Genomic DNA, 144,179 nt, shown 5'->3' on the forward strand with positions numbered 1-144,179 from the left:
ATAGGATGACACTAAGAAGAAAACTGCTTGCCTGCGCCAATGCGTCAGTGTAAATGTATAAAAGCAACAGAAGAGCAGCGATTTGGCAAGAGATGATGGTGCTCAATTCATACCTGAAGTCAACAACCACTGCAAACACACAGCAGGAGGAAAAGATTGAGGTGGACTGAGAAATCTGAGGGCAAAACTAAAGGAAATAGAGCACTTCTATTTATTCTTAAGAGCTTTAAAGGTGTCTGGAAGGATGCTAAGGTTGGGCCTTCTGGTTGTTCCATCTTCTTCTTAACCCCTTTGTAAAATTCCCTCCCAAAGGAAAAAGAAAAAAAAAAAAAAAAGAAAGAAAGAAAGAAAGAAAGAAAGAAAGAAAGAAAGAAAGAAAGAAAGAAAAAGTGTTCTCAATCTCAAATCAAAATCTCTTATTTCTATCTCAACCAGAACAACTGGATTCTGCAAGAAGTGACTGCTCAAGGGTAAAGGTTTTAGAGAGGAGATAGAAGAGCATAAAAGCGTGATCGAGTGAAGGCAACAATTTATTTTGCTGACAATGATATGCACGGGAAAATGAAACATCTCCTTGTATGCTTTCGATTCATATTCTTGCATTAAACGTATGTTGTAACTGAAGGGAACAAATCTTAAAAGAGAAGAAGGGTGTTTGAAAACTGACTTCACAACCAGAGCATGTATTTTGTTCCTGCAATTTTATTCCGCATTTTGTTTATTTCTCAGTCTATGTGCCAAAGCATATTGGTGTTTACTACTGGACTTGAGTTAATTATTTTCCCGTCAACAGTGCCAATTCCTATTTAAATACCAAAATATCCTCTTCATTTTCCATACAGTCATATTGCTGTTACTAGAGATAATTCAGAAGCGGTGAAATCTTCACACGAAGTTTATCCATCTCTCTGGATCTTTGAGAGGCGGAACATTGTAGAAAAAAATTACTTGAGCCACTGAACTTGCAGGTGCTTCTGTTAGGGTCTACAGGTAGATGACTGGCACTGGCCTGAGCTTTACTTGACTGAACAGATCATAGAATCATAGAATCATAGAATAGTTTGGGTTGGAAGGGACCTTAAAGATCATCTAGTTCCAACCCTCCCTGCTGCGGGCAGGGACACCCTCCACTAGACCACGTTGTCATAAAAAACTACTGGCCACAAACCAGAAACTGCTGAACATGAGTAACAGAGTAAAAAGTTGAATAAAATTATAGCTAGAACTGCGGGGGATGGCTGGGTTTCACACATGATGAGTTATGTGAGAGGTGGCCAACTTCCAGAGGTGATCAGAGGGACCACGTAGGGACCAGGATCTTACAAGCCAACAGGACCGAGGTGATGTTGTACCACATAAGTCCCAGATGACCTAAGTAACAGTGTCAGAAATACCAATGTAGTAAAACTGTGACCAATGCGGAAAAGGTAATTAAGGATGGGTTGTTCATTAGGAAGACACAGGAGTGGAGAAAGGAAGAGATCGAGGTAGACAAGGAAAGGAAAAACATGGGAAAATAGAGAGAAGGGGAATAAATGGAGTCAGTCATGTGTAAGCAGGTCAGCACCCTTGTCTGGCTGACCCCCTGCCAGTCTATCACATCTCCTCATTAAATCCTAATTTTAACTATTTTGGGTGAGATCTCATTCTGCTGTCTGTGTCTGAGGGTGATCCAAGTGTCAGCATCTGAAGAGCAGACCGCCGGGCACAGGGGGCTGTAGGTCTTGGTGCGAGCAACTGGAGACACTGCGGCTGTGGGTTCTTCACCAAGGAACTTCAGATCCGTGAGTGTCTTAGTGGGATTTTCTAACTTCGAGCTGGAATAGCTGGTGAGAAGATCCACATCTGGTAAAGCCCAAGGTCTCAGCTGACAACTTGGTATAGTCCTTGGGCAAAGCCCAGGCATGGATATTAACTGAATTTAGAGCCTGCAATAATATTTGAGAGATCCGCCAACGTGGTGTGCTTGTGAATCTGGAGACACAGGGCACGTAAATGTGTTTTCACCAGAGAACGTCAATCCACATCTGATGGAGAAGGGTAAAAGCACTGGGCCATACATGTTCACGTTTATATGAGCACTGTTGGCAGTCCCTTGAGCGCTGTTAGGAGCTCACGTATATTGTCTTAGGGTACCCTGGGATGCTCTGCGTTTACCACTTTCTACCAGCTGCCCTTTTCCCTGCCATCTTCTCTTAAGAGAAAACCCCTTATGAATACCTGAGTACGCCTTGGCAGGAAAAGCACCCTCGCTGCTTCTTGTTGCTTAATCCCAGGAAGAAATGTACAGATTTGTTCAGCAGATCTGGTGCTTTCCCTATGGTGGAGCGATTTGAGTTCAGAGTGGCACAACGGTCTCAGCAGCCTCTTGATTCCTGCCCAGAAATAGGTATCAGCAGCTTCGCTTACTGCAGTGCATGAGCTGCTGGGAGAGACGAGAACGCCTGTTCCTTTTGGAGACAAAGAGGAGCCCTATTCTGATTATTTGACTTTTGGGATGGTGGCAGGCGGACTCAGCAAAGGAAGAACGGTCATTACCAAAGCACTTCTATGCAGGAAAGTAGCAACAGTTCCTGAGACGGGTAGAGAGAGCTCAGAGAGGCTTGCAAAGGGGTGAGAAAATGCATTTACTGAGGGCACAGCAGCCACCTAGGTGAATATCCCCTCATACGGACCAGAGGCATTGCTATTTTGATACGTGTTGTTTACATAGCCGAGAAAAATGAGTGATGTTTTCACGTAACGCACTTTGCGACGGGTGCTTGCAAACACTGCACAAGAGCTTCATACTTTCGGGACTCTAAGCAAGCCATCTAAGCCACTACAGTATCAAGCCAACGGAGCTTGTTTCCATGGTAGTATAGGCTCAGGAGTACTTCTATGCCCACACAACTGCTCCAGCAAACAAAGAATGCATATCACAAAAAGGAAAAAAAAAGTTTGGTTGAAGTAGAGTCATGTAAACCAGACTGCAGCGAAGAGAGGTTGGCTGATACAAAACACATCCATCCATGGCCTCCGTGTTCTCTCTCTTCTCCTCCTTTATAAACTGCAGGACAACAAGGTTCTGTAAGAAGCTCAGCAGATTTCAGGACAGTTATCCAGTAAGACAGGATGAAATAAAAAGGGGAGAATACAAGGAAAACAGGCTATCAGCTACCATGTGAGAGTTGCACAAAGAATGAGCAACAAAGCCTTCCGTTATCAGATGCCGCATGAACGCTCCAAGTACAGTCCTGCTGGGAAGTTGTATTGCTTCCATATTTCCAACAGGTTAATGATGAACATTTGTTTGTAACTGTTTTCCGAGCATTAAGGTAAGATTACTGTCTCTGACTCCTGCTGCTTAACAACTTACATTAGCAAATACTCCTAGAGATTTTGACTAAATTAGTTTTTAACCATTTAAAATGCAGTATTCACAGGAGCGTGATAACCTGATATTGGGAAACCAATAACAGCATCGTACCCAAAAGATACACGTCATTACGCACACGTGTATAACAGCGAAGTATGGTTCAGGATATCCGGGAGTCTCTTAGCAGCAGGGCTAAGGCATCCATCACATTCCTATATAAAATATCACAATATTAACAATTACACGGCTGCTTACTCTCAAGGCCTCGGATGCAATAATAAAACTCAGTGGCAGAAAAGCATATATTGTTTGCTTTCATTACGGTGCTTCTAAGAAATTACCTGTGTTTCATACCTTTTCTATAACAGAAAGCTGAGGTTCCCATTAAACCAGTACTCCTCTTTCAGAGAAGCAAGACAAAAAGACAGATGAAATTCCAGATTGAAACAATGCCATAACTCGCACTTCATGAGTTATGCAAGGGATTACATTACCGTATTTCAAACTGCGTCTGGCATCTCTGTGATTACTTGCTCGCTGTTTGTAACTCTGAAATACGCAGAACTTCACAGACCTTTAGAGAAACAGTCAAGGCTACCATGAACTACAGAAATAAAGGCTTTTTTTGAAGCCCTATCCTTTGTTCCTAATCCTCCTTAAATTGATGGGGAGAGAAGTATGCTGGGGGGAAAAAAAAAAAAGCATGGTGCTGTGCCTTTTCTTTTTACAAAATGAAACAGCTTTTCAATCCCACATCAAAAAAGTTCTTAGGAAAACATTAGCCAAACCAGACTGGAGGAATCCAAACCATCTCCAAGAAGACATTTATCAAAACAAATCTTTTGCTTTAATATACTTATTATATTAAACAATACATAGCAAGATAAACAGAATCCACTTGCGGACCAGGCAGATTCTGCTGGTTTCAGTCAATGAAACAGCAGAAAGCTACCTTGACACTGAAATGTTCAGAGGGTGGTATTTTAGTGTGTTTTTTCTTATGAGCGCATTCTTCATGTATCCTTTTTGACAGGCTAATTTTTGCAGCACTGATTTACAGCAGTAGTCCTGAGCAGAAAAGCAGCGTAACAGCTTTTAAGCATCAGAATTTAACATTTCATCCTTGAAAAGCTTTTTAAAATTTCTTGCTGTTACTGTTTTACTCTTCCAGTCATTTCTACCTTTGATTTCTAACAGTTAAATGAAGGTAGCTCTGCTAAACGCAGGCGACAAGACGACACTTGTTTCAAGTCTCCACTTAAAACGACAGATACTCCGTTGTCTGGAGGGAGGTGACAGAGCAGGCTCCCGTCAGACCTGCTACTAAACTTACACGCACAAACATCAAGTGTGTGCAAACAGGGACTAACTGGTTAGCACAGCCGGTGGCCCAGAGGGTAAGTCAGTGCAATGGAGATGTTCTACATGAATGGAAGACGCCTTGACCTAGATGGAAGCCCCTGAGGAAAGATGTGGCTGCACGGAGCAGCGGGTCCCCCTTCCTGAGGCCAGGGCTGGGACTGCCAAATTTGACTGGTTCAATTACTGAGTCTGGAGACCTGGTGGGGCTCACATGAAATGCTTGACATCTAAAGACTACTCCGCTAGCAAGAGACATTTCAAAGTCCCAGTGAAAACAAGGTCTTTGAACAACGGGATGACTAATGCTAAGTTATCAACTTTGCAAGAACAAGAGAGACACACATTTAAAGGATTATATACATTTGTAGTGTAAGAGCATGAAGATGTTATAGGAAAAAAGAAGCATGGAAAAATCCTTGAGGTTGGGAATCCCATAACCTAATTCCAGTTCAGCACTGGAACTGGACACGACTGACCCCCACCAGGGCAGTGATAGTGATCATGAAACACTGAGCACAGAAACTGTAAATTTTGGACTGGTAGCAATAGGAGGAGTTAAATTACCTACATATAGAGTGGGGAGGCGATTCATGAGGATGAGAAAAAAAACTCCTAGAAGAACCTGTACAGGAACCCACACGAGAGATGCTATTTTGAATTTAGACTCAAGTGGTGCTTGGGAACCAGTTCAAGTGGAATCACTGGAAGATCTGTTCTTTAGCGGTGATCACAACACAATTAGGTTGCTAGAGAAAAGAGCAGGTGAGTGAAGAAAGCGCTAGATAGAAAATGTGAGGAAATGGAACAACATAAAAACAAGGCTATTAGTCAAGAAAAAGATTAAAAGAACAGCCCCGAAAGCAGGAACAATCAAATCTACAATCTAAAAACTATACAGAATGCTGGATTAGAAACCCACAGAAAACATGGACCAAAAGGGAAAAAGAAAAAAAAATACAATTAATTGCTGCTTGGTTCAATAGGGAGTTAAGAAGGCTGTTAGAAGGAAAAGGTCAGAATTTAAAGAAACGGAAAACTTGCCCACATGCAGAGAATAGAAAAGCCATACAACATAGCAGGTCAAATGTAAACAAGAAACTAAGAGGGTAGAAATTAATTTGAACAACACCTTACAATGGATACTTAACTTCATAGTGAAAAGTCCTTTAAAAACATTACAAGCAGGAAGCCAGCTAAGCAATCAACAGGACTGCTTGATGAATCATAGAATCATAGAATGGTTTGGGTTGGAAGGGACCTTAAAGATCATCCAGTTCCAACCCCCCTGCTGCAGGCAGGGACACCCTCCACTAGACCAGGTTGCCCAAAGCCTCATCCAACCTGGTCTTAAACACTTCCAGGGATGGGGCCTCCATGACCTCTCTGGGCAACCTGTTCCAGTGCCTCACCACCCTCACAGGGAAGAATTTCTTTCTAACATCTAATCTAAATCGACCCTCCTTCAGCTTAAACCCATTCCCCTTTGTCCTGTCACTACACTCCCTGATAAACAGTCCCTCACCATCTTTCCTGTAGGCCCCTTCAGGTACTGGAAGGCCGCAATTAGATCTCCCCGGAGCCGCCTTTTCTCCAGGCTGAACAATCCCAACTCTCTCAGCCTGTCCTCATAGCAGAGGTGCTCCATCCCTCTGATCAGCTTCATGGCCTCCTCTGGACTCTCTCCAACAGCTCCATGTCTCTCCTGTACTGGGGCCCCCAGAGCTGGACGCAGTACTCCAGGTGGGGTCTCACCAGAGCAGAGCAGAGGGGCAGGATCACCTCCCTTGACCTGCTGGTCACACTTCTTTTGATGCAGCCCAGGACTTGGTTGGCTTTCTGGGCTGCAAGTGCACACTGCCGGCTCATGTTGAGCTTCTCATCAATCAAAACCCCCAAGTCCTTCTCCTCATGGCTGCTTTCAATCCATTCCTCGCCCAGCCTATAGTTGTGCTTGGGATTGCCCCAACTCACGTGCAGGACCTTGCACTTGGCCTTGCTGAACTTCATGCGGTTCGCACGGGCCCACCTCTCCAGCCTGTCAAGGTCCCTCTGGATGGCATCCCTTCCCTCCAGCATGTCGACCACACCACACAGCTTGGTGTCATCGGCAAACTTGCTGAGGGTGCGCTCGATCCCACTGTCCATGCTGCCGACAAAGATGTTGAACAGTGCTGGTCCCAGTACTGACCCCTGAGGGACGCCACTCGTCACTGTTCTCCACTTGGACATTGATCCGTTGACCACAACTCTTTGAGTGCGACCATCCAGCCAATTCCTTATCCACCGCGTGGTCCATCCATTGAATCCATGTCTCTCCAGTTTAGACACAAGGATGTTGTGTGGGACAGTGTCAAATGCCTTGCACAAGTCCAGGTAGATGACGTCAGTTGCCCTTCCCTTATCCACCGATGCTGTCACCCCATCACAGAAGGCTGCCAAATTTGTCAGGCACGATTTGCCCTTAGTGAAGCCGTGTTGGCTGTCACCAGTCACCTCCTTATTTTCCATGCGCCTCAGCATGAAGAAAGTGTAAAATAAAAAAGGGGGGCACACAGGGGTAAGCAAAACCACCCAGCATATTTCTTGCACTGTTCCCCTCTGATGAAAACCTTGGGAAGATTCCCACACCTCCGACATTCTTTATAGTGAATCAACTTTAATACACAGGAAATATTAGACCAAATTGATCATGTTAGTAAAACACTAGAACTTGATAGCATTATCTCAAATGTGAACCTGCAAAACTGCTGGCAGAGGCATGTTATCCACCCACACAAACAGCTGCTCTGCCAGAGGTCTGCAGTGCTGCTAACACAATTCCCATCGACAAGAAAGGCTCCAGAAGGTGTCTTAGAATTATGGGCTTGTGAGTGATCTCCTTGGCAAGGGGACAGACACCGTAATAAAAAATAAATTTTGGGCACAGGCACAAATATACAGTCTGTTTGGGAAGAATTTGTACGGACTCCTAAAGGGAAATCCAGCTTCACTAGGCTGCAGGACTTGGATGAGTGTACAAGTCAGTATTTGGGTAAAGGGAATCCCATGGACATGATATACTTGTATTTTGAAATAACTTCTCATTAATAAGCTACGTTGCCTCAGGGTTGGAAAGAAGATATCACATCAGGAGATGACCAAAGAGCATGCACGCTCAGAAACATGCTGATACCACCTCCAGGTGATGATCAAAGCGCAGTACCATGCTTCCTAGAGTAACCACCCTGGGGCACTTCAAAAGCCTTTCAAGTTTCCTTGTGCAATACTGTTTCCTACTATGTATTTTAATACTTGTCCAGCTTATCAGCAGTAATTTCCTATGTTCCTGTTCACAGCAGCTCTAGAATAGAACACAATCAACACAAGCTACTTTAAATTTTTAAATAAAAAGTACAATTGCAGCATTGAAATGATTTCTAACAAATATCTGCACTAATGTGCCAAGTTCAAGCTAAATGCATCATTTTGCTCAAACCCAAATTCTATAAATTGAAGTGGGTGTCAGCCTTCAAAAGCTTAAGCACTGCTTTAAAAGAATCTGTCAATTATTTAATAGAAATCCGTTCCAAGTACAATGTTGCTGATCTATGTCTCACATCCAAGGTTAATTTAATTCTTAAAATGTAGCATTTCAAGTACTGTTGCATGAAATAATTTATCTTGGAAAAAATGTAGAGAACAAGGAGAGAACAATTATTCATGTGAATAAGAGAACATGAATCACAAAGGAGAGAAAATTATATTTATATAATGCAGACATGCAAAAATCAATCCATTATACTAGGTGACACAAAGAAAGGAGATTTAAATTGTGGGGTAAAATTATAGCCACATACTTTTTTTTTTTTAAATTTTATTTTTTTTAAAGCAGAAAGGAATCTGGTTCACCACAGACCCTGGTCAAGCCAGTCAAGGTGCTACCACGCCATCCATGAAACCTCTTTAACCTCACCCAGGTACATCTGTACTGTCAACACCCACTCTTCCTTCCAAAGGTCTCAAACGACAGAGAACACACAAAACCACCTGGTAGTTCCACAAAGGAACCCAGTGGGCTTTAGAGACTTCAGGAGAGTTAAGTGTCAGGAACAGGACCTGCTTTCTCACCAGGAAGAGGAACAGCCACTTTAGCAATGAGCCCAGACAATGATTAGTTTTTTTAAAAAAAAAGAAGAAAAAAACCCCTGAGACTTCCCACGAAGTCTCAAAGGCCACTTTCATCCTGTTTTCAAGGACATTTCCGTATGTGGCCAGGAATCAAGCCACTCATCCAGAGCGGGCTGGTATAGCTGCCCACACTATTTGTGACCAGGACTCCAATTCAGTTCAGAACCCCTGCCGTGAGGTCTGGCACCTTAACGCGGACAACCCCAGAGCCCAGATGACAAGACAAAGAAGCACAGAGAGATAGTGGTAAATGGGAGAACCTGAATAATACCCTGCCCCGACTATTCGGGGCTATCACAGAAGTCATCAGCTTGAAGGACCGCAGAGGAACAACCAGGAAGGAAACTCCAATAACTTACCTAGAGAAAAAGAGCCCTTGCTACAGCTCCTCCCACAGCTGTCACAGGAGAACCATGAATGAGACAATGAAAAGGCTCTCCAACGCATCTTTCAGATGGAGTGGAGGGAAGAGCATTACAGGATTGTTCAGAACTTACTAGGGATATTTAGGGAAGGAACCAAAGGCAGGGGAAGGTAGGGATCAAAGTGATTTGGGAAAGATTAGATACATGAAAATGGAAAGGTAAGGACTTAGAAGGGGCTGGATGTGTCTTAGCCAGGGCTGGTCAGTCTTTCTGTACCTGGTCAGCACAGTCTGTCCTGTCTCCTCACTGAACTTTATTTCTAACTGCTGGCCAGGGTGTCTCTATTCTGCAGCTATGTGTGTATACGGAGGTCTGAGTTGGCTGTTTTCTTCTCATGCTTTTAACTCATTTTTTTCCCACTCCTCTGATTGAGCTACTGGCTGAAAAAAAGGTAACAAAAAAAGAAACAACAGCGGACCTAAAAAATGCTTTGGCAACAAGGAGCTCAACCAGTTTGCTTGTTTAGCGCTCCAAATACCTGTCAAGTCCTCTCCTGTACAAATTAGTCACTTTCCAAACCCCTTATTTACAAAAATGCTTTAGTTCACAAAAAGTTTACTCATTTCACACTTAGAAAATCTTTATACATTTCACTGTCTCATTTAACATGCAATGAAATGTTCTGCGTTTTTACAGAAAACCACAGGAACATTAACTAGACAAATAAGGGTCATTTTAAACAGCATTTAAAACATCAGGCTTAAGTGCAATTATGTTCTCCACAGCGCAGAGCAGAGAACAAGGGGAGTCAACAAACTGCAGCGCATACACAACTGTGTGCAATTACACAAATAATACATAACTTGTTCTAATTACTTTGCATTGATATCAGACTCTACTGTATTCCAAATTCTGAACCAAAAAGATGTCAGCTAACTCCAGGTGCCTTTCAAAAGCCAGATCGTTTCTACTCATTGTGCATTACTCACTCTGGAAAATAATAGTATTTACAGACGTCGCAATGTTCAAAGAATATTTTAAGAAGACTTTCCGGATCTCACATTTGCTGGATCGCTGAAACTGTCACTCACGTTACTGACAGTACTCCCCTCAGCCCCTCACCAGCAGACTGTTTCTAGACCGCGTACATTCAGTAGCTACTGGTGCTGCACCAGCCCAATTAAACTACACGCCACGCTACCCCAGCTGCTATGTGAACAGTCGGTGAGTTCCAAGCGTCTACCGTGATTGTCACCGACTGGGATCCCGAAGCTGGGATAGTGATATTTGTGAGCTTGTTGACTAATTAAAACCAGAAGCCTGCAGGCAGCCCCAGTCACTGTTGATTAACAGACCTACGCAGACAGGAGTGCCATTTCCCCAGAGTGTGACCGCTCAGCAGCTCTTTGCTCACACAAAGATTAAGGATATGTGGGAAATTTGCAGTTAACAGCCTCAGGAACCCCTCTGCAGCAGCTGTGGAGATGCCGGGAAACCGGAGCAGGTGGGATGCAGCTGACGGCTTAAGAAAGAAGTACTTAAGTGCACAGGGGAAAAGGGCAGAGCTCAGTTAAACCGTTGGAAGCTGGGACCCCATCTATGGGTTACACAGCATCCTGCTGCCAGATTGGACTTGCTACATTAGGAGAGGCCTGCCACTGACCTGACAGCTTATGAGGATAATCAAGTTTATGAGACTACACGGTTGAGGTGACCAGGCACCTCTATGCCTCAACCGAATCACACCCTGGCAGACGCTGTCACTCGATGCAACCAAAAATAATTCTGGAGACTTGGGGAAAAGGGAATCTCAAGGAGTGGGAACATCAGCTTCACAAAGCTATGCAGTTAGTTGACACAAGGCCTGTAGTCCACCATAATAGGTCTGCCGAAAACCAAACACCCCAGACTCAACTAGGTCATACACTACCAGCGAGCCCTGGGCATGCTTGGTCCAAGAGCTGAGGCTGCATCTCTCCATCTGCAGCAGCAGAAATCCCTAAGGAGGGAGTTCCTATAACATGAGGATCAAGATTTACCTGTTGGGTGGCACCTAATGACAATGAAATTACTACCTTTACATGCAGCAAAATAGAATGGAGTACCAGTAAGTTATGTTGATACAGAAGGGAAACTGCTGGTGGTGAAATGCCTACACTGTGACGCACTGACATTGTTCACCACCCACTTTGGTTTCACATGTAGCCTTAGAGCTGCTGGGCTTATTAACCTAGGGATATATCCTATAATGGTGTTGCTCTTTGCCTGTATATTGCTTATGTTGCTGTACGTTGCTACTATAGCCTTTTGGTTGCACAAGTTATGGCAAATGACTCAGACTGTTGACTCAAGAGCACAAGTCTTGTGGAGAGCAGCTGAGGGAACTGAGGTTGTTTGGTCTGGAGAAAAGGAGGCTGAGGGGAGACCTGATCGCTCTCTACAACTGCCTGAAAGGAGGGTGTAGCAAGATGCATGTTGGTCTCTTCTCCCAAGTAACAAGTGACAGGACAAGAGGAAATGGCCTCAAGTTGTGCCAGGGGAGGTTTAGATTGGGTATCAGGAAAAATTTCTTCACTGAAAGGGTTGTCAATCACTGGAACAGGCTGCCCAGGGAAGTGGTTGAGTCTCCATCCCTGGAGGTATTTAAGAGACGTGTAGATGTGGTGCTCAGGGACATGGTTTAGCGGTGGACTTGGCAGTGCTAGGTTAACAGTTGGACTTGATGATCTTAAAGGTCTTTTCCAACCTTAAAGATTCTACTCTATGATAACCTCCACAATCTAGTTTTCACTATGTAGTTCACAGGAGGAGGGATGGAGTTTGCAATGTCATAGGCTGTAAGAAGCAGTGGGCCACAAGAGTGACCTGTGAGAGTACATCACAAAACACCATGTCTCCGGCAAAATCACTTCCAGGCTGCTCTAAGACAATTGAAACAACAGTGTAAAAACCCACTGTGTGCCAAAGCTTAATTGAATCAGAGAAGTACTTGAGCTTAAATATATTTAACAAACCATCTGGAACTCTTTAAGGAACTCTCAAGGGGAAAGAATACACCATGCTGCATCAGGTATGCTACTGCAAGAGCTCCAGCCTGTGGCTGACACCATGCTGGAGCAGGAACCACTATGCTTATTGCCTCAAACTCCCACATTGCCCATCTATTCATCAGAGGAATTTTGATGGACTCCATGTATCATTTGATGAAAATAAGGGAACATGAGACTGGGAAAGGGGAAAAGTGTTTCTCTAATTGGTTTATCTTTTTTTTTTTTTTTTCCAGTGTTCAAATCATGGTCAAAGAGTGGTGGACAACTAAACAGCTCAAGAAAAAGACCCCGACTGTAGACTGTTTTTTCTGCAACACTTTCTCAAACCTGAGGAGCACTGGCCATGAAGAGCTTCAAACCCTGTTCTCTGATCAAACTCAACTATAGAGCACACCATGAGTAGTGGTGACACAAAATACCACACTAGTAACACTAGGGATGACTCAGCTTGTCTTGCTGTTGTAGAGAAACATCTTGGCATTATCACTACTAACTCCCATGATCAGAATATGCAGTTATGGAGACTCAGAAGGCTGTGGCTACTGTACTCCACACTTGGCAGGAAGTTTGGAGAAACACAGTAAAAACAGTCTAGTCAATACTTTTAAGTAATTTTTTTTTTATTAATACAGCATTTGGGAACAGGAGTCCCCAATGTCTGGACTATCTGTCTCTAAACAGTGCATTTTCCAGATAGATCTGCCCTGCTCGGGCAATGTGGGACTGCACCCTTGCTGGTGATGTGGTAACCATTGACACTCAGCTCACCTTCCTCTGCAGAGCAGATCTGCTCTTGCTGCTCTCTCACATTGGAAAAATGGGTAACATCATCAGAGGCTTCTAATTAAACGTTCTCCCAACTGCACTCACGCTGAGCATAAGACGTGCATCCCCAGTGGGTGTTCTCCAACTCCGGTCACTGCTGATCTAGAACCCAAGAGACACAGAGAGGGCTGGACAGCCGGTGTCCCTTGTCCCTCTATGTTGCACAGAAGTGATACGGCCAGGCCACTCGAACATACACATTTTGGTGCTTCTGAGTACCTGGGTAAATGTTACCAGCAGTAAGGGCCTGGAAAGCAGAAAGACTTTGTATTCTAAAAAAACCCTTTCCATAAGATTTCACATTGAATTTTCTTACATTATTTTTCTTCAGAAATCACACATCCCCTTTCCCACTGCCTGATGCAACCTTATTCAGCTGAGGAACCCCATGACTCCAGGGGTGCTTGCCTTGGGCTACAGGGAGGTGGGGCATGACATTGGCACCCAATTTTGCGGTGGGGCTATGTTGGGAGATGTGCCACATGACCACGGGGCAAATGCTTTAGGCCTAACTGAGCCTGCTGAGGGCTTCTTAATACACATGGATATAGGAGAGACGTTGTCCCACGTGCTCAACATCTACCCGCTTTGTGTAACAGTTATGTTCACTGTATACTATAGCCGCTGCAGTGGACACACGAAGAATGAGACACTTCATATAGATTAGTTAGTAATAAAGATAAAACTCATAAAATCAGTATTATAAGAAGGATTCTTGTAATATTCTTCTTTGGCATAGCTTAATAGTAAACCTTCCCCAGCTTTGAAATGCAGTTTCCTGATTTCCTTCTGTTTGTATCCCATCTGAGATTGCTCCCTGTGTCCTTGTGAGACCTTGCACCACAGTGCGTGTGAATACCCACGGTTAGGAGTACCCCAAGAGGTACTTCAGGGAAAATCAACCCCTGCATCGCCACCTCATGTAATCTGTCAGGTTTTAATCAACCTATATACCTTATAACCTTGCCAGGTTCTAATAAACTTTTACGAGTAAGCATTAAATGAAACCTGTTGCTGCCTGGTGGAAAAGGACCTGGAGGTGTTGGTCAACAGCTGGCTGAATATCAGCCAGCAGTGTGCCCAGGTGGCCAAGAAGGCCAACAGCATCCTGGCTTGTATCAGGAATAGTGTGGCCAGCTGAACCAGGGCAGGGACCGTCCCCCTGTACTTGGCTCTGGTGAGACTGCACCTTGAGTTCTGTGTTCAGTTTTGGGGCCCTCACTACAAGAAGGACATTGAGGTGCTGGAACTTGTCCAGAGAAGCAATGAAGCTGGTAATGGGTCTGGCGCACAAGTCTTACGAAGAGCGGCTGAGAGAACTGGGGTGGTTTAGCCTGGAGGAGGCTGAGGGGAGACCTTATCACTCTCTACAACTACCTGAAAGGAGGTTGTAGCCAGGTGGGTGTTGGTCTCTTCTCCCAAGTAACTATCGAAAGGACAAGAGGAAATGGTGTCAAGTTGCATCAGGGGAGATTTAGATTGGGCATTATGAAGAATTTCTTCACTGAAAGAGTGGTCAGGCATTGGAACAGGCTGCCCCGAGAGGTGGTGGAGTTGCCATCCCTGGAGGTGTTCAAAAAATGTGTAGACGTGGCACTTCGGGACATGGTCTAGTAGGCATAGTGGTGTTGGGTTGATGACTTGATGATCTTAGAGGTCTTCTCCAACCTTAAAGATTCTATGATTCTATCACTGCAATGGGCAGTAAGAGCAGCAACCTGATGGTACAGAGGGTACCAAAGTCACCCTCTCTGTACCGAAGTCCGTAGCTGCATCGACTAGAGCTTTGCTCGGTGCTGCAGTGCTGACCTATGGCACCAGAAGGCATTCCTGGCATTTCAGCTTGGGGCAAGTAACTTCCAAGAGCTGGTACATCTCCTGTAAGCAGAGGTATCAAAAGCTGGCTCCAGGTAAACAGCGCTGTACTTTTTGTAAATGCATAACAGCATCCATCTTTTCTAAGAGAAATGGAGGGTAAAAGACTGTTAGACATTCAGAAGTAAAAACTCTTAAGACCTCAGCTTTGTCATTGTATTTTATTACACTACCTTTGCCTTTCGCTGCCTGTGCTGGGATTTTCCCCCCACCCCGCACGCTCCCCAGACTATTTAACTTTCTCCACAGGCCTCCTGTGGCTTCCCACTGCACTAACACATGCAGGACTGCGGGCTGTTACTCTCATTTAATAAATATTGCTTTCCTACCCCTCTTTTTTTTTTTCTTTTTTCTTTTTTCCTTTTTCCTTTTTTCTTTTTTCCTTTTTTTTTTTTTTTTTTTTTTTTTTTTTTTTTTTTTTTTTAGTGAGGGGTATGTATGTCACAGAAAGCATTCTTTCACGTGCCGCATCATGTTCTAGGGCAAGGTGAAATGCCAGGTAGTTAATGCACGGCAGACAGCCAGTACTGACAACAGTAATGAACTGTCAGTCCCTCTGCATGTCCAATTAACTGAAGGGATGGCAAATTACCTCCCCTGATATCCTGAAGACACCTGATAGTTCGGTTCCACCACAAGGCAATCTTCTTTTCCCCAGATGTCCCCAAAAGACGTAATACAGAGAAACTAACCAAAACTTTTGCAAAATGCCATTTCCTCGAGCTCTCCAAGAGCCTGTCAGAGTTCAATACCTTTTAGATATTCCACACATGGAGGGTATGATGTTTAATATCAAATGTACTTATTTGAAAAAATTTGATGTTACATGGTACTTCTGATTTAGGTGAGTGATGTAAAATATACCAACACCATAATACAAATGTAGGTTACGCTTAGCAAAATACAGCAATGCAATTCACAGTTCAACCACAATTCCAGTATGATCCTCATTACCGGTCTCTGTCCATTGTCACAATGCTGGGCATCCCCAGTAACTGGGAAGAAATACATGGGTCGAAGCCAGGTCAAGCCCACTGCTCTCCTCAAAATGCTTTTGCTAGATCTTTAGTTTTTATAGCCTTTGTTGGGCTGAACCATGTATACACTCCTCTGTGCTGGTCCAGCTAACTCAGGGAGACACTCACGCTCTTCTCATGAACTCAGGGAGAAACATTAACACCAGTTGATCCTCTCAGCTGTTGACAGCCGTTTATCTAAAATAAAGACCACCCTCCTGTCCCCTGTATGTTGAGATAAGGACAGCTTCAGGGGTACATCGCCCTTGCCCATCTCCACTGACCACTCTTCCATTGTAGGGGTTTATTCAGTGAGTCACGTTCCACCCTTTGTCAGCCACAGAGCCTACACGCAGGTGTGGCAGACTTAAGGCTGAGATTTCAGCTGATGCCCTACCAAGTAAAATTATACAAAACCCCAGGAAAACATTGCTATGGGGATCTGTCATGGTCTGTTCCATCGAGAAGAAATGACGACTTCTTCAAAGAACTGGAAGAAGCTTCACCATCGCCATGTCCTGCTTCTCATGGAGGATTTTAAGTACCTCAACGTCTCATGGAAGAGAAACGGGGCCTGGCACAACCAACCCAAGAGACTTCTGGAGTATGTTGACAATAATGTTTTGATGTTGTGTAGACAAGTTGATGAAGAGGGGTGCTCTGCTTGGCCTGCTACACATGCATATGGAGAAAGTGGTGGGTGATGTGAAGGTCAAATGCAAAGTCCTGCAATAAGAATGAAATAAACCCACGCAATAATACAGCCTAAGTGTGTTGGTTCTGCAAGGCAGCAGCTATGCAGAAAAGGATCTTGCAGAGCAGGCAGGCAAAGTTGAAAATGAGTCAATAGGATGCACTTGTAGCAAAGGCATCTAACCACATACTGGGCTGCACTAGTAAAAGCACAAAACCAGCACATCAAAAGAAGTGTTCATGCCCCTCTGTGAAGCACTCCTGAGGCCGCATATGGAATACCATGTTTTATTTTGCTTCGCTCACTACTCGGTTTGAGAGGGAGATGAATGAAGTGGACCAAGTACAGCAAGGCACCAGCAAGGCAATTAAGGGGCTGAAGAACACAAGACACAAGGAGCAACTGAGACGGCAGTGTCTGCTCAGCCTAAAGAGAAAGGGTCTAGATGCTAAATACAACTACTACTAAATACCAGGCGAGGGTCTAGATGCTAAATACAACTACTGAATGAGGGTTAAAGAAAAGATAAGGCCAGATTTGTCTCAGAGGGCACAGTTAAAGCCTTAAGATGAAAAAGTCAGAAGCTGTAGCAGGGGCAATTTTAACTAGATAAAGGAAATAGTTTATCCACCTAAGACTGGTGAAATATTGAAAGGGGTTGCCCAGGCTGTGGAATCTCAATCCTAGGACATGGTCTCTCCAACCAAAATCAGATCCCCAAGCCCGAAGTGTTACACACCACAATCTCTCCCATTAGCATACTGCATTACCGGCAAACGTAGGTGCAGTCTGAAAGGAAAGATTCAACTGACGAATGCTCCCCCCCCAAGATGCTGCCAGCATGAAAATTAAACCTAATTTAGCAGCTGCATTTTTTTGTTTGTTTTATACAAGAGTGCTATTTTACTAAAGAAACATTTATGGTTAAAATTTGCATTAGGACAGGAGTAATAGGTTGCAAATAATTATGCTTCTTAAAAAAATAAAATCAGAAGATTGTCCCCTCTCTCAGATTTGAACATTCCTTTCTCAAATTTTATTATTTAAAGCAACGACCGAGATGCTTGCTGCAGCATTACACCATGAACTCTTTGCATTTTAAGTCCATCACCAGCTTCCTTCCCAGGGGGAGGAGTTCTCCCTCCTTCCGATGACACGGTCTCCACAGCAACATTCCTCCAGCGACCGGACTGCACACAGCCCTGCCGCTACCGTCCAGCCCACCGCCGCTGCGGGACTGCGGCGGTTAAAGGCCGCACCGAAGAGCTGAGATGTCGGCAGACTTGAATGATTTGTTAGATGAAGTAAAGAATACGCCCCCTAAGCACACTTTGGGCTAAAAAATGGACAACTCCTTTGTGGAAGAAGTGGCTGCATCACTGGTGAGAGAATTTCTCAGTAGAAAGGTAACTTGTCTCGATTTTCTCCAGCTTGTACAAATGAGAATGACACATGAAAAATGTTAAGTGCTAAAAGATTGAGGAATGCTGGGAGGGGGGACTTCTTCCAGCCTTGAAGCAGCCAGACCTGAATGGGAGCAAGGCTGTCGGGAAAGGATCTGCACTACATTTCCCACGATGCCTTTTTATTGCTGAACATGGAAGCCAGCTTCCTCCTTGTTTGAGACAGCCTGATTCTTACCCACATGCGCCTGCAAAACCCAAAATTAAATCAAGAAATGTGGTTTCTTTTTTTTTTTTAATTATTATTTATCTATCTTGCTATTGTCCTTGTGTTTACAAGAGGCATAAACAACTTCCCAGGACAAAGACTTTAAAAAAAAAAAAAAAAGCAAAAGGTACTGGTGCTAGAGAAACCAGTAACGTGCCTTTTTTCCAGTTTTCAGTAACAGGTTGGTAGACAGATTTATCTGGGGGGAAGGGGACGGGGATAAGGGGATGACAGAAGCCACTGTACTTGTCACAAGCTTAATGCTGTAAAGCAAACTTTGTACTGTACATAGGTGTGGGATTGAGCAGAAGAAAAGGCATCTTCGCATTTCCAGGTGAAGGTACCTACCACCTGGTATTTATGTTCAATCCTAAGGAAATATTGCCCATGTCCAGCCCAGTCAGTCCCTCAGTGTCAGGAATGAGTTAGCTTGTATCAGAAATTAAACAGCCACTGCCTTATTAAGTGCTACACAAACCTCAATTTTCTTCATCTGTTTTGCATCCAATCTCCAAATGCACATTTTCCTTGTTTGTGAACAAAGCTGAAACATTTGCCAGCAGAATTTCAGATGCAGGCTTCAGTATTTGCCAGAAGTATGAGAAGCTCAATTCTGTCTGTTCAATTGTTTGCAAAGAGTTTTCAAATGAAAGATATTTACATTTCTGAGTTAGATACTTGTAAATGAAAAACTGAAAAAAAGCTTACAATAGTAATTTATAATTGAATTGCCGCATCTATTTCATAGTCTGTACTCTGGAGTCAAAACCAAGGGACACTGATAATCTTTGTGCTTCTGCGCGAGTGTTCCCCTGCTTCCCCCCAAATCTTTAATACACATCAGAGCCAACTTTGAAACCCACCCTTTATTTGCCACAACTTGTTCACAGTTCCCTAAATCTGAGTCAGACAATCCATCTGCAGAAAAAATAAATCCTTTTTTGTAACAATAGCTCTTCAGAGAAGAAATCAGGACTTTCTCTCTCAAAATGGTGGTCTGCTGTTGCACCACTTGAATTAGTTCAGGATCTGACTCTGACATTTCAGTTTTTCCCTCCAGAAAGTGAAATGCCCACGCATTTTGTCTCTGAAGTGCCCATGCATGCCGACTACAGATACTAAGTAGTTGAGGAAGTTTGAAGACCCCAAACTAGCCGACACCATGGAGATCTGACTAATTTCCAACCTGAGACTGATCATAATAACCTGAAGTCATGATAAAGGTTCTGGACCCACGAAGAGATAGCGTACACCTGATGTTCAGACTTTGTAATTACCCAAGTCAGAATCACATTCATGAAAAGCTGTATCATACCTTGGTGGAAAAAGCAAACTCAGTATTTCTGGAACTACTTGAACCAGAAGCCCAGGTATCAGCAAGAGCCTTCATACAGACCAGTCAGTCTTAGGAGGCTGTTTAGCAGCTGAAGTCACCTACATGGTCTTTTGTTTTTCCATGTTTGGTAATTTCTACCTCACAGACAATACTGCCATCTTAATTATTTTCACACCTGTGGGCTGTAGTAATGCAAGATTGTACCATTCAAGTACAGGTTCTAAAAGTTAGCTTGCTACTAATTACTGCTGGTTTAATGTAACCAGAAGTTTCATATTACCTCCAACAAAGTCAAGAATAAATGCTTTGCTAAGTTGTACTGTCTCAAGTACTCTTAAATCTGACACTTTTCCTTCTCAGGGTTTGAAGAAAACCATCACCACCATGGACCAAGAGCTTCCACGTTCTGCACTCAGTATCAATAACAGGAATGAACTTCGAAATGTCCTACACCTGCACTCCTTGTACAAACAGAACAAGGTAAGGAAACAGATCGTGCTCCCCAAAATGTGGTATCAGATCCCATGAAACTAGGCCAACCGGATCAAGGCTGTAGTGTATGTCCAAACTGTGGAGAAGTCAAGCTTGTATCTGCTGGGGACACACCGACAGTTCTGTGAGGAATGGAGAACATAATATTTAGGTGAGATTGCAGCTCTTGGGACGCAGCTGAGAACCTGGCAGTTACGAACCCCGTTACAAACTGCAACCTCCAACAAACCAGGAGCAGTTATTCACTTTAGCACCTTTTCCATCATTATGGGTAGATTATTCAATTTTGGAAGTACCCTTACATGCCCATTTTTATTTGCAACTTTATATAAAGACTTGGCAGATAAAATTACACTTCTAGCATTTATTATTTTTTGAAATGTAATATAGACAGCAATATTTGATGACAGGGACATCAATGGATAACTTCCATTTCACTCATGACTTAAGGCACCATGATGCTTTTGGTAAGCAGCATGAGGCTATCCTATAGCAAGTCACCTCAAAAAAATCTCCTAGTTTTGTTACATCACTATAGCAGACATCACAGCATTTTTTTACTTAAGCCCTAAACTTCTGTGGTGTTTCTCATTTTTTTTTTTTTTTTTTAATGAAATGCTCATGTATGCAGGATATGTTTTCCAGAGTATTATTGAAAAACAGTATAACAAGTGAGTTATCCCAAGCATGTGAATAGAGTTCTAGAGTCCATGCTTCTCAGGTACTAAAAATACTTGCAGTTCATTCTACATTCTTCTGAAGTTGACCAGGTAACATTAGAAAAGGTGTATTCTAGCGCAGTACCACACTTTGCAATGCTTAGCGATGAGAATAAGGAATAACCGTAACAGGTTTTTTCTTCTATATCATGGTTACATCACTTAACACAGCAACACCTTCGAGCTCTTGACATTGTCTAGCTGACATCTTCCAGTTTCCTGAGTTGTTTGTACAGTCACAGTATCTGGGATACATCCATAGGCAGCTAACTCTAGAAAGTAGTTAATATGTTCAGTGTAAAAAGAATATCCTATCTTAGGCTGCAGCAAGACTAACAAAAAGTTTCAATAGTCATCAAGAACTTTATTTTTCTCTTTGGACAGGCAAAGGAGAACCCACTGAAAACACTTCTTGAAATTATTACTAATTACTTCCTTGAGCACCGTGGGACTTCCAGAAGCATCAGTTCAAGTTCTGCTCTGTCAACTCCCCAAAGTAAGAGCTCAACATCGCAGCCACCCGACTTTTTGGATGAAGATCATGTGCGTGGGAGTGCCGCTGTGCTCGATGAAAGCGAAACTCAAGCCTGCAGGTACAGTTTTATTTCTTTCTCTTTGCCCTTACCTTCAGCTACACAACCTTTTACCAGTCATCCTACTAACAAAAAGCTTAAATTTCCAGATTATTAAAATCTCCTATGCAAGCCACCCTTCAAAAATGCTCTTTTATGTTCCCTACAAATTACGAAGACTGATAATCTCAATTGCATCTTTCGGTCACTGAATCTGAGCTTTTATACCTTGTAAATTGGAAATATTCAAATTGAAGCATATTCTGATGAGGAACTAACCACCTGCACTCCAACTACAGGTATATTCATGCCTTACGTAGTCAAAAGCAAGGCCTACCATCTTAAATTCAGTATTGTTACAAACAGTAGAGGTTCAGTTATTTCTATCTTGCAAAATACCTGAAAATAGCATGTAACCAAGTCTTTCAATTGCATTTATTAGTGCCTCAAGGTGGAGTAACAGCCCTAACTGTGCTTCAGTAGAAAGCTTTTAAAAATGGGCACAAAAGAGTAATTCACCTTCCCAGCCTTGACTCTCAGGGAATTAATCTAATTTCATTCCTCATCCTAAACACAGCATGCTCAAAGTAGCTAAGTCTGAGCATCAGTGCTTGCAAAACCCCAGCAAGTCCTTCCTTATGGGGGGAAGAAAACCAAGATTTTGAAAGTTGATGCTACCAGCTGAGAAGCGACACTTGAAAAGGTGGCAGTGCAAAGGAACAATTAGCTGCTTCTCTTTTTCTGATACAGGAGCTTTCAGCATGTTGTCAGTAAACTTTTTTCCCCCCATTCGATACTACCCCACCTCACGCTGCCTCAGGGCTCCCACCTGCCTCATTTTCTCCCCTTTCCCTAGACACTACAAGTTGTTCCATCCCCCTGGGAGCCCCTCCGGTGCCTGCAGACCTTTCTTACGATAGCAAAACGCTTCTTCCTACAGAGGAATCCTCTGACACCAAATAGCAGCACCAGCAGAGTTAAGCGACCGCTACACTCTCCTCACCGACCCCCAGCAAAATGGCAACCCCGCCTACATCCAGCGAGTATTTATCGAACATATATAAAATTATACACATTCCTTTTCTGGCTTAAATATAGGTGGCCTGTCCACCTTGGTAGTTTTTGTCTCTCACTAGGAGCGTCATGTTTTTGAGTCCCTTGTTGTTCCTACATACTATCTTTTAGATCTCAATCGATTCTTCTTGGACTTTCCTGGGGTTTAGTTCCCACCCTACCCGTCGTGAGCAAGTTAGTTCTACCCCAGATGATGGAGAGGTAGAAGGAAAGAGTCAGTTTATTTATAATTCAACGAATGATACGGTTACAATTCAATTATTGTGATAACAGTCTGTGCTTGACGTGCAAACACACGTGTAATATCAGCTGAAGTGAACAGCTCTCGGTTTGACAGACAACGAGCAACTTTTTCTTGTCAGGAGCTTGAGAGCCCTAAATCAGTCAGTAACTCGTAACTGCCTTGGGACCGCTTCCCATGCGCTCCCAAAGGGAAACCCCTAAATTTAATATTAGTAGCATTCGTCAGTTCTCGTACTTGATTTTTGAGATGTTGATATTTCTTTACTTTTCCCGTCGCTGCATCCACCACAGACGTCACCTTACATCCGTATCTCACTGTAACGTCCACAAGGCCCTGGCCCCCTTTTACAAATACCAAGTCCGGTTTGTATAATTCATTTTGTTCATCTTTCAGCAGCCTCTCCTGAAATATAACCCATTCTTTGTTGTTGGCCTCACGGGCCGGCAGCTGGCAGAGCCGGCCGCCACTTTCGGTTCTGTCACCCCGGACCGCGCGGCAACGGGCGCTGAGAGCCCGTCGTGCGCATGCGCATTGCCAGCCGGGAACTTCCCTCCCCCGCCCGCCGGTGGGGGAAACCGCAAAGAGAGTGCTTGGCTGCTGGCCTAGAGTGGCCGCCGTTGTTCAGGAAGTGGAGAGTTCTGGGGCCGCTCTGCTTTACACTGGCGGGTGCTCTATGGTTTTAGTCCTCCGCTGGAGGGAAAGACATGCGCAGTGTGGGTGTTGAGTCGATATTTCCCCCCCCCCCCCCCCCCCAGCCAGGCGTACACGCTCGTTATACACACATACCTGAACATACAAATGCAGAGAAGCAAAGTAAAGTCCCACACGCAGAAGCAACGTGTATTTGACAGGGGAGGGTGGGGGGTGTGGCGGTGCTGTGAGGAAGGGCCCCTGGCCAGCATGGCGCGGGCACCATCCCGCAAAGGGTGAAGTATTTCCCTTCGCCGCTCCAGCCAGTGAGGCTGAGGGGAGCGAAAAATGGCAGATTAAAGGAAAATCAGAAAGCGAGAACCAGAAATACCCAACCTTTTGTGTGTATGAGCTTGGAAATGTTACCCAGCCACGCACTGAAAGCTGCCAGCTCTGGAGAGGGCAAAATCCTGTCTTGACTTACAGGTTTTCCATCTAAATCCTGTGATTTTTACTGGTTCATGTGCTTTCATGTGCACCAAACTCACCGGTTATGCCATCCCGAGGTGGGGGAGGCTGAAGTTGGCCGGAGGTGCGGGGAAGGAAAAGTGGGTTGACTGGGTGTGACAGGGGACTCTGGGTTTTGGGGCCTGTCCTGATACAAATCAGTATTTGTAACTGATTTTTCATTCAAAACCAGCTGAGAATCTGACCCTCGGACACAGGTAGGCACTCCTGGATGGGTGGTTTCATTTTTCCCTCGGATCAGGTGTTGTCCCAGTGTTTCGGCAGCATGGCCGCAGGAGGAGCTGCCCTGACACAGACTGTTGTGGGGCAGGTTGCTGCGATGGCTCAGCCACCTCCGACTGCAGCCCACAAAATGAACCGGTGAGAGAAACGCCCTGGCAGAAGCACAGCGATCTTCCGAGCCATTTCCATCCCCTCCAGCCAAGGAAAAGTCAGGCATTACCAGGTCAACCAGCCAGTGCCTGAAATTAGTTTTAATTTCAACTACCTGGATAATTTTTAACAATGCTTTCAGGAGTGGAGAGTATAATTAGACAGGTACTCTTCACTGGTTCCTTATTAAAGAGTCTTCTTTCCTTTTAACTTATCTCTTGAAGTGTTTTTCAATGTGTGTAACTGTTAAAACAGTCTCTGATCTAACACACGGTGCCCTTTGGCAGCGAGGGGTTACGTGGTCCAAGGTCAGCAGTAATTTCAGACTTCCGAATTCTCCCAGAGACTGATCGCGCTCCCGTCAGCTGACATATGCAGTGTGTCTTCACGACACCAGACATACTACTTCAAAAAGCCATTTTTAACTGGTGAAATAAAAGGAATGTTTTTGTGGTAAACGATGCTTCAACTCATGGAATTGCTTTACTGTGAAATAGGATGGAGAAAACCATCCTAAAGTGAAAAACAAGTTCAAGGACAGTTATCATAAAGAAAGCTAGTGTTTTCAGTTACACAGAATATAAATTTATCAACAGACACAAAAGAGGTCTCCGTGAAGTGGGAACTTCCATTTAACAGTGATCTAATGTTTTGCAGCCAGTGAAACAGATCAGAAGAAAATTGAACTCATCATAATATCTTACAGAATGTGTTTACAAGGCACAAATGATTACTGTATTTTTAGTGAGAACTTGATTTGTTAAAATATATTTCTGAGAAAGAAATGCACATCCTGTTGTACAAATGGAGTCAGAGATCCAGGTAAATCTCACTTGCATTTCAGAAAAGCTTGTTTATAGCATTATATATGTGCAGGAAAACAGATGCAAACAGCGAACTACACCTTGTGTTGCTAGCTGGAGGACCAGGCTAAAGACTATGGAAAAGGTCAAATGACAGCAATGTAGCAACCTATTATCAAGGAAAAGCCCAAATACAGAAGTACCTTTCTTTCTGAACTAAACTAAGTGTTCTACATTTGAACAAATAGTGAAAGGGGTCAGTAGAGTCAGTCAAAGTTACATGATAACAGAGGATGTTAGCAAAAGTGTTAACAAATTTTCAAACTGCCAACCAAGCAGATGGAGAAGGAATGGGAACTGCTGGTGGTAGCGTAGGACCTGTCTGGTATGATATATATAGTTTGCTTTCTGTTATGGTATAGTACATATCAAAATAAGTAAGCTTAAGATTGAAGTGTTACAATTGAAATAAGGTCCTGAAGACCTACGTATAGATGTTTAAGAGACGAGTGATAGTATTTGAGTACCATTGCTAGATAATAAGTAACTTAATTTGGCAAGCAGATGTTTTCATTGATTTCATTGTGTATTACTTTGCTGTTTGAAGTTTTGCCTTTTTCTTTTTTGTAGATACGATGTTGAGAATCCACTAGATAAAATCCTTCCATCCAGAAAACATCAGCACAAAAGTGAAAAATGCCGCACAGGAACGATACACAACAACCACTTACCCTCTGATGGGGATAAGAAGTTAAAAGATAGTCGAGAAGATTTAAAAGCAGCAACGATTTCTGAGGAGCTGAAATCCACAGTGAAGGAAAAGCCAAGACCCAGGTCTGGTCTCATTGTCAGAGGAATGATGGCTGGACCAGTAGCAAGTTCACCAGAGGTAATTTCCAACCCTTAAAAAATATTTGGCTTGGCCATCCAAAATATTTCAATTTTTTATCTGCCAATAAAATCATATGATTCTATGATTCTGTGAAAGTCATTTGCAAATAATATTAAAATGACTCCTGCATGCTAATCCATTAAATCTGCAGTCTGAAAATATGTGATTTAATTCAGCAATTCAAACTGTTTCAGATACAACCACAACGTGCAACTACCCCCTGCGGGTCTGTGATCTTAGGTTACAGAATTTCTTTATATCTCTTGATATCTCTTACCTCTTGACAGATGGGATTTTCCATTTTCCTGGGAAAGCTCCTTTTTTGTCTTAGCAATATCTACAGCTTTCAAAGTTTTCTTAGCCACAGGTATCTGTTTCACTCAGGTTTATCTAAGACCCCACGTTTAATGCATAGCAATTTGGAATTGAAAATTACTTTGAGTTAGAAATATGTTTCCAAATTGGTCCAATCAGACCATATTCCATCAGTAAGTGTTTTCAAAACACAATTCTAAAATTCTTGCCTCTTTTTTTTTTTCCTTTCTGCTTTTATATACAGAGGAAATTTCCCTGTGTAAAACTAGGCTTGTAATAATGAGAAATTGAGGGTTTTTAAATCTATCATTTAGATAATACTGAGGAGAATATGGAAATTAAATTAATTATGTGGATTTTTCTAAATATCTCTGATTTGGAAATAAAGATGAGATATCTGTAGTTGGCAGTCTTTCCAGTAAAATGTCTTATATGTCTTGGTTTCCTCTGAGTTGGGTACAACCCCAGAATTAAGCTTTTAGGAGGTATTTTGTTGATGATCTTGGGTAAAAGAAAGCAGTTTTTAAACGTATACAGCATCTTTAAATACTGTTCAAATTTTAAGTAAAAGTGTATGTTCTTAATTATCTTTTTTTAAAAAAAATCTGATGCACTATTTAACCTGATTCCTAATAATTAAGCAATTGCTTAGCCCAGAAATTAGTGATAGACCTTTCCTTTGCTTTTCATGTTTATTTAAAGATGCTCAAATTTTCATCTATGGTTTTAATGGCACTTATTTCTAGGCTCTGCAAAAAAGGAGGCTTTCGAAACGATCCACTAGCATAAGCAGCACAGCACAGCTGAAGAGTGAAGAACATGGAGAAAATGATCTGAGTTTCCCAAGTGCTGATTTTCAAGAAAGTAAAGTGAATATGGAGTTTGCATCAAAGACTATGTCAAGCTCACATGTGAGTTCAGCCTCTGAAAAACTAAGAAGCATCCCCAAAGATAAAGATGACTTTCTTGCCAAACTGCTGTCTGAAAGAGAGAGGACCAAGACAGAAGAAAGAAAATCAGTTCCAAGCTTTGATACAGACAGCAATGAAAAAGGCCTTAAAGTGAGTGCCTCCCACAGACATTCAGGGGCTGGAAGAGAGAAGAGAGAAAGGTCCCTCAAGAAAAATGAGATTCGGTTGTCAGGCCACAGGTAAGAATATTTGTAAGAATATTATACTATAACGGTGAGGAAATCTGATGAAGGACTAGGAGTGACTGAGATACAACTTCTGATTTCATAGAGGGGAAGTAGCTGGAAGAGGTGAAGATACTAAAGGTCAGAGATGTTTTAAGATTTAACTTCGTAACTTCTGACATCCCAAACCACTCCTTTCTTGGTCAGTGGAGAGACCCTAGAGGTGCTGTTTTCTCTTTGCTGCCTCAAAAGGGAGCTGGTTACTAGGTCAGACTTTGACCATTCAGACATCTAAGCAGCACAGGTGACTCCCACCTGTAGAGGTCATCTGCAGACATTGCTTTCTCCTTAGGAATTAGTGTTCATTCCCTCTAAATATTGCAGTAGTACATCCAGAAAACCTCAGAGAATAAAATCCAGGAATACCCATCAAGTGCATACGTATGTCCACCTGGTTCAGTGCAGTGCTGTGCCAAGATACCCAAGCCAGGCCCAAACAGGCTGGTTTAGCTACCAGTGCTCTACCATGTAGAGACATTGTGGTATGTCTTTGAAGCAGGATAGCACGTGTCATTGCAGTATTTAGATTAAGCCAAATTAGCGTCCCCACACATCATGATGCCACACAGCTTCTGTGTCTCAAAGTATTTTACTTAAAAGTTAGCTTTTTTTTTTTTTTTATTGTGCTGCATTGCTTCACATTGATATTAAAGGTTTAGAAGAGCCTCCTTCTCTGAGCTCCAAATATGTATTTTTGGCTTTTCTCTGTCTTATACACTTAATTGATCTTTTTTTTTTATGTTTTAGGGTTTTTTTTTTCTGTGCAGAATTTGAGAAGAGTGGGAGGCATGGCATTTTGTTTATTTGGGGGTTGCTAAAGCAGTGGGAACTAGACTGCCACATCTCAAAGCTGGTTTCGTAGTGGGGCTGTGACTTGGGTTGGGTTTTGAAATGCTTCAGGTTGAGTCACCCATAGAGTTTAACCAGTCTGGGATTCTGAAGATGCTCTAGGTTTGAGCAATGCAGGGCCCTTTCTGTGCATATATAAAATCTGCATAATAAAAACTGCTGCTTCATTATCTAGCACTTCTCAGCAGCAGCTCTCAAACAACTTTAAGCAGAGGGTAAGTATCACTCTGCCAATACTACAAGTGGGAAAACTGAAGCAGGTAGAGAGAAACCTGTATGCTACAGGTCACACAGCATATCAGTAGTAAAGTCATACGTAGGGCTCAGGCGCCCTGAGTGTTGGTCTTGTGGTGCATTCCCAGTGCTAGGGGTGAGCGTGTCTTATAATTGGTAGAAATATTTTCAAGTTTGTATCACTTGCTGCTCCATACACTAAGACACATGCCGTTATCCCCTCTGTGGGCCATAAAGTAGTATTTCTGGTTTACTAAATTTAACAGCAGCTGGGTCTGTTGTTTTGAAAAACCTCTTTAATATTCTAAAGCAGCAAGCACAGCTATTTTAAAATTATTATTGCTATTTTATTTTCCTATTTAATTACTTATAAATCTTGAGGCACAGTGTGTTGAGGCCCTGTTGAGATCATGAGGAAGCAATGATATATTAGGTCTCCCTGCATTTATGTTAGGGGCTATGGGATCTACTGGAGCTGTAAGTGGGCCAAGAGTGGCACTTGCTTCCTGTCTGGAACCAAAAAGCAGCTGAAGATAGCCACCAGCATTATGCAGCTATTTACCTGTGTTAGCTAACTTCATTTGTAAAAGATTATTAATGGGCCAAAGGACTACAGTCTTAAGTCTTAAAATCTACAAGAGGTCAGTTCTCCATTATGTACTGTATTGGAAAGCTGAGCTATGTCAGATAACAGCCAAACCCAGACAATGCAAGTCCAACTGTTGCTGAACTGGAACTGGTGCTTGCAGAGCCACCTTTGATATTCTGCTTCCAGAAGGATTTAGTAAGTCTTGTATGACTTCGTGTGAATGCAGAAAGCCAGCGCATAAGTCACTGGGGAAGCAGAAGCAACAGGGTCTGACTCCATACAACGCTTTCATACAGCTTGACAGAGCGTATAAGGTAGTGCTAACCCATCACTTCATCCTTTCCAGTTTAAGGATGGTTTATTACTTCATGCTCAGCATTAATTGAGGTAGGGAATACAGCTCCAGTGGGCTTTGACAGCTCCCCAACAAAGTTGAGAAAAGCAAGTGTATTCCTGGTATTTGATAATGAATATATAGTACATTATTTATGAGTGCCAAAGGCATATTGGACTGGGTAAAATTTTTTGGGAAGACTGTCTGACCAAGAAATCTCTTGTACTAACTTCACTCAGCTGTAGCTGGACATGCTGACACTTCCTAACCTTATGCAGTAATTGTGGAGTGAGCAGAAAAGGAGAAGCTGGACTGAAAGAGGACTGCCCCACTGCACCATTTTGGGCAATGTACTGCGGTACTGTGCTCCATTGCTGTAGTAAGTGGTTTGAAATAGTTTCCTTCCTTCAGAGGACTGGTTTTGTTTCAGCAAGAACAGAAGAGGGAGCTATTTGCTAAGAAGAGTTCATGGAATCTCTTTCCAAAGCAAAACCGGGACGTTCCTGCCAGATGATTTGAGTTGAAGCCAGTAGAGCATTTGAATTCATGCTGGGCTCCGAGCTCCTGAAAACTCTCACTGAACTCAGCAGGACTGCTGATACTCCTGAAGTTAAGTGGAAGTAACAGAGAGTGGAAGTAAGACTCCAAATAACCTCGACAATTGCAATATAAAGGCCTGGCTCTTGCAACACTTTTATTCCCATTTGGCGAAATCCTGCAGTGCTTTAGAGCCTTTCAGGATTTGGCCAGAGTGCTTGAACATTTTGAGGTGTGAAAAATTATAATGTAGGAGCAGATATTTGTCTGGGTCCTCTTCCACTCTCTGTTACTGCTACATGATACCTCTGACATAAATGCTAACATAAGTATTTAGGTGAATAGCTGAAAATTTATATATGATTAACCACAGGTGGTTCATTCATAGGCATCTGCAATTCTGTTTTTATTTCCCATAGAAAACTAAAGACATACAAATCTTCTTTTTCCTTCCATTTGCTGTACTTTTTCATTCTCTTTTCTCATATACAAAAAATGCTATTGTTGCATATAGGCTGCAGGCATCCTTTGTGTACATATGAGAAAAAAATGAAGCAAAACCACTGCCACGCATCAAAAGACAAGCTGAATGTTATCAAATAAATGCTTACAAACTGAGTGGGCAGAATTACCCAGCTATAAAAATATCCTGCGAAAATACAGGTCCACAGTATTTTGACTCATACGTTTTAACGAAAGAAATGATCCTGCTGCATGAAGTATGTGCGACGGGATAACTGTCAAGAGGCCAGGTTTGTGACTTGATGTTTCAATCTTATAGTATCAACATGAAATTAGGCCTCTGAGTACCATATTTCACATAAAAGTTTGTCTTCATTAAGAATTGGAGGTTCTGTCTTTGTTCAAATAGAGCTGGACGGGGACTGTTTACAAGGGCATGTAGTGATGCAACAAGGGGTAATGGCCTTAGGTAGAAGGAGGATAGACTGGGATTAGATACTAGGAAGAAATTCTTCCCTGTGAGGGTGGTGAGGCACTGGAACAGGTTGCCCAGAGAGGTTGTGGATGCCCCCTCCCTGGAAGTGTTCAAGGCCAGGTTGGATGGGACTTTGGGCAACGTGGTCTAGTGGAGGGTGTCCCTGCCCATGGCAGGGGGGTTGGAACTAGATGGGCTTTAAGGTCCAAACCATTCTGTGATTCATTTAGCTATCCTGACAGTGAGGAGGCATGTGGATTTCCATGATGACCCAAATTAAATGCTTACTGGCAAAGAGGGCTCTGTAATTCAAGAGTGAACACTGTTTTCCAAATGACAGACCAACATATCCACCACAGATAGGAAAAAAAATGCAAATTCATTTATTTGCATTGCTATTGCTGCAATTCCTTGTTTCTTTAGAGGGAAATGGAATCAAGTTAGTGAATCAATCAATTGGAGACTAATGATATAGATTTAGTCTTTGCTTGTTTATTGAACTGCTACTGCTGAGCGTATCTGCTTTCAAAGTCAGGTAACTCTAGTGATGGTTTAAAAGGCCAGTGCTTAACGGCAGTTGTTACCTAATTGCTCATAACTGTAATAAAATACTGACTTTTAATAGAAAAAACCTGCTTGTTATTTTTTCAGTATACTCTGGACTTAATGTTGATCCCCTTGCTGACATATTGTCATTACATAATGAGCGCACCACATTCCTTTAATCACAGAAAGAGGTGAAGAACAATTTGTTCACCTGCATCTTCATTTATCTACATAGTAACCTGGCAATATGATGTCTGAATTCTTCCTTAGAAAAGGTAGCATAACGATCACAAAGAATTAGAACAAAATAATTATTTTCTTCCTTGTGTTACAGGGGGAACAGAAATTTTTGTTCTGTTGGGTCAGATAGGTCTTTATGTCATGATTGTATTCTTTTCCATGTCACTAGGAGTTATTCCATAAAGAAAGTATAATATGTTGTAGAGCTTGCATGCCTACTCAGATGTAATTGTGAATGCAACCTGTATGCCTCTTTTTTTTTAAGAATTCCTTTATTTTTAATTAATCCAGAAAAAAAAAAAAGCAATATACATATAGGTGGCAGCAAATCTTCATTTATCCTCAGCTGTAAGCAAACAGCAGCTAATTTAATTTCTCAATTCATAGAATCATAGAATACCAGTTTGGAAGGGACCTCAAGGATAATCTGGTCCAACCTTTCTTGGCAAAAGCTCCGTCTAGACAAAAGTACGGTCTAGACAAGATGGCCCAGCACTGTTCAGCTGAATCTTAAAAATGTCCAATGTCAGGGAATCCACAACTTCTCTGGGGAGATTATTTCAATGGCTGATTGTTCTCATTGCGAATAATTTTCCTCTTGTATCCAATTGGAATCTCCCCAGGAGTAACTTGTACCCATTACCCCATGTCTTTTCCATGTGATTCCTTGTAAAAAGGGAGTCTCCATCTTCTCTGTAGCCACCCTTTAAGTCCTGGAACACGGTGATGAGGTCTCCCCTAAGCCTTCTTTTCTCTAGGCTGAACAAACCCCGTTCTCTCAGCCTTTCCTCACATGGCAGGCTTCCCAGTGCTTTAATCATCTTTGTGGCCCTTCTCTGGACCCTCTTCAGCCTGTCCACATCTTTTTTGTGTGGTGGGGACCAAAACTAAATGCAATATTCCAGGTGTGGCCTGACAAGTGCTGAGTAGAGTGCGATAATGACTTCTTTATCTCTGCTGGTGATGCCCTCGTTGATGCAACTCAGCATCCTGTTAGCTGGTTTTGCCGCTGCAGCACGCTGTTCATTCATACTGAGCTTGTTGTCTGCCAGGACCCTCAGGTCCCTTTCCACAGAGCTGCTCTCGGGCTGGGTAGATCCCAGGCTGTGCTGCACTCCTGGATTATGTTTTCCTAGGTGCAAGACCTTACTCTTGTCCTTCTTGAACTTCATAAGGTTCTTGTTAGCCTACTCTTCCAGCCTATCCAGGTCTTCCTGCAGGGTGGATCTCCCTTCCAAAGTGTCCACTTCCCCACTCAGTTTGGTATCATCAGCAACCTTCATCAGAGTGCACTTGATCCCATCATCCAGATCACTTATGAAGTGATCTTTCTATTGCTTTTCCAGAAAAACCATGGTGAATAATGAGTTATTTGGGAAGGCTAAATGGTGATAGAAGGTCAAGATTTAACCATGTTTCACAGCTTGAGCAAACAAAATTGGGGAAAGGCAAGCAAAACCACTTCACAGCAGTTGAGAAACAGTTCTTTTGTCTCAGCTACAGAGACATACTACAGTTGTTGCTTATGCAGCCTCTGAAGTTGAAGTGCTCTCCTAATTTTCCATGCCCCTTAATTCTGTCAATGTAAGTTGAGGTAGTGATGTGGAAACCCTCCAGTTCTCAGCTGAATAGTTTCTAAATGAGTAAATCTGAGCTGGCCAGCTGCATTCTGACTGGGCAGTTCTGCAATGTAGTGGAACCACCTTATGCTGAGTTAGATGGGCAGATATTATCTGTAGACCTCAGTTTCACTTCTGGTAGTTAGGAAGAAGAACGTATTGTGATGTTTGAACTTCTAGTTTTCATGTATAAAGCCAACCACCCTCCCTACCCCAATTCCAAGAAAAATAGCATCGAAACTAGAATCAGAGCAATGAAAGAAGATGAAAGTGTAAAACTGGAATCAAAGACCCAAGGGAACAAAAGGAGTTAGCAATCAGGACCTGAAGTTAAGGATATGCTGCCAATTTCTGGGAAACTAAAAGGGAATGGCTATCAGAAAGGCAAAAAGAAATGGGAATATTGTTACATCAGAACAAAAATTTCCCCCTGCCATTAGTGAGCAAAAGGATACAGCAGTGGATCCCATTGTCCAAAGGCAGAGATCTACAATACAATTTCAGGAGCAAGGAAGATAATTGATTCTCCACTCATCCTTTCATTGTGAACAATCACCCTACTTATCCGGTTCTTCTAATTGCATCTGCCATACCCTTCTTTGCCTTGCCATCAGTCTTGGCTACAAACTAAATGTGAGCTAGTGGTTTCCTTTCAGAAGTCTGCCAGTACAGATGGATATTTCAGACAGTAGGGACTATTATATGACTGTGTAGCTTGGCTTCAGATGCCTTTTCCAAACAAAACCCAAGTATCTCTGATGCACTTCATCTCTACCACCAGGAAAGCAAATGCTAGTGAGTTCAGAGCCAGAATTTCTCTTCCTGCAATAGTCCTCAACTGAGTTCGCCATAGCTGGGCACTCTTTAGTGATTCCCAAAATATCACTCATTATTTGGTAATAAACCTTTTTCTAGCAGTGCTCTGCATTCTAACACAAATAGGGTAGGGTTAATGAATTGCCATAGATACCAAGTTCCTTAGTGGAACATTACTCATATTTCATAGAATCTTAGAAATTACAGATGGAAAAGACTTTTTAAGGTCACTTGTTTCTATGGCAGATTATTCATTACTATATATATATATTTACTGTAATACTTTTTCCAGGGTTTTGTCTAGTCCAGTCTTAAATGACTCAAGTGACACCTCTCCCCTGAGAATATATTCCAGTGTCTAACAGTCCTTAGTGTTAGGAATTTTTCCCTTATATTCACCTTGCATTTTTTTTTTTACTGCACTGTTATCCATAACTGAAGTTGATTTTTGACTGATCTTTCTGTTCCTTGCTGCATACTTGCCTCTGTTAAAATGCTTCTAAATATTTTTCATGTTCCTTTAGGCATTTTTTTTGTCCAAAGCTTGTATCGTCTGCTTGTATTATTATCTTTCCTGCTCTGAAATTTTGCTGTTGTTTTTCTGTTAGGTTTTATTGATTTGTTTTATATCTCTTCCATGTAAGGACTGTTCTATGTTTGTTGCACTGGGACTATCACTAATACAGGGTAAGAACAGTCATCTGCTGCTCCTGGCATGATTCTCAGCATTATAAAATCACATTAGCATATTTGTCACTGCAGTTTATCACAGACATATGCCTTCTTACGTTCAGTTTCGAGCACATTGAATGCAAAATGTCTCCTCAGTGTTTCAGTCTGTTTTCCTCCAAAATGGCCTTTATAGTATAATTATAAAGTCAGTCTAATCTGTGGTAAGGCAGTATGTGTTCCTATAGAAAATGTACCTCCCTTCAACTCCCTGCATTTCTATGTAAGACTGACAAGCAGTGAATGGCTTGGCTTTGCTTTCTGAACCACCTGTGGCTTTCGGCATCCTGAATGGAGACCAGTAGAGGTGAACTCATGTTACTGAAAATTCCTGCCTTTTCCCTTTCATACATTTCAGCAAAAAGTCCTTGAAAGTTCACTTTAATGGAGCCAGGAGATCCTTAGAGGAAAACAAAATACTAATTGTGTTCAGAGAAATCCTTTAAGTCCTTTAAAAATATATGCAGAGGGGTTTTTTTGTATTCTTTTAGATATCTGAGACTCTCAAAATAATGTTTTGAAAGTGTTACAGTCCTTAAAGATTAATATTCATGCTTTCTGTTATTAACAGGAATAAACAAACATTTTCCATGTGAAGACCAAGCCTATATCTGTCAGTTACACATGATTGAATGCCTAAAACTGCCAAGATCCTCTCATACATTTTTATCCTGCATCATGCCTGGCCACAAGCTGTGCTGATTTACATTAGAACATTGGCAGAATATGTTGGCCATGAGTTTCTGAGCAAGACCAGAGCAGGATTTGATGTTCCCTCTGTGAGCAAAAGCAACAAAGCAGAGCACAAGGAATCCAGGAGGTTTCTGGACAGCACTGATGATAGCTTCCTGACACAGGTGATCGAGGAATTTTTTTCGGGTGAGGGTTGAAAAGCTGGAACAGGTTGCTTAGGGAGTCTGTGGTGTCTCCATCCTTGGAGATATACTCAAAACATGATTGGACATGGTCTTGAGCAACTTGCTCTAGTTGAACGTACTCTGAGCAGAGGGTTGGACTAGGTGAGCTCCAGAGCTCCCTTCCAACCTCAGCTATTCTGTGATTCTGAATTCATGGCAGAAATAAGAGAGCCAAAGCAGCCACTCTCTTTTAAATACGCGTTATCACTGAATCAGGAAAATACAGTGCCTAATGAAGATTAATATATGAATGTCAGATTTCATAAAGATTATTAATCAACATTGCAGTTTTATTTGTATTTTTAAAATAAAATTGAATTTCCAACTGAAAAGAAAAATAGTTCCAGCAAAGTTATGTAACGTACATTATTCACCCAACAGTTATGATTGACTCCAGACTTTTCTACTATGCATTTTGGTGTAAAAATAGGTTTTCTAGGAATAGTGAATTCTGTACTGTTTGCCCAGTGGGCTGTAATATTTCACTGCTGTATACAAAATTGGTGTGTCAGATGAGATTGCTTTGTCTAAAATAATATCTGTCATTTTGGTAAGTAATAAAGTTTTGATCCTGTGAGATGTTGAGCAGTTCCTACAAGTACTCATCATCTCGATAGCCTGTTCTGTGAAATGAGGTCTGATCTCAGATGGCCTGTTTAAAATCAGTCAGAAAACACCAACTGATTTCAGTATATGCCAGCACACTCAGTGACATGCGGTGTGTATGAGCAATGTTTGAGGAATTCATTAATTTTTTCCCACTGTGAGAGGAAGAGGATGTATTGGGGAATGGTGGCATTTCTAGGAAATAGGAGTTTAGTCAGAGTGCAACATTACAGATAAAAGAATGGAAAGGAATGCAGAGTTGGAGCAGCCTAGTAGTAAATTACCTTTGCATGTTTCCTTCCACCTTTGTCTGTTTGCGATCTGTGCGTAGCACCAGGCATTGTCCTTAAGCCACACGAAGAAGCCCATGGCGTCATCTCAAGCTTTCGTCAATGCTTCGGTGTGGCTTTGTAGGCAGGAAGCACAGTAAGAATAGTGCAGTTGGCACCTTCCCTGAGAGACTAACCAAACCCTCCTGGAGCGTGCTCAGCTGCCAGCCAGGGAATAAATCTTTATTTGACTCTTACAATTGGCAATCAGAAGAATGGCTGTTAAACAAAACGGGGACATCTTTGGGGAATATGAATTTAGCCCATATACAAAAAGAGAGAGAGAGAGATTGCAGTTGGCAAATTACTCGGTAGTGAAAACCTTCAAGTATCTGGAGTTGCATAACACCTTTTATAACATAATGCTTGGACCGGAAAAAATCTAAAATAAAAGTAACTATTGTGACTTTGTTTCGTGCCAGTGGATTTATGGCATCAGAGCCTTTGACATAACATCTGTGTGTGCTGCCATTTGCCCTTTTAGTATTTTTCCAGCACTCCATAGGAAGGAGCACTTTGCAATTACTGGAAATGGCAAATGGCTTCTGTATCATTTCTTTATTTTTGGAAAGGACGTAAAACTGGAAATGTCCAGCTCATTGCCTAAAATACATTCAGTCAATTCAGAATTTGCCTTGTTCATGCAAACACAGAAGGGCTCCAGATTTTCTCAAATGTAAAGCAAGGACAGATATCATACATCTGGTTTTGCTGGTAGAGCTTCACACCATTTCCTTTCATCGTGTCTACATACAAGCAAAGGGGGAGCACGGTAGGAAGCAGCATAAGAATTACCTGCTCCTTAACACCAATCAGTTGTTTGTGGGTAGGAACAAGGAATTTTTGTCCCCCTAAGATTTCTTTACCAGGAGGTAAAATCTCTCTCTGCAGTACCTGTGCTCACCAATAGGCTGTTATCCATCTTCACTTTTTTTTATAATAAAATGAGAGGACTACCCTTCTCCTCAGTGTAAGCTTTTGTCTTCTTCCAATTTAACACTTCATATTAGCATTCAGGAAGATAATTTATTTTGCTAAAGTCTCTCAGATTGCAGTGGTTTGGACTGTTAAAAATCTGAATGTTTCCAACAGGAGATGTAAGGCCGTGAAAATTCCACATCCTTAAAAAGAAATGGCCTAAAAATTGAAGGCCAAAACCAGACAGAGTGGGTACTTTACGTCTGACAAACAGAATGGAGGGTTGTATTCACCTCCGCCGATGTGAATTGATTGAGTGTTGAAGTCTGGGAACCCTTCTCAATGCTTTATGTAGTGTCTCTTAGCTGGTGTCTTGTAAGTGTCTGTCTTTAATGGAATTTTAGCTCCCTGTTTCTCTTACTGATACTTGTTTATTTTGCTGGCAACTGTTTTGAGTTGCTGAATGTAATGGTCAGTTCACGAGTGGTACTGTGCTCCTTATAAATTCCAGTGTGGGGATGTTGCACTGAAAAATCTTTGATCGAGTATGGTATGAATAAAGGAGCTATACTTTTATTATAGCAGATCTGATTTTATAGCTGGAGATAAATATTAATTCATTGCCTATGAGAGAGCATTCTATTCAGGTGAGCCCAACTCTTCATGCAATTCAAACCATCCTGTAGCTCAACCTGTGATTATCATCATATTTTTTTCATATAGAAACCTTCCCAGCAAAGATATAGTTTTCTCCTGAATTGTCACTACAGTTATTAAAATTCAGCAGGACAAAAGCAAATTCGTGTGTGAGCTTCGTAGAAAAGACCCTTTCAATGACAATTTTTTTCATTTACCTTTTTTATATCTGTCAATGAGCTATCTGTTCATGAATTAATTTTTCATACTGCTAATGTGCCAATCAAATCAGATGCAGCACTTAACTAAAAAGGAAGTTTGGAGAAATTAAATGTATGAGCTCTGTTACCTTTGTCAACCAGACTTGCAAGCATTGCAGAATTTATATTAAATCTTCTTGACAAGGTCTTTTTCCCATAGAAATATATTACCTGGTATTGATTATGTTCCTTTCCTTTTCATCTTTACAATTGCTTTTATTAATTCTGTTTTTATAATTTTGGCCCAAAGTAGTGGCAAGCTGCGTCACATACAATGGCCTTGTTTACCCTTTTGCAAATAGTAACAGGGTCTAATTTTTTTCCTGCCTACTCTCCAGCTCTTACTCACTGTCCCGAGAATGTCATATATGTCTGTGAATGGCATAACAGCACAAGACCGGAGGGTTGCGTTGTGACTTTCAGGCATCCTTCTGACACTAAATTATTATGAAGAAAAGATATATGTTCAGAAGAAAAGCTATTGGAATCAGGGAGTGAAAATAAGTTTTACCACCAGTCATCTTAAAGCCACTGATGATCAGTGTTTATTTAAGCCCCTTTGTTTATTTGGCCTCGTGTATGGTAGTATAAATAGGAAATAGTGGAATGTACATGCATTATTGTGCTGAGAAGTGCTTTCTCTGTGAGTTCAGCTATTCTGCGTAAATTCAGATTTCTGCAATGCATGAAGATCAGATAGGAATGTTCAAATATTTAGAGAAAGTACTGTATAGTATGTTTATAATGAAACATATTTTCTTCCTGTCCCATTTTTCTGCCATGATGGATGACTTCCCCCTTCCTAAGTATTCTAACTGTATGGGTTTACACGTACAATAAATTTTCCTGGAACAGTAACCATCTGCTGAAATGGAAATTGCAATAAATGTCCTGACAGTGTTTTGAGAAACACAAGTTCCCCTTAAGGAGGGAACCTACACCTGCAAAAATATCCCACTTAACCAGAGGACACCCTGCATCAATCTTTGATGTCAGCACTTTCCTCAGCTTGGTGGGAATTTCCTTGTGCCTTGAGAATTCAAAGCACTTTGCATCCCAGGCTTGGTTCTTCCTGGAATGGGTGTAGAACCAAAATCTTTGAGACTTTCCAGAAAGCAATAACGTTATAAAAACTGGTGCCAGGTGAGCTGTATATGAATCGTACCATAGTTGACTTTATTTTAATTTCTAGATCTTTTCAGATGAAACGCTATCGAGGAGAAGTGTTTGAGACAACAATGAATCTAGGGTGTTAATTTGATGCAGGGAGTGATTTACATGCCTAAACATAGGCATCGAGTGCTATTTGAGACTCTAAGGTATCCAAGACATCTAATGAAGCTAGGAGATATGATATAGTACCTTTAGGAGACTCAGGCCCTTCTGAAGCAGCAACTGAGGCCGGATAGGATGCTGTAACCTGTACTGCTGCATTCTTAAGTGTTAAGAGCTCTGTTTTTGAAAAACTAGATTGAAATGGGTTGACCTAGGAAGAAACACATTATTCTCTAGGAAACAAGAGACAATAGCGTTCAATCTCAGTTAAAACAAAAATGTGGATTGTGTGTATGTCTAAGTGCAGTTAAGTGACATGAGTGCTTGACTGAAAAACATTTTTTCTTGGCAAATCTAGTGTCATTGAGACCCTTTCCTGACCAGGAGAGATGAAAATACTAGCAAGTAGTAAGCAGAAAGACCCACAGTCGACTATATTAAAGTCTATATCACATTAAAAGTACTGTTATATTCAGTGAGAGCTCAATACTACTTATGCCACTATACAAATTTGCTCTCAGTCCTCTTATTTATATTGACCTGCTGGGCATCCTAGTTATTTTTACCTCAAATTGCTGGTAACATGGGTGATTCATTTCCATTCTATCTTTTCTGAATTGTTGTCATCCACATTTCATTACATAAATCTGTGTTTCTTATAGTATCAAAGGCTATCAGTGAGAAAGGTGCCAAAATGCTTTTAAACTGTAAAAGTCCTGAGTGTGATATGTCTGTTCTCTGTTTTTATTCGTCTTTCACACACACTGAAAAAGGAAACTAAGTTAATGGAAAGTATGTGATATGACAGCAGTTGTTGCTACAATAATAATGTGCATACAAAGAATGTTGCTGAGGAAATAATTCCATACTATTTTTGTTATTTTTGAAAGGACTGTCAGTGCAATACCTTTTTTTCCCAAAGCAAAGGCCAATGATGCAGTGTTGCTCTTTTTTTAAAAAAAAAAAAAAGAAAAAGACCATCTTTTTACAGTAGTTATTTGAAACTTTTCCTTCGTTCTGAATTCATTTTGGTACGAATTCAACAGGAAGAATAAACCCATCTCATCTCCAAAAATCTACCATTCTATTTAAGTTCTGACTTCACAGCCAAGTTTAAATGCTTAGTCCTTTTAGTAGTTGTTTATATGAATCTTTAGCCTGTTATTTATGTAATATACGATTAAATCACAAGGGCAATTGAACAACTGCTACCTGTTAGAGAATTAAAAAATTACCCTGGTAAAGGAAGCCAGTCTATCACCTATTTCCACTTATATTATTTAGGTATTTCAAGTAGTTTAATGACTAACTTGAACTTCATCCTGATCCCCATGAGGGGGGATAAGTTTTATTTTATGTCCTGATCCTGCGAATTCAGAGGATCACATATACATGAATAGCCTCACTTGAAATTCAGGGCAGTGTAAAATCTGCCCCTGTATATGAACTTGCAGGACCTGACATACACTGAAATCACACAAATGAAAGGAAGCTGATGGTGAAACAGGACTGAAATCCTGAATCAATTGCAGTGTGTCGCTCCGTGCTGGCTGCTTTTCCTGATGAACTCCTGAAGTTCGGCTGTCTTCCTTTGAAAATGTTTTTGCTTTAACACAATTTAGTTCCTTATACAAAAATGTTAGTGAGACTGAGCTCCTTTGTATGGAACATTTTAAAAGCTAAAGGTGAAAGCTATTGAATGTGTTTTTTATCTATCTGCATCTTTTATTATCTCTCTCTCCACATACATACACCCATCCACCCCTTATATCTTTGTGTGGGCATATTCCTTTTCTTGTTTATTCAAACAACTTTTCTCATTAGAAGTGAACACTTGGTCATTCATTTTTTGATTAATTTTAATGTAGGAAGTCTCCAACATCCTCTTGCTATAAAGAAGACCAGATGAAGGATGTCCTAGAATTAGGTAAGCTATGTCAAGTTTCAGTTTGGCTTTTGCCATCATATTCTTCAGAGCAGCTGTAACCATGTACATGAGTCACTTTTGTAACTCTTAGTTGATTTGGAGTAATTGCATTTGCTATTAACTTCTTGGTTAAGGTTGTGTGAAGAAGTCATTAAGAAGTAGTCAAAAAAAGGGTGGATCATACATTTTTTATCTGTCCTTTCTGGCTAAAACTATATTTTCTTTTTTATAAAGATGGATGACAAGATAGTGTTAATTGTCATATTGATGACCACCTGCCTCTGAGCCTGCTGGAGAAAGCAATTTTTTTCATCCAACACATTATATGTTTGGGTTTTTTTCCTTTCAGTTGATGTTGGGGATGAAGAAACAACCGGAGAAGTTGGTAAAACCCAAGATCTCTCAACACTGAATATGCTTCAAGTAGTATCAAAGGCAATTGATATTTCTCTTGCAAAAGTAAGCCTAACTATCATAGTAAATATAAACAGATGTGTGAGAATGTTATTTCAGTTAAGTTAGCCAGAGCTGCAATGGATTTCTCTGTGTTGCATGTTTGTGTGTGTATTAATTCCTGAGTATATTCCTTACTTGGTATTCAGGTGAAAATGTAATGTTGGGATGCCTGTCCAAAATTCAGAAAAATACCAGAAGAGCATGCCAGCATGCATCAGCCCACTTGCAGCACAGATAATAACTTTAATTAATGAAGCTTGTATTATTTTATTAATGCCTCTAGTCAGTTATTCATGTGCTTATTCTCCAGTCCTTTAAATTGACAGTGGTTCAGAACAAGTTTCTTATTCCCCTTATCACTGTTTCTCTCTTGCTTATCTTCCTTATTTTGAGCAGAGATGGAACCATTAAATACTTTTATTTTCCTTCCCATTCAGACAGAAGGGGAAAAAAAAAACCACAGAAAAGATAATGAGAGTGTCTTCCAACTGCATTTCTAGATCAAAGAGGTCCAAGTAACTATAAAAACACTGAGCAGTCTGTTCTTATTTACTCAGCTTTACTTTAGCATGAATGCAATTTCTTCAGTTTAGCTATTCTTGAATAGTCATGGTCTGCAGTTGTTCAGGACCAAGGTCTGAATTTGACATGTGCTGATATGCCATCTGATGTACAGCAGTCAAACATTTCAGTAACATTTATCTCATACCAGCAACTTTGACAGGCAAAACAGGCTGCCTTTTCTCCGTACTGTGTCCAACAGGGTCCTTTTCTCCCTAATGAAGTTGCTTAGGCAACTACAACTAGTAGGTGTTGCTCTTCTCACTGTTAAATTTAAGGCAATATACTGTAATGCTTTCATGGGAAACCGTGCCCCAGGCGATCTGCATGAACAGTTTCCTATGCTGAGCAGCACACAGCATTATGAGTTGAAGGGATATTGCAGGAAAAGGAAAAAATTGCTCCTTTTCATTTGAGTGTTGCTATTTACAGTATGTATGAAACAGAAAAGGGTGGTTATAGTGAGTTAGTCATTACCCTTCCACACTCTTGCTTTCTTTTCTCCAAATTACTGTAAGAAAATGTACCTCTGTTTTGGATTTGGTTTTAAAATGAGAACTTTTTTCTTTATTCTTTTTTATAGGAATTAAAAAATCTTTTGTTTGGCTCTAGTCTTTGTTGCTTCAGTGAAGAATGGAAAATACAGAGTTTTACATTTAATAACATACCACAGTTAAAATACGGCATTGTGCAAAAAAAGGTACTGTAAATGATTTCCTTATAGCGATCTTGCTTTTTACACCGAGTTTACAAAGGCTGTGTGTTTCAGCAGTGAAAAAAATGTCTTCTAAAGACTCTTCTCTTTCTTTAACTTCTCTGGTTACCACTGGATGATGTCACCTTGTCAAGTCTTGTTAGGAGACTTGAGATGGGTGGAATATTTCTGAGGGAACCTTAAAGTAGCTACAGAGAGTGTGCATGTGTAGCAGGGAGTTATTTGTAGGGAGGAAGAGAAGCCACTTCAGCTGAAAGCTAGTGGTGGTAAAAGAATAAAAGGGCATAAATCAAGGGTGGAGTTTAAAAGAAAAAGGATATGCGGATGCATTGTTTAACAGATTTAAGATGGAGCTTGATCTGTCTCAAAATGGGGGACATAGCAAGAATTGCCTGAAGTGCCAGGGAAATCACAAGGAGATTTTTGTCTCTGAAGATATGGGGGTCACATGATGAGGCTCATTCCTAAAATAAAAGGGAACAAATGCCTGTGCAGTGTCATTGGGACACTGGGACTGCTGGTTGGACCACCTCTTTTGCAGCCATGTTTCTGTAATTCTGGACTGCAGGCACAAGATGCCAGCTCCTCCCTAAAACAAGGTTTTCATCCATTCCTAGGCATCATCTACCAAGTGGCCCTTTCTAAAATCCCCAGCAGATCCCCGTGGTGACCAGAGCTGGGAAAAACACCATGCCATGACTAGAGTCAGCCTGGAAAGCCTGTACCTAATCCATAGAAATTTTTGATGCTAACAAAGATGTGTCTGGTCTAGGGCATTCAGTGGGAGACTCACTCATCTGATGTCTATCTTGTCAACCTTGCCTGGACACCTGACTCTTGCAGACTGAGACTGCAGTGCTTCAGACTGTCCTGCTCTGTATGCTGGATGCAGTTGTTCAGCCTGGTTTCTCAGCTGGCCGATGTGTAGGCTTAGACCAGAGACCACACACAGGGCACAGGATTTGTAGCTGCCGCCAAAATCGAACAGGACCATTGTAAAAATGGTCCTCCATCCTCCTCAGCTGCAGCTTAATGCTTTTGTCTCTGCCCTGTGATTTTGTACATATGCTTCTGTGCTATCCATGCATCAGGTCTCTTCTCCTAAGAGCAAGGATCTGAGGACTTCAGTAAAGACTAGGGAAGGAGTAAACTCCTCTACAAAACACTTATCAAGCTTCTGCACTGATGCAAAAAATCTCTGTCTGGCCTGAGAGAAGTAGACCATTATGTACTATACAGAAATGAGAAGAAGAAAGGCTTTGGGGCAAGGACATTGTCTAATAAACATGTCATTAAGATTTTTAATTAACTTACCATGTCTAATTAAATGTTTTGTTATGCTGATGATCTAAGAAAGCTGCTTATGTTTAAATAAAACCTAGCAGAAAAAAGATATTAAGTGTTAATTTAAAGTCCAAAAAGAACCATGGTAGTAATGTTCACTGGTCCACAGTAAATGTTACTTTGATGTTTCCAGACCCTGCTGCTAGAGAAACGATGTCTCATCACTTCTAGCGACTCACTGGCCATTAAATTCCCTATTGTAAATTCCACAACAGGAATGGTAAACCAGAGGTTTTGCTTAGATGTGTTTATTTCAGACAGGTAATATATTCCTCCTCACTTCCAAAATTCATTTCAGCTGAACAATTGTTTAGTTCTCTCCTACGTTAAGTTTCTGTGGTGCTATAAGCAGATATTTAGAATGGTTCCTATAATTTTTTTTTGACTGGGAGGCTTTCCCTGGTGGACTGACATAAACCTTGGTTTTTTCTTTAATATATTTCAGACGATTCACTCATTAGTTATGTAAGTAATTATAGAGAGATTGCGTGTGTGTAATATAACTGAGGAAATGGAAGGTATTGATATCTAAGCTATTTTCTGATTACGGGATCTTTATTTTCTAGGTTGCCTACTGTGTATACTGCATGTACCTGCAGGTCCCATTCCCTTAGGCTTGGTGCTCTACTTAGGACAACCTGAGAATTAAACTGATCACTTTGATCTCATTGCTATTTGAAAATAGCAGTGCTGGCTGCACTTTTCATTCTCCTCCAGGGTTTTGAGAAGAGTCTGACAGATCCTAAACTAACTCATCACAGCCTGGTCGTGATCTACAGAGGAAATCAAGGTTGCAACTGTAGCATGACAGCAGTGCAATCTTGGGGTAATCTCATGCTATGGAGAGTAACAACAGCGTAGACTTTGGCATGGGTTCAAATCAGAACACAGACTCTCCAGAAAACCTGCTGGGTGGCCCATACTTTCTTACCCTCATTGCTTTTCTTACTTTCCCATGGTAGACAAAACTAGCACATATACATCAGTCTATAGAGGATATTGGTTTGAGGTGGACCTGTGTTAAAGTAATGGGCTTCCTAATGTTAGGAATGAATCTGTTTCTGAGAACGGCAGCATATGCTGACAGACACGTGGGACAGCATCTGTACAATTTCATATGCTGAATCCTCTGTTAAGTTGCAGTGATTCCTACCACTGCCAATGTGATGTGTGGTATTGTGGTATCTGTGATGTTAGCCTTGTGTCCTGTGTAGCCTACTCTGTTCATGCATTGGTGTTCCAGGCACAACAATGGCTTTTCTCTGTCTCCTCAGCACACTACTTGTGTAAATAATATGACACAAGGCACCTGGGAGAGAACTGAGTGACAAGGGAAGGAAAGTTATGCTGGATACCATTTCCTTCTCAGGACAACTTGTGCAGCTGTCTCTGCCATATAGTTAATCCGTAGGAACAGGTCTTGGTCATGCAATGGGATCAGGTGGGCTAGGTAGCAGGGAATAAGCAAGGAGAAAGACATACATTGCTGCTCCATCCCATAGTCTTTCAAAACAGCTATAAATCTATTTTCCCTAAAGTTTAAAGTTAATTGTGATATTTTTCCAACATTAATCATTTGAAAGATTCAAACTGCCTTTGTTTCTTTCTCTTCCCTAGTGATGTAGCTGCCTGGTGCAGAGGGCCATAGATAAAACTGAAATTTTTGTTTAGTGATGTAACTGGGAACTTGAGGGGAGGCATAGTGCTCAGAGGAGGTAAAAGAACAAGGCTTATTTTCATTCTTTGGAATACAGTCAGATTTGATTTCGGTCTGAAAGTTAAGGTAGACTCTGGCTCAGTAGGGGTCAGGAGATCTTTCATTTTTTTGCATAATCACTGAACAGATTTTAAAAAAGCTTTCCTTTGACATTATAGATGTCTAGGCATTTTCAGGAAAAATAGGTGGGAAACATAGTATCAGTTAGTAACACTGATTTTCATTGGCTTGCAAAAAAAAAAAGAGAGCAACAGAAAAAGTTATGGATGGAGAGAGAGAGATGAAAGAATCGCTCAAGCCTGAGTGGAAGCACATGGCTTGCAAAAGTTTTCACCAGCATCGAACAGCGCAAATTGTTTTGCTCATGGAGTGTCCTATTATTCCCCTCAGGGTGGCCCATGTGGAGTACTGGCTGCAGTTCAAGCTTGTGTCCTACAACAGCTTATCTTTGCAGACAATAACAAAGATAAAGACACTCGGTAAGTCAGCAGTTGACATCAGAAATATCTTCCATACAGAAGTAAACATTTTTTTTCTCTGCTGCAGCCACTCAGGAACCTTTTGAGTTTGAACTTATTGATCTTCTCTTTGTCTCTGAGAGAGAAAGAAAGTAGCATATGATTTACTTGTATTTACTTCCCTTTCAGCTGTAGGGATGTAGATGGTAGTGTTTTATTTGTATAATTACTTGCTTGTGATTAACCCAAGAACCTCTAAAAAAATCCAACAGCTAGAATTGAGGCCAATGAAAATTATTTATCCTTGAGATCCCATGGAGATACGATTTCAAAGAAAATGTAATCCAGGTTTGAAAGACCATGAAATTCATGCAGTTTTTGACACTAAGAATCTCAAGGAGGGTGAAAAATTAAAGTTGTAGCTATAATTATATTTTTTTTGCTACTGTGTTTGATCTTTCACAGTTAAAGTTCTAATAGAATTTGAATTTACATTCTCTGTGTGTATTTTCTACCTGCTTTAAAGGAATATTGTTAAGTATTGCTAGTGTCACGGAAAATTGCTTGATCTGCTATAATATTAACGTAGCTGCCACTTTACTAAAGGAACAGAGCTTATTCAGTGAAATAGTGGAAAATAATGTCTAAAAAAATTACTTTATTACCAGACTTGTTGTATTCTCCCTTTCTTTTCAAAAAGAAATTAAGTCCATTACAAAAGAAAAAATTCACAATACTTTCCTCTGCATTATAGGTATAGTTTGTTGAATGGGGGTAACAGTATTGTACTGGTTATTTGTGGGTGATACACTGACCTCAATTTAGTCAGAAGAAAAGCTTTCATGCTGAGATTTCACTTGGACTTCATTACCTTACAATGTAAAAAAGTTCATAATGTATTAGAATTTGGCCTTAAATGCCCACTTTTCTGCTTGGAACTGTTTAGGGAAGTGATGGAGTCTCTGTTGATTTTCTTTGGTTTTGTCTGACTAGCACTTAAAGTAAATTCACTGTTTGGGATGTTTTCCTAAATAATGGAAAGAAATAGGCACCTGTAGAACATCATTATTTCTTTTCAGCACCCAGGATAGGAGGTAACAGTTAATCAAAGGCTTACCAGGCCCTAGGGGGTCCACACAGGTGCCCAGGTCCAGGAGGACTAGTGGGTAGGCAGTCCTGATACGAGACACCTAGTAAGCTATTAGAAATGTTGAAAACCAGGCTTAGAATCTAAATACAGTACTGAAAGTTTTACTATTACTACTACTATTGCTGTTGCTAGTTATTATTGGCACTGATTGCTTGCAGACCCCAAGACAAGGGCCAAATAAACAAAATGCTATGAATTCATCACTTGAAAATTGCTTGTTCCTTGAAGTCACTTAAAGGCAATTAGCATGGACTGATAAAAAGATAGTGGTATAATACATGTTAATTCTACAGCGTTATGCAGTTTAGTTTTTTTTCTTCTTCTGTTCAGTTATTTCACTACATCACATCTGTCTGTAATTCATATCAAGAGCCTGCTGTTCAGAGCACACTTTTTAAAAGTGCAAAAATTACGTAGCAAAATCTTATTAGTCTAATTCAGATTATAATGAGAGTAGAGTTTTCAAGGCAGAATGAGACTCTTGTCCACATAAAAGAAAAAATTCAGAAACTTCAATGCAAGAAAATGAGTACATATTTAGATTTTATGACCAGGAGTCTCCACAGAATTCACTGAAGAATTATTTCAGGTTTTGAAAACCAAGAATTTGTTTCCGCTTGGAGGACAGCCTTTGATCATCTGCTCCTTGGTCCCTTTCAGTGTCAGGTCATCCTTAGTGAAAAAAGAGATGTTAACCTTTTCCTCTTTCAATATGGTTCAGTGATTGTAAATATCATAAAATTATGTAGCATGCAAATAAGTGGATTGAGGCCAGATTGTTTAAACTATGTGTCCCAACTCATGCCAGCTACAACCTATCTTGTTTACTTGGCAATATTTGCCTCTCCTATTTTTCCCCTCCTATTATCTACACTGTTTTAAAAGATTATTTTTTTTTACATATTTTGTATATGAAAAATGCTGCTGAAGTACGCAAAAAGTCTCCAAAGAATTTCAGGTTAACGGGTGAGCTCTTTGTCATTATGCATAGAAATGCTAAAAGCCTCCAGGCTCCTAAAAATGAATAGCAAGATGGACTCTTTTATTCATGAGATAAACATATTTTTCTGATGATGTGTTTGCCGTGGGCTGAAACTCTTAGTCAGGTAAAAAGAAAGGGAAGTCTCAGAGCTTGAAATGAGAGGATTAATATTCCTTTCTAATTCTAACCTGAATTTTCAAATTATTAGCCACTTCACAGTAAGCGTTTGACTTCAGGCTTCTTCGACATTCAAGAAATAATTATCATGTCTCCTTCTTACTCTGCTGCCTCTCTTAGACAAATTAGTTGCTGTGCTTCCCATAAATTTCTGAGTGTCTGTATTAGAACACAGGCAGAGATAAGAGAAAGTTGTGATTATATTTTTTTTATTTGAAAACTCTCACCAATTATTCCCATATCTCACATCCTTCAGGGAGGGAAACATTTCTAAAAGAAGATTACATTCAAGGCAGACATTGAACTTGAAAGTCTGTTTAATTTTTTGATGTTTCTTGTTTAGTTTTTTGAATTATTAGTTCACTCAAATGCTGGGAACAGGTTTTGACATCATCTCCCATGCTTGTAATGCTCTGATAGACTAATATCTGAATTTCAAAGACTGACATTCTTGAAGCTGCTAGAGAAAATTCCAATTCTGTGCTTCCCAGGGGCATGGATCTTTTGTCCACTTCTCCAGGCTCATGGATATTGGGATTTAGTCTTAAATGTGCAAGTTTTCCATTATGTTTCCATTTCCATTGGCCTCCTGGTCCTTTATTTCTCCATTCACATCTTGGAAGTTAGAATAACAGGAGGTATTAGAAGACTTCACAAAACACAGTTTGTAGGAACTGTGTTGGCAGTGTTGCTTACATGTTTGGGATCAATAGACTACTGTAAACATTCTGTAGTTTTATACATCAATGTGTAAGTTCCAAGCCAAGCATCTGAGTCAAAATATTTCAGAAACAGTGGGGCTCCACAGACCAATACTGGGTCAGCTACCATAATGTTTTAGGTCACCACTTTGGGGCATACCTTATTAAAAAACATGCAAGCATAGTGTTTATTGCAGATGGTACTTCAGATAAAGTTTAATAGTAGGTAAGAACATGATGGTGTAGATTTGTTGACAGCAGTTAAGAAATAAAAACTTAAGAAAGAAATTAAGTATGAAGGCCTTCATAAACTAAAAATCATATTTAATATATAAAACAATCCTGTTACAGAATATTAAAATAATTTTATTAGAGATTTAAAGATGAATTAACTTCTCTTGTCCATTATTTGCCAATACAGCATTGTTCCCTAAAGTACATTTACCTGGTTTTATTGTCCAAACAATTATAAATATGTGTTCTGAAAGAACATCCACTATTTCTTTTAGATGATTATTTTTCAGGGTATGATTACAGATCTGTGTGTAATCAGTTCCTGTTGTTGATCATACCTTATTTAGTCTTCTCTTCATTTTGGTCCATTGCTCTTAACGATAATAATAGTTTTGTTTTAATCGTTCCTTATAAATCAGACACCATCTTTTGGATTAACCTCTTAGAAGTAGAGATTGTGCATCTCTCAGATTCACCTGTATTACAAGGGTATTGTCATAGAATGTATAGCCATAGGCTAACAAGCTTACAATTGCTTAGCTTAAGCAGCCATAACAGCAATCTAACCGTCATCATGAGCAACATAAGCTCATCTAGATCCCCCAAATGCAACACCCTGCTGTTAACACTTGACCTAAGTGAATTAACTTCCCTCAAATTTCTGTTTTGCTTCTGACTTCAGAAGAGACCTATCCACTGTGCCCAGTGTACTTTTTACTAGCAATCTAAAGAGGAAGTTGTTCTAGATACAGCTCTATTCACTGGATCTGATTATCTGCAGTAAGATCCAAGGTACCTTCTAAAATGCCAAAAATAAGATTTAAGGTGGTTCACCTTTAAGAATGGTTCCAGAAAGCCCATATTCCAGCGGTGACTTCAGTGGCATCTCCCTCTTTAGAGCTCTTTAGGTGCTGAGCAACAGCACCACATCCTCCTGTCACATGTTCAGTCCGGTGCTGAGAAGTCTTCATATTGTGTGCACAGTGAGTGCTCTCATGGCACTTCATTCAGATGCTTAGTCCTCAGAGAAAGGTCGGATTCAACTGAACCTTTATACCTGGTATGTCTATTCAGTAACAATACTAGCTCTCTGTTCAATTCAGGATTTTTTTTGAGTTGCCCATCCAACTTGTCTCTTTCTTGGCTATAGAAGGAAGAAAGATACCTAGATGATAATTTTCTGAGGCAACTTGCCAGAACCTCATTATTAGGCATTACAACACCTAAGTCGCCTCTAAAAAAGTACTTTTGTTCTTTTAGCTACAAACTTGCTACGAATCTACGTATACTGTAATTGGGGCAGTTTGCCCTCTGAGGAGTAAGCTTCCCAAGACACATCTTGGTACTTGTCTGTTTCTTGCATTTTCTGGCCTGCAGTTGTCTTCAGCCTTCAGAAGTTCAGAGGACCAAATGCCTCACCATGGCTATTGCGGACATATTGTGGCGTGCAGGAGGCAATGAAAAAGCAATTGTGGCACTGTAAGTAGGAGACACAGTTTTAGTTATTGTACAATGCTCCTATACTCATGTCTGTTATATATGTACATAGTTTAAAAAATGAAAGTTTTGTAAGATGTACTTATACAGTCTAAAATGGCTTAGGGAGAAATGCAAAATGCCGTTTCTGCTGTCCCAGGAGCTGGAACAGAATAGTCAAATTCTTTGAAATTGCTGTGTATTTCACTGAGGCTACAATTCCTCCAAAATCTTTACCAAGAGTTACTTTTCCAGATACAGCATTTTACTCCAACAACTTTGTATTGCAGGATATTCTATTATGTCTGGGATTAATCTCCTCTTGCTGTAGCTGCCTACTAGTTACTTAGTTTATGCTATGCACTTAGGCTGCTTGTACACAAGAGATCTAATTTTAAGATCACTAGCTTTGGCTGTACTGGATCCTACACAATATTTTTACGTGAGCCAGGTTTTGTGAGAATAGGTCATTTCTTTTATTAGATCAACTAAGATAGCTGAAAAATAACAGAGAAGCTTTTGGGCACAGAAGTCCTTCTTCAAATCTGAAATAGAAGCAGCAAATTCAAAGACATTTCAAATGATATTTTGCATATTTTATATCTATAAAACGCTTCCTCTGTGATGATATTGTACATATGTTGTTCTGCTTGTTTTAATGTCATTGCTTTAATATTTTTTCAATAAAAACTGTCATTAACATTTTAAACCTATATGCTCTTTCTGTATAATGAAACTTGTAATTTGTATTAAATAGACTGAGGGAGCACAGCACAGCTAAAGTATATGCTTCATTGGTAAAAGTTTGTTTAATATGTAATATGAACTTACTGTGCAAGGGATCCTTTTATAAAAAAATGGCTTAAATTAATAATATAAAATCTTTGGCTCATCATTCAGTTTATATAACGTGTTGATTTCTCTTTAATGCCGTTTTGTTCCTTTTAACATGAACTTTGATTTTGTCTGAATATCTTCTTCAGGCCATCAGGAAGACAGCAGTTCACTCCCATAGGAAAATACAAGGCAGATGGAATCTTAGAAACTGTAAGGCTCTGTGTAACTCACAGTAACATTCTCCATATATCCTCTTTCTAGCTTTTCTTATTTTAGTACAACGAATCTGATTTCCATTGCGCTCTCAGTGTTTTAAAATCTTTCATGTCAAATTAGTTGGTTGTGATCCAAAAACCAATAGGAAATAAAATCCTGTAGTCTGTCTGTCTGAGTTGTCCCAGTGTCTGTGGGCAACTGGACTCTCTGAAGTCCTTTTTGTTCCATTTACCTTTCAAGCTTATAAACTGTGCCTACTTTTATTGATGTGCAGTAAACGTGAATGTGGATCCTTTCAAGTTGACCAGCATGGCTGTAAGCATCAAAAGGCAGTATTTTCTTCTTGTCTTACACAGAATTCTTTGCCTTTGTTTTTCCTCCAGAAGCTCCAAATAGCAAAATACTTTCCAGTTATGCCTTTATTTCCATCTGAAGGTCTCAAATGGCTTTGCAAACAGTGATGCCATAAGCCAGGCTTTAGTGGTTTAAGGAAATATTACTGGCCTCCTAAATGGAGGAATAGATGTGTCAACAACTTTTCAGAACCAGACAGTTTTGGAACTACTTGAAGTGAAGACTTGTATAAATAGGGTGAATGCAGCAGAAAACATTGGCTATAGTATGGTCTTCCAAGAGAGAAGATAGATCATTTAATTAATATGTTAATGTAATTCTGAACTGCTGGCTATTTCAGAATGCAACTAACGCCATTATGCTGTCTCTGAGTACTGCTTATCAAAGGTCCTGTGGACATAGCCACAGTGAAAATGTGATGGAAAAGAATATAGAATCATAGAATCATAGAATGGTTTGAGTTGGAAGGGACCTTAAAGATCATCTAGTTCCAACCCCCCTGCTGCAGGCAGGGACACCCTCCACTAGCCCAGGTTGCCCAAAGCCCCATCCAACCTGGCCTTGAACACTTCCAGGGAGGGGGCATCCACAACCTCTCTGGGCAACCTGTTCCAGTGCCACCCTCACAGTAAAGAATTTCTTTCTAACATCTGATCTAAATCGACCCTCCTTCAGCTTAAACCCATTACCCCTTGTCCTGCCACTACACTCCCTGACAAACAGCCCCTCACCATCTTTCCTGTAGGCCCCTTCAGGTACTGGTAAGCCGCAATTAGATCTCCCCGGAGCCTTCTCTTCTCCAGGCTGAACAACCCCAACTCTCTCAGCCTGTCCTCACAGCAGAGGTGCTCCATCACTCCGATCAGCTTCATGGCCCTCCTCTAGACTCGCTCCAACAGCTCCATGTCTCTCCTGTACTGGGGCCCCCAGAGCTGGACGCAGTACTGCAGGTGGGGTCTCAAAAGAGCGGAGTAGAGGGGCAGGATCACCTCCCTCGACCTGCTGGTCACACCTCTTTTGATGCAGCCCAGGACTCGGTCGGCTTTCTGGGCTGCAAGTGCACACTGCCGGCTCATGTTGAGCTTCTCATCAATCAATACCCCCACATCCTTCTCCTCATGGCTGCTTTCAATCCATTCCTCGCCCAGCCTATAGTCGTGCTTGGGATTGCGCCGACCCATGTGCAGGACCTTGCACTTGGCCTTGTTGAACTTCATGCGGTTTGCACGGGCCCACCTCTCCAGCCTGTCAAGGTCCCTCTGGATGGCATCCCTTCCCTCCAGCATGTCGACCACACCACACAGCTTGGTGTCATCGGCAAACTTGCTGAGGGTGCACTCGATCCCACTGTCCATGTCACTGACAAAGATGTTCAACAGTGCCGGTCCCAGTACCGACCCCTGAGGAGCGCCACTCATCACCGTTCTCCACTTGGACATTGATCCGTTGACCACAACTCTTTGAGTGCGACCATCCAGCCAATTCCTTATCCACCGCGTGGTCCATCCATCAAATCCATGTCTCTCCAATTTAGAGACAAGGATGTCGTGAGGGACAGTGTCAAATGCCTTGCACAAGTCCAGGTAGATGACATCAGTTGCCCTTCCCTTATCCACCGATGCTGTCACCCCATCACAGAAGGCTGCCAAATTTGTCAGGCATGATTTGCCCTTAGTGAAGCCGTGTTGGCTGTCACCAGTCACCTCCTTGTTTTCCATGTGCCTGAGCATATTCTCCAGGAGGGTCTGCTCCATAATCTTGCCATACACGGAGGTGAGACTGACTGGCCTGTAGTTCCCTGGGTCTTCCTTTTTACCCTTCTTAAAAATGGGGGTTATGTTCCCCCTCTTCCAGTCAGTGGGAGCTTTGCTGGACTGCCAGGACTTCCCAAATATGATGGAGAGTGGCCTGCCCACTACATCCACCAGTTCCCTCAAGACCCGCGGATGCATATAATCCAGGTTGCTTGATCTTTCATCACACAGTACCCCCAAGATCATAATTTCTGTCAAAATTTGAGCATAGAAAAATTAACAAAGAATGTTGAAGTGAGAGCCTGGATCTATGAACTCCCCTGAACTTCATGTTAACTAGGAATATTCATGGGAGTATTCACTGAGTATGATAAGAAGTGCTCTGATACATGCCTGCTATAGATGGCTCACCGCATAGGTACAAACTCCTGAGCAACTTGCCCATTCTATGTCTTCTAAAGCTGCAGTATTCCTATGATTGTTCTAGGAATTGGGTATCGTATAAACAATGCTTAAAATTGAATCAAACTGTCTGTACAACCAACTTAAAAACAACAAGAAACAGTATTTAAAAATTGAGAATATACAAAGTAACAACAGTAGGAGGTAGATTTCATTAGATCTTTATTCCATTTTGTTAGTTTTAATCTTTCCAGTCAGACTTAAAGTTTTGGCTACTTTAGTTCAACTTTCAGGTTATAATAATGAGTTGTTATTGTTTTAGTCACATTTTTTTTCCCTTATATTTCTTCCCAGCTAATACTACATAGTGCCACAAGATATGAAGATCTGATTGTATTTCTTCAGCAGAATATTCACCAGGTACTGTGTATAGAGAAGATGCTAAACCTGTTATAGTTCAGCTGCCAGTCTTTCTGTGTTTGTCAGTCTCATATGATGTCTTCTGAATGTTGTTTCAAACACTAAATGGACATGTCTTGCATTTTAACAAACAGAGCAACAAATTCAGTTTTAGCATAAATGAGAACAATTATTTCTGCTTTTAGTTCAATTTGCATTTCTTTAGGATTGAGCAAAAAATGTACACAACAAACAAAATAAAACCAGTCCTTTTCTTTTTCAGTTTGAAATTGGTCCCTGTGGGTGCATCCTTCTGACTGTGTCTGTCATCTTATCAAGATCTATCAATCTGTGAGTGTCTTTGTATCCCTGTTTCATAAACTGCAAAGGAAACAAGCTGTGCAAAATGAGGAAACAACCATGATGTGCTTAACTCTCTGGCCTTTTTAATCTATCTTGACGTTTAGTCTGATAAACATAGGGAAGTTATGCAGCTTTACTCACTTAATCTTGGCTTTTTTTGTTGTATACACACCATTGTGTAAATATATATATATATATGCTGTTAAAGTGGCAGTGGTCAGTCCACAATATCTGATATAAATGACTCCATCTAAAATTAGGGATCATGTCCAAGGTAGTTGCCTGTGCTCCCTGTCTTTCCAGTTGAAAGACTCATTTAGAAGGTTATTAATTTCACATACTTTAGGTATCTGTCTTAGGTAGGGATGAATAACTTTCTCATGATGTCCAAATCTCGCCATCAATGATAATGATAAAGAAAGGCTAGTATAAAATGGATTAGGCAGCTGATTTTTAGATAGTTAAAGTAAGGTATGAAAAATATGGTCTCAGTTTATTGGCATAATAAATATGCTGATCTCTAACTAAGGGGTGGTCATTATAGCCTCTTTTAAAAACTCATTGAGACTTGCCCAAGCACAGTTGCAGTTAGTTGTGCTTTTATACAGATTAAACATATTTCTGTGGTACGGTGAATATCTGTGTGGGTCAGAATATAAAAGCTTTCTTCATTTTGTCAAATTCCACTCTTGTAAAAATCTCCTAGAGTTATCTGCAAGTGAAAAGAACTGTTCCCTGACAACTTGCAATAACAACTGATATGAAGAAAGCAGCTGCACTTGAAAGCAGCACAAATTTGATTTATATAAGCTTTTATTTCTTACATCTCTGCATTGTCTTGAAAATAAATAGCAACTTAGTCCAAATTTGTGATATACATTAAGTTGTTCACCTACTGAGATTTCTACAAGTGTTTACAGATTGTTTTTTTTTGGTTTTGTTGTCATTTCTCTCTTTCTTTTGTAGTAACACTACAGGCCATTGGTTTAACTCCACTTTTGTACTCTAACACAAATGACATGATAATTTTATAGCATATGTCATTTATCCTCACTTTTCTGAGCTAATTACAGCAGAGAGGTCAGAATTAGTAAAGGTATTTGAGCAAGTAACAATATATTTGGCATTTGATAGGATCACCAAAAGCCTCAATGTTCCTAATTGCTATTGAATGCATTGCTTTACTTGCTATAAAATGGTAAAGATTCTTTAATAATACAAGCAAGGAGCTTATTTTTCCTATAACTTCTCAACAGATGAATTATGACAAGGCCAATCAATCATCTGTGTTTGTATTCGGGGGAGCTAAGTGTCTAAAGTGAACATGAAAATTCCTTATGGTGCCTATTTGCATTTCTAGATTTCTAAATATTTTTACAATTCTGGTCCACAATGTCAGAATTGTTTATAAAATGTAGCTCTATTTTGAGGAAGATTCATGCCTTTCTCATAGAACCTCATTTTAAAGTACCGTTACTCTTCTAGCTTGGTACCGTGTAATACATTGCATTGTTATCTATCTTGTGTTTATAAGAAACAGGAATTTTTCTCTGTAACTAGATACAGTGGAATGTGTTTTCAGACCTTTGCATAAATTTTTTTAGAAGTGCAAACTAAATTTCATTTATGTAATTTTCAGTAATAGATTTGAATGGCTGTGTCATAGTACTTCTCTTAGGATATTACAAATATCAAGACCAATAGCTCACTGCTCATATCAAGAAATATGTATCATTTAGTGAGTGTTACAAGCATTGTAAGTAATTATTTACATAACTGACATAGTTCTGGATTAATGTTTTAGGTAATGGAAGTTTCATCCAGTAATAGATCTCCCTGAGATTCCCCCCCCCAGTTTTTTAACAGAAAATCAGTGAGTTTAAAAAAAAAAAAGAAAAGAAAACTCCATGGAAGTTTCAGTGATCCTGATTTTTGTGTACATATTCTATTGAAAAAACTAGATAAATTATTTAATTTAGGTTGAGAACTTGACATCTTTCAGTTTCTCAAATCACATTGAAATACTTCTGTTTGGGTCGGTTCTTCACAATGTGCCCACAATGCTGGTAAATATCTCCTCTATAAATAATGGTAAATATCTCTTCTATATATAATGGACATTTCTTGTAAGCAAGTTGAAGACTAAGGATGGAATAGTCTTGAACCATGGTTATCATAAAACAGTATTGTGTAAGATGCAGGAGTATGTCCAATGAAACCAAACCAAGGCATTTACGTTTGGTTCAATAAAGAGAAGACTGGCATTTTGATTAATGAATATTGAAATGTTTCTATCAATCAAAAATGTTCTTCCCAATGTGTTTTGTTCCATGAATAATTCCAGTGTTTCCTGAAGCTTTCACTTCAGGATATAATTAGAAGAAAATAATAATACCTTATTTTATATGTGGGGAAGCATTAACTACAAGTTAAAAGGCAGAGCACTGAATGTTGAGGTTGATTAACTGAAGGATAAGTACCACTGTACCAAGACCTGTGCAGTTCAACCCATCCAGAACTGATCTGGAAGGAGTGCAGGATAATGAGACCACAAAGCTCACAGATTTCCTCAGAGCAGTTACGTCTGTGGGCAGATGCTTCCCATGTCTGTACAGATGGAAGATGGCATGCAAGTGTGACCATGCCAGGTAACTCAGGAGCAATAGCTGCAGTAGTCGGTGCAGTTCAGAACAATCAAGACTTGTTAGCAGCTTCTTAAATTTGTGACTAAGCTCTAGCAGTTCAGAAGGATCTCATAGTGCCAACAATGGAGTAATCTCATCTAAGCATTCCAAAAATTACGCCAAGTCTCAGTCCTCCCAGCTCCCTCTGTAATCAGTGAAAAGAGAGAAGCTTCTCTGAAAGAGAGTTATCCCATCCAAAAATAAGCGTCAAGAAAGGTGAGGAGGATTGCTGTGGGCAGTGCCTATCTTTTTTCTTTGATTTTGGAGGAAAAAGTACTAGCTAAGACTCCTATTTCTTAGATATTTGCTATTTTGAGGGTAATGATCTAGCCTATTTATTTACTTTCTATGGACATATTTGCATCTAGGCTTTCTTTATGCTCAAAAAAGAGAAAAATATCATGATTCATTTGGCTTATTTTGAATGTCTACCTTTGAATAAGATAAATCATCTGAAATACTTACTTATCTGACCTACATAAAAAGAAAACCTAAATGACCTGTTCATACAGAGTCTTTACACTGTAAACGTCAAGTGGTGAAATGAAATGTCTTAATTGTGACTGGTCAATAAAATAGGAGATTAAATTCAGTGTTAATAATGCAAAGCATTATTAGTACTCTCAACTATATTTACCTAGTGATGGCCTTTAAATAAGCTATTACAAAAAAGGAGGGAAATTCTGGCACCACTACTAGTAATTTAATTATCTGAACATGTCAGTTCAATTTTCTATGACAGGCAAAAAAGGAATAATGTGTTGAGGGTTATGGTGATAAGAAATGAGAACAGAATAAAAACATGTTAATGTCTGTATAAATATATGATCTTCTCATGTCTTAATCTTGCATGTAGTCTTATCCCCCCAGGTCAGTAGAGACACATTAGAAGTAGAACACACTGGAAGACAAAACCAAAGTTTCCCTTTAGTGTGGACTAGCTTCTGCATGAGGACAGATGAAATCTTTCCTCTTCAGCATTAAAGAAGAGTAACTTGGATGTGATAAAATTTTAGATATCCATGATAAGGTTGTATAAGGAGTGATTATACATTATTTCTCAGAGTCCAAAAATTTGAAGGCTGTCATGGAAATGCTCAGGCGTCGATTTTAAAACAAACCACAGTACTTTTTTCCACAGCATGAATAACTTTCAGTACTGTGAGATGAGGAGGCCAAAAGTATGAAAAGATTCAAATAAATTTATACAAATTACTGGAAGGTAAATGCTTCAGTACCTTTAAACCCACCTGTTTAGATGTAATCTCCGTGTGCCCAGTTTTTGTGTTCTGCCTTAATGTTTGCTACTGCTGCTGCTGACTGGATGCTGGGATAGGCTGACTTTTGGGCTGACTCCATAATTTTGACATTGTTACTGATTTTTCTTGTAAACGGAAATTGCAGATTTCAACTAGGTCTATCGAGCAGTTGTTCTAAATCACTGACAATCTAAGTATTTTTATTTAATGGGAACACATGCCAGGAAATGCAGGGGTTTGCACTGCTTTGTAGATTTTGGTAATGAGTTTATCATGCTCCATGCACTAATGATCATCACTGGTAGAACTGATAACAAATGGCCAAAGAGGAGTGAGAATTCCTGAGGAAGTTGCTGAGAACGTGTTGTTGCTTCTGGTACAGGAAGGAATTCTAGTCACTAACAATTGTAACCTCTTTTTTTTTTTTTTTTTTTTTACAACCAGCGAACAATTAAAAAATAGTGGGCGTATTGTACTAGCTCAGGGGACTAATCTTCCTGAATGTGCAAAATGTGTACTAAAAGCTTCATGTTGTTAAGAGCTACAAGATATTTTCCATGTACCTGGGAGAGAATGAGCTTAAAAGTGGGCTGCAAGCCCCCACGTGGGCCTCGCCATGGCATCCGAGAACGGCACGTTGCATGTAGGAAAGTGGTGAATACTCAGGGGTGGTTTTATGCTGACCCAGTAATAACAGCTTCAGTAAACCCCACATTCTTACTGAAGTTAGGACATATACTGGAACCGCCGCACAAGCTTTCTCTGCTGGATGCTGTTTGATCACCTCTAACACTTGGCACCTTCCTCACAGTGCTTACTCATGCAAAACCATTGGGATGTGGCTAATTCTGATCCATTCATTGAGAAACCTTCTTTGTATTTCAGCTTCCTACCAACCAGTCACACTGTCTGGTTTCATTGCCATATTTTTCTTACTCAATGCAATAACTTTATTGCATAAAACCATCATTACTACAACCTATTATAGCAAAGAACATCTTGAATGAGAAAATTCCTTAGGTCAAATTCCTTTGTAGAAAAGCAGTGTATTGTGTTTTCAAGCTACCTGGAGAAAATAAATAGAGCCTCATCTGAAACACAGACTCATTGTGTTACTCACAAATTTGCTGAACAATAGAATCAAACCACCAGTGTTTGCACTCTTTTATCGACTTAGGGATGCTTTATCACTTACTGACAGCAGATCACAAATGTAATTCTCCAGTCAGCATTGGTCATTTGGGTATCTTTTCAATTTTTTCTCTGAAGTGTTTATGTAAGAATAAAGAAAACAATGGCTTCATCTGTGGGGAAAAAAAGGGAGAGTGATTTTGGCAAGTCAAGAGGAGGCTTTGTACTTCATTAAGGTACACTTATAAACCTAGGAAAATACACATAGACACTTTTTTTCTTATTGTGATCCCACAACTCTAATAACAATCCTTCTGTAGTCTTTAGTGCTCCAGAAATGTGTACAGCCCTGTTTCAAAATTATTTGTGCTGTTTCCATTTCTGGGTTTGGGAGTTTTGGCTGTTTGAGGGGTTTTTTATTTTTTTTTACACCCCCCCCCCCCCAACCCCAATGCCTTTTTATTAAATGGAATAAATCACATTTTGATTCCTTATCAGTCTAGGACTTCTCACACCAAATAAGTCTGCCCTTAGTTGTTAGTAATTTACCTAGTTCTCTGAAATCTTCTATCAATTAACAATTTTTTACTAAGAGGAATTATGATTAAAACTATATTGTTCTGTGCCCTTGAGCACTTATTCTTCATTCCTGTGGTACCATTTTACTGAATTAGGGAAATTAAATTTCCTTCATCTTTCATTCTAATCCATCCTTGAAATAAACACACACAAGCATCAAATCATGTTAATAGTTGTCCAGTATACCTATTCCATCTAAAAAAATATCCTTCCCATAATAAATGAAGCTGAGTTGCACTTGGTATATTATAGTGGAGAGAAGTTTTGACTTGTTTGAACTTCATGTGGGAGGAAAGCCTGATAAGACAGGCTAAAGGACCAGTGGCTACAGTCCCTCTCTGGCTATGCCGAGTATCTAGCTTCAGCATTTACGGAACTAGTATACCTTCCTGAATGAATAACTGTCTGCTCTGAGGAATCTGATTTTTAAGTGCTCTGAGGATGTTGGATGAACTATACGTTATCATTATTATGCCCCATACTATGCTCAAATATATCCGTTTGTCAACTTGGTTTTACTTCTGTAATTATTTGTCTGGTTGCAAGTGATATTCCAAGAATCTTCCTACTTTAGTCCATTGGCAAACTATTTTTATCATTTATCATTTATCATTATCATTTATCACAGTTCTGTCTTTACTTATCTCCATAGGATACATACTGTTATATACGTACGTCATATATTTACAGTACAATATAATAATATGGGCTGTAATAAAGCTCAGAAGCTGTCCTTGCCAAAGAGTCAGAAAGACTAAAGCCACATCCAGCGTCACCTCAGCATGCTACGGGCTACTCCGCCCTAGCTCTGACCATAAATGCACTAACTTATAGGGCAAACAGCTGTGTTCATCCTTGTTTCACACAGGAGAAAGTAGCGTCAGGTTTGCTGCAGGGTAAGAGAGTGTATATATGCAATTACTACAGGTCACACTCTACTTGGCTTCAAGATCAGTTGTTTGCCCCTAGCCACACAAGTCCTGCTCTACCGAGTTTTTGTAGAACAGGAGGGACACATGACAAATGGAAAGCAGAAGCCTGTGGGAACTCATTTATCAAAGAGCTTCCAGGTATATATAATTTGTTGGGCATATGTTTTAAGCATTGTTTTACTATGGCCAGAACAAGGTGCCACAAATAGAAGAAAGTGTAAATTAACTCCTGAACTTTGGTGTGTCTAGCCATGATGTCATCTGCCTTTCAGACATGCTTTGCTAGTCCATTTTCATCTGGATTATTTCATATTGCTGCAAGGACAGTATAAGCACTCTTAATTAACCATACACCTAATTATGATAAACAATCTTTAATAATCTCAAACATATTAAAATTATAAAATATTAGTGCAATTAAAACATTGAAAACCAAGCTCTGGGAAGACTACCTTTACTTGAGAAGACAAGCTTTTATTGAGATGGGTAACAGAACATAATCATCATTGTAGTAATCTATATCAAGCCATTTTTTTTTCTGTATCCTTTTCTATATCCTTTCTGTATCCTTTTCTGTATCGTTTACTGTGAAATAGCCCTGATTCTGACATGTTACTTGACTTTTAAACTCTTTCAGTCACGTAGGACATCATTGAGAAAGAAAGTGATGCTCTCTGGGCACATGAATTGCAGGTGGAACAATGGGTCCTCCACCCTCAATCTACTTTCCTTAACTAACACCTTTTCCTGTCTCAGAGCCAATCTCTGATCTGGAGTTCCCCTAAAATGCACCTACTCTTCTCATGCTATTTGGCTCGTGAAGAAAGACTTTCTGTGAAATGACCAGTTGGCTTGTCCAATGGTGAAAGTAATTCCAACTTCACATAAAAGATCCAGTCACATGGGGCATACTCAGTTCTTGATGGAAATACATTTTTCTATGAGCCAGTTTTCCGGGAAAACTTTTTCAGAGGTAGTTTCCCCCCTAGTTGAGAACATCTGGGAGACCAACAGCAAGGAGAAATTACGTGTGTGAGCAGTTTTCACTCAGTGTTTACAGTTATGTAATATAAATACATGTCATCGTGTATTTTACAGCTTTTGGTGTTTGAAAAAGATAGGGAAGTAGCTATTTGTAAGGGGAAACAACTGTCAATTACATTACAATGCTAAAAACCAAGCAGCTTGACCTAACTGAAAAATCTGTATTTGAGAGTCTCAGACCTCTCCAAGACCCATTTGTGATTTTACAACATGGAGGAAGCATGAGATTAGATTTACCGAGAACAGTGGGAGGAGAGCAAATAGGAGAGTTTGTGTGAGATCCAGTCCTTGGTAGGGAAGAATCGAGTCCTTGTTTGTTTGGGTAAGTGCACTTCTGTGCCTCCTGCTTGACAGGTTGCATACAATTCGTAATCTTCAGGTTCTTCCTTGTCTTTGAGGCTCTGTTGTGTGAATTGAACAGAGGTCCTTCTAGCTGGAATGTTCACTGGGCAAGAATTGCTTACTACATTAATAGAGATATTAATAAATGTAAAACTTTAACGAAGCACAGATTGTAGCTTCAGCTGCTAAGAAGCAATAAAGAAGGGAGTTTGCTTGAAAGAAGTTAATGTTTTTCCTTCAAAGAAAGACAAGAAGACAGGGATGATGTAAGACAGCCTTAGCAATATTTGAAGGAGGATGTGAGACCGAGATTTGAAGCTATGAGATTTATATATGCAGTGGGATATATTAATGTATGAAATGTCACCTTATAGCACTTGAGAAAGAGGGGACCCAGGGACAAAAGAATAAAGCTAGAGGTGATGGTAGAATGGATTCTGAAGACAAGATACAGGAAAGGAGAGTAGGGTCTGACACAACACAAATATGTAAGCATCTGTCAAACAAGATCTGAAGATAAGGAAGCTATACAGCCTGCTAGATAAGGAATGTGACCCAGGTGGAAACATGACCACAAAGGCAAAGAAGAGGAAGAGTTGAGGTAGGTTTGAAGAAGTTTACTGCACTGAAGAACAAGGAACAAAGGCTAGTGGTAAAGGAAACCAAAAAAATGAAACCAAACTCAGCAAAAAAGGAAAGAATCAGGAAGACAAAGAGGTTGTTATACTGATTCTGTTTGACATCTTGCTAGGTAAAGGACTGATATATTGGGAAATAATGAAGAAAAAAAAAAAGAAAAAAGAAAAAGGAAAAAACCTGAGATTTGCACAAATAATGGAGAGAGACGTGTGACTTTTGTCTCTGTTAAGAAAATTCAGGAAGACTGTCATCAGCACAGACAAATGGACTATATACTGAGTGATAGCAAATTTGATGTGGATATGAAACTGCAAAATTTCTTATGGCAACAGGGGAAAAAAATCCAGATTGTTCCCCTGATACATGAAATCCCTTCTAGAACAGATCAGGATAAATCGTAAAGCTGACGAACATGCCTGAAGAGAAGGAAGCTTATTAGCTCATCCTTTGGAGAATTTTCTGATCTCTAAAGAAAGAATGTAAAGGAATAAAAGAAGTGTGGTGAACAACAAATAGCTCTAGTACTAGTGGTCTGAGTCTTGGTGTTGGAAAATACAGAAATAATGTCAGACCCGGACCTTGAGTCACGGAAATTAAACAACAAGCAACTTCTGTATCATATCAATAAAGATAGCAGGAAAAGATGTGAAGTTTCTGTGTAGAGTGGATGTGTCTGATATTAGGAATAATGTAAAGAATGCTCCACATCTAAATTAATATTCTGCCTTACATGCCAGTAGGAAGAACAACATGGTTCAAAGTCAGGATGGAGAATTGGAATCCATGCATAGCAATTGAATTAATTTTGTGGGAGGTAGAACTGAACCTGAAAAAGTGATGGCTACACAACCTGAAGGAAAAAATAAACCAGGTATCTTTTTGCCCAGATCTCATTCCTAAACTCATACAAGACTTTCTGAACTCTCTCTTGCTTTGTCAGGTTTTATGAGTGGACTTGATCCTAAAAGCTTACATGCTTTATCATACTATACCACTTGCCCCGTTAAAACACACAGTAACCTTGCATCTCTGGTGCGGTACGTCTGGAGAAGTGGATGCTCTCCATCTCCAAATACTGAAATAACTGGCATCTAAAATCACAGATGCAATGACAGTGACGCTTAGTACCTTTTCACAATAGAGGTCACCATATAACTGTGCAATAGCAAACAATGCTTACATGTAAGGAAGATGGAAAAGCAGACCAAGCAACTTAGCCTTTATCTCAGCAGGTTAGCAAAATTCTGCAAAGAGAGTAACTAACTATGGAAATAAATGGAAAATGGCAGGGAATGCAGTCTGATTTTACAGAAGGTAAGTTATACAAGACTGAACTAATATTCTACTTTGATAAAAGGGCTACTTTTTTAAAGTGGGAAATGAAATAGATAAATTCTATCTGAACTTCAGTAAAACATTCAATTATAGGACCAAATGGAGAACTGTTAGTTAAACCGAAAAAAAATCAGAATAAAATTAGTTAATGGAGAGGTAATAAGAGGTTTTTGTATTTGATATCCTGCTAAATGAGAAGTCATTTGTTAATGTGAAAATAAGAGATCTTTTAAGAATTGTAAAGATGATAAAGGAAAGGGACTTAGAAAAGAGATGTCAGTGTGGGAGGGTTACTGACACAGGGCCTCAGTGATCAGTCTGGGATTAAACTTGTTTTTTATTCCCTACAGTAATGTTGGAAAAAGGGAGTGGTGTGCTAATGAAATGTATTCATGACTCAAAAGTTGAAAGGCACTGTCAATACAGAGAACAAATCGTGTTGTACAAAGAGAGCTGGCTCAGCTTCATGATGAGGGTAATAAAAAAAGAATTTCGTTTAGCTACAGAAACTACAAGGTCATGCAAACAGAGACTACTCACTACTGTACTGTGGGGGTTCATAAGTTGTCCATGTCAGGATGAGGACTTGTGAAGAGCAGTGGAGCACACAGTGACTTTGAGCCAGCATTATAAAATAGCATTGGATCTACTCATAGGGTGTATCAGCATAAATAATTTTAGGAGGTGAAGAAATATTGCTTGTGCAAGGCACTGATGTGTCCTTATTGAAATACCATGTCAAATTGGGTTCACCCATTAAAACTGGGAGAAGTCTAGAGAAAGGGAAGACTAGGGGAATGAGGAATCTGTCTTGTAAAAGAACAACAAAAAGTTTTATCTTTTCTAGCCTAAAAAACAAATTGTGAGAGGGGACATAACTATTTTCTAAAAAATGGGAGGGTAGCAGCTGTAAGTAAACAAGAAGGACGGGAAGAGTTATTTAATTCAAAGAACAATATTAGTACAAAATGAATCTATCAGTAAGCTTAGCCTGTGACTCAATTAACCTAGTCAAAGTGTGACTGGATTTCAGGTTCCTAAGCTATCACTGAGAAAAGTATGGAAAGCCAAGAAAGCAACTAAGAAATGTGGTTTTCCATGAAAGAGAGTAACTGGGACAGCTGGATTTTACCTGCCAGATGCAGAGAACATCATCTTCCTCTCTTCCCCCTCTCCACAACTCTGCTTTATCCCAGTATGGGATATGGCTGTAGTCCACATCATGGCTAAGCACAGAGTATTGTTCTGAGAAGTATCTGAGATATGTGGATTTAATTGCCCATTGGTTCCATGAGACTGTCCGTATAGGATCGAAGGAAAGGTCCATCTAGGCTATTAGCCTGTCTTTGATAGTGGGAAGCTGTGGCTGCTGAAAGAAACTGCATAAGAAAGGGGGTGACTATAGAGCAATTATTCCGCTGGTATATTCTCCATGTTTCCGATAGCCAGTAATTCAGAGACTTCCTAAGCTGGCAGTTGTATCCGGACCACTGAGTTCATTAGCCCTTGATGAACCTTTCCTCCATGAATTTTTCTAAAACCTTTTTGAACCCTTTAATTCTTTTGGCCTTCACTACATCCTGTGGCAATGAGTTCCCCAATGTAGTTATGCGCTTTGTGAAAGAGTTTTTCCTTTTGCTTGCTTGAACCGGTTGCCCAATAAGTCTGCAGAGTGTTGCCTAGTTCATGTTATGAAAAGCAGTGAGTAAATGTTCCTTAATCACCTCCTTACCATTGAGAAGTTTTTGAACTTCTGTTGCAGTCCATCAGTTATGTCCTTTTGTAGTGAAATGGTCTTAATCTGTGTAGTCTCCTCTTATAGGAAAGCTGCTCCGTACCTTGACAGTGGTTTCTTCTGACCATCTGAACTTCCTTTGATTCTACTATATCTAAATGCTCAAATTCTGTTACTGTTAAGCTAAAATATATAACAAAGTGGCTATTTGAAACCAAGCGTTCATGCATTGCTTTTAATTGACTTGTCCAGTTGAGGAGTCTTTTTCCAAGGCTGGCTATAGAGTGTTGTCATGTCTATAGCAATCTTATTTGTCAACTTGTAATCTAAAAAAATTATACCCAGCCTGTCTGCAGTGCTGGTGTGTTTGTGAGTATGATTTATTTGTCCAGTCCCTGGTATACAGCAATTAGATGACCATGCCCAAGTCATGGCAGGCTCCCTTTACTTTATGGTCATCAGATGGAGAAAAGGCATTTTCCAGTGGAGTTTCTTCCTCTAGTCTGCAAATTTTCTAAGCAAGGTCACATAAATTACCTTCAGGACATACCAGTTTCTCTCCATGTACAAAAAAAGTAAAGGAGCCCAGAGTGATTAGCTGATGTTTATGTGTCCATCTTTAGATATAAAAAAATTAGTGATATGAAGCCCATCCCTAGGTGACTGATTAGCTATGTCATCTTCTCAATCTTGCTTTTCCCCTTTCCTTCAGGAAATCAAAGCATTTCAGAAATGAACTCTCTTGATTTTAGGAGCATAAAGTTTATTTATTAAAAGATGTGAAAGGATAAGTGTGATTCTACTACAAAAAAGAGCAATAACACCACCACTGTCATATTTTTGCCAAATTTGAGCCAGTGTACTGTCATATTGTATACTATTTAGCTATTTGCTAAATGTAAGGTCAACATGGTTAAGCAGACCCGGGTTTAGTATCTTGGCTTAAAGTGTTGCGCTCAGGAAGACATATTGCATTCAATAAGAAAGATAATTTATTTTAAAAAATGAAATAGTTGGTTGAATGTGCCAATAGATTAATCACTTTTCACATCAGATCTATCCGTCTGAAATATAAATACTTCCTATAGTATGATAGCACCCTGTAGCAGCAGAGCTGATGAATTCAATGTACGTGATTACCTCAGTACATGTACATTTTAAGAACTTTGTGAAATTAGCAGGTTCATGAAAAAAGTGATAAATAAAGAATGAAACCACTTCCTTGCTTTCACTGGTTTGAATCCTTTTTTTTTTTTTTTTTTTTTTTTCCAGAGGGGCTCTTCCCTTCTTTTTTGATCATTCATTTGAAAGCTTTGCAGTGTGCCAGTATAAAAAAAAAAAATATTATGGAACATTTACACAATAAGCCAGTCACCCATCCTGTCATTTTCCACATCCCCATTGTAATTATTTGAAATCCTTATGCCTGAAGACGAGTTTTTCTCCCTCCCAACCCAAATTCTATTTTCGGAGTAGACTTGTAATTGTGTGTTTGTTAATATAGCTGTCTGTTGCCATGAACAAAGTGAGGTCACCAATTTTCTATTACAGCTTTGCCACAGAGTTAAGGACTGTAAAACAGCTAGCGCTTACTTGAATGCACCACTTTTTGTTTTATATTGTTTTATTTTGTTCTGCAATCAATCCAAACAATATCTAGGGTAAATAGCTGACATGAACTAACTCATGTTTTGATAGTCTGGAGCTATTCCTAGTGTTACGGTTTGTATGTGACTTTTGTATTTAATATTCAAAGCTCAGATGTTCTCCTTTTAAGACTTGGCAAGAATTTTCCTGGAAGTATATTGAGAATTAATATGTATGAAGCATTTTTAAAATGCCTTATTTATCTAACTCAGTGTTATTTGCTAAGAAAAAGTTCATCTGATTATAGATTATGTTATATTGTAGCATCCAGTGCTCAAAATACTTATATTTTGGATTTGTATTTATGCACTTTTAAAACTTCAGCAGAGTCCATACAGATAACTGTAATTTATTTTATCAACGCACCATCAGTGCTAAGGTTTATACTGCTGTTACACTTTCGTCTAACTCTGGTATTTTTGTCCATCTGTCTTAAACTCTTAGAATATTTTTTTTATAATTTGTATATCCCAGAACGGATGAATGAATTGAAAACATGAGGCAGATTCCTCATAAGAACTGACATGGCTACCTAGAAGTCAGCAAGTTATGTCAGTATGGCTGTGACGATTCAGAGCAGTCAAAGGTTGGACTCGGAACATCTGTACATCTTCAGTACTTTTCATCCTTAATAAACACATTATTTAGAACTTGAAACTAACAGTTTCAACAAGGCTGAAGATTAAGACAGAATCACCAACAAGAGCTTGGAGAGAAAATGAGATTTATAATATGTAACGATATTTTTTGAAAAGGCTATTTCAGGCGTTCCTGCCCTAAAACCAGCAGCATTAGAAAACATGAAAAAAATATGTATAATTCACACCAGATGTATTTTGTTGATTTGTATCATGATGAGATTTTTCCAATTGCTATAAAGTGGAGATTTGCTCTGAAGCCACCTTACACATCTTTTGGTTTTACCACATAATGACACTCATTTTATGCAATAATAATGTGAGAAAAAAATGTTTGGTTGCATGCTGAACGAAAAGACAGGTAAGCCCCAGGATATAAGTACTTCACCCTGATCACCATGTTATGGGGAAAAAAAAAAAGAAAAAAAAGAAAAAAAGAAAAGATTTGAAATATTTTTTAAAAGAACAGTATAAAATGAATGAACTATGCGGAGATGAGTTTTGCCATGTTATTTAGGTTTTGTAAGCATATAAAAATACATCTGCATTTCGTCAAGATATCAGAAAAGCTGGACTAAGCAATTCCAGCACTGCTGGATGGAGAATTCAGCAATTCCAGGGTCCCAGGGAAAAAACTGAAACACAGAAAAAGTTGAAACTATGACTTTACGTGCATTTGGAAGTATGCTAATCTGAGTGTGTTTGTTGTTTCCCTCTTGCCTCAACAGGGTGCTTCTGCCTTAGCAGAAGCCACAGCTTCACTTGCTCCACAGAGAATTCAAACTCACTCTCTCCTCCCTGGTTTCGGTACGGCCGTAAGGCACGTTACGTTGCACGCAGTACAACTAAACATAAAAATCAAGCTGGGAGATCTTACAGAGTGACCTGAAATTTAGCAGATCTCATTGTCAACTTTTTGATTATACATCAGCTCAGGAAATGATTCCTGCTGAAGATTGTGCTTCAGCATATTTGAACCCTTGCTTAATTTTAACTATTTGTCCAGGAGATTTTAAAAATCAGTATCTTGCTCTTTGATTAAATAGTTTTTTCCACAGAATTTACGGTATTACCAGGTGAGGCAAACACCACCATTCTGCACCGGCAGAATGTGTACTCCTAGCTCAATCTCCAGTTAGACTTCTGTCCTACCGCGACACTGGGAAATACTGATGATATTGCATGAGAAAGAACTATTTGCCATTAACGGTGTTCTCTTTGGGTACTGTCTTTTTACTGACCTGTGATTCAGCCAAAGCAGCATGCCGAGCAGTGGGTTGTAAATTAAGGAGAGATTCAATCGAGTCAAGCCTTTTGCTCATCGTCTGTTGATGACTGGGATACGTGAAATTAATGGAGTTTTCTGTTTTAAAGCGTTTTAAAAATTATTATGGAAAATTCCATGCAGGTACAAAGTAGAAGTAGTAGTAATGATTTATTCATCACGTCTCTTTTGACATCTGATAGCCAAGACACCAGAATGAACAAATGCTTCAGATTCGCTTATCATCAATGAATGTCTTCACAGCGTGGCAGAAAACAAAACATTGCTATCGCTATCTGATATTTCTACAATGCATGAAGTGTACTTGCACTTAAAAGCTGCCGCCATTTATTATAACACAACAAATATACCTGCACAGAAGCTAGTAAGTCTTTGGCAGGTATGAATAATAATCTTAAAACCATTTAGAATAGGTGTAAATCTCGTAGCTATATGCCTGCTGTTTGTTTCCTCATTAGCGGAGATGATTTGAAAGGCAGATGTTCTTCTTCTTGAAAATCGGAGATACACCTCTAAACTCCCATATTGTTTGTACCTACAGATGAAATTAGAACTTCCTCCTATTGTCTTTGTCGTATGTCCCATCGTCCCTAACTGACGCATATTGTATAGTCTGCTCATTTCAAACAAGGCAATGGCGTTTTCAAGATGAAACTGTTTCTAAAACTAAAAAATGGCCAAAATCCAAAGATTATTATCGCCTCATCTATTCCTTGCAATGTTGCATGAGAGAATTTTCCATGTCACAGGCACACTTTCCATGGTCTTTTCTTTGATTACACACTAGCGAGAGATGTTATTATGGCACTTTGTTATGACTAACCTTTAAATTATATTTAAAATAAATTTTTAAAAAAGGGAATTGTGATTTAGTGGCTATGGCTTGATTTGAATGATTAATTTATGTATCATTAGGGCTGGGAATCTTATAAACTATATATTATATTCTGATTTTGTCATTCAAAGAAATCTCATGAGAAAATAGTTATGAAAAGTTTGGGATGAAGGCAGGGAATGTCCCAGCTTTTGACTTAAATAAAATTTTTAACAGAGCATGTATAGCAATGTTGAAGGGAAATTTCTAGCTACCTCTACTCTAACCACATCAATTCAACTCCTACATTATCACAAACAAAATATTTTCTTTTTTTTTTTTTTTATAATTATGCTAATTGTCAGGAAAAGTGAATAATTGGATCCGTAGAAGATTTTACAAGTCAAACAAGAGTGAGAAGGCCAGTTGTATGTAGAATAAGAAAGTTTTAATTGGTGATCATTCAGGTGTTCTTTCTACCTTTGTAACAATACCAAAATAAGGGTGTAGCTGAAAAAATTGAGATCGATATATTTTAGATAGCAGGGAAATAGCTTTTTTATGAACCATAGAATTAATCTGTGGAGTTTATTGCCATAGCTGTCCCAGACTATAGTGCACTGGTTTTTCTCAAAACTAGATGAGACATTTATGTATAAAATAATGTTCAGAATTACATTGTATCTGCAGGGTAAAAATGATCACAGTTACAACCTTTATTTTTTAGGTCTTCAACCAATCACTAATTCAATAATTCCAGGAGTTACAGGAGAGGCAACTTGGTTTGGGGAGGTATTACTCCATAATTATCAATAATGCAATTTCACGAACTTTTCTCTTTGATGTCATAAAATAGAAGAAAGGACCACACAGCGGTATAATAAATGTGTGCACTTAGAGTCTTTTTTTTTTTTTTCTTCTTTTCGTGGACAATATTGTGTATAGATTATCTCATCTTCAGTTTGTGGGTATATTCCAAGTATTGATGATAGGAATAACAAATACATGTGTTTGTGAGAACATCTTATCTAAGTACTGGAATAGGTAGTGGAGTCTACCTCCTTAGAGGTTAGACATGGTCCTGGGCAACGGGCTCTAGGTGGCCCTGCTTGAGCAGGGGCGTTGGATAAGTTGACCTCCAGAGGTTCCTTCCAACCTCAACCATTCTGTGATTCTGTAAGACAAGTAGTCTAGTACTAATTTCTAAAGTTCTAACCAGTGGTGACAAAGGCTTCTTTTCTCCTGTACAGCTATTTTCTTTAGTCTAGCCCTAACAAACTTTTGCTTGCCACAGGTTTAGTTGATATATATACACTTTTTTTTTGCCATGCAAAGAATTCCGTAATGTAGAGCAAATGGTTGGGAAACAGTTTGGGGTTTTTTCCCCCAAAGATTTAGAGACGTTAAGTCTAATGAAAAGAAGTAATTGTATTTAAATATTCTCCACTCCTTTTCAGGGTGCGTAATGATTTTGATGTGCTTACAAACCGACTGATTGGCAGCCATGGCTATTGTACTCAGGTAAGTTAAGCGTGCAGTCTTGAGGATGTTGTATGCCTCTGCATGCGGAGCTGTGAACTGACTTTTGGGAAGAGATGGCGTTTCTTAAGGTTCCTTATGTTTTGCTTTTTCCCTACAATGTCAAACACTGTCATCCTTTATTCTTTTTCTCTTGTGTTTTGGCATATTGTTGTCTTTGCTTACAGACCCTCTGCTTTTTGGCCTGGTTTTCTGTTCCGCCCGCGTGTGTACCTATGTGTGCCTGTGCTCATAATCCTCTCATCTGCCTCTTTTGAACTCCTTAGCTGATTTCGGTGCTGAGATACCGCTGAGACTGCAAGCTGAGTTTCCTCCCTGCCATTTCAGAAAGGTGCTGAGGTTGCATGTCTGACTGTACTGCTCCTCTGGAAACGGTCACTGCCCAGCTAACTGAGCTAATGCTGACTGAAGCTAACTGGTGCTTCAGACTGGAGACACTGACTTCTTATATACGTGTCTGAAAGAAATGTGGTGCTTGAAAATAAGCAGTCTGAATTGCTGTCTGACACTTAAGACAACAACTGTATGCAGTCTAAATTCCAGCTCGTGTCCTGTACCAAATGTCTCCCACTGGCTGGCTCTAGGCCTGCAGAGGCATCCACCCAGCTGGAAATGCTTTGCCTTGGACACATAGGTGGAATGTAGATCCCAAAATTCTGGGACCCAGATTCCCCCAAAGCTGGGGCCTAGGCAGTTGTGTGGTCTGAATATGGTCCGCAGCCATTAAACGTACTGCCGTTTTGGCTGCAAAAGGCAAACTTCAGGTTCTTCTCTTGTACTGTTACTAGAAGACTTTTATACTGTGGTTACGTGGTGATTCCTCAAGAAAGGGATGGAATATCGCTGATGGATTAGAAGTCCAAAAAGCATCAGTAAGAACCTATAAACTTTGGGGAATCTTTCAGGAGAAACATGGGGCTATAAACGTGTGCAGTATTTTTAAAATCGTACATCAAGTCCAAACTGGCAATACCAGTGTTATTCATGGTTTTGGGCATGGACTGTTTATTCTGGAAACTTTCTTCTTGTTATTTCCCCTCATGTTTCTTGACATATGTTATTTATTAATAGTTAGCTGGTTCATTGCTATAGCACAGTCTGCTGCTAGATATTGTTACGTGCTGTTACATCCTAGCTGGCCCTCGTGGGATCTTATGCTAAGCAAATTGTCCAGTGTCTCTGTTCCTTGAACCTTACGCACACTCACATGCACGCATGCACACCCCCCCACCCTCTCACACGTATTTTGCCTCTGACACACCTGTACTTCTAGTTCAGTTGGAGAGGAAATAATCAACAATCTGCTGTAGTAAATGTGAGTATATTAGCGATATGGACCAGATGTAAAGCCATATGGGTGAATGTCTTACTGAATGAGATTTAAGTTCATCCTGAAATAATCGGTGAGAAATCAGTAACAAATCTTGTCCAACATATAAAATACATCTCTGTGCACATGCAGAAATATCAGAGAGTACTGCACAGGCTTTTAATTTATATCATTCATGCTGTAGCTTTCATTGTAGAGAAAAAGGGACAGCAAAATTTAAAAAAAACCCCAACACTAATATGAAAAGTTTGACAGTTGGTTTTAAGAGTAAATTGATTATCAGCAGTTTGCCTCTGGAAAGATGAACACTGAAAACTCTTCTAATATGTCTTCATTTTACTTTGAGAGTAGACTTTCCCCAAAATATCTGGAAAAAAATTAATAAGCAATCCTAATCCTAACCCTAAACTTAAAGCCACCACATAAATTAAGGGTCTGGTACATGTGCAACTTTATCAATCCTGAATCAATCTTGTACTGATGTCTGGTAGAGACAAGACATTTAACTACTGGTCGTTGTTTGATTGTTTGTTTGTTTTTTAAATATGTTACAAACAGGAATTGGTGAACTTGCTTTTGACTGGCAAAGCTGTGTCCAATGTTTTCAACAATGTTATAGAGCTGGACTCTGGGAATGGCAATATCACAATTTTGAAAGGTGTCACAAGCCGCAGTGATATTGGTTTACTGTCTCTCTTCGAGCATTATGATGTTTGTCAGGTATGGTTTCCATTCTTCTGATTTTAATTAAAAAGGAAACAATTAAATTTAAAATTGCCTTGGAGTGAGTGTAGCAGCTGAGAAGTTATGGGCTTGATTCAGTTGCTCACTCAGAGGCATCTAGCAGTGTTTTGGATGCCCCAAGGGAGAGCGTGGTCTCCCTTCTGGATGCAGGTTCTGCGTCACAACTGCCACCCCTTGGTAGACGATTTGGGTGGTCTACAGCATCTCAGACCTTACATGCCTGTGTCGTTCTCTAACTGATCTCCTGAGGTGGGAGTCAGCTTACAGACTAACACGCTTCTGTTTAAGTGGCTGCTCTATAGATCTGTGTATATGAGTAGGACCTGCTCAGTGGAGTCTGTGGAGTTGAAAGCTGTCCAGCTGACTGAACATAATTGTGCACTCGCGGCTGAGCTGAATAAGTTCCCCTGATTGTATTCACTAGATCTCCACTGATTATAGTGGACTTCAGACACTCAGCTCACACGTGGACACCTGTATCTTAGTTACATATAGATAAGCAACTGAATCTGGAGCTGAAATTCACTCTAAATATTCAGTTTTCCACGAGTTCCTATATGATGGGGAGCCAGATTGATTGAACCCTCTACTCCATGCTGTAATGGCGGTCATACTGTATTTGCAGTAAAAAAAAAATTTAAAAAATAGACAAAATTGTTGTCAACATAATGGGAATGTTCCCTTTAACATGTATTGGAAATTAATATTTTAATCGTAGTCATCATGAAAATTAAAAGATAGATTAAGAATTTCAAAGTGACAGTCATTAATTTACCTCTGGAAAAACTTGTGTAAGGATTTCACAGACATCTTTGTTGTCAATGATGGGCATCTTTCCTGAAGACATGTTCTGTCTTAAACAGACGATCTTGTGTTTGATGTAAGGACATTATTTGAAATTCTGTTGCTTGTGTTACATGCTAGATTAGATAATTGCAATGGTCCCATCTGGATTTGCAGTCAGTGCCTCTATAAAAATTTGAAAGTGATTAGCAAAGAATTTGTTTGTACTGATCTAATATAAATGTGTGACTGAAAACAACACTTGATTTTAACTGTTTCCCATATGGCTAAAGTCAGTTACATTTTCCTGCTGCTGACAAATTATAATTTTTCTTATTTTCAGTTAACACAATGCTTATTATTATGCTCATTATTCACAAGGCTATAATAAGGCTTAAATTCAGTGTATCAGTGTCAAGACAGTATATCAGTGTATTCAAATCAGATTAATTCAGAACAAACTAGACTAAAAATAGATTAGCTTCTGTGTCTAGTTCAAGCTCTCAGTCCTTTTCTATAAACAATGTAACATTTAAAACCTCAAAAAATAGTTATGCACCACTGTAGCATTTTTTCCAGTGTCTAGTGAGGAAAATGACTTCTAAGTAGCAAAATGGTAAGTGAGGTCAGTGCAGGTAAGAGCTATTTCTTTCCCATCTGCCCTCTAAAAATAAAATAAAAAAGTTACCCAGAGAATCAGACACTGTCTTCCACTTGCTCTGCGAATTGTACGGTGGAAAGGAGTCTGTTTCTTCTCCTACTGTGCTCTTGCATGGCAGCTGGACTCGTGAGCAGTGATCTGTTTTCCAAGCCAGTGACTCTTAATCAGTTACAGAAACTCCAACAGACGTAGTTTCCTTTCTTTTTTTTTCAATTTACACTAGTTAGTTAGACATCTGATGCAAATTGCCTTGCTTTTTATTAAGAACATCTGCGAGTGCTCCGCATTTCATTTCGTACGTCTTGGTGCATGCCGCAGTACCTGCCTTAGGACTAGGACAAAAGTCAGATTCTGGTGGACTTTGGTCTCAAGTGTGGGGAGTCTCCACTGTGACTTCAGCATGTGGGGCCAGCTACTGCTTTCTGTTACAGAAATATAAGTTTAGAACAATTTAGAAGGGTTTAGAAATAAAGCCAGGTTGGATGGAGCTTTGGGCAACCTGGGCTAGTGGAGGGTGTCCCTGCCCATGGCAGGGGGGTTGGAACTAGATGGACTTTGTGGTCCCTTCCAACCCAAACCATTCTGTGATTGTATGATTCTATGAAAAAAATAAATGTCACTGATAGTTTGCAGTAGTGGAACTGGGAATAGCATTTGCCTGTAAGTCTTTCAAACTGGCTCTTTTTTCTCTTCTCAGTGTTTCGGTAAGTGGATTCAGCATCCAATTACATTGTGGCTGTGAGGATGGTAACTGAAACCAGTAATGGAAAAGGACTGTCATTTTTGGTTGTGGGTTTTTTTTGTTTCCAGGAGTAAGAAAATCCTAAGCGTGCTATATGATGAATCATAGACATTAGAGTTGGAAAACTCCCTTTAGGTCATATCCAGCCAATCTCTCAGGGGATAATTCAGGATATTTTTATATCCTGTTAAATAGTAGGCTTTCTTTTAAAAATCTGTATCCATGAAGTTCCTGCCTTTTTGTTCAGATGGCCATTTATTATTTGATTGTAGTGTACATAACTATGATCTGATCTTTTTTCTTACACGTCTCTAATATATGAGAAAGTGCAAATGCAGATATGCAGGTACCTGCGAATGTGGAGATTTTAATATCTACTACACAGCTTGTGCTTTGGATGTACTAACATGAAATCTGACTGTTCATTTACCTAGTTTCCTCTGATTATCATTCTTATTTCTAATCCAACCTGCCCCCTAAACAATTCATCCCCATCCGCTAGACATTTGCAAGCTGATGTAAGAGTTTCTCCCTTTTTCATCAGTACATCCTGTCCAAAGCTTATTTTTATTGCTCTACTCTAGACTTCTTCCAACTTACCAACGTGTTTAGGAAGAGATATGCAAGATTCCAGGCTAGATGCAGTAAATCCATATAGAGTAAGAGTTCTATACTGTTTTATCTCCCTTGTCTAAAATGTGAGGTATTTGTTTATAATCCACAATTTCCTTGGCATGTCTTCTGAGTTGAAAATATCATGAGGGCATGAGAACGGAATTAATCCTTCTGTCAAACTTCAGCAGTAGCAAATCAAAACAAAACGATCAGTCCCTTTTTCTCCAGTGACTGCCTGAAGAATCCCTCGTTTGCTGATCCATTAATCTCTTTCAGTGGATCATGCCGAATGTGTTATCTTTGCTGATTAGAAAAATGTGTGCTTCATGTAATTTGTCTGGAATTGTTAATGTGTAATCATCACTCTTAGTCCTAACATATCACCATACTCAGTAGACTTTTTTGTAATGTAATTACTTATTGAAAATTGGTTCACAATGACAGATGGATTCATTCAATCTATTTCATATGCAAACATTTAGTTTCATAGTGAGAGTCCATATTTTAATACAAAAAAGCAAAAAGTCTAATTCTGTTACTTTCCGGTAGGCAAGTTACACATCTTTGGATCTCTTTTCTTTGTGCTAAGCCCATATTTAAGCTATATTAATTCCATCTGATCTTACACATTTAACTAAGAAGCCTAAATTCAGATTTGAAGTTTCTTGGGATTTCTTTAGAGCTTTTAAAGCAATGGAAACATTTCCAAAAGCTGGTCAGTCCACATAAAATTGGTGCAGGTTTTCCTCTGTTTGCTGGACTGCATCATGCAGCAGTTTGCAGTATTCTTAGGGAAGCTGAGTCCTTTCTGCAGCGGGGACAAGACCTCAGAGGAAAGGGTGAGGCACGGAGGTGGGCAGGGCCAGTTGTAGAAGTGGTGAGTGAGAAAGTCCCTGCATTTGGGTCAGAGTCCTTGGCCTAAATGCCACATTAAAATTGCAGGTGAAAAACCTTTGAATGATTAAATGCTCTTTTCAGAACTTATGGTGATGTTAAAAGCAGAAACAGATGGAAACAGATGCTCCTTGTATTTATACGGCATTTAAGAGACTAACAGCGACAAAAAAGAAAAATCATCTGCATTCTCATCTGAAGAATTTAAAAGATACTATTATTATTATTTATTATTATTATCATCATCATCATCATTATTATCATTAGCAAGTACCAGTACCTGAAGGGGCCTACAGGAAAGCTGGTGAGGGACTGTTTATCAGGGAGTGTAGTGACAGGACAAGGGGTAATGGGTTTAAGCTGAAGGAGGGGAGATTTAGATGAGATGTTAGGAAGAAATTCTTCCCTGTGAGGGTGGTGAGGCACTGGCACAGGTTGCCCAGAGAAGCTCTGGATGCCCCATCCCTGGAAGTGTTCAAGGCCAGGTTGGATGGGGCTTTGGGCAATGTGGTTTAGTGGAGGGTGTCCCTGCCCATGGCAGGGGGGTTGGAACTAGATGGTCTTTGAGGTCCCTTCCAACCCAAACCATTCTGTGATTCTATGATTCCATAAAAATAGCAATATCTAGCATTTACGTGTCATTTCCTATGGATATATCTGTGCTTTGCAAAAAAGGCATTACCATTTTTTTTTTGGGGGGGGGGGGGCAGTAAACAAACAAACAAAAGCCAAAGTGCTTATCCCAGTAACTCATCCAGTAAGCTAGTGGCTGAACTGGGAAGAGAATACAGGCCTTCTGAATCTCTCCTTCTAAAGTTAGTCTGATACTGACCAAGATAATATGAATGTGGCCATCTTTCTGAAATGCTTTTTGAAACCACTTTAGGTATGTGCTGTCGTACATGAAATAATGGAAGTATTCAAGGTTACTTGTCTCTTTTGAACTTTGAGACTGATTCTTCCTTGTCTTCACTGATTCTCTCCTGCTTCTAACCTGTCCTGCTGTAGTAGTTAAACCTCCTATCATCTGATCTCCCAAACTCACCCTGCTCTGATTCTTTACAATGTCCAAGTCTCTGCCGCAGCTGTCAGCATTTCAAGAGACTGATGCTTTTTAGTTTTTGCATTGCTGAAAATGAAGAGAGAATGTGGCATTGATGGAGAAGCTATGCTCATTTTTCCTATTCCTTTTCAAAAAGAGACAGAAAAATAAATAAACAGAATTTATTCATTAAAATTCCACAGATGGGAAATATTATCTTTGGTCCTTTTGATGAAACCAGCACACTCTGTGCTATAACAAGATCTACTTGAATTATTAAATTCAGCACACATGCTTTGTCTTCTGGCACCTCACCTGTTTATTTGCCCTGTGGAACGTCCTGCCTATAACCTTCTTCGCTGGGAAATATGTCTGCTAAACAGGCGCCTTTCTCAGTCAGATAGACTGGATTCAAGCCAGGTCATTGGTCGGGTTGTGGAGGGGGAAGTTTAGAAAGAGGTTTTTAACCATCTTGTTTAAGAAACCAACAACAAAAATATGCATGTGCAAAATGGAAACTGATGGTTGGCTTTAATTTTCCACTTATTTTTCAGTAACGAGTATGTGGTAGATAATGTGCCGCATAGATGCATTCGGCAAGGGACCCTGCTATTTATGTACGACATTTGTGAGCGCCACTTTGGGCAAAAACGTGTGATACATGCAAGTTTGACTGAAACAAGGCTGACAAAGCATTGGCCATTTAAAAAGTCTGTTCTAAATTCCTTATTTTTACATCTCACTTTCTAGCCTGGAGCTGAAATTTTCTTTAATGAAGTCCTATTGTCTTCCCACTTATCCACGGACAGTTATTTTACCAGAGGCCAGTCACTGTTGCTGGGATATTGGCATTGGTTTCTTGTCAATGTCCTTTGAAATAAAATAGAATCACAGAGTTTTTATTTAAGACAGTAAGAATTACAAACCCCACATGTTTAAAAGAGTTCTGCATGCTTTGCAAACAGACAAAACAGAAAATGAAAAGTTAAATATTTTCCACAGTCTCTCTAGATTACAAATACCTGCATTTGGATCTGGATTTATCCCATCTAACTTTAGGTCCTTTATAGGCTGAAAATGCTTCAGGTTAGAGTCCAGCCAACTCCCTTTATAGATGGTGAACAAGGGGGTCCAAATTTCTGACAATACCCATCTCTTCCTTGGTTGATTTTGCAGACAGCCAAAGCCAACCTAAGCTAGGGACCAACCTGAGTTAGAGGACCTAGAAATAGATGCTGAAGAGTTAAGTGGACTGAATCTTGACCTATCTTTGTCATTGCAGTGAAGTAACTCACTGAAATGAATTATAAACTCCTTCATGTGTATTGAGAGAAAGGCAAAGTGCTGGAGTCTGAATGAGGGTCTGAATCTCATTTTTTTCACTTCATGGGACATAGCAGAAAAGCAGCAGAACGGAACAAGGGTAAAGAAAAGATCCTGAGTCTACCTGGCACCCTGAGGTCTATTTACCTTGCCACAACTGCTATCTTCTTATATGTTGTGGCAGCATGAGAACTTTAGTCAAAAGTCAGTGCTTTCCAGGAGGTTTTCTTTGGTTTGGTAGTCCTGGGATTGACCACACATCTCCTTCTATTCTTCTTTATTAATGTTGCCCTTTTTTTCACTCCAATTCATCATCAGAAAGATTTCCTTTTCTACAACAAAAAGGATTCAAAACTTCAGAGAAATTATCTAGGGCTCCCATGTAGCAGTAGTGTTTTCTACTACAATTTTTAGATATCTGGCTAAAAACTCCTTGATTTCTGCCTAACCTGGAATAGTCATTAAATTATGCATACTCTGAATATCAGATGTTGTGAACATTAATTCTATTATACACATTGATGGCAATAACTACCCTCACCTTCAACTGTATGCAAATATAATAGTTATATGGCTGACCTGGTGTTGTAATAGTGCTGGTGGAATAGGTGAACTGATTCAGTGGTGTTCTTGATCACACAAGGGCTATTGCAAGGGTATCGTTTTTACACCATTGATACTTCAGTCTTAACACTGTTGGAACATCGTTTAATATTAATTCAGTAAAGGTCATTGCAATTGCAGAGAAAAAATCTTGACAGAACAACCAACAGGCTGTGGTCTGTAACTGTGAAAGGTTTGTGTAATTATCCTTTTGTCTGTCAATTCTATTGGATTCAGCAGTTACTCAGTTTGACAGAACCCAGACCTTTGTGGAATCACATGGACCTCAGTACTGCACTGTATTACTACTTTGGAAAATAGGCATTTATACCAGTTGCATTCAGGCTAACAAACATAAAGCAAGAAATGACTCAAGTTTGCACTATAACAGAATGTAATTTTAATTAAATAAAAAAAAGTAAAGTCCAACAAGCAAGGAGCTGAAATTATGTTAAATAATAACAAAATTCCTGGAAAAAATGCTACCATATTAACCATATCCAGTGATTCCCCTTGGTTTTGATATCATCTTCTCTTTGAATCATGGCCACTGCAGAGGAATGATAACCTAATGTTTGTTTCTCTTCAAGGTAAATTGCTTAATGGAGTCCAAGAGACACAGGATCTAGGTTACATTTCTTGTTTGCTTCTTTTGGTATACACATGGCAAAAGGTAGCGTCGTTCAATGAGCAAATAAAATCTGAATGGTCAAGCACCACACACTCATTCTGGCAGATATATTGGAATAATTCTGCAGTAATAAATATTTGTCTGTAGATTTAATTTCACTATTGTGCGAATCCACACTAGTTGGATGTGGAAAAAGACCACCCGTAGTGTTGAAAATGAGCCCTTTGAAGGTACTTGCTTTTGAAAGTTTGACATTTTCCAAAGATGAGAATTGTGTCCCTGAAATTTATGAGCATTCTTAAGGGATTTGTAAGGCAGAGGATTAGGGTTAGTGAAGTCTCCGTAGGAATTGAAAACATGCAGCATGAAAAGACACCTAATTCATTCCCCTCCCTATTTTTTTTTGCCTGAAGAAGATTAATGAGCACATTTGAAAACAAATATTTGAATAGTAATGCATTATTATTTTTTAATGCATTATGATACTGCAAGCAGAAAAAAAATATTCTTTTTTATGTTCTACAAAATAGAAATACAGCCATTGACCCCTTAAAAAAGAATTAATAAAATAAATTCAAGTCACATATCCCTGATTTGCCTTTGGAAGTCAGAGCCAGCATCACACTCATAGGGCAGCGTACAACAGCTGGCAAGAAGGGCCCCATTTTCTGTCACTTGTTGGATGACACACACTCTGACTGTAGTTTAAAGGGTTTCCTGAGGATTCAGAACACTGGGTGTTCGTGTTCGTTCTTCTCTGTCCTGCTTCAAGGTCCTGGTATATTCCAGGAATACTATCACCAACCTACCTGGCCAGACAATTGAAGAAGCACTCACCTCTCACCTGCTGGAGCAGTTAAATGAGGGCATACTTTCAGTCCACTCAACAACTGATGCTTGAAGAAGTGGGCAGAGGAGTCCTCGCACTGAGGATTGTCCTTACTTTGTCAGTAGCATGGTTCCATATTGTATTTTGTGGAAAAAATCTGGGCATGATTTGGGGAATGCTGTGGGAGAGGGATGTTCGTTGTAGGAAGTCTAGACAAAGTGACATGTTTGAGGAGAGGAAGAAATTTTAGCCTTATGGATAAAAACCATTCCCTGCCACTTGACCTTAAAGCTGGGAAACAAATCCTGGGGCTGTTTAGTCTACCAGTGTAGGAATAACGTGAGATATCTGGAGAGCCAGAAGCCCTTGGAAGCTGATGATAGTGGGATAGGGTGGCCGGTCATTCTGGGGAGAAGCACACCTGCAGAGACCAGCCAACACCTGGAACACAAATTGATGTTAAAGGCCACAGCTGATACTTCAACAAGTATAGCTGATGTAACCGAAATGAAGACTTCTCCCTTTTTACAGGAGATGAGGATTTGACCTGCAATGTTTTTGTATTCTCCTTATTGTCTTAAGGTTCATGCCCTCACCTTTTTCTGCAAGCACTGTAATTGAAAACTATACATATTTGGAAAATGTTCCTACAGACCTTACTCGTCTAAACAACTTGTCCTGACTTCAACAGGACTGTTCATGCGAGTAAGAACTGGAGTGGATGTGTGCATTGAAACAGTTCTGTATCTCTCTAATCTTTTATCAAATGTTGTTTGATGAAGCTTGGAAGTTACTTTAGCAGACATATGTAGGAAGAACACATTTTTAGGAAAGGACTGGCTGTTCCTTTTTGGCTTTGATTTATCTGCATACTAAAATATGCATGTTTGTGAGACTGAATCTTTTCATCCGTGTCCCTCTAATTTGCCATCTTTTGTTGCATCTGCGTATTTCCCTTCTTGATAGCTCCTGTTATGAGTAATTTTGTAAGCTTGTAAAAAAATTTCTGTACTTTTAAGCCAAAAATTTACATAAAAGGCAAAACTGTTGTATAAAAGGCTGTTTTAAATAGATATTAGCAAAGTAATGAGTCAGGGAACAGTTACTTAATTAGCTAGAGACTTGTTATCTAACATCTGAAGAAATTCTCATTGGGGAAGATAATTGATTTTGTACTTATATAACACGTCAGATATAAATTCTAAATCTCAGTAATAAAAAACCCCACATACTCCTTATGACTTAGGATGCCGTTTAGGCTTTTAATTACAACAGCACATATGTTGGCTTCTGCCTTTTAGCAGTATATTGGATGACATTTGCAGCCGTGTGCCCAAGGTGGAGAACTGAGGGCTGTACTCCACAAACTGTATCTAGAAAACATGTATGAGAATTTTATCTTCTCACTTACCATGTTACTGTGCAAACCTTTACAAAACTACCTGAGACTCTAAACTAGCAAAGTTTCTTTGGTCCATACGTCTGTATTATGGAGACAGAATATTTCTGTGCACATATATTTGCACACTTGGCTGTCATTTCTTATTTTGCAGATTGGTAGCACATCAGCAGTGCAACATCTGTTTAGCAAAGGATACATAAAACTGGAGATAAAATAAAGATGGTTATACACAGCATCCTGCACAGTAGTGATTCTGTCTACTATAATAAGAATAAGCAGCAGAGCTGTAGTCAGAAACATTCCACTGAAAGCAAAGAGTTTTATTTTGGTTTTTTGTTTCCCTGAGTGATTTATCAAAGATACAAAAAACAACACGTCAATGGCAAAAAAACCCCAGTATTATTTTGAAGTTAGAATGCAACTTCAATGATAGGAATATAGCTAATAATAAGTATCTTTTGTAGCTGAATATTAAAATCCCAGCTGGGAGAAATAAGGTTTCTTTGCTACATTAAACAATCTAATCACAATTTTTACTCTGTTATTTACTAGTGAAGGGGCTAAAATCATTAACTAATACTGCAGCTCTAAAGCAGCAGCATGCAATGGGAAGATGGTATCTGTCTCACAATACATTACTGTGAGGTGAGCAAAATACCGCAAGATATTCACTGACCTCATGGCGTGCAGGAAACTTCCGTGACTCGTTTTATATCAGCATATATTATTTCAAAACCATAGATACACTCCCCCAGGTATTAAAGCATATATATGTCTGCCTTAAAACATAAATGCCATGAGAAATAATACATATGAGCCTAAATACATATAAAACTAGCTTCAATCTTTTGCTGGACTTGAACCTTAAAGACTATGGGGTGAAGCAGCAGAAAAATCTTATTAAACTTATAAATGAATACATATATAGATAAAAGCAGTTACTCATAAATTCAAAGAATTGCTATAGTAGCCCACATTTTAAATAGCTGGTAAATTTAAGAATAACACTTCAAATCAGTAATGACCATGAAAATAATTTATATGCAATTTCATACAGAATATTTAGGATATTTATAAATAAGTATGCTTTTAATCTTTCAAAAGGTGGGCAAAAGCCTGGAAAAGGCATCTGGCAAAGAAATAATTGATTTTTTTCATAGAATCATAGAATCATTTAGGTTGGAAAAGACCTTTAAGATCATCGAGTCCAAGTGTTTCATCTGACAATATTTCATTTTTAAGAATACTGAATCAAAACAAATGCTTCTGTTACTGCTTTCTTCTAGTAGCTGAAAATAATTTACATTATCTGGACTGTGAAGCTAGAAGATGTTAAAATTAAGGGAATGTATTACATTCTTAGTCCAAGAACATATTTTGGGCTCAGTTTAGTTGCCCACACAGGGGTGTCTCGTGTCATCTGAGATCCTGTGAAGTCTCTTGCCTGGCTTCCAGGTACTGTTGAATAAGAGCACGGTCTCCCATTGATCTCATGTAGTATTCCTGACCTAAACTCACTGTGGTTTTATAGCTATTGCAGAGGACAGGGATTCTTTTGGTTCTGATCATCTGGGATATAATCATTTTGCTGTAAGGCTACTACAGCTGGATTTGATTACCTGCCTATAACTCAAGGCTAGATACTTGATTTATATGTTTCATGATTTACCAGGGCTATCCTGCTCTGCGGTATAAAATGATTATATATCAGCAGCATATAATGAGCCTTCATTAATGTTTGTAGACTACAATAAATAAGTGATCTTACACATCTCATGTTTGCCCCAATGAATTGTTTCTCTGCTTGCCTTCTGTGATGTTTTAATGTTTTGTATCTTTCGTTTAGGTTGGCTGTTACTTGAAGACCCCTAAATACCCTATTTGGTTGGTATGCAGTGAAAGCCACTTCAGTGTGCTTTTTTGTTTGGAAAAGGATTTACTAGGTGACTGGAAAACAGAGCGGAGATTTGATCTATATTATTATGATGGCTTGGCCAACCAGGAAGAAGAAATACGGTTAACAGTTGGTATGTACAACTCAGTAACTCTGCATTTCATCTCTGGTGGTGGCAACAGCATCACATCAGAAAGAAGAATCCAATAATACAAACAATGATGGTCTCAGACATTAAAGATTATTTGTGTGCCTGTTTTCTAATTTCCATAATTAGGTTTGGTGATTAATTGGAAATTAGATTTCACAAGGAAACTTTGAGGATAAGCTCTTGAAAGGGTTAAAAGGGAGGATGTGCTACTTTATACAGGCTGGTAAATCTTTCAGTGACACTGATTTCCAAGGACCAGATTGTGATCTGGCCTATTCATGCTTCCAGGGCTATAAACCATATTTAACTGCACCCGTTCTCTTTCACATCTTCTCATATTGCTTCTGCAGGCAGAAGGTGCAAGTCTCCTGTTCCTCAACCCTATATGCCTGTAGTAAAATGAGCAGAGATGGTGAGGAAGCATGAAATCCTTGCCTCCAAAACAGGTTACTTCAGAAGATGGCAGTAATCTGCTAACAAAGTCTAGTCTCTTACCTGCTTGTAAGCATACCTGGAAGCGCAAGCACGCAAAAGATTTACTACACTCATTCTTTCAGGAAACCATGCCAAATTATGCAGCTGCTTTTACAGTAATCATATGTATTTCTCCAACTGGAAGGCATTTGGATAAGAAGTATTCTGATGCTTAGAAAGCTCCTACTTGTTGCCATATTAAGACATTCTTGACCAGTGAATTCCTATTTGCTAATAATGTCCTACTTATCTTTTGTTTTCTTTCCTTCAATATATTTATACAATCTATTCAAATTCCTTCTTAATCTTAAGGACCCACTCTATTGTAGTCCACTCTTTGAAAGTAAGCTGTCTGTATTCCTTGTTTGCACCTACATTCTGGTTCTTGGGCAGGATGAGTTGTTATATACGGGTGTTGTATGTTCTAATTGAGCCCACATGGCAAAGCTGTTTGTGTGGTGGGAGTGCTGGGGCCTTTAGCATCTCACAAGATTTGGTAGTGAGTTCAATCATCTTTCTGCCTGTTATTTATCCTCTTATTTTAATTAAAATCCCTGTCATTCTATTGTAGTGATCACATTATATATTATCTCAAAAATCTGCTTAACCTTTACAGGACTATAGTTGCCACCTGGTTCCCACACAGTCTGTCCCAGATGAAAGATTCTTTTAAGTGACACAGATGATATAGTTCAGCATAGGACTAGAGAGATTGAGACACATTTTTTCTGTTATTTTGTACCATGTAACGTACGGTTCAAAACAGGTGTCCTTATCTGTCTTTTCATCTTTAATAAACCAGGAACATTTCCAAAATCTAGATCTACCAAGCACTCTGAGATCCCTGGAGGAGAAGGTGCTCAGAGTTTGTATAAATTTTTCTCTTTACTGTTCAACCTGTCATGGCATATCTGTATATTTCGCCTTAAAGACTATACTTGCATTGAGAGGTAGATAATTTTCTTGTTGTGACTATAACCTTTTCCAGGGATGTGTCCTAGTAAATCTTTTGTTATCTGTGAAATTCTGCAAAAGGCTGTAAAATGCAAATAATTTCGTCATTCCAGGGAAATGTTTTCCTAGTTCTGGCTGTGCAGTAATCCTTTGTTAGGTCTGGAGAAAAACTGAAATTACCTTACATCCAAAAGGTAACATTGATCATACATCTAATCCATGCACACAGTACCAGCTGGAAATATCAGAATGCTAGGTATTCCTGGTATTCCCATGGTGGAAAAATCAAGAAGCTATGACGGTTAGGCAGTGTTACCTAAAGATACAACATGAGGTCCTGGGTGCTGCACAGCCACATGTCACCGGTGCTGGTTAGCAAAGTTCTTTTTGCTTTTCACTAGCAAGAAGGTGAAGTCCTTGAGATGGGAATCTTGTTTTTAATTAGGAAGATTACAATCAACATCACATTTCAGGAAATCTTGAAGAAATTGCACTGGGCAAGAAAGGCAAAAAAGCCAAAAAGAAAGAATAGAATTACATTTTGGGGGTAACAGCAATTGCTACTTTATATTGAGAATTTGCCCTGCTTCTCATACTCATAACCATTTGGCAAAATGTAGACAAGAAATACAAAGTTCCTTCCTAAAAGCAGGCACTGCCTGCTAGTGAATTCAACATACTATCCTAAATAGATGAAGGTTCTTCAAGCCTTTCCATTAGGGTAGAAATTTCTGACAGGCAGGGAACGAAAACAAGCCAATGTATCTAAATGAATAATCCTCTGCATTTTGCTCATCTTTTGTCATCTGTTTACGGACTGAGTGGAGATTCTGGGATTTTTGTTGTATGTCACAGAGAGCCGTTGTATGAAAGAGTGTTGCATTGCTCAGAGAGATACTCCACCTCCTTTCTAATATATACAGTTAACACCTACCTATGTTAACAGTTACAATATGTTGCCTCCAAGTGAAGATATAGGGAATTTTTGTACAATCTGTTTTAATAAATCGTGCTTATATTTCATTGGTGCATACCTTCAACTCAGTATCCTTTTAAAGGTGTTTTCAAAAAGCTGCTGAATAATTGCTAAGAAGAATACAACTGAATTTCTCAGAAGATTCCTCCAGAGTCACAGACAGCATCCTCAGGCCCTTTGCAGATCCCACAGAAGGTAGTGCAAGCAGTGAAATTAGCAGTGGCTCAGATACTGGAGACAGCTTCCAGAGAAGGCTGGTATATTGATTATGGCACTTTCTTTCAGAACAATTTATTGCACAGTTACGATGAGATTGTTCCAATGTGCAAAAGTTTTCTGGAAAGGTAATTAATAAAACACTCTTCCTAAGGTTGCCGTTTAACTTAGGAGCAGTATTTCTTCTCTCACTGATTGTCTATTCGGATTCCACTCTTCTGAACCTGTACTCATCATATCTCCTGAAGAGAAGCTTGTCTGTAACTGTGCTGTTACTCAGTTTCTCACTACCCTCAGCTTAGAATATAAGTGAAGATATAAGAGATCATATTCATATCCTTCTTGCTATTGGTGACTCCAAGATGGAAGAGTGTAACTTCAATATTGCTTGCTCCAAATGACTTATATGAAACACTTTAACACAGTTTGTTAGTTAATGAACTTAGCTAAATATTCCTTGCCTGCTCCTGTAAGATGCACCTTTAGTCATGCTTTTTTTTCTTATTCCTTTGTATGAAAAACCTCCATTCAAACTTCCTGGTTGGAAGAACTCAAGTCTAAAAATGACAAAATTCAACAAGTTGGCAATGACTGGGAAAGGCATCCATGCCTATCCTGCTACCAGTACTATTGTCAGGACAGTGGTTGTTGCTTCTTACTATGACAAGACGCAGAACATCAGTATCAGGAATTCCTAGAGGGATCCAAATACTATTGGAGACCTCTAACGAACTGTTATAAGCTCTTCAATGTTAGCATAAGAGAGGCCCTTTGAAACTTAAAAGATTTCTGTGTACCTTTAAGCTCCCGCCAGCACTTTATGTACTTTTAAATATTGTCTATTTTCTACTACTCCAGCCCTTACAGCCATTCAAAGTTTTCTGCAAGTTTTCTTTTTTACAGACAAGATCAACACGTAAGGGAGAGCCAGGTTCTCTCTGTGCCATGAGGAAGCCAGATATTACTGAGACTGGCAGCTGTGAATGTAAGAGCAATTGCTGCCCGTCCTGTCTGCATCGGTCTCACTGAAGCAGACCCATATCCTACACCCTCTCTTGGCATCATTTGTTGCTCACAACCTGCCTGTTGGCTGGATGACAAACAGAAAAGAAGAAAAAAGGAAAAAAAAAAAAAACGAAAAACCCCTAATCTGCTACAGTTTAAAATGTTTTACTCCAAAACAGGAAACAGCTGAGCAGACTGACATCTAAGCTGGTTGCAGGATGTTTTCTCTCTGGGAAGTTCAGCGACTACTTTCACTGTTGACAGATCCAGTGTCTGAGACACTGACCTCTCTGTTTTCCCTGGAGCAGTGCAATTGCCTCTCCATCCCAAAGGAATGCTCAGAGTCTATGGTAGCTCTCTTAGATCCAACACAACTCAATCTTCTCCCATCTGTGCACTGCTTTCTTGACAGTCAAGGGACAATCTTCTTTTCCAGGGTGAAGGAATCTTAACCTAATTTGGTCTGGACTTGGGGTTTCCTATTCAACTACCACTGTCCTTACTATTTGAGTAGCAAAAATTGCTTTCTTAGTAATTATATCAGTTGCAAAAGAAAAACCTCATGACAGCCCTCCAGCATACTCTCGCACCTTCTAATCCATGTTTAGTTTGAAACCATCTCTATTTTAGTAAACTAACCTGGGTCAGGGCATGAGTCTGAACACTGTCCCACAATCATCCTTGCTGTTAAGTAGTCAGCACAATTCTGGACAAGGTTCTGGCCCGGAACAACTAATACTGGGCACAATCTGGGGATAATTTCCAACAGCAAGTTTGCATGCAGTCACTCCTTTTCAGCCTTTAGCTTGCCACCACATGAACAGGCAGTAGACCATGAGCTAAAAGGGTTTAAGAGATGGCAAAGCAGTGAGTGCCAGACTGTCCACTCTAACGTCAGCTGTAAAGCCCATGCTATTTGCAAAGAGCCGTACTCATGGTACCTACTCTGAGCGTTCCTGGCCCTGTCTGGGGCCACTCTGTTCAGATGGTGTGAACGAGGGCATGAGATGGTATTGAAGTGCCAGCAGTGCTCATCCTTCAGGGTATTTCAATCCAAAGTGGATCCATGTCTGTTGTGGGCTAGGAGATCACAGTGTGAGTGGTAGTCCGTCACTTCCATGAGTGGAGTTCCAAGAAGCTACTGCGATATTCTATATGAATAGAAATATACTCCATCCACTAATAATGACTGATATGTCTCTGCAGACACAACTCAGATGTGTGCTGAAGATAAAGAAAATGATCTTACTCCTCCACTTGAGCACTGTATTAGGACAAGGTGAGTGAAACTGCAGTTTTTCATGCAGGTATATTGTTATTGATATAAATAATATATGTAAGGCTGGAGTGTGGTGAAACATATTGCAGCAAATAATCTCGCAAAATTACTGCTTAAAAATCAGAAAGGATCGGAATAGGCCAAGCTGTGATAGTATGTATTACACATTTAATGGTGTGTTATTATAGTTAACATCAAATCGGCTGAGACATTCACGTCATTCTTAGAGGAACCTTCATTACATCACCAACAACTGACTGAACCAAATTCAGTTTGAGAGCAAAACTTGATTTCAATAGATCTAAATTTAGATTATCAAAAGAGATTGATTCCTATTGCAGAGGTATAATGAGAAAAAGAGAAAATTTCTTCCCTATTCATCAGTCTTTTCTGAAAAACATAACTGCACTGGGGGACTTGGGTACCGTTCTTGATGCATGAAGCCCTGTGCTCAACGGTCTCAGTTTTCTCAAACTTTCCATGTGTCTATGGGCAGCACAGAGTTTCTCAAGATCACAAAACGTCGTGTTTTGTCATTCTTGACAGTTGTTATGTCATATTCTCTCCTTAAAAACAGGAGTAGTTCCTGTCAGGAATCCTGTTAGGATTTTCATGGCCATTTTGAGATCTAAATGATATTAAATGATGGACTTTATCCAAGTCATACTAAAGTTAATGAGAATATTTTCAGTTTAGTGAGACATGAAAGAAGCAAAATGGAGAGATATAACTGGGTAGAAAAATCAGCTTTATATCAACTCCATGAGCATGACTTTGAAAGCTGCTATCTGAATATCTTTGGAGCAAGAAGTAAAAGCCTCATTGTCAAAGACCGTAACATTTGTTAAATCAGCAAGCCAAACAGCATCAGATTTCTCTTGTAATTTCCCTCTTCTTTCCAAAATCTGTCCTGTAAAAAACACCAAAAAAAAAAAAAAAAGACAATGGCTGCCAAACAGTGTGTTCATGCAGGGCTGCCGTTATAAAGTTACAGAAAAGTGGAAGAGGCATCCTGTAACATGACAGCAGTGACACTACTCCGGGCTCCCTGCACATAGATTGTATTGATTCCTCTGTTCCAGTGACACATAAGCATGACTACAAACTAAAATAAATAATATATAGCCTCAGAAACACACACAGTGGGGGTGAATAATGCATGCATCTACTTAAAATTGCTCTTAGAACATTTTCCATTCCTGGCATTGTATCAAAGTTATACAATTTTTGTAATGGTGATGTTTGTTTATTTTAAATTCCCTGCTTTAATCTACTGGAGAAGTAAATTACCAGCAAATTCCAGTGTCAATTTATTTTGTTTGTACCAATCTCAGGACTATGTGATTTACCCTGATCAGTCTGGCTCCTTGTTTTTGGTATCTCCATTTGCTTTGAGCATATTTATTTAAGCATGGCCTTGCTGCTAACGGTTTTTCGTGTTACATTTTTCCTTTTAAGAACTTTTTCTTCCAACTATGAAACAGTATATAAGGAAAAGTAAAACCAAACCAAACTAACCAATATTTTAACAAATTTGGAGATGAAAAAAAATGTTTTCTAACGTGCAACCATGGAAAACACTCCTAAACTAATTTTTAGTAAAGCAAGCAAGCAAGCAAAGAGCTGTTCTTTATTTTGACCAAGCACTCACGATGAAGCTCCTTATCAAACCTTTCTCATCAAGAAATGCAGGATAATTTCTCGGGCAGTGTGGCGAATTTCACAGTCTGAACAATCAGAACTGAAAAGATTAGCTGTTGTTTCCAAATGTTGATTGGGGTTTTTCCTTTCATTCTCATGACTCAGTTCTTTTTTAATCCATGCAAAGCCTTACCCATTGTTTACCCCAATACCTGAACACCCTCGTCCTGTAATGCATTGAGTTATATGCCTAACATCTGTCTGCTGTTTGTTCTCTTATCCTCTCCCAAAGGGAAAACTGCATATGTAATAGACTGTTTCTGTATTTAGGGTTTTTTCATTATTATTATTATTATTATTATCAGAGGAGAAAGGTTGTTTTGCTTCTGCAGGAGGAGGAGGCTTATGTTTTCAGTCCCTATTCTATAAAATGTCAGAAGAGCGAGATTTGAGTTTAAAGCAGTTAACACTTCAGATGGCTAGAACGACTAGTCACCAACAGGTATCACTTTAACCTGCAGGCTCCCAATTAAAGAGTCGCTACATGTGCTTTTATTGTGGCTTTCAGCCTTAGACATCTGTAGAAGCAGTCATGTTCTGACCAAGAGATGTCTGGAATGTGCATCCCTGGTTGTTTGGGAGATGCCGTGCAGACCTCTTATCCCATTCTTCCCTGAAGAATACTCTTATATCACGGTCACGATCCTCGGCGTCTCTCTGCACTGGTGGAAATAACATCTGTTAGCCCTGCCTGAGGGGAATAAAACATTGATCTGATATTATAATATGCATTCAGTGGTATATTTTGTTAACTCTCTAGCATCAGCTTTTGTCTGTGGTAGTGGGGCTGTATGATACCTTCGTTCATCTGTTTGGCTTTGAAGTGAGACATCCAGTGGATATTTAGTGGATAAGAGGAGAGAAGAACATGGGCATTTCATCCTGAATTATCAGTGTGCTCTAAAACAATACCAAATGATTAGTACAGGAGATACTCTGAATATTATTCCAGACTGAGCATTGTTCAGGGCCTGAACCAGTTCCTCTTGGGTTCCCGTTAACTCCATGACCCTGGGGTGAGACTGTAGTTGAACCAGATGGGTCAAATGTAGTTTTCATGTTGCTGATCTGATAAATTATAATTGATTCAGCAGCTAGAATCTGGGTTCCGTATGAAGGATAGTTTGGGGAAATGGTCACGCTGCATTGTCCGGACAGTTTTGTTTCTGTCTGTAAAGAAAGGATTTGTTCAGCACCTGTGGGTGAGATTCCTCACTGTTTGACACATTTTCTTGTGCAGATTCAATAGGTGAAAAAAGTTTTGAATCCGTCTCCATAGGAGCAAACAGCCAAAGACCGCCTTTCAGCCTCCAAACGGCTCAACAAAAATGGTTTGAAAACACACACAGGAGATAAGGCTTGTTATGAAAGTTACCTTGAGTCCAGCCTCAAAATATCATTTTCTGTTTAAGCTTTTTATTGAAAGCCTGTTTTTAGAAAAGCCAGTTGCTCTCTGCATAGTGATCAGCAACGTCTTAAGCCATAACAGCAAAAATGGTATCAGCACATGTAAGTATTTTCAGAGTACAGGGTAGTGTCTGAGCAGATTTCATTCGGTGTCTGTTGGCCTCTGTGGGGTCTCTTGGATCCTTCTCAAAGCTTTATTTACCCTGGTGAGATAGAAGGTGGTGCCTTGGGAAGATCGTACACAAAGATAAGGGATGATTTAATGACATTACCTGAAAAACCCAATGGGGACGGAAGGTGATGATTGTACTTCCCACTTGCATTTGGTTGTTCTGGGTTGATAGTCTGAACCTCTGGCAAGGACAGCTCTCACCACTGGCAAATGCCAGACTAGGTTGAATATCCCCAGCAAGAACTTATTCTGCTTTTAGCTTAAGATGCGAGGCATCACTGTTGTGTATTCCTACTCAGTTCTGGGATAAGGACAGTCTGTCTGCAAATTTTATTTTTATTTTCTCAGCAAAATAAGAAGAAAAAAGAAGGAAAAATTTCACAACAGCCCTCAGATTGTCACTTCCTTTGAGACTGCACTGAATACTGCTTGAATTCAGCTTTTAGTTTTGTTTTACACTTAATTGACTTGCTCAGCGAAAGGGCTGAGCTTCCATACCCTTGCTGACACATTCTTTCCTCGGTGACAGAAAGAATGTGGCACTCTGGCAAGTCGCTGTTGTCTCCACCCCCTCACCAGTGTCTTACTACTGTGCACATGCACTCTGAGACAGATTTTCAAAGCAGATATAAATACTTGACACTGGGAATGCAATAGTTTAGTTCTCAGATGTGGACCGTGAACTTGCAAACATGAGAAATGCCACGGACAAGGGTGCAATTCATGCAATGAATGACTCTGACTGTACAGTAAGTTGACTCACTTCAACCCAGTGAGGTCACTGGAGAGCATCATCCTGCTTTCACCAAGTCTTGGTTCAGATCTTTGTCTTCTGCCATGATTTGAAGACACATTTGGTGACAAATGCAAGATTGATACCTTTGCATTCAGTGTTGCTGAGCAGTAGCAGCCAATACAGAGCCAGGAATTAAAAACATGAAAGGTTTTTGTGCACATGCGTGCAGACTCATTTGAAAACATTGGTCTCAGTATACATCTTTAGTGTTATTCCGAAGAAGAAAAAAGCAAAACCTCAGCATATGAAAAGCAAAACACTGCCATTAAAGTGAACCATCGAATACTTCAAAGGAACCAACTTCAGGAGCAAAGATAGGTGCTAAATGAAATGATCTGGTCTCAAGGTCTCAGGGTCACAGAGTTCCTAATCAGAGCCCTGCCAATTGCCTAGCAACAGCTGAGACTGAGCATTCTGGTTATATAGGGTTAATTCTTGTACCCATCTTGGGGATTGTCTACAGTCTTGCAACACGAAAGTACTTGTTCTGAATCAGCTGCTGCTGCTGAGGACTCTCTATTGCCTAGTCTGGAGGAAGGGTAAGGAGGTTGACCTCCAAACTTGTGCACCTAAAATTAGTGGGCACAAGTACCGTCCGTTCCTGTCCTTTCCTTTTTGAGAAGATGTGATTAGTTACCCCAAATGAGTCCGTCCTAATCTCTCTAAGGTTTGTTGGGTGGTTGAGGGGTGTTGGGTTACCTTTCCAATGACCTGATTAACTGATGGATGTAAACGATTGCTTTCATTTCTAGGTGGCAAGGAGCTGTTATTGACTGGAATGGCACAGAACCAATCTTGTGACTGATCTGACCTGCACTTTATTTGTAAAGACAAAAAGGAAATGACTGAATTAGCACATTCCTATTCCCACCAATACAGGAAATAGGACAAGAGTTGTGCAGTTTACGATGAGGAAGAATGACATGGTTTGCAGGCTGGAAGAGTTTCACCTCAGTCACCTCGTGCTTCAGATATTTTGCTTATAATATAAACAACACTTACGTAAATCCCTTGTCACTGCCTTTAACATACAGCTTCTGAGAGTAGACTGAGTTTCCACCACCAAATCAAGGTTACAGATGAAGCAGTGAAGTCGTCAACGTCCCCTTGAGGTCTCTTTCTGGATCCACTCTGTATCCTGCAATTGTTTCAAAGCATCTGATGAAAGATGCTGAACCCAGATTTCTGTCACTGTACATGCCTCCTCTGTACTGCCTAGTTCTTCACCTGCAAAACTCCAGTGCAAGTACAAAAATCATCCAAGAAATATATATTCACTTCTTTGCCTGATATTAGTAAGTCTTGTTTTGTACTAAACGGATTGATAACCATATGGGCTTTTCAGATAAAGCCTGACCTGTACAAAGGTCATGTTGTGTCATAAAATTTGCACTAAGGACTGTAGTTTTATGTTACCAGAATAATAACACTAGTACGTTCCTTATACTGGGTGCAATTGGTGTGTAACAGTGCCTCGCACTGATGTGGCTCGTTTTTCTTTCTGGATTAGAGCGAGCTATATCAGTAAATTTACATTTATGCCACTGTAACGACTTATACACTAGGGTTTATTTACACCAAAGTGATAACTAAGATCTGTGGTTTGCTTCTTCATAGTGGCAAGCAAACAGAAGAGCTGTTAGGTGTGAAATTTAAATGGTGTCTCTGATAGATACCATTTTTCATGATTAAATAAAGTGCATGTACTGAAATAATGTACTCTGGATATGTATCATGAAGTACTGAAATAGCAGTTTGTATTCTGAAATGAATTCTTTAAGTGACATATTTTGGCAACACTTTACCAAAATTGGAACAAGTAACTGAACTGAAGATTGGAAAAAAATGCCTTGGAAAAAAGGCAGATAAATGGTATTTCTAGAATTATTCCTCTCTCCTGAGAGTGAATATTTAATGAGAATTTAATAAAGAACTTTTACTTTCTGATATTTATCGTAGCACCTTCTTCCTACTCAGTATGGAAACTCCTCCGAGTCCTGATAAACTAGTTGCTCTTTCCAAAATTAGTTTCCAACAAAAATTAAATGTCCTGCTGTGTGTAGTGTGGAGATACCAAACTGACTATGCAAATACAAATCTTGGGGAATCAGCATTTGAGCTAGATTTGGAAACCCACCTGAATATAAGCCATAAGAGACTACCAGAAAGGGTTAGATAGTCTTTGAATGAAAATCCATCTCCCTCTGTCTCCCATTCACATCAAACTATCTATATGCAGTGAAGCATTTCAGAGTTTCCATTATTTTGATTTTATTTCATTCAGTGTAATGTAATTTGTTTGGTTTAGATCAGATAGGCAAACTTCTTTCAGCTTTGTGAGATTAAGATCTCCCATTCAACCTCTGAGGCATAGACAGCATCAGATCTGAGCTCTTTCCTGACTCTACTACAGGGATGCTACATGGCCTTTGGCAAACCCTTTCATCTTTGTGTATATAGGGATATATTTGCACTGTCAGCCTTTAAGGTACACTCATCATCCATACTTCAAGCACTCCAGATTCCCAGGAAGAGTTTGCCTCAATGTGAGCTTCAGTGTTTCTGGGAGTGGGAGATCCCAAACAGTCAAAGATCCCAGATCCAAAGCCTTTGTTCCTCTTTGAAATTTCTATGAACAATAGTCCACATCATTGTGTTTCATGAAGCAAATATAGTTTGATTTTCCCACCTACCTGACAGGGCATCTATAATGTAAAATAAGATTTTTTTTTGCAGAATGCATTTGGACAGAAAATAGTGTAGAGATGAGAAATGGTGGAAGCTTTTTGGAACCAGGTTTAACAAAAAATTCCTTTCTGGATTTTCCAGTCTAGTAACCCTACACCATTTACTTTAAAGCACTGCTTTAAAGTACGTCAGTTTGGAGATAACCTTTCACTCCCTGATAGCAGAGCAGCAAAGATAAGTGTTCATCTGGGGAAGGAGGGAGCTGCCTTGTGACAGGCCAGATTTTATCTGACTAAAAGATGGGTGTCTACAGTGCAGACATGTTCAGAGAAGCTGTTCTCCTCCGTTCAGAGGAGGGGAGATTTCAGGGTGTGATGTATCTTTGCTTTAGGTGAGAAGAACTGTGCTCCAGGCTGTAGAATGATGTATAAAGGAACTCCAAGAGGACTGCCTCAAATGGATTTCACGCATGAAGACGTAAGGATTTTTCAGAATATAAGAAAGAGTATATATTAGTGAATAGGCCTTGGAAAAAGATTGTGTTTTATGGTTTATCTTGGAGGGTAAATGGAGATGCGGAGAGGCTCTGAACCCTGACCCTCTTTCTAAAACAGGCTGTGAAGAAGTTTGATGCTCCTTCATCACTGGTTATGGAGAGTATTTTTGTTGAAACTTAATTTCTGTGACAACAGAACCTCAGTGAGACAGATCTTTCTTACCTATTATCTGTCATTGTGTCCATGTATATCTGTTCTGCAAAGTCCACTGTGCACCTGTCATCTATTTAAGATGAACTAACTCCAGATTTACCTGTGCCCTCACTCAAAAGGCAGAAATAAAGCTCTTGGACCACTTCACCAAACCTCCACCTGTGCAGGATAATTCCACCAAGCTGGAGCACTGAGAACATCACCATTGCCAAGCTCCTTCCACCATCCTCGCTCCTGGAGTCTAAAAGCAGTATCTTCCTTCACCAGTGTCCTTACTAGGCAAGAGAGATGCAGTTCTTCTCAGAAAGATGCCAGAGCATCACCTCAATCACTGTCTGCATCAACAAGACTCGTGCATTTTTATTCAATATAAAGCACCAGAAGTTATTTCCCTTAATACATCACAGGGCTTTTTGAGTCAATCAGACAAGGCAATGCAATGCAAAATGTTATACAGCAATGCAAAAACCTTTGCACAGATCTGTGTAGAATCATTTCCTGTTCCAGCAGAATGCATCTATTTTTTTAAATTATGTTTTCCTCTTCATTGTTTCTCATTTTCTTTTTCATTGCCCAATAAATGTGACTTCCTGAAATGAACAAAACAGCAACCATTTGATAAATGAGCATTAAAAGACACCGGTGACTTTGGCACTTGGTCTGCATGATGTCTTAATTTCATTCTCTTTTCTTCTGTGGCATAAAAAAAATAGACTCTCTGCTGAAAATTGACCCCTTAGCTAACAACAGACATGGCATATTGTGTATGTAGATGAATATGTAAACAGAGGTATTGTTTTGGTAAGGTGTCGTGCATGTCACCTTTGTACAAAATGTATATTTAACTTTGTCTTGTACAGAATGTCCCGTACAAATAAAACATTTAAAGCAACGGTAATAGTAAAAACTCAGATTTCCTCATTTTTTTAATAATTCATTTGCTAGTGGAAATTAATCTGGGAGATTAGATTATAAATGCTTCAGGGGCCTCGTCAGGTCAGGGGATGTGAGAGGAACCATAGCGCAGTCGGAGAGGGACCAAGTAGCCAACCTGACCTCGGTGGTGTTAAGCCTAGGCAGCTACGGATGCTTAAACCAACTAGTCTGAAGCTAGTTTAAAGCGTGAGGTAATATCTGACTCCATGACTGACTGTTGTGAATGAATCTTTGCTGTCACTGTGTGTTTTGTTCCCAGGTAGAGCGAAAATGACAACTTGAGTCTGTTGTTTTCAAGTCTTCACTTTTCTGAGACAGTTTTCTTTTTGGTTTTGTTCCTAATATGTCTAATGGGCTAATTTGAAATGACAGGAAATGGTCACTTCAGAAATCAGAGAAACGCTGAAGAGCTTGGACAAATGACACAGCCATAAGCCAAGATTTCAGGAGTGGTAAGTGGCTTACGGGCTCGAAAGGTTCAATTGCTGAAACTGAAATACTTGCAGAAGGCATGATTTTCGAGTGGTGGTTGGGAGCTCCATTAAACCACAAGGACCTCAAATCACTGGTTGTTTCTGAAAAAGCTGGTACCAGTTTTTTGAAGGAGGAAAATAGTCAGTTCTTCAGAGTGCCTACATGATTTGGGGTATGATTACAAAACCGTATTGTGATGCACAAGATAGATTTACATTATTTGGGTAACTCTGTTTCATTTTCCTGTCCCAGGGTAAGGTTACTAAGGAGGAAACTGCCCCGAATTTTTTCACATTAACCACATCTGGTATATGGACAACTATTGTGGTGTAGGTGATAAAAAGTTAACCCACACTAAAGTTTGTCTTCTAATAATTTGTCTCTTCAGTTCACAGTTTGTAGAAATGTAAAACTTAAGAATCAAGCACCAGAGCCTTGATGACTGATGTGCATTATTTATTTTTCTGTTCATCAATAAGCTCATGTAGGAAACAGAGACGTTTCTTCATGGAAAGAAAATGATTGCTCCTGCATGTCCGTTTGGTCCAGGGCCCAGTCTGCAGCATAACCTAAGGAAAATTCCCATTAAGAACACTTTGTATATACTAGCACTCTTAATCTATTTGTTTTCATTGGCTAAAAGATAATAAATCCAACATTAGCTCTGAAATAAGGAAGCAGTTTCTCCTTAGCAGTTTTGTTTATAAAACTAGATAAGGAAAAAGGGCATTTTCAATCAGCTATTTTATTTGTCATTTCAACCAGGGTGGGGAAGGATTGTTTTTACAGTGGAAAGCAACCTAGTTTTGTGATGTCCCTCATTAACGATAGTTGTTGATTATATCAACATGGAAACAAAAAAAGAAAACCCCTCTCAAGTATGCAAAGTGACTTTTTTCTAAGATGAGTAGTAACCAGTAGCCGAAGATTTCAAATTTCATCTGCTCTGGGTTTTTTTAATTTTTCTTTTACTCAAAGGAATTATGCTAAATTACTTAAAGGCACAACTCTTAGCTATTTGTAAGAATGATAGCCCCGAGACTTTTGATAGACCCTCAAACTAGAGCGCTATTTCCTTGATCTCTGGCTCTTGGCATCAAGGTGAGTTTCAGCTGGTGTGTGGTTTCCATGGCACTGTACACATTACCTGATATTCACAGCATGCTTTACATAGCACAGATTAAAACTTCTCTTAGCAACTCTGGGTGCCTCAGTTTTCAAGGCCCGGTTGAGAAACCTGAGGTCATTTATGAAAAAATAGAGAATAATGAGTTGGCTGTAGACAGCTGGAGATGAGGTGGCCCTGTGCAGTGGCTAGATTCAGATACTCAGAGATAGTAAATCTGGAAGCAGCAGTGTGATGCTAATACGGCTCTGAAAGTGAACTTATAAACCCTCATTCTCTTATGGAAGCTAATTGACTGAGATGGAACAAGGCTAATGGGTTCAGATGCAACATGGTTTTAGTTTTTGCAGCTGGTCCATGCATCGCTTACTGGGAGATGTTTGTAACACGGTCTGTTTTCTTGATGTACCAACGCCTATAACAGCACTGGAAAGTAGTGAGCATCCACAATCTCAGAATAAAGGTCTTTCGTGTGTCTGAAAGTGGTCATGCCAATCCACAAGCTCCCAACATTGTCAGCTAGTCTTGGCAATGGTTATTCTGCTCAGGTGGCTTCCTGCTGTAGGAAGTTTAGTTGCATCTGTGAATCTCAGGCAGGATCCACCTAATGTAGTCAGAAGTGCCTACAGGGGAGATGCTTCCATCTAAACCAGGACTATCTTTACAGCTACTGGTGAGAAACAGGCACAATATGGTCATGAGCCACCTGACCTGTTTTAGGTGCCTACCAAGTGAATTGCATTTTCCACTTCCCTGCCTGCTGCTGGCTGGATCTCCGCTGGTTACACTGACTGTCGTGAAGCTAGGATGACTAGTTCAAATGAATCCCGCTGTGTGTGAATGATAAAGACAGAAAAGAAGAAAAATGTGTTTATAGACCCAAATACTTGACAAAACAAGTGAATGAAATGATGGGTTAGAGATTCCTCCTGGCTCCCGCACCATTCTTACCTCTGTCTTCCACTGCATGGCTTTTAGCTGTGAGACAGAAAAACATCTCTTTGTGAAAGAGATCACAGGATTGAGCAGCAGGAATTTGCCAGCATTTGGAGAAGGAGCTGCTGATAAAATTTAGTTGCTCATGTGGGCGCACAGGAGGCATATCAGAATTGAGAGCTGGAAGGTGTCCTGGACAGGAGGTTTTGTAAGCGTAGATTTCTTGTGTAACAGCACTAGGACTGTGTCACAATCCTAAATCGTGATAAAACACCCAAGATATATGTACCTTGTGTGGGTGTTCTGCTTATTTTCTTATCATTATCTTATCATTTGGCAAAGACTTCCAAATTAATCTAAGAAATATTCTGGGCATTTGTAAAATACTCCGTGCACTGGAATTCAGCAAATATTTATTAATTGACAAAACACTAGCAAAGAATGTGTAACCAAAAAAAGAATAAAACTCTTCAGCTCCTCTCTGTACAATACACAAAGAATATGAGGTTAAAAGTTACATTCCGCAAACATACCTTTTGCTGAGATGTACTTGGTTTGGTAAGTGGTGTGGGTATGAGCCAAGGTCTCCAGACCTTGAATTCTGGATCATTGCTGCAGGGAGGATGGAAAAATATAACTTCTGACAAAGGGAAGGGAGTGGTCCACGATCTCCACCTGTGCAGATGTGTGGCACGGTTCCCCTGAGGACGTCCGGGTTTCTGCATGGTTGTTTCCAAAGAGAAGTTAAAGCCCCAGCTGAAGATCACAGAGTTACTCGGAGCCACTCACTCAGCTGGGCGTAGGACATGGGTCCCATTAGTGAAGTTTTGGTAAGGATTAAATCCTAAACATGAAAAAGGCAGCATCACAAGTGGGGTGGAAGGTGCAACAGTAAATTCGTTCTGTAAACTCAAGTGAAAAAAAAAAATCCACCTTAAACATAGAACATGGAAAAATCTACAAATCATTTTACTCTGGAGGTACAGGGCAGCATGAATCACTGGTTTGGGTGTTACTTAGATTTTTTTTCTTCTTTGTGATGCGGTTTTAGGCCTACACTTCATTTACTTTATTGACCGTTACATTCAGGAGAAAAATACATTAAGAGTGAAATTCATGCCAAGTGCAAATCAGCTAATCACTGTTTTCAGTGTGCTCCATATTTTTATTTATCTCACATGGAAGATAAGTGCTGTATGCTATTACATCTTGGCTGAGAAAAAGGGTCACAGTTTGCGTCTTTATCTTACTGCTCTGACACATCTCTCTATTCCTGTTTTTAAGTGGTTGTAATACGTTGTTGATACGATTTCGGATCTGCTGTCATATGTTGTTCGCGTTTGGTTAATACAAGTAAAAGGGAAAAAAATCACAATAGCAAATTGCGGCTGGTAAATGTCAGTCCTAGATAGTGTGAGAAATGAGTAATGCTTTGCAATGGCGTGTGAAGAAAGCCGGTCTTTTATGAGCATTTCAAGGCAGAACGGTTTTATTACGAATGACATCCTTCTCAGGGCTGAATTCCTATCACACACAATATCCTTCCTGAGTTGCCCTTGGTCAAGTCAAGTTCTGTAAGACACAATCCAGTTTTATTAAAGTTATGATTCCAGTCTGCGAACCTGACAAATACAATGCACACGTTCAAATCTGCTCTGGTTTTATTGGTATTATTTTTCAGGAGTTTTCAATGTCAGCAGCAGATGAACAAAGTAGGTGAAAAATCTGAAAATCAGGATGCTTTTTTTACAGTATGAAATATAGCTATGGATACCCAACAGTTTAGTCATCTAAGAGAGAAAATAGGTGTCCGATGGCTGCGTACCATGTGCTTTGGGAAATACATGTGTGCACAAGTAGCAGAGGACACAGAAAGGGGAATTAGAATGATAATTCTTATTTCTTTTATTTTTGGGTGGAATTTTTAGGTTTTATCGGATAGTGCTGAGGTATCCACTAATTTTTAATGGAGCAGAGAGTTAAAAATACAGGGAAGCATCCTGAAGAGTGAGAGACTAAACAGCCATGTTAGGAGCTATTAGAGTCTTCTCTAATTGAACCAGCATAGATTTAAATTCTTCTAACAGCTTGTGCTCCCCAAATATACATTACTCCTGTGCTTCCTCCTCTTACGTTTTCTCAACTGCTAAGAGCAATAAAAGGCACGTCATAACGTACGGTATAACAGCATCATTAATTTTCACTCTCTCCTTGCTTGTTTTGTCCACTTTTACGTATCCTATGTCTAATGTGTAACTCTTTCTTTTGTGGACTCTGACAGCAAAATGTCAGTACGGTCTGAGAGGAGAAGGGTGATTTATGAGGTTTCCAGGATGCAGGGAACAGGTGATTTTTGCTTGAAGGAGAAAATTATGCTCCTTGCTTAAGAAAATAATCAAGTAAAAGTAAATCCATACAGAGAATATGTTATCTGCAATCATTCCAGAAAGAGTTTCCTACAGAACAACCATTACAAGTCATTGTAAGTCTCTTGGGAACAGCAGTCAAAAACATCAGCGGTTAATTACTAGACCTTCCTAAATCAACCTTCTTTGGCATGACATGAAGTGAATGAAAGCAATAAAAGCAAGGAAGTGCATTGTGCTTTGTCCTGTCCAACTCCTGTTCGGACAGGCGTAGGTCACAAGCACAAATGTAACCAAGCATGAATTGTTGTTTTTTATTTTAATTCCTGGCCTTGGGGTAAATTAAATCAGCATGCTGGAAAGGCCAAGGTGAAACGCAGGGCCAGGTCTTCAGACTGCGTAAATCCTCTGACTTCAGTTGAGTTGTACCATTGCCACACCTTCAGAGCATAGTCCCTGCTCTAGTAAAGCATCAAGGAGTACGGAAAAAGTATGCCCTACAATGGCTGGTAAAATAGAGAAACTGAACAATTTGTTCTTATTGGGGTCTTAAAAGTATTAGCTTTGGGGAATGTATGTTGGCATGCTGCTGTGTCTTACGATACATGACTCTGGGAAGTGGAGACTTTTCTTTGCCTTGCCCTGATTGCGGTCGGTCCTGAGGGCAGCACAGTGGTTCTGTAGCTGCTGGAATGAGACTGGAAGGAAGAGGCTGTGTACCCTCATGTTTGTTACCAGGTTTGGGAAAGGGAAAATATTTCATGTTGACCCTGCTTCAAAACTGATTTCTGCTTTGCTTTAAAACCAATCTGCAAAATCTAGAATATTTACCTGATAAAGCAGAGTTGTTATTGTTTTTTACTGATCTCTTAATTCTTGCCCTTATATTTCACAGTGGGGTGGAAAAGATGTTTCACCAGCCGATTTGGTGAGTCTTCCAAGGGAAAGGAGTTGTGAGCAGGGGTGTGAACAGGGCAGAGTTGCAGGCTGTCCATCACTCATCTTTGACTCAGAGCGAATGAGAAGGAAACCCGGAGGAAAGACTAGTGTCTTAATTGGAGGGAAGGAGCCAAAGGGAAAGGCGCACCATAAAAAATGAGGCAGAAGTTGTGCATCAGGAAGAGTTTTATAGGATCTCAAAACCTCCACAGACGTGGGTGAGGAGAAGCTGGTGATTGATACAGGCTGGCTGTAAGGAAGAGACCACAATGAGATGTGGCCAGATGGGGTTCCCCAGATCTTGGGAGTTTAATGCAGCCTGGGCAATAGGAAGCAGCAGGGCATGATATTTTTTGGATCAGCAGGTGTACAAATCATGCTAGGTGCCATGCAAAGGCTGGCCAGAAGAGCAATAGACTAGGCAGCAGGCAGGATGTTCCCCTAATCATTAGCATATGTGATTAAGGGCTAATCACAATAAACATAAAGGCTCATCAAGGAGTTAAGAAACTACAATAGGTGGAGAAACCCCACTAACGTAATTAGTGCCAATGGATATTGTGCCTGACTCCGTGTCTCCTGGGGCTACCCAGGGAGGGTGATCAGCCCGTGGTCAGGGCTGAGAACCACGGAGATGGCTTGGCCAAAGAAACGTTTCCTAGGTGGCCTTGAAAGCTGCCAAGTTTACTGCCTTCACAGGAACAGGACTCGTTGTGGGACGGAAGGGAGGAGCAGTTGAGGATTGTGTAAAACTTATTGTGGGATGTTTTTTATGGGAATTGTGAGAATGTGTGACACACTATAGGATGTTTGGGGAAGGACCAATCAACGTGGGTTGGGGAAGAGCAAGTGTGAGAAAACAGAGGAATAAGGGGATTAAAGCAGTTGAACATGTATAAACCAGGGCTGGCCATGCTCTGTGCTTGCTCAGCTCAGCTTGTCCTGTCTCCTTATTAAATTCCATTTCCAAATATTTTCCTGGGCGAGGGGCTCCCTATGCTGCAGGCATGTGTGTCTATGGGGTCAGAGTGCCAGCAGCTGGAGAAGGGGCTGTGGCTCACAGGGCTTGTGTGTCTGTGTCTCCAGGAACCGGAGAGACCAGGATGCGTGTGTTTCCCTGAGGAACTGCAGTCCTGTATGTGTGCACGTGGGAATATCTAATTTAACGAACCTTCAGCCAGACCAGCTGGTGAGTGGGATAAGAGGTCTGGGAGCCAGGCATGGGAGAGACCATGGCCCTGGGACAAGATCCTGGAGGCACCAGAGGGTCGGCGAGTCGCTACTGGAGGGTCTGTAGGTCTGAGCCAGCTACTGGTGAGATCACTTGTGAGTGTGTGTGTGTGCGCACGCCTGTCAGAAATACATCTGAACCTCACAGCTGGCTCAACCTAGGGATCCAGCTGCCTCTAACACCCATCATCCTGACCCGTGGCCTCCCCAGTTGTTGTCCATCTGATGCTCACTGAGCTTTGGTCTTTATGGTGACTAGCTTTTAATCACACAACATGATGTAAGCCACTAAGAGAGAGACCAAGCTTTTGGATATATATTTTAAGCTATTGAAAAAAGGAAATAAATTTGACATTAATACTTTTGGGGGCTTTTAACAGCACTACTGGACAACCGAACCTCCCTGAGGCCTTTCTGTGCGCTGAATCTATGGGATGGGAACTTGTTCCTCCATCAACAAAAGTACCTGAAAGGGGTTGTAGGACATATTGTGTTGAGTTCATTAACTTGGGGAAATCTCCTCTGGTCCTTCATTCCACTGTAGGTAGATGTGAAAGTCATGTCACCACTGATCTTGGTCTGAGAAGGTCTCAAATTTCCCCTTCCATGAGGTCATCTCTCTGACTTCTTGCTTACTAAACAATTCAGATGATTTTTTTCCTCCCTGTCTCTGCAGATCAGACAATGGATCCATGGGTTTCTGATTTAATATTTCCTAGCATCTTTTCTATAATAAAGGTGAACAGTTACAAAATGCCATGCCAGTATGTTGTGCCTCTCATCCAATATTAATCACAAATCCAAAATTAAATGTCAGATGCCTGAACTAGAATTTTATTATTGATTCTTAATTCCATGGCACCCCAGTGAAACTCTGACTAATACCAGGTTCTGCTTTAATGGCATGTAATATGAAAAGATTCTCCTTACCAGAAAACATTCAACATCTAGACAGACTCAAGCAAAGAGAATTTATATCATGGATAACATTATTCTGTGATCAAAATCCAAAGTGAAGCCACTGCCCATGGTCTTAGTAAATGCACATCTAGTTTCTTCTTCTCTTCTTCATGTTGAGGAATATTTTATGCTTCCATGTGCTCACCCACTGTTTACCAGTGTATGACCTTTATTTTCATCTGTGGTTTGTGCTTTTCATTTTATTGCTAAGGATTTTGAAAATACAGGACTTTTTTTGAATGAACGAGATAAAAAAAATATCTTGATCATGGTTTCCTAGGAATACTCTTATACTCATGGCCAGTTGTTGTACTATATAAATCTACAAATCATACAAAAATTTTAAGAGTGAAAATAGAAAATAACTGGAGAAACAAACCATGCAGGCAGGGAAAGTGGTAGTTATCCAGAAGATTTTTTCAGTTTCTATGCTAAATCCATGGCTATCATGTTTCTTGTAATCACCGCGATGTTTAAAAACAAGTGTCCCTTCAGGTTAAAGAAAAATTGCATTTCGTTTACTGCAGCACTAGTCTGTTTTCCATTGTATACCAAAAATGGAGCAAAATGAGGGAAAGAGCTTTGCTTTCTCAGCCCCTCATGAAAGACGTATGGTTATCTTGGGCTGTGAGCGTGTGTCTGACGCGATGGTCTGGTCTGGAGCACCCCTAACACAGACCGATACCTGAATAACATAATTTTGTTAAATGCTGTTTTCTTCTTGAGGTGGAAGCTGTCCATTTTAATTTTATTCTTGAAATGTTACGGCTGAACTCATCACCCTACACATCTTTTAGGGTCAGATGAGCAGATGCCTCCTCCTGACCTACCTCTTACAGCTACTTTAGGGAAACACAAATACTTTTCTGAAAGAGGACCACAGCATACAAGACAAATCGAGGATGCTTCAAGGGACCCTCTGCTTGCAACTGTAACAATAGAGATAATTTTTTTTTTTTTTTTTTTTAATCCTCCCCTTTCCATATGTGTGTCATAGCCAGTGGCATCTGTGTGCAGACCATACGCTGGCGGGAAAAATAAATAAATAAAATTAGAATATCAAGTGTAATATTCTCAGCTTTTTCTCTATGCTCTTTCTGAGCTTGCAGAGGGTTTAACTACTTCTTCCAGCTTTAGGATCAGTGTCATTTACTCACGAGAAGCCTTTTATGATCTCAGGCCTCAGCAGGCTGTTTTCCAGCTGAGATTTTTGAGCAATTCCAGTGCAGTGTGTAGGAAACGGCCTCTGGTGACATTATTCCTTTTTCAGTGCCAGTGCCAGCATGTGCCAAAACGATTGCTACTATAATGAATAAGCTAAGGCATGCTGCAGTTGCCCTTTGTAGAAATTAGGAGTGAGAACTGTGAATGCCTCTAATATTCTCCAGACCTAAAGTATAAAACTGTGGTTTTATCAAAAAATAACAGCATGTGGCATCCCCGCTTAAGATTGCGCATGTCTTTCTGAATGCACCCATGTTGTAAATGACACTACAATTTATTATTAACTTGGTAATATTTGATGAAAAGGCCTGGTTTATAAAGCTTGGGGAAGCAAGGAAGAGAAAAGACATCTGAAATTGAGAGTCCCAATATAAACACATAAGTAGACAGCAGCAAGAAGTTGTGCTAGGATAGAGTCACAGCACCCAAAATTAATCATTTTGTTCATCGAGCTTTCTGTACCTGAGAAGTTCGGGGAGGACAAACTCTTTTGATGATCCCTGAGCACAGCAAGTTACAAAGCAGAACAGCTCCAAGCAAACTTCATTGGCTTAGAGCACTGGAACTCTGAGCTGATGGTAAGAAAAAGAACAAATTTCACAAATTTTTAAACAGTTCCATACTACTGATTCAGAACCCATTTTTAAATAATCAAGTGAACAAACCATGATGTTCTAATTGTTTTCACTCTGAACCTCACAGTAAATATGCACAGAGCCAGGTCCATGTTGAATATTTAGGAAAGTACTGATATATGTAAAAATAAAAAAGCAAAATTGAAAGTGAATTACCAAAACTTCCTGGTTGCACTTCTGTAATTTGAAAATGAAAGAAAACACATAATGGCAACAGCAATACACATGGTTGCTGTAAGGGGAAGAAAAGTTCAGAGAGGAAAGAACATAACTTCAAGGGTATATACAGTATCACTGTCTAATTGTTGTATATTTTTATTTCTGTCATAACATACTTAATGATATTTGGGAAAATCTTTGTTAACTGAGTTTTATTTTTCCTTTCCTATTTCTTAACTACATGGAGCTTGGGAATAAAACTGACACCTTCCTACTCTAACATGAAGCATCTCATTGCAAAATTAAAAAAAAATTCCATGTGCATTTGAGTGGATATTGTGAAATTAGAAATGGAACATTTCTATGAGAACTATTCAGAGAACTTCTGACTTGCCTTTAAATACCTCTCAGTCAGTATCATGATGTCTTAAATACCTCCTGTTAATATTGGCATAAGATGTGTAGAGTAATTCATAGAAGAGCCTTACAGGCTGACACATTTCTAATGACCCACTTAATGAGGCTGATGCATCTCTAACTATATGCTTCTTTGAGAAAAAGCAATTCCATTTAAAAGTTCAGTATCCCCTTACAAGGCTTTAAAAGTGAAATTCTATGCCTGTTGAAATCAATATGATTTGATTTCTAAATGAATAGGGTTCCACTAAAAAAATAAATCAGTTTTGAGGTATATGGAATCAAATAAAACTCCATAATTGAGAATGGGTTCTTAATTTGGAGGGTCCCAAAACATAAAATAAATAAAATAGTGTGTAAGCCAACTGAAGTCAAAGATCTGTGTATTAGTTCACTGGGCTAGCCTGGTTCAGCCGCATTCAGTTTTATAGCCATGGTGCACGGTCAGTGTAAAGTTGAGGCTTGTGGTCAATGATATATGTATGGTTCCCCACACAAATGATCATATGGCAGCTTTCAGATGGATTAATTGGGTGAGCAGTTACAGATTCCTAGACAAAATATATCCTTGATTTATTAGAATCATACAATCACAGAATGGTTAGGGTTGGAAGGGACCTCAAAGATCATCTAGTTCCAACCCCCCTGCCATGGGCAGGGACACCCTCCACTAGACCAGGCTGCCCAAAGCCCCATCCGACCTGGCCTTGAACACTTCCAGGGATGGGGCAGCCACAGCTTCTCTGGGCAACCTCTTCCAGTGCCTCACCACCCTCACAGGGAAGAATTTCTTCCTTATATCTAATCTAAATCTCCCCTCCTTCAGCTTAAAGCCATTCCCCCTTGTCCTGTCACTCCATGCCCTTGTCAACAGTCCCTCTCCAGCTTTCCTGTAGGCCCTTTAGGTACTGGAAGGTGCTATAGGGTCTGCCTGGAGCCTTCTCTTCTCCAGGCTGAACAACCCCAACTCTCTCAGCCTGTCCTCGTAGGAGAGGTGCTCCAGCCCTCTGATTTAAACAGATTTAAACAGCCTTCTTGATTTAAACAGAAAAATTCTCTTCATTTAATGTAAAAAAACTGTGGCCATTTGACTAAAGAATAAGCTACGCCAAGATATTCCTTGTGTCAGTAAATCAGAGAGAAAACTTTTGCAACAGGGAATAAAATGCTACATTCCATGCAGTTTTTACCAAAGAAGGAAAGATGCAAAGTCATCAGCCAGGTGAAAATAATCAGTCAGGACCTGACAAATAAAGGAGTCTTTACCAAGGTTTGTAGGAAGGGAGAAAAAAAAAAAAAAAAAAGAAAAGAAAACATTAAGAAAACTTGGAACCGAAACAACCAAATCACTGATTCAACAGAAAATAGGGATGTGAAAAAAAAGCAGTGCTGCTACCAAGGCAAACGTGCTGAAAAATTAGTCTGGGCCAGAGCAAACGGGACCTTTCCCTGCCCAAGGAGGCACAGGAGAATCATTACTGCCTAAACGCTCACTTAACATTCCCTGGGAAGCAATTTATAAAGCACACTGCACGCTCTCCTCCTCTCCTTTTAGGGAAGCTGTGTGGAGTGGATAATCCTGGAGCCTTCTCATGCCAAGGAGCTAAAAGAATCATTGCTCTGTATCTGCTGTATTATATCAACCTCTCCCTAGGCTTCTTCTGTAAGAATAAGAACTGAAAGGAGAACAGAAATCTGTCACACATCATTCACTTTAATACTAGAATCCCCAAGACATCCCAGCTCGCCCCCTTTTTAAAGACATTTCTGGAAAAGTAATGATATTTTTTTAATGGGTTTCACAATTTTAGACCTGCCAAGATAATGAGAGCTATAGGAACTGTTGTTATAATGACAGGACTCCCTTGCTTTCTACTTTCATGCTTAGAAACAATGGACCAGATTGAACCCATTTCCATTTAAAGATCTGATTGAGATGTCTAAGTTACAGCATAGTTGCCTTATGCTTCCAATAATATCGAGACAGATATTATTTAAAAAAAAAAAAAAAAATCAGATTTCACATTGTCTTGTAATGATTGAGTCGTGCAAGCAATAAGAGCTTGTTGCCAGATAATGGAGTCGAAGTGATTTGCTTCCATGCTATGAATCCCAATGTCCCAGGTTTTCCTCTACTAACAGCCTAGGTGAGCAATAGTTTACAGAATTCATTTATTTCTGTCACCTACAGCAAGTTGTGCCAGTGCTGTCTGAACAATTTTCTTAAAGTATGCTAATATGTGAGGAAACCCTGAAAGCTAAATTGCAAACACTCAGTTGCAGACTGTAAGGGAAAACATATTCCAAACTCTAACATCTCAAAAAAAAGTGATCTGATCTTCAGAAGTGTTTTTCTTCCTGAACGTATACCTACCCATATATATATATATATATATAAGCATCTCACTTGAGATATATGATAATAAAAATACAGAACTCTGCTTTTTCTTTCTGGTTAGTAGCTAAATAATGGTTAAATTCATAATGGATACAAAAAAATCTTCTGGAAACTCAAGGTACAGCAAGCCCAGATGATGTCTTGTAATTATTTCTTTTCCATGTCTTTCTGCTAGTATTATATAATAACCAATACTCAGTAATCACAGTCTACACTGTACATCATCGTATTTGGCACAAATCATTCTTATTCCTTATTGGCTGCACAGCGGTTTTGAAATGAAATAAAAATAATATTCTCCTTTCTCTTCTCATAAATCTACAGCAACTTCTCATTAGGTTTTATTTTACAAGTCAGAATAAAACACGGATGAGACTCTAAGGTGCACATAGTCCCAGGCAAGAGTTCAGTTTTATTAAAATTATTTGCACCTGTTAAGATGCATATAAGCTTACTTGATTGTTTCTTTTTTTATTATTTTTTTTTTAATTTATTTCCAAAATCCCTGGCACTACACCAAAGTGATGGAATTTGGAGTTCTGACCCTTAATACTCCTGTCAGCAAACTGAGGATGTAATTTGCTTTGGGGTTATTATAGCTCTTAAAAGGCTGAGTTAAATTTAACCTGATATTATTTGAATGAGTTTACAATCGAATAAGAAAAACAGAGTATTGACTCATATTTTTTAATGCAGGCATCTGAGATTTTTTTACATCAGCATAGATCAGCACTGTTGGAACATTGGAGGGCTTTTGAAATTATTTTGTTTTTCATTTGCCTGACAAGCTTGGTCACAGTCGTTGAAGCTTTTTGCTCTATTTTTCTCATAGAGAGTCTAGAAACTGCTGAAAATATTAATTTTGCAGCGACAGAAGAAGATCTTACAGGGAGGCCTGAAGCTAAACAGAACTTTGTGTGAGGAGAACATCTATCTATGCTCAACAGGTAAGTTTTATCAAAGACCTGGAGGTTCAGCTCAGATGATTCCTCAGAAGTTCTTATTTGGGTTTGAAACTTAAATGTTCTGGAAATCAGCCTGGAAGTAGCATGGTTTAAGAACAAAACAAAACAAAACAAAGCAAAACTTTCTGGAAGTTACTTCTAAGGTGATGGACGTGTTCTCTGAATTTAAAATAGAACAAAGCTTGCTTAATTGTGTTGACTGGGTCTGAAATACCATGAGTCCTACGCCTTCCGCATAATTCTGGCAGATTGATGTTCTGTCCTAGCCAAATCTCAGTTGTACCAAAGAAAGAAAACATGTAAGAGAAAACATTATTTCACAAGGTCCGTCAATTTTATCACTTGTCAGGAAAGGTATAGATGAAAACTTAAGTGGTTTTTCATTTGTTCAGAAGCAGTTTGTCATCGAAAGGATAGAGCAGAAAGGAAAGTCTATTTTTCTCTGGGACTGAATCTATACCTTGTGAATAAACTTTTGATAACGTTTCAGTTTATGTTAAAGTGATTCAACTTCTATGCTCAAATTCTGTGCAATATTTGACTTCCAGAAAGAGGGAAACAGTGAAAGTGGGAGATACGTTGACAGACAAACCACAGACTGCACCTAGAAGTGCAGAAGGTTTCTTGCGATTTCTGTCAAAAGAGTTTATGAAATTTCCTGCTATCGAGATTGTGTTAACTGTGGGTAAGCAGCAAGAATTTGCTGCTGAATGACTAAATTAAGAATTTTGAAAATTTTATCTGGGTTTGGGGAAGAGTCCTCTTTTAGACAGATTAGAAATTATAATTAAAGAAAACAAAACGGCAAAAGCAGAGCAGATTGTAAATGAGAAATGTAGCCCAACAGAACTCTCGCAAACAGTGTTATAGGCAAGCCTTCAGCCAGACTGTCTCTGACAAAACACTTTCCCAACTGTTCCAAAACTATGTGTTTTTCTGCCAAGGCACATGAAATAGTTCATTATAATCAAATGCCTTTATCTATCGGCAAAGCTATTGAGAATGTAGGTGGGGTTACGGCACTATGTCCTACAAGTCGGAAGGGTTCAAGCCCCCCACGAGAGGTGAGGCTGAGGTTTTGGATTCCCCTTCTTGTTCCTTGATGAGCCCTCCATTTTAAAACCTACCACCTTGACCTCTTCTGCCCTTTTTCCCTATGGAAGTCACCTCCATCTATGTCTCTCCTGTAACCTAATCTGCTTTTTTGGTTACGTGCCTCACACTACATAAAAACATTTCATCAAAACACATTTCTAATTGATATGTTCTGGATTTGATCCCACCTTAGAGAAAAAGTCCAACTGATTTAAGTGGGAGGAGGATCAATCTTTGTTTTTTCTGTTAAGAATGTACCAAGATCTTGTGACGCATAATCAAATAAAGAAATTTGTCTCTGACAATTTCTCTGTCTCTCATGAGCCTTTAAGAAGCTGTTCAGTTCATTAAAAGCACCTTGGAAAATGTTGCTCTTGGAGACAACGAAAGGCGTAAACATGATTAGCTGCAGATGAGCAATTTCTTTTTAAAAATCAGGAAATTAGCATCAAGCTTTGGAAATCTCTTTTACTCCATGGCACCAGCAGTTCCTTCTCACTACACTTGGGAAGGATTATCTGAGCTATGTTGCTTTCACAGTCGCGTGTTTCAAAGATGTCAACAGAGTGCACCATAGCCAAGCCAAGCAACACATACCTTCACCGGTCTGTCAGGAGAGTCATGTTCTTTAATGGCATTTTCCTTTCACACACTGGTGTAACATATTGTGCTGATTTTCCAGAACTGGAAAACCGGCAGAGAATGGCTGGGAGTGCACGAGAGCATCTGCTGGAGGAGCAATTGTGTAGAGAGTGCATGCCGGCTTCGAGTTGGTATTTTCTTCCAGGGAGGTGTTCATGACTGGTGATTTGAATTAACAGAAGCCAAGTCAAAAAGTGAATTGGAAAAGTATGGGTGTTTTTTGTTTTATGGTAGTTCCTACAGCCCCAATCAACCTTATGGCCCTTAATCTCAGGCATTGTACACTTAAACTGGGTCAATGCTGTTAAATTAAAGACAACCAGGGCTGGACCTGCAATCTTCCATAGTAATCAACTGTTAGCACCCTCCCTGGGTGGTGAGCAAAACCAATTTTGCTCCATGTCATTTTTCTCTTTCCCAGACAATGCTCAGACATGGTTCAAGTAATATCACAGGTCAGAGAGCATTCCCAGTAGGCGGTATGGGTGAGGCCGCGCGTTTTTTCACATGGAAGAAAGTTTATCCATATGGCCATGAGATGAATCACACCATTTGCCTTCAGGGCCAAGGAACAGGTCCTGGCCTTTTTGTCATGCTTGTGTAATAAGAGAAAGGGCTTGCCTTTTAATACTTGTAATCTCAACAGAAAAGAAAATCAAACGGGTAAAATCAAAGAAATATTATTTTCCAGATGGTACAGAGAGATTAAAGCCATGTTTACTTAGTGCAATGGAGCATTATGCAGACATCCTCAAGCTAGTGCTGACCTATGGTTGATACATGTTGACCACAATAACGGATAGAATGTCTTCGTTGGCCCATCAAACTTTAGAAGTTGGCTCAAATTCCATATAACCCAAAGACCACTGAGAAAACAGTCAATAAGAGTAGCAAAAAGACAGTTGACAAGAGACATAAAAGGAGGGGGCTTTACTATAATCCTTGTATTAAATCTGGAGTGTGACTATATTAGGTTTGGTTCCATGCAAAACCTCTACTTCTACTGAGCAGTTGCCAGTGTCATCTTCTGATGGCATCTCCCTCCCTCAGAGCCACAAGTCCCTTCAATTTTTGACAGAAGGACCATCAGGCTGCAGTAGTACCTGCGAGATTCGTTCATCACCTTCAGTTTTTATCTCCTTAAATTATGAGTTTCTTCATCCTTTTAGAGATTTGAAAGAGTTCGAGTCTTAATAGAACTGGAACGTGAACTCTTTAGTAGGACAGGGGACATCTCCTCTTAGTCTTTCTGAAGATTACACATTTATGCTCATCATATGTTAATCCATCCTTTCTGATACCTCCAATCAAAGTATATCGAGGCATCCCAATTCAGCTTCCCTTTTCCATGGGTGGATGAGTTGGCTTCCAGCTTTCCAGGAGACACACGATGAAAGTATGCTGTTGGCTTTATATGCTAAGGAAGCAAATCTCATCATCTACAGGACCCATTTTTAGGGCTCACATGTTGCAGGGCTCTTTATCTATTAGTTAGAAACTTGGACCATATATTGGAGAGCAACAGGAGTATCTGAGCTCCCCAGTTAAATTCTCCAGCCTCGTTTTTTGCAAAGTACAACAGGCCTCTTAAGGGCTGAGTGCAACTTCTCATTAATATAACTTCAGCAAAGCTCATGGCCATTCATACGTTGGGCCTAGCCATCTTCATGTTAATATCATTATGTTATGAGTGGAGAACTGAGACACAGAAAAGCTGCAGTGACTCTTGAAGTCAGAGAGGAAGCCTAGATTGGACCAGGACACCTGTGTGGAATGCGTAAATTAAAATCCATTATGGTAACTACCGGACCATCTTTCCTCTAAAGGATTTTATGACCTGGTCCTATAGTAGTTTTAATATGAAATTGATTTCCTTGATTTTTGCCCCTTTGCCTTGACCACTCTTAGTTTTTCCTAAAAACCTTCTGGCTGAAGACTTGCTCTATATCGCAATTGTCCATCCAGTGGAATACTTGTGACTAAATTTATCTGCCTTTTAAGTTTTTTTTAAATTGCCCTTAGCGTGTGATATTTCCTTATCTTGGACAAGAGAAAGGAAAAAGGAAGAAGTCTATTTCTGCCATCTCTTTCCTCCTACAAGAAACCCCCCTTCCCTTCTCCCTGTCTTCCAAAGCTTTTGTTTATTTAAAATTAGCCCTTTGAGATGTTCTTGGGAAAATCAGGCTCCACACAGTGAGCAAGTCCCTGTGGAGAGGGCTGTTGCAGTAAACACGGAGCAGAATCTCAGTGAGTCACCTGGCTGGCGTTCCCCCACTGCGTAGGAAGCCCATAAAGAAACATGCCACCACCACCAGGGAATCCACGCGGGATACTTCAGCAAAATGATTTCCCATCCTATCCGGGCCTCCTACCAGCTATTCACTGCAAGCCTCAGTCCAGATAGTAATTAGCGGGCACTAGATGCCTGGCTCTGATCTCATTGCCATTGTTTGACCAAAGGAAGGATTCAAAACAAGGCTTGGGGCCAAAAATAAGTTCTGAAATGCTTTTTTAATATTCAGGTTCTCTTGCCCCCATGCTTTTTTCTTTTTTTTTTTTTTTTTTAATTTCCCTTACAGCTAATTTTTAGTGACACCCACTGGCCAAGGCTCAATGGCAATAAATCCCTGGTAGCCCTGTTGGCTTGTAGAGAAGGTATCAGACTACAGTGCATCAAAACAGTCTGATATATCTATCTGCATAGACATGCTGTTCAGGTCAGCTGCCCAGAAATTCTTGGGAGCACTGCTGCTTCCAAAAACGCCTCTGTCTCAGTCTGTCCCAGTAAAGACACTGCAAGAGGGATGAGACAGACAAGCCATTCTTTGTCAGTCTTTTGATGAAAAAAAGAAAGCACGTAGGATGTTTCATTCAAACCACCTGTCATGCTTTTTCACAGAAGCTGTGTGAAACAGGAAGAAAGAAAGAAAAACAGAAAGTAACCTTTCTGGGCATCTTTATTATCTGTTTTGTTGATGCACAGTGGAACACATGGGTGGAGGGTTTGTTTTGCAGGAGGAGGATGACAAATGATAGCAGCCTGTTTCGGGGGCTTTGCTGGGTGGAAGGTTTATAGGATCTTCTGACACCGCTTTGGGGACAGAGGGAAAAGACTATGCGCCCATGAACAGGGAGGACAAATATATTTAGATCGGGGGGTGATATGTGGGCAGCTTGGAAGATAAACTTATTTCCCATTTTCTTTCTTTTCTCACTTTCCATTATACATACATCAGTTTTCAGATTTTAGGAATCCCAGACCTTACCTTTCTAATGCTGTGGTCACGTAAATCTTCAGTGTTTGCTGTGAAATGCTGATTGCTTAAACCTTCTTCCAAACAAACAGCTTCCTTACATCAGTAAGCCCCTATTTGCAATGAGTAAGGGGAAATTTAACTCTAAAGCCTTGCTGTGCGCTGTAAATAAGACACATCTGGTGTCACGGCACGTATTTACACCCTGCACACCCAGTGTAGCTCGTGCCTTCAACCAAGCCAGCTCTCGTTCTGGAGGTGAAGCAGCCACGGTAGCACGGATCTCAGCACAGGGTAATGATTCTGCCAAGCATTTTGGTCTGGTGCATCAGACCCCAACGCTGCTGCAGTCACTGCTCACAGCAAGCACGGGATGGGAACGGGACGTGGCTTTTACAGGCTGTAATAACTGCGTGGACTGTTTCTGAGCAAGTGCCCATTACTGTGACGCGCGAAGTTTACGGCTCATGGTGAAAATACATTCATGTTTTCTGCCCCCCCCTTCCCAAACAGAAACCTTTTCTTCAACTAAGGTTAGATATTTTCTTGACTTTTTTGAATTGTGTGGTTTTATGGCCTGGATACAGTTATCATGAAGTAAAAGATACACAAAAGAAATGGTAGGTCTGATATTTCATCCAGAATAGGGCAATGGCACAGAACTAGGACATTTCATATTACTTTTTCATCTTATGTTTTCATAGACATCTTTTACATTTAAATTTTTAAAGCATCCATGAGTTCATTTAAAAAAAATATACCCCAAAACAAAACCAAAGCAGATGTCACCTGTCAGAACTATAATGATAAACAGTCTTTTCAAATCAAAGATTATATCAAAATGAATAAATAACAGTGCTCAGAACTGGAGCATATGTACACCACCAGGACAGTATTTTCTGTTTGTTTGAGCATTTTTTCCTTAATTTCTAAAGATTTTTTTCATTAAAAAATACGTTTTGCTAGTTTAACATTTCAGAACATCAATCAAATATGAGGAAGAGAAATGAATGGGAAACCATGCCTGAAATGAAAGAATAATGAAGAAATAAAGGATGGCGAATTGTTTCTGTGAAGTAACCGAATAACTTAACGGACATAAGAAAGCCTAAAGGCTTCACAGGCTGAGACCTTGCAGTGATGAGGATATACTAATGTATCACTCTTCTCTCAGTTTGGAGCAGCCTTTACAGCCTTTTACATCTACGTGAATAACAAAGGACTCAAATTCAGGCAAAGAAATGCAGAACTCAGCTGCGTGTTGCTGATTCACACCATATTTGCTTTGTGATGATGACATAACTTGGACTTTTATCCAAAAGAAGAACATAACTCTACTTTAAAATAATTCTCCTTCTTATTGCAGTGCTTCTTTTCCCTCAAAAGATTTTATATGGAAGAGCAGTTTGCACCTATTAGCCTGATGATCTTGATATTGTGCATGGTAAATGTAAAGACTGTTAAGAAATTTTAAAAGAAATTTTTCTCAGCTTTCTAAAGATATGGTTTCCTGAGCAGTGAAATTTAGTGTCATTAGCTTTTGCTGTCCAGAACTGTACAGCCCTGTACAAGGCAACAGGGAATTCCCTTAATTTTATATTTGGAAACAACAAACAAACAAACAAGAAAAAAACAAGTTTTCCCCCCTTTCACATTTTGCTTAGTGTACAGTTTCCATAACCTTTTCCTTTCAGGATGCTAAGACCCAAGACAGACAGTAGATAATACTTTATCCTTACAGTCCGTTAGAAGTTGTATTCTGGTCTCTCCAAGAGTCATGGCCCTGTATTGGGTAATTTAATGTGACGAACACTCTGCTTTTGGGGTTCAGGACAAAACACAGACAGGTTGCTGTTGTTATCTATATAGGAAACATGAGGTTGTGAGCCATGACTGGATTCCCAACGGCATCATCAAAAGTTGGCTAAAGTCCTTGCAGGCTTTTAAAGCTGCTGTTCGTAGCTGGCCCTAGCTCGTCGATCTCAACGTGAGCGCCTTTCTCAGGTCACTCTCTTGCCTGTGGTCATGCCTAGGTCTTGACAACAATGTAAGCAGGTCTGTTGAACTCTCTGACACCTTCTTGCTTGGTCCTGCCCCACTGGTTTGTATCTCTTGGAAATGTTTCCAGGCTATGGGAGCATTGAATGTGTGATAGTTCAATGAACTGTAAGCCACCCCCTTAGATTACCCTCAGTATGCTCTGAAAGGTATTCAGGACTTGACTTTAACAACTTAATTTCAGTGTTTTGCTAAGGAGAGTAAAGAGTTTAACCAGCCTTTAGAGGATAACACCTTATCCAGCAACATCCAGCACAGACTTCATTTTGAAGTTAAGTAAACACAGGTGCACAAGGGAAGCTGGTTGCAACGATACATTGTCTTGGTCTCCTTCCAAAAACGAGGAACTCAGCATTTTAGGGGGACCCTAGATATACTATCCCTATGCATGCCTCTGAGGTGATGTGTAACATTCTGTGAGCATATTGTCTTTGTTGAAGTGAACAGCCAGGTGACACCTGCATTCCCTGTCTGTCATGATTCCTCAGGAAGTTTTGCTATACATGAAGGAAGAGGGGGGAAGAAAAAAGACCGGCATTCCTAGGAGCATCTTGAGGACTGTCAGGAAAAATCAGATAGGACATGAAATCAAGCCCTCTAGCTACAAACAATAGTTATTGCTTTCTTTTTGGAAAATTATTACGGATGTTCAACCAAATTGAAGAAACTTCAGCAATAGCTTGTGGAATGAAATTATATATTCGACTAGCGAAGCTTGTTTGGGTTTTTTTGAGCCCCAGAGAGCATTTTAAAATGCTTTAAATTGTTTACCTTGACTTAAGTCAAGATTAATTAAGTTTTCCTTGGCTACAACTGGGCATTTCCAGAAACTATGGGATGAGCATGAGATAAAAGCATACATGGTAGCTAGGTAAGCTAACTTTTCATATAACGCATAAATCCTGAGTCAGATCCCTCCCAATTGTAATATTGACTTGAAAATTATTAAAGGGAGTCTTTTGTTCACTTGATGCTTTTAAGCTTTCCTTTGCAAACACTTTTCTGAAAAGCTGGTATAAACTAATATTGTGACATGAATGCCAGAGGAGTTAGCGAATTCAATAGCTGCAAGGATATGTGGGTTTTAAAGCTAAAAGAGACTTTTTTAATCATGTGGCTTGAATGCTTCCTGACACAGGCCAGCATATTTAAGCCAGTAATTCCTGTGGTGAGTTTAATAACATCTGGTTGAGATAACCCAAGTGTTTCTTAACTGGGTTTCATAAGAGGCCTCTTCATCTCAGCCATCGTGTCTTATCAGTATGTTACTATATGAAATATTCCTGTTTTATTGATAGAATAATGGAAGGAGTTTTCAGGGATGTCTTCGAGGGAGAAGCCCCTGAATTTCAGCAAACACCTAGAGAGATTGATCTCAGACTTGAGCAACATGAAGAGCTTTAATGTATGTTTGTCAAAGGGTGCCTCCACAATCTTACAGATGAGGAGGTAGATAACGAGGAAGATCTCCTCTCGAGCCTTTCAAACTTGCCTGGGGTGCTCATTTTCCATCCCTTGGAAAACCTAATGCGTGCTGAGAATATCAGCTTGGCTTGCAAAGCAGGAACAGTTTGTTCCGAGCTGTTCAACACACTACTCCCTCTGTTTGCTTCGCGTTATCAGCACACTGGCTTTGGTTTCAAGACGCTCAAAATTAATCATTTTGCAGGCAAACAGGCTGGCTGTAGAGGTTCACAGTGTTTTCTTCAGAGGGTGGGTTTACTTTGGAGGCCAAGTAAAGAGTTGCCAAGCAGCTGCCAGAGCTGATGGATAGAAGGCAATTGCAGGAATGTCCAGAAATGTTTCATTGTTCTTTAGCTGTTTAAACAAATGGATACAGGATGAACTCCAGGTTGTGCTGGGTGTGGTCATTGGCCAAAAGGGGGGAGTTTGCAAATGTATGTGCTTTTTTTTAAAGTAATTTTGTTATTATTTCCTGTGTTTCTGCTTTACTAATTTTTGGAGAATCCCAAGAATATAATTACTTTACTTTTTTTTGTTGCTATTGAAAGAAATTATTCAAATTCAGAAATTAGTTTGAGAAAATATTTGTAAGACCTAGTGGGCATAAATTACTTCACTCTGTTATAGTGATTGCTGAAAGTGCTGCTGATACCACAAAGAAAAGGCTATTTCGGTCACAAAACAGTAACTACAGATGTAGTTGTGTCTTTTATATTTGAAGATTAAATGGGCTAACCCATAAGGCCATACGATGTGAGCACTTCATGTAGATACCAGCATTTTCCACTTACAGCCTGTGGGTTTAATAGGTTTCGTAGCAGACTGGAACAAATGCGCCTGCCAGTAGAATGACTGAATTGAAAAAAGAAGTTAACTGCATGTGGAAAAGAAGTAGTTTATCCCTCCATTGTGCACTGGGAATTAATTGTTTCATGAATATTCATTTACAGAAGGAAGAAAAATAATGAAGACCAAGGATCATCAGAGTGCCAGGCATTTAAACATTACGGATATTACAAAAAATGTTGTCAGCTCAGAAAATAGACTTCTAAATCTGTTTAGAAACCAGATAGCTGCCTATGCTGTTGAAACTAATGGTATTGCACATCTGGAAAAATCAGACAGTGTTCAAGTGCCTAAAAATGGCAACTGGGTTATGTTTTTGCTCTAAATAAATGGTAAAACATTCCTTTACCCCACTGAGGCAGCACCAGGCAGATTAATTAAATGTTGGCAGTGGTACTGGCAGCTTAAGGGATAACTTGTCCATAGAGTATTTGTTATTAGTAGTAACAGTTGGTACCAGTTACTACAATTTTAGCTAGGCTGAGCATTACCTAAATAAAACATTGAGGTCCTATGTAAGGCGGCTCATTCCCTGCTATCTTAAATGGTATTTGCAAACTTTCTCCTGTGGTTCTGGTGTTGTTCAAAAGGAATGCAATGTCTCCACAACCCGCAGTATGAAATATTATTCCTCATTTTGACCTTTTGAGAAGAGTTTTTTGGGGGGATTTTTTTTTTTTTTTTAGTCCGCCTTATTCTTCCAAGAAAGAGATTAAAAAATCAAAGAAAGAAACAGTGAGTATAAAAAATCAGGTTCTCTGAAATATTTGCCGTATTAAAGACAAGAGTCCCTTCTCCACCTCGCATTGTGTGATTCTGGGCCAGCTTGTTTTCTTGCATTGTCTTGCTCTGAAGAAGTTTTGGTCACATTAAGCAGGCAGGCACAGAAAAATCACCCAAATAAGGCAGAATCAAGCCTTGCTATGGGGAAAATTCTTATTCAAGTGTTTTCCTTTTCTGTCATCATATTTATAGAACAATGTGCATCTGTCAGTAACTTGCATAGTACAGGAGAAGAGAATTGGTACTCTCTCAAATCTGGGTTGGAAATTTCTATCTTCTATCAGTATTAGAATGGGCTTCCAATGTCTGAAGTATTCCTTACAGCTGTGTCACCTGGATCACCATTTTCTTGATGGAAACACACTCTTCCACCTCTGTGGCTAAGGATGTCAAATTTCCCGCATCCTTATGAAAGTTGATTCTAGAAGAGACACTGTGGGGAGGGAGATATTCATGCCACCTAATTTTAAGCATCAAAGTTTGACACAGAATCCCAGAATCCCAGAACAGTAGGGGTTGGAAGGGACCTCTGGACATCATCTAGTCCAACCCCCCTGCTAGAGCAGGATCACCCAGAGCAGGTTGCACAGGATTGCGTCCAGGTGAGTTTTGAATCTCTCCAGAGAAGGAGACTCCACAATCTCTCTGGGCAGCCTGTTCCAGTGCTCGGTCACCCTCAAAGTGAAGAAGTTTTCCCTCCTATTCAATGTCAGCAGTTTAGACTTGAGGTACTTCTCCCTATTCAAAGCAGAGGGATGAGTGTTTGGTAACAGCCTCTGGAGGAGCCTCTCTTTACACCGACCATCTAGGAGATCAATCACATACCTATTATCTTCTTCCTGTAATAATCAGTCCCTAGGGACTATGGTATAGAGATTTGCAGCCCAGCGAAGGCAAATCCTCAGGAACAGATTTAGTCTTTGCAAAGATGATAACTTCCCGGAGAGGACCATTTATCTTCCGCTGGCATTAGATTGGACCCAGTCTTGCTGAATCAAGCATTTGATAGATCAGGGAATGGCAGTTCGAAAATGCTTTTGAACAGGTTTTTTCCTACATTACAGGAGCAGAGGGAATCAGTACAGTCTTATGGAGCATTTCTGACCTAAAAGTCAAGGATGTTACTTCTTACAAGGGCTGAGTAAAGAAATGCCAGACTTCCCTGTGTCTGGAGTAAATCCTTTTGGTTGATACACAAGGGCTGGCTATTCAGGTTGTGGTGCTGTGACTAGACTGTGTGCACCCTGAAACCTGGATATTTGGTTGTATAGAGTGAAAGAAGTTTTAGTGAGCGAAAACTTTCCTTCCTCTAGCCTGTGCTTAATGCAGCTGATCCTGTGCCTGTGATGATGTCCTAAGAGCCCCAATACTTTCCTTTCTTTCTGCTTCCTCTGGCAAAAATATTTTGTCTCTCAAGTAACTCGTCTGTCTTCAGTTATCCATTAGGAGTGGCTTCTTTTGAGATTTATCCCCCTCCACACATCTGCCTCAGTGACCATTGCAGTCCCACCTGGCCAGGAGACTTGTCTAACTTTCACTGAAGTCAGCAGGATCCATTTTGTGACCTTCAGTGGACAGCTTTGATTAGCCTCTGAACACCAAAAGACAAACATGAATAAAAACACTAAGCTTCCACCCCATTAGCAACGTAGAGTGAAGCATCAGGAAAACATTTATTTCACATTAAGGATAAAACTGTCAGAGAAGCCGGAGTCATTAAATCTGACAGAACATTAACAGCTAGAAATGATTTGGAGGAGGTTGTCAGGGAAATCCCAAGACTGAAATATAAATGATGTTGAAACAGTGCCTATTCAGTGATAAGTTAATGCTTAGAAATACAACATCTGTGCAGTTTCCTCAGACCGATAAGTCCTGAAGCAATTCCATATGAAATTACTGCTTCTACCAAGCAGTCTTTTGTCTGATGTCTGTCCCACTCTTGGAATGGGCTTTAATAAATGCACAGAAAAGAACTGGAACAACATCAGAAGGTGATTCAATAGGAAAACCCACATGCAGTGGGTAGACAAGCTTGTTCATTGAGCAAAACTACTGCCCTTGGCTATGTGGTTGCAGACCAGGGCCTGGAGATAGGTCGGTCAACAGAGGTGCACTGGAAAGAAAGTTTGGAGAAAAAGAAAAAAATGTTGTTCCTCTGCCTCATCAGTTTTGATTGTCTTCATCCTTGTTTTTCTGATTTTTCCTCATGAAATTAATAAGGAATTAATGAACAATTCCTTTGTTAATGACAAGGCATAGGTCTTTACAGCAGACCAGTATGGGTAGCTTAGTCAGATGTTACATGGTATAATCACTTCACTCTTGGATCTATCGTGTACCAAGGTGACAGGTTGCTTAGTCTGACCTGGTTTGGGAAATTGCATGAACTGCTCTAGTAACTCCCCAGTTGTTTTCTCGGTTGGGACTGGTAACAAACTACTGACAAGCATTTTCAAAATCTTTGTAGCTTGTTTAGCCCATAGAGATCTTTACAGAATCACAAACTGTGGAGGTAGGAAAGGACTATTAAATGGTCCAATTCCTTGCCAGTAGAGATTTTGTCTCCAGCGCACACTTGATGGTGTTCAAAAAGCTCTTGTTCAGGTTTTCAAGAAATTATGTGCTCATGACTTCCACAGGGGAACTATTATGTAATATGTTTGTTGGGAAGGTTTCCTCCCCACCTTGATAGTTTATCCTAGATTTTCTCTTCCTAATGGTTTATATATATATGTGTGTGTGTGTGTGTGTGTGTATTTATGTGTGCATATACATGTGTTGCTGGGTTTGCTGGGGTTTTTTAAGTGCAGGTCTACATTTCAGCAGCACTATTAATAGAAAGTGCCCAAGGTGGATAAATTAAATACTGTTTTCCAGTTTCTAAGTTTGAACAGTAGAAAGCTGTCAACAAATCACAAATAAATTCTATAAAATTATGGTGATAGCAGAAAAGGAGGTTTAAAACACCCTGAATGCTAATAACACAGTTTATTTCTCATGTATATACACAGTTAGCAACTGGTTTTGTATTCCTCACAGATTTCACTTCAATATAAATGTTGGGTCCTGTGTCATGACTGGGAATCTTATAGTAATGTGCTTTTCTGTGTGACGATTTTCATGAAATACCAATGAGCGATATGGATAAGGCCACCTGGGGAGCAAAAGGTTTTAGCTGGGTGACTTAAGAGTTTAGCCATATCTTGTCCTGAGAATGGTGTCTAAGCTCTCTGTTATTCACTAGAGTGGATGTGGCCAATGAAGACTGGTAGGATACTGTGACCCACATAAATTCATGGGTGGAGTCCATGTTTGCAGATTAGAGAGGGGCATACTGACAAAGGTTTAAAATAATATGAATGATTCAAATCTGATTGTGTTTTTTTACACATCATTAAGCGATATGATACCCTAAACACTTTATAGCCTACGACTTGGACAAACAATTGACTCTTATGAGTCATTAATTTCTCCAGCTTGCTTCTAGTAAGTCACCACAGCCCCATGTCTTTAGTTCTTTTCTTTCCCTGTCAGTACAAATGTTTTGGACGCTTTTCTTTTCCCTAGCTGTCTCAACTTTATCAGGATTGAATCTCACTGTGTTATTTTCCTGTGCCTTTTCTTGTCCCAGTTTAGAGTAGGTCCTTTTTGAATTTACATTTTTTTGTGTTGGTAGTCTTTCCCAGATTAGTCTCCTGCATACCTACAACTGAATTTAAAAGCTCCCATTTGCTTTTGCCTCTCTGACTTTCCAGACTGAATTTTTTGCCCAGCAAACATTGCCAGTTCTGGCCAACAAGTGCTCCTCTAGAGGGGAGAAAACTTTCCTGTCTTTATCTGTAGCACGTCTTTGGTACAGGAAATACCCTTCCCCCTTGCTCCTGACCTGATTCATCCAGCAGTTTAAAAAAAAAAATAACAGCAGAAGATTTGAAAGGAATGATGGCAATTTCTGCCTGGTGTGCTTGAGAAATTTTGCAGTACCTATCCTTTACTTTCGATGAAAACTCTGAAGGTTTCTGTGTGGGGAGAGATTGGCAGGTTGTTTTTGTTGTTAAGCTGAGATAGCAATGTGTGGGTGGAAGAAGCTTTTATTTGATTCAGTGCTGGGAGATGGGGGGACTTAATCTTGACTCCAATATCCTGCTTCTCTGCTCATTGGAAAACACTTGCTCCAAGTGAACAGCTAAATGTCTCTGAGAGCAGCAAAGTGCTTGACAGTCTTGGTTAGCATCCAAGGACAATGCCCAGAGCGTAACTAGAAATTGTATTCTACATGTGAAAGCCAAGGATAAAAAAGGGCTGAAAGCTGTGGCTGCAGAAGTAAGATTTGCATTTCCATTATTAAGGTATCTAAACCACATGTAAATGGGGATATTTTAACCGGGGGAGCATGAATGGATCATCACCTTCCACTTCATCCTGCCCAGTATGCTTAGACCATGCAGGTCCCAAATCTGGCAGCTGGCTCAAACCAGGCAGGGGGAATCTGCCCCTGCACCCCCCTGTCTCATTCATATTAGATACATGGAAGCAAATACAGGCCACCAAATTTTCTTAGTTGGAAGCCAGAAAAGACATTGGTGATAATGTAGTTCAACTGTTTCAAAAAAAAAAAAAAAAAAAGGAGAAAACAAGAGAGAGAAATATACCTTTTTGTCTGGACACAGTGACTCTCTAATATAACCAGGAGTATGGGCAGCAGAAGGAAAGAAGGAAGTTGCTTCCTGGTAAATATACTAACCAAGGAAAGATTTTACTATTTTTTTTTCCCCAAGCATATTTTATTTCGTATAAAGTGTAATCCAAACTGCGTAAGGACATTGTCAGGCTCTTCACTTGATACCAAAGGATGTCCTGTATGGAAGCAGCCTAGGTTAGCCTGAGAAACCAGGCTGGCTGCTTAAGTTCAGTGCTGGAATACCTGGTAACCATAGGACTTCCAGAAATTATAGGCAGTTTGACTGGATATGTGAGCAGGCAGGATGAACTTTAATAGAAATGCAATTTAATTTGAGGCAAAGCTCACCTTTATAAACTTTTAAAATCTTGCAAATTTAGAAGAGTCCTCTCTGGAATGTTTCTATGTCTGTTTTAAATTGGTCATCTTGGCTTCAGAGCAGAGAGTATAAGAACTTGGCTAAAAGCAATGACTGAGAAAGACTTTGTTCTCTGTAATTACTCTGAGGGAAGATGAAGGAGAAAAAGAGACGAATTGTTTAAGGTAAAGCATGGCACAGGAATAGTGGCGATTATCTGAAAAGTAATATATATGTATTTTGAAGTGAGACATTCCTAGCCATGCTTCGCCTGAGATTTGGGAACAGCATCGTAGTGAGAGAAACAGAGGAAGGAGAGAAAGAGCTAACTGCTTGTTAGATGGAGCTTTATGTATTTACTGAACCAAGAATATGCTATGGATTCTTTTTAGCAGTGATGAATTGAATTTAATGATGGAAGAGGTCATGCAGCTCATTCACTTCCAAGAAACAGATGCTGACAAAACCACGTGTCCTCTTTGCACATGGGCTAGCTAGGATATTGTGAACGCTGTTCATAACCAAGCAGAGGAAGCACATGGAATGAAATGTATCTCCCTGTTTTGCTCTCATATTTGTGCTCCAGGGTTGAGATGGCTTAGGAGATTAGGGACAGGAAATGGAAGATTTCAGCAGAGGACAGCTTTTGAAATCAGGCTGTGGTTCTCAGCAAATGAAGAGGCTGTTTTATGCTCAGTAAAATTATGTAGTTATCTCAGTCTAATTTATGGGTATGCATACCTAAGACTATTCCTTCATGGCCCAATTTATTGCAATCAGCAATATCAGAGCCCATTTGTCAATCAGCTCACGAATTTGAAACAGTGGAGTCAAAACTGGAAGCAGGTTATAATTTATCCCATAGGAAAATCACACTACTCATCTCTGTACTAGACACTACTGGCCAGTGCCAAAGATTGTGACTTTTAAGTCCAATTTAATACAGCTGTTCCTTTTAGGGTCTTTGTTTGGTGTGCCTGAGGGATTTCAAGCTGCATTGGACTTCATTAGCTTTCATGGCCAGAAAAGACTCTAAGATCATTTATTCCTATCTCCTGTACTGTACAAACCCTTTGCTGCCATCATGGGAATTTTTCTAATGCTTGCTGATTATAATTCTACTGTTTACTAGTAGGCTTCTACTAGTATACTGCTAGTATACTGCTACTGCTATATTAATCCAGTATTTGAGAAAGGTCAGAAGTCGAGAAATTTTATCTTCATTTTACAGTGTGGACAGACTCTGGTGTTTATTGCTTTTAAACACTGAACATAATAGAAAGAGAAAGAATCTGGAAAGAATATCTCATGCCCAGCCCCGCCCCTCTCTCCCCATCTCCCTCTGATGCTCCACACTGACTACCTGAGTTGGTAAACCTAAGTGATGAATCAGCCAGGCATCAAGCCACTTCATCTTATTACCTGATACTTTTGTTACGTAAAAGTAAATGAAAAAATGCAGAAGCGCTGTGGCCAAGCCAGCTAACGGAAATGGAAAAACATGGCAGTATACTTGGAAAGATGAGAGATTATTGCAGTGTGTTATAGCATAGCTTCTTCGCTAGAGCATTTAGAAGCAATCCTTTGGGGCAGGAACTATATAATCTACCCTCAACTGTGGAAGTAACAAGAATCCTCCAAATCAAATGTCTGCCCTGAAGACGTTCATCCATCGTTGCTTTTGCCGCTGATGCCAGCTTGGTCTTCTCGCTGTGGCACAGATGCTAGAAACGGGAATATTTCATGTCATCCTAATGCCTGCCCAGGTGAACTAGAAGCAATCCTGCTAAAAGTCCACAGAGGAGTTCCAGCTACAGATCACACCACCTCATGTCCTTAACAGTACCTTGCGGATCCAGGTGACTAAAATTGCCTGTTTGTACTAGTAAAATGAATGGGTCCAGGGCCCAGGGTATGTCCCCAGCAGACAAACATTTATATCATTAAGTTGCTACAATCATCTCTAGCATGGTGTCGCTGGCTCTTCAGACTTTCCACTGGAAGAGGTAGACTAAAATCTCTTCAGAAACTCCAAAGAATTTCAACCCACTGAGCTTCTTGACTGAAACACTGAAGCTGAGAACCTCATTGCTATCCATAGTTGTGAGAATGGCATGATGTAGTTCACTGGTTTCTCACCTGTGTTGATGGAAGGCATCTAGCTAAATTTCTAATGATGTCTTGGTCTTGGTTTCCCCACTGAATATGTAGAGCCTACATGGTTGTGGTTCATGTATTATTGTCTTGAACAGCACTTGCCGTAAACACTTGTATAGACACTTGATTTTAGTGTGGCCCTCTAGTCGCTTTTGAATATGGAGGAAAATGCGGAAAAGTATGGAGCAGAAAATTAAAAATATAATTTCTGTCATCACGTAGGATCATGCTCAGTTGAACACTCACAACTACTGATGTGCAGCTCTAGTAATATATGTTTCCCAGCAGCACTGAGGGAAAATAATAGAAGATAACAATAGATTATCTATCATGTTTTTCTTTTCATGTTGACAACCAGTGTATTAAAAGCTGAACTGTATGATTATAAGCATGTGTCAGTGCATGCCATCTGTCCTTTGGCACTGATAACTCAACCAAGATTATCTGCATCATCTACCTTCATGTCTTTTTAAAAAAAAAAAAAAAAATAAGTGATTTTCTTTTTAAGAACAATTTTCAGGCTTTAATTTTCTATACTGAATAAACATATTTATAGATCCTAGAAAACAGTTTGAATTTTTATTCATTTAAGCATGTCTGTCTTGTGCATTTGTTACTTAGCATGCCCAAAATGTAAATAGAATTTCTGAATGCTTGTACAAAACAGTGGATGTGCAGAGCAATGAACACTGAGAACCTGGGATCACCCAGGAAATGCCTTGAGAGCTCTGTGGCCCCTATGTCCTTTACAACCCCAGACTTGCTTTTACAAGAAATCCTTGACACAAGACAAGGACTGGTGCACTCTACCATCCCATCCAGACGAGAGTTAGGAATGTGCCTCTGCCCGCTTCCCCCCCTTTTCCCTGGCTACACAAATTCCCAGTGGTTTGTCAAGACATTTGCATTTTATTTTAAAGCACAAGGCTCAATCAGTCAGTGACCACTGGAAGTCTTCCAAATACCAGTTAAACCTCAGCCTGAAATATACTATTTTTTTCCTTTTTTGAAACTTTCAAAACAATGCAAGAAATCTGCTTTCAGTTTGTATCCTCAACAAGGCCATGCATCACAGATTGATTTCTGTTTCTCATTTTCTAGGACTCTTTTTTGCCTCTTTTCTCATATTCTATTTCCATGCATTGTCATCATAGAAATCGCTATTGAGGCTATTTTGCTGCAACTTAGCTTTTTATGGGTTCTTCATAAGAAGTGCAGCAAAATCAAAGAGTCTGTTTTTCAACCTTTGTCGGTTGTTACAGTAATAATTTTTAAAAATGTTGTGGCCCGTGGAAGTCAAAGGTTGGCTTCCTAAACCCATTTTCCTGTGACCCTACACAAGAGGAGTTCTGCTATGCTAGGAGACTTAAAGCAGAGGGTGGGCTTGCCACAGAGCAAGGAAGGCCTTAGGATAGTATTTGCATGGCGTGGGTTTGCCCTAGAGAAAGCTTATACGTTATTTAATCTCTCTGAATATAGGCTTTGCTGTAGACCGTGACCTGCTGCAGTCAGTGGCAGAATAACCCACCACGAGTCTGCAATTTGTAGCGTGTGGGAGAACTGCACTGGATAGGAACATCTTTGAAGAGCACTTTTAGGCTTGAATCAAAGGCCCGGGGCCAACATATTCACACCGCAGGCAGGGTGAAGCTGACAATCACTTGGAAAAGAACCAGGCGTTGGAGTAAGTTGCTGTATAATAGCCCATTCATTAATGCTCTGTTTTTTAGAGTATCGAGTACAGCATCACAAATACATTGCGAGAAGGGTAGCTTTACAACTCCAGCTGCTTTCTCCAACAACAATGCTTTTTCTCTGTTATTCTTTCACAGTACACTACCATAGATAGCTTCATTGTTTTCTTCTCTTGGATCATTTCCATTTATTGTACTGGGAAAATCTGTGCTGGCAAATAGTATCACCTAGGAGTCCCAACTTACTGTTCTTACTTTCTATATGTTCTCAGTTTCAACAGAGTTATTGCTTATTTACATTGGGTAAACAGGTTCAAAATTGGACCCAGGGCAGTTAGCTTCACATTTTCAGGTGGTAAAGGGAAAATGCAGCTGGAAACTGTAAGTTCACCAAGTTTATATCTAGCCAATTATTTTATTCTAATTTTAACCTGTGGTAAGAAAAAAAAAATAGACTGGATATTTTGAGTTCACTGTGTTTTTGTTCTTATGAATAACTGTCATATTACTTTGCCAAACGGCACTGTAAATCCATGATGGAAAACGTTATGCAGAACCTCTCATTTCTCTTCAGAATGGGTCCAGCTCCTTGCAGAAGAGAACACTTGATTTAAAATTGATGCAATGCAGAACTTAGGCACTAAGGCTTGCCTTGTTTGTCAAATAATGAAAGATCCTAAGTGTCCAGGAAGTAGCAACATCATAATCCTAAAATACAGACTGACAATCCACAGAAAGATTTTTTTTTTAATACTTTTACATATGTCATACTGTGGCTGGAAAGACTGTTGTGAACTGCATTATTCTAAATGTAAAACATCTAGATGGAGACGGACTGGAATGAATTCAGAGAAACAGCAAAGGCTATGAAAGGGCTAAGAAAAAAGAAAAAGTAAGTTTTATAAATAACTAACATGACAATAGTTGAGGGGCATAAAAGTAATGAGAGGTATAAGTGCAACAGAGAAAAAGGGACTCAGCGCTATTAATGCAGTGGAATATAACCAGGAGGATGGAACAAAATGGAAGAAAAAAGTAATTTCAATGTAATGCAATAAACAACTTTATAATAATGAGATCTGTCAGGTCCTGGAACAGTTTGCCGAGGGTAGTAAATAACTCTTCACAACTGAAAGATCTAAATTCAGGCTGGATAGAGGAGTATAAAAACACTGGAGTAAGAAAGTATACAATCGATATATAAACATTACAATTAAAAGAGGCTTATAATGGTCTGAAGTGAATGTATTTATTTTCTCAATGTTTGCATCCAGGTATTATTTCTGAGAAGTTTCTTAGAACAAGAAATAAACTGACCCTTTCAATATGACTCTCTCAGTTTCGTATGTAATTGGAATCATTTGTAACATTTGGCTGTTGAACAAAACCTAATATATACTGATTACACTTTCCTTGGAAGGTCTCCAAACCTTCTGCTTAAAAAAAAAAAAAAAAAAAAAAAAAAAAAAGTGACAAATATTTGGTATTTTTCTTCCACATGAGTTTTTTCTAGCTGTTACTTGAAACTGTGCCTTCTCAAGAAATACAATGGGACGTAGACAGCACACTATGAAGCACATTGTCTAGGAGTATGTGCTGGGTTTCACCTCAGAGATTCAGACACTTACATTTAGATGTTTACATCTAACTGTCTACATGCAACTGTGTCCCATCTCCTGCTGCAGTCTGTGGATGTCCAATCAACATAATCAGTGGAGTCTAGAGAATAATTCAAATGTATGCATTTTCTGCAACGTAAGCTTCAAAAGTCTCTACGCTCCATTGGTTTTACTAATTGATTCAGTTGCCTAAAGATAGGATCTAGTGCCATTTGGGATGAATCTACATGGAAATGGTAGCCATTACAGAGGATCTACAAATTTATGAACTAGTAACTGGTTATGAGATGGGAGAAGGAATCACAAATGCCCTTGGCACAAAAATATGCCACCTTAATACCTACATTAAAGTAACTGAATTAAATCCCAGATCTCAACAAAATATAAGAGGATCATAGGCATCTAGTTTACATGTAGAGATGAACATTGAGATTTCTGATTTTTTGAGCTAATGTCACCAGAAACCACCATTAACAAAAAAATTAAAGATAAAAATCATAGTGATCCTAACAAGTGCATAGATTTTCCAATAGGTAATACATTTTTCATGATAGTAGGTTTGTATCTTTTGGCAGACTTTTTGGGGTGTTCAGTTTAACATGTGAGCATCTCATGATATCTTAGCTGGTCTTGGAAGAAAGGTTATAGGGCTACCAATAATTGAACAATGTATTCCTAGAGGAAAAAAGAGACTTATTTCAATCACATTACTGCACTGTTAGGTCTTTTCCCAAAATCCTAGCTTGTGTGGTATCTGAGGGGTATATCACATGAAATGAGATTGTGAGACACCATATTACCTGGGCTTCTGGCAGTTACTGACCCTTTGAAATGTGTTGCCAAGTAAAATACTGACACACGTATTACTGATGCTGTTGATGTTACTACCACAGAGATTTGAACCATCTTCCCTCATGGAGCAGGTTATAGCTGTGAAAATGACAAAATGGCTTCTCTCTTACAGAGCTACACTGGATGGCTGTCTCACAACCCAGCACAAGCTGTCCTCATGCACTTTGCAGGCTTTGCCATGAAAGCTGGTTTCAAAGAGAGAGGCTGTGGAGTCTCCATCCTTGGAGACATTCGAAAGCTGTCTGGACATGGTCCTGAGCAACCAGCTCTAGGTGGTCCTGCTTTAGCAGGGGAGTTGGACCAGATATCTCCAGCAGTCCTCTCCAACCTCAACCATTCTGAGATTCTGTGAAGAGGTGAGTAAAGAACAAAAAAAAAATGTTTTGAACATACATATGAATAATTTTTTGGTGTGTAAAACATAATCTGGAAAAAAGTCTCAGATGAGATCACTTGAAAATGAAACAAATAAAGAGTTTTGTCCTCACTGCCTGCTTAGACGTTTGTATCAGCTCATAATACTCCATGAAAGGCTTTAAGATTGAAAACAAACAGTTTGTTTCATATGATAGAAAAGGAGTGAGGCGAGGGATCGGAGGAGAAAGATGACTTATCAATAACTCCCAGTTAAGGAAAGGTGGAAGAAAATTTAGGATGTGTAGTGGCAAGGTAAGGTTGTACAGGTCAAGATCTGAGAAAAAAGGTGCAAGATGATAAAAGCCCAAATGAAATCTGCCCTTCTGTGGATAGACAGACAAAGTAATTTCCAATAATAAATTAATTGAAGCAAGGTGGCATGGCTAATGACATGACAGTCTTTCCCAATAACATGAAAACTATGAAACTTTGCAGCTTATCTCTAGTTCCTCAAAGGCAGGTGAAGAGAAGCCACACTGAGCAGGATGAGAATTCACAGTGGACAGGTCTGTATGCCACCTGCTCAGGGGTGGCAGCTGGAAAATGAGACTGCAGAGTTAAGATGTAGAAGGGGAAACATGAGGTAAGTGGTGATGTGAGTCATTCTGACACACCGTTAATTATGTTTCCAACCCTGGAATGAGATTGTGTCAGTCCTGTATGTTTGTCAAGGTGGAAAGTGCTAGCACAAGCCTGCATGTGTGTCAGAGAGGCTTCCAAAGGGAATTAGGTGAGACTGAAGTGATTCCTTATGGCTGAGTTACATTTCATCCTCTCCTGGTAGGAGAAGCAGTATTGGACAAATATTCACTGAGTGTGATGTAAAGCTTGGGATCCACCTCACCTTTAGCCATGTGCAAATGAAGGAGCAGGTTCCTCTCTAGGGAGAAGCTGGTACTTCCAGGGAATGGTTTGCATCACCTCTTTTGGACACTGTACTGGGACAGGGTGCATTACCATCTGACAATGTCGATCTTTATCTATTGTCAACAAAGGGGGCCCACCCAACTTTCTTACACCTGGGCATTGATTTTAAAATCCCACACATCATTAGTTAGCCATTTAAGCTAGGGAACTGTTTACCATTGGGTTGCTGAGATGTTCACGTAAGGCTGGCAGGTATGACAGAGAGGCAGCAAAAGGAGACCCCATATTTCTGGCATAGCTGCTGGAGTCCAGGCAAGAGACTGCAACGCATACAATGGTGCCAGATACTTATGTCTAGGCAGAAAAATTGCACCATGTACTGGTCTGCTGACTGACTCCCCAAAGTCCACTGACTGTCCTGTCTGAATTCATTGGGCGATATGAAGTTTCCATGTAGTGTGTTCCTGATATAAACCTGCTAATCCACCAGCATTTTTCCAGCCCCATGTCCATTTAAGCTGGGATTAACTCACAGTGACTGATGTAGAGGGGTTCGTTGTTTTATTTTACAATAATATTGCAATGATAATTGTGTTTATTATTTTGCTTCACTCCTAACCTACAGAATTATCTCATTCCCAGAGATCACAAGTGTGGGGAGTGATCACATCCCACAGTATCAAAAGTCTTGCACAGCCTTCATGTCCTTTAACACATACACAACTGTAAAAGAAGCATGAGGCAGATCAGAAAGTTTTCAGAGTCAAAGACAGTGTTAGAAGTCTTTTGGTTTTCTCCTTTTCACTTGTGTAAACTGGATGCCCAAGCACTCTCAGGTAAGACTTCCCTGTCTGCTGCTGATGGGAAACATATGCGCAGAAAATATAGTGGAGAAACAGTTCAAGAACATGCTATTCTAGGAGAAACACTTTATGCGATCCTGGCAAAGATATGAAGACTTTAGGTAATTGGCAGTGTATGTGCTCTCTGGGCAGTTCAGTACCCACCGCTGTGCAAGCAAAAGTTCCTATAAGTATAAAAGATCTTTATCATTTAGGACTCTGAATTATGTGTTATTCTCCTCTTCTTTCCCAGATTTTTTATGGTTAGAGTGAGCCACTCTGAGCGTTTATCCTGGAAAAGGCAATGCAAATGAAGATCTTTAGAACATCAACAGATCAGGTTGATCTGAGCCCCCACCTCTCAAGTGCCCTGATTCCTGCCCTTACAGTGAGTGAAACCCATAGTACAGGAGTGTGAGCCTTGAACCCCAGCCATTCCCCACCCACTCTCCAGACCATGTGGACACAGTGCAGTGAGCCAGAGAAGTAATTTCACCAGTTGCTTGTTCTGCAAGTCTGATTTGTAGCTATGGCTTTTGGCACAAAGATTCATAAAGAAAATTTTGGAAACATCTGTGTGAGCCAAAGTGTTTCTCTTCATGTTGATAATCCTGAAGGAACCAAAGAGTCCAGGTATTGATGAACTGCTGGCCACCTTGCAAAGAGTATGAAGGGTTGATGTGGAGGGGTTTTTTTTATTTTGCCAATATTGGTGCAAGTTGCACATGAGTGCAAAAAAGTCAAGAGATAAGGGGAGACTATGGAACAAATAAACATGAGGAACTTGAGAGCTGGAAAAAAAAATGTATCTTCAAAACCCATAGCAATAAATAAAACATTTGAAGAGAACAGTCTGCAAGAACCTTCCACAGGAAAAGTTACAGACATGGATACAAAGGAGAGAATTGACAAATTGTTTAGCTTAAACTCAGTAGACATCAAACTGAACTAAAAAGGCCTCCAGAACAGGGTAGGAAAGACAGATTATCCCTGTACTAAAATAATAAAGATGATATATTAAAAAATGGAAAGATTACAATGTTATTCAATGAGCCAACAGGAGTACAGTTATCTGTTCCCCTGATAAGAAAATGAAGGACCTTGCATCAAGAACAAACAAGATCATGTGGTCAGCAGAAGAGACCCTTTTGGGAGTGATTTATCATGTCAACCAATGACTTTACATAATCTAATTTTCCAGAGATCTTTCAAGTTCTCAGGGCTTCAGGAAAGCACCTAAGAGAGAAAAAGCTAAAGATAATCTTGGTCGAAAGCTACCTAATGCTTAGGAACCACCCCATGAGAATATAATATCTTTGTGAGTTCAGTTTTCTGGTATCACAACAAAGGTGGATTAATAAATAATCAATAAGACAGGAATGACTAAATATTCACAGTCCAATCAAATTTGGTTTAATAAAGTCAAACTGAAGGTAAAATGTCTAGGACACAAGACTGCAGGTTCTATGTGTAGGAGTGGAGAAATTTATCTGGCAAGTGGCAAATGAATAACAGCATCAACAACTGTCTCAGCGTGAACTATTACAAAAAAAGGCCAGTGCAACTTTTGGATGTACATGGAGAACATTCACGAGAAGACAGGAAGTGACCTTGCCTCTATAAACTAAACCATTTAAAACATTTGTTAAATTATGTATCCAGCTCTGGAGCACACATTTCAGAAGAGAAATCTGAACAATGGAGAGAGTTCAAAGGAGAACTGCAAATACAAACCAGGGCAGGAAAACAAATCTTTCACTATGAAGCCTAAAAAGCTTAATTTTTTCAGCTTGTTGCAAGGAAGGCTAAGGCACAATGCCATCTGATGAAAACAACTTCTGGTTCACAACCTTAAGCTGTCCCAGTAGCTCTACTTGGAATTATCATCCCCATCTCTTTGAGAAGACTGGAGAAATCTTGTAGCAGGCTTCATATGTGGCTTTCTGGCAAATGAAAACAGAAAATTAAAATAAATACTAGCATGCTAACACCTTGAAGTATTTGAGTTCAACTATGTTTTGGGATACGATGGGGCACTAGAAATTTCTATCCAAATCTTACATCTGATTGGATGTTTAAACTGTCCAGATGGCAGGAGATATTCTAGAGGTAACCATCGACTTTACTTCTTTCTGTCCGCAATAGATGCCTAACATCCCTTGCTTTTTAGGAGTAGAAGGCATCAAATGTAAACAAAATAATGCAAACTGCCAATCCTTTGGAAAAACTTAGCATCTGAAATATTATTGAAGAGCATGCATTTAATTGGTGTGAAATTGTTGAATCTACATATTTACTGCTCATCTCAGTCCCATTTCAGCTTCCTCACATTGCACAGAGAAAGAGGAAGAAAGAGTGCTACATTTGATATAGCTATTACTTTAAATAACTTGAATCACAGTCTGTGTCAGTGCCAGTCCCTGTCATGGTGTGTCAGCTGGGCAAGGGGGAGCTGCTCTTTTCAGCCATTGCAATTACTTGTCCAAAAAAGCCGAAATGATTATAACAATCTGATGACCTCTACCTGATTACAGAATGATGGAGACCCAAGCCAAGGCTGGTCTTATATCTGTATGGCACCAAAAGGACTGTAGTCTAGAAGGCATACTTGGTATTCCCAGAGGGCCAGTGTGCTCTTGATTTTGGGAGCAGCTATTTAGCAAGACCTGCTGAGCTTCAGCTAATGTTTGCATCTCAGACAATTTTTGCAACAACAGTACCAGCCAAAACTGACTGCATATGCAAGCAACAAAGTCCAGCTGCTCCTTTTTATTTCATTTGAGGTTCCCTCTCTCAGATAAACTGACATTTTTCCTTCCACCATATTAAATCCTGGCATAATTCTAATATGAAACATACACAGTTGAGCCAAACTTTGCAATGATAATTTTCTTGATTATTAGCTTTCCCTTCCTAGCTCTTCACTTGTCTGGACCTACGGTGGTGGATAACCAAAGAATCACACCCTAATCCAGATCTGCAGCTGCTTTGCTAATAGAAAGGCCACTGCTTTGTGGCCGTGGCAACTGTCCCTGACTTTTAAGGAGTCCAGCTGTGCCTTAAGAAGCTTGGGAGGCTTCGAATTCCAGAACTGCTGGTATAAGAAGCCCTTGTAGTGACTATTTACATTCATGTTCTTGACCCACTAGTCCAAGCTACGTGCTTACTCAAACCTGCCAAATTCTATTATTTGTGTCATCTTTCAGAACACAGAAAATCGTTCAGTCTCACTCTTCTCTTCCTCCAACCATTGATCCAGTCATTAGGAAAAAATGAATTAATTACTGGGGCAGACTTAATTTATGGAACACGGTTTATCCTCTGTTGCTCATCTGTGTTGCAATCGACCAGCTGAGCAAAGACACAGCCTTCCAGGACACACATCTTTCTCACTGCAGTTTCTGAAATCCCTGGTCGTTATACATATTTCCATCCCAGCTGGCTCCTTCTTCCACAGGTTGGAGAAAATTAGGGGTCAGGGGTTAAATATTTGCCTCAGAAATCCCTTGGAAGATGAGTGAAACCCCCCTGAGTAGTTCTGCTGGATGCCACCAGACTAGGACGTTTCTCCCCTTTCTTTCTGGCCAACTGAAGGGACTTGGTAGGAGATTCCCATCTCCCCTCCTGCCTAGAAAAGGCAAAAAGGAGATGCAGAGCCACTACATGTGAAGAAAGTCAGCCTCCATCCAATTCCATGATGGTCTGATCCAACTCTCATGCAAGTCAACTGTTCCTCTCTTACATCAATGGGAGATGAATGTTGACAGTCTTCTCCCTTTTCTCCTTGTCCTGGAGCCAGTGGATACATTATCCCACATTACGGCAGAAATCCTGTTGGACTGAGACTTGTGTGAGGGAAAGGACTGCTATTTGAAATGAACCAGACAACTGTCTGATTTTTCCTATTTCTTCCTCGTTCAGAAAGTCTTAGCCATTGAGTGTCATCCTTCCTCCCGTTCTTCCCCTCTCCCTGAAGACACACAAGTCTTCCTGCCATGTAATCCACGTGACAAAGTGGGAATGTGGAGCAGGGATGACTCTAAAGCCTACAAACTTCTGCAATTCACTAAAAAGCAGCTCATTTAAGCCACTCTTCCTATTAACAGGTATTCAGATTTTAAATTTATGTGCCTACTGCTGACTTGATTTTACTTAGGCTTTGCCTTACAAGACTTGTTTCTCAGAATCTCTTATTTCCTTTAAAGCAATCTTGTGGCATATGGCAATGTTTTAGTTTGGGTTCTTTTGTTGTTGGCTTTTTTTTTTTTAATTCACTTTCTGGAAATTTAACAGATCATTGCAATACTTATGTGGCTATATGCTGTAATTGGCTAAACAGTAATGAGCACATACAAAGATAGCGTTTGAACCACTCACAGGTATTCTGATAGTCCCACTGGAAGAGAAAGCTTGGAAAACTGTGATATAAAAACACACGCGCACTTTCACAGCAGAATATAAATACTTAGTCTGGAATTACTGAGAGCTCTGCAAACCCTGGTGGGGGGTATAATTATCGCAGACTTCACTGAATGAAGGGAATGAATGCACAAATTAAGGGTGTGGCCCAGCTCTCTTTATGCCACATTAGCCATAGTGGGCTCCTCTCCGGCTGTCTTTTACTACCGTTAAAGGAAAGTTTCTACTCTGCTAGCTGAGGCACACCACCACATGATGTGCACATTCGTAATCTATTTCTGTCCAAGCCAAAGGGTTTATTTTAAGTTACTGCTTTGTGAGCACGTTTGAGTTTCCTCTGAACACAGACCCTGACCCCAATTTGCCTGGGGACTGTCCGGTGCAGGGATGGCACTAGATACAGGCATGTCTTAAACCACTACAGCAAGCTCTAGAAAAGCTCACTTTAGGTAAGTATCACTGGTTTATGTCCTGATGCAGCATCAATGAATTAGCATGAATGCATTCAGTGTCAAACAGTGAGGTGCTAACGTGCCCTTACTGAGTACAAACCTGCGTGCACTTAACGCCTGAGTCTTATAACATCAGGAAGAGATGGAAAAATAAGAGTGAATATGATAGGGAACATTTGTTACTGGTGAGATGAGAATGGAATCACACAACCACAAAATGGAGAGATGACTTTGGGAAAGGCCAAAACTTTTAATAGTTCCTAGATCATAGAATGATAGAATGGTTTGGGTTGGAAGGGACCTCAAAGCCCATCTAGTTCCAACCCCCTGCCATGGGCAGGGACACCCAAAGTCCCATCCAACCTGGCCTTGAACACTTCCAGGGATGAGGCAACTTCTCAGGGCAACCTGTTCCAGTGCCTCACCACCCTCATAGTAAAGAATTTTTTCCCTAATATCTAATCTAAATCTCCCCTTCTTCAGTTTAAACCCATTCCCCCTTGTCCTGTCACTCCATGCCCTTGTAAACAGTCCCTCTCCAGCTTTCCTGTAGGCCCTTTAGGTACTGGAAGGTGCTCTAAGGTCTCCCCAGACCCTCCTCTACTCCAGGTTGAACAACTCCAACTCTCTCAGCCTGTCTTCATAGGAGAGGTGCTTCAGCCTCCAGAACTCAGCTTTTCTTCTCTGAATGAAAGCTAGACCTAATATAATTTATAGACTTCTTTTTTTTTCTTTTTTTTTTTTTTTTTTTCCCCCCAGTTATGCATCTCTAACTACTTCTGCAGCAACTTAGCTCACCTGTTTTTTGGCAAACTTTCTAGAAAGACTCCATGGTTCTGCACATTGTTGTGTTTCTGCAAGGAAGGAAAATGGTGGTCCCTATAAACATTCATATCATGAGTGTGAACTTAGAATTACTACTGCAAGGAATAACTAATCTCTCCCAAACTGTTTTTATTTAATTTTATTTTTTTACATTCAGATGGGAACCCAAGTTGCAATAATGACAAGATGTTTGCAATGATTGTTATCATGTAGGGAGATAGTTGAAGGTTATTCACAATATTAATTTAACTTTTAAATAATTGGGTCCAATGCTGATGTCTTCACTGGTGTCCTCATGTTCTTGTTTAGAGA

At 39.9% G+C, this 144,179-nt stretch overlaps 1 protein-coding gene across 8 annotated transcripts; it reads left to right on the forward strand.

The window, feature by feature from the left end:
• The first annotated feature begins 17,774 nt into the window (after positions 1–17,774).
• Positions 17,775–100,668, forward strand: MINDY4 (MINDY lysine 48 deubiquitinase 4). 8 transcript variants are annotated; one of them, XM_054814800.1, is made up of 18 exons: positions 17,775–18,094; positions 20,080–20,199; positions 21,315–21,523; positions 25,784–26,042; positions 27,107–27,510; positions 41,795–41,853; positions 42,203–42,312; positions 43,454–43,570; positions 47,037–47,125; positions 51,726–51,827; positions 52,808–52,871; positions 55,742–55,807; positions 56,070–56,137; positions 73,671–73,734; positions 75,641–75,802; positions 87,198–87,378; positions 92,228–92,300; positions 97,129–98,851. In XM_054814800.1, exons 1-18 carry the CDS (start codon positions 18,056–18,058, stop codon positions 97,175–97,177), a joined length of 2,235 nt encoding a protein of 744 aa, XP_054670775.1. In that variant the 5' UTR covers positions 17,775–18,055; the 3' UTR covers positions 97,178–98,851. The 8 variants fall into 8 exon arrangements, with proteins under 8 accessions (XP_054670775.1, XP_054670778.1, XP_054670774.1 ...); XM_054814799.1 differs by having other exon boundaries at positions 17,778–18,118; positions 97,129–100,668; XM_054814805.1 differs by lacking the exons at positions 17,775–18,094; positions 20,080–20,199 and adding exons at positions 22,359–22,545; positions 25,008–25,172 and having other exon boundaries at positions 21,385–21,523.
• The last annotated feature ends 43,511 nt before the right edge of the window (positions 100,669–144,179 follow it).

The sequence above is a fragment of the Grus americana genome, chromosome 2 (genome assembly GCF_028858705.1).
Source record: "Grus americana isolate bGruAme1 chromosome 2, bGruAme1.mat, whole genome shotgun sequence".
Taxonomy (NCBI): domain Eukaryota; kingdom Metazoa; phylum Chordata; class Aves; order Gruiformes; family Gruidae; genus Grus; species Grus americana.

Excerpts from the sequence above, each read along its gene's own strand:
- MINDY4 (XM_054814799.1), top strand. The coding sequence starts at position 18,056 with ATGGACAACTCCTTTGTGGAAGAAGTGGCTGCATCACTGGTGAGAGAA. Across the intron at positions 26,043-27,106 it reads CAGTAGCAAGTTCACCAGAG|GCTCTGCAAAAAAGGAGGCT; the intron begins GTAATTTCCAAC and ends ACTTATTTCTAG. Across the intron at positions 41,854-42,202 it reads GAAGGATGTCCTAGAATTAG|TTGATGTTGGGGATGAAGAA; the intron begins GTAAGCTATGTC and ends TTTTCCTTTCAG.